This window comes from Dermacentor variabilis, chromosome 11, assembly GCF_050947875.1.
Source record: "Dermacentor variabilis isolate Ectoservices chromosome 11, ASM5094787v1, whole genome shotgun sequence".
In the NCBI taxonomy this organism is placed as follows: Eukaryota; Metazoa; Arthropoda; class Arachnida; order Ixodida; family Ixodidae; genus Dermacentor; species Dermacentor variabilis.
The window spans coordinates 78,240,256-78,384,434 of record NC_134578.1 but is presented as its reverse complement, the minus strand read 5'-3'; the positions used below and the strand labels follow the sequence as shown (position 1 = coordinate 78,384,434).

At 45.1% G+C, this 144,179-nt stretch overlaps 2 protein-coding genes and 1 long non-coding RNA gene across 3 annotated transcripts; 1 reads left to right on the top strand and 2 right to left on the bottom strand.

The window, feature by feature from the left end:
- Positions 1 to 59,418: 59,418 nt before the first annotated feature.
- On the top strand, positions 59,419 to 94,276 carry LOC142563346 (uncharacterized). Its single transcript, XM_075673907.1, has 7 exons — positions 59,419 to 59,591; positions 74,019 to 74,134; positions 74,786 to 74,812; positions 76,185 to 76,313; positions 79,953 to 80,171; positions 85,409 to 85,775; positions 92,865 to 94,276. Exons 1-7 carry the CDS (start codon positions 59,419 to 59,421, stop codon positions 93,259 to 93,261), a joined length of 1,428 nt encoding a protein of 475 aa, XP_075530022.1. The 3' UTR covers positions 93,262 to 94,276.
- An 8,709-nt stretch (positions 94,277 to 102,985) lies between these two features.
- Positions 102,986 to 122,206, bottom strand: LOC142563677 (uncharacterized). The gene is made up of 6 exons (XM_075674269.1): positions 121,880 to 122,206; positions 120,633 to 120,768; positions 109,641 to 109,835; positions 108,249 to 108,314; positions 105,164 to 105,612; positions 102,986 to 103,672 (listed from the first exon to the last, which is right to left on the bottom strand). The coding sequence occupies exons 2-6, from the start codon at positions 120,655 to 120,657 to the stop codon at positions 103,523 to 103,525; spliced, it is 885 nt and encodes a 294-aa protein (XP_075530384.1). The 5' UTR covers positions 120,658 to 120,768; positions 121,880 to 122,206; the 3' UTR covers positions 102,986 to 103,522.
- A 515-nt stretch (positions 122,207 to 122,721) lies between these two features.
- Positions 122,722 to 143,750, bottom strand: LOC142563675 (uncharacterized). The gene is made up of 4 exons (XR_012824376.1): positions 143,586 to 143,750; positions 141,259 to 141,285; positions 124,070 to 128,627; positions 122,722 to 123,026 (listed from the first exon to the last, which is right to left on the bottom strand). It is a non-coding gene; the product is annotated as an uncharacterized LOC142563675 (long non-coding RNA).
- Positions 143,751 to 144,179: the final 429 nt, after the last annotated feature.

The following is a 144,179-nucleotide window of genomic DNA, read 5'->3' as shown; positions in this document are numbered from 1 at the left end:
CCACGTGATTAATGACCTTTCTTCCGCTGCCCTGTTTCTGAGGTGACCAGCAGTAAGAGTCATTTCTAACTCCATATCAGAAGCCTCGCTGACATACTTGGCATACCACTTTTTGACAATCGAATAATGTCACCGACGCGCTCAACGCCATCATGGCTGTGGCAACACAGTTAATGTCACACATATTTTTTTCAAATACCTCGACACGCTCCCGAGGCATTGATACGCAGAAATACTCGTCCCCTGAATTTTAAACTGACGCTTCTAAACCTCGCGGAAAAGTTGCCTTTGCCGCTGTTGGATCATCTTTTAAGTTGTCAGGGCTCCTCAATCTACAAATGAGTATTTTGTTGTCATAGCGTTTGCTATAATGTCGACTGTGAAATACATAAAGAACAAAGGCTTAGCAGAGCTGTAATATATAGGCTTGCTAACTGTGGTAAAAACAGCCAAATCTTTGAAGCAGCACAAAACCCCTGCGCTTAATTAGCTGTACTCTGAGCTTCACGTGGCATATCTATCCCACCCCGACATAACATTAGGTTGGGTGCCTGGACATAGATGCACCGAAGACATTGAGCTCGCTGACCGTAATACATCCGTCCTCCCTGAAGTCGTGAGCAGCATCGTGGCAGTGCCAGTCTTCGATCAAAAAACCTTTCCTGCATATGAAGTTAAAAGAATAGTGGCAACAACAGTGGGACAACGATACGCAAAATAAATTACAGTTGCTAAAGTCCCGAATATGTAATTTGGTCAGGGGAGCAAGGCAAACAGATGTGGCACTCACCCGACTGAGAATAGGAGACACATTTGGGAAGCATTCTGATCTTCTCTCGGGTAATGAACCTCTCACCTGCAGCAGGCATAGGGAAATGCCCACTGTAGTACATGTTCTAATAGAATGTAAGCACTTAGAAACTCAGAGAAAGAAATATTCTTACCCAAATTTGCAAGTGTACTCGACTACATCCTGCGTTATTCCTTTGAACACAATTACTTGTTAAGACAAGCACACTGATGGAATTCCTCAGTAATATTCGCACATTGAAAATTAAATCTACACAGCTACTGAATATTGACAGGTTTGCAGCCCTCCCTTTTTCGTGGAAGGGTGGGATTGCTATCCGCTCATAATTGTCGCTGGTCTCACTGTCCCTGCTTCAGCAGATGTATGACTATTGTGGAGGCGAAGCGAGATATCCTCCAGCCATGCATAAATAGCCACCAATGCAGACGATCGCATGACCATTCAGAGGCACTGTTCTCGCCTTTTTTTTAATCTCCGAACACGGTTAATTCTTAACTATTTTACGTGTCAATGTGTACATGCCCATATTTCTGTGGCATAGATTTTAGACATTTTGCGGTAACTTTAGGCCCACTTACAGACATACGCTAAAGACACCATCTTACATAGCACCATCTCACATCAATAATAGCATTGTTCTGGCGCTCTTTCACCATAATTCGCCCTTGCACCAATAAACACCCCTCATCATCATCAGAAATTACTTACAATTATGTTTGCTTCCTTGAAGGCAATAAATCTGACTATGGGCGGAAATGCTACATGCGTCGCTCCGATACAAATGTGCCACAACTCATCCAAAGTTAAGCGGGTAAGTTTTCTGCACGATTACACTCTGGCCTGTACTTGATTCTCTGAGCGCCATTTGCTTGTTAATTACAGCCGCTTCTTTTATTTTCTTTGGAATGTAATGCGCAGTAATAGTGTATATTACCGTGATACGAGCACAACTTCTAATAACGCAAGCATACTTCTTGGAGTGCTACAATAAACTGAATATATATAAAGCACGCATACGTTTCTGCATACCTGACCAAACAAGAGGTATAACATGTCTGCTGTACTGACCATTTGCCGCCATGCGCATTCATCAAATTGGTGGTCGTTGGAGCAAAGAGCCATTTCGTGCATTTAGATGCCAAGCAAGAAAAGCGCTCAGGTAAACAAATGCATGTCAAGAGATTTATTTAGGAAAACTTATTTTTTTACCGAGGCGCTAAGCGGTACTTGAGGACAGTGTGGTAGCGCTCGAAGCACTCTCCAGGGTGGGGGCCCCGGTTTGCACCGCAGGTTTGTAAGGAGCTTTGTGTCGCTTTGGTCAAAAGTGATCTGATCCAAGGACGCTTGCTGACCATTTCAGGGAGAAATACGTTCATCCATGCCGCAAAAAAAAATTATGTTTTGATGCGCGCAACTCAGGTGGTATTTCATTCATAAAAGGCACACGCACGCTTCCCGCCACCAATCGCGCGAAAATTTCCACAAGCAGGGAGGAAGGAAAGAATGGGCTGCCCTCGTCCTGCGAACTCTACATTGACAAGGGCACTTGTCGAGAATGCTACCGAAAGATATCGCTGCCAAACCGTATAACTGGCGAATGCGAGCATGTCCGTGTGTCACGCGCTTTCTCACATCTGAACGTAACGGATACTTTCGCGTATCAGGAGCCACCCTGCAATGCGCGCAAAGCGCAAGTTACAGGATACAAACGCGCGGCCTTTGGATGCAGCGCTGCATACGGAATTTACAAGCATACACATGATCTCACACGACCGATTCAGCTATTGTATAAGTTAGTGGCGAAAGAGAGGTGTGATTTCTAACAACATGATACTATCAAACAAACGTCGTTTTCTTTTGGAATCGCAAGAGAATAATATTTCAGGAAGTCTAGCGATAAACATAACTGACGACTCAAGAAACGAATGCGTGTTCTTTATTTCATACATTCCCTCTTGCAGAAGCTTTACGTCGGCCTATGGATGATGGGAAGCAAGAGGTTGGAGGTAATGAACAGCTCACACGGAGGCTTCTCTCACTTCACTGTAATACCTATTAGACTGGATAATTGTAGTACACAAAGGGCAAGATGTGAATTTTATTTTCGCCTCAACTACTCACAAAGCAGTCTCAATGCTACGACCTTGCTAAAAGTGCCCAATTTGCTTAGAAAACGTCGCGTGACATACCGGAGATGTATGCCTTACCGCGGAATGCACCTTGACGACATATTTACCTTGTAGAACATTTAACACCATTCTTGGCAAGTTTCAGTTTGCAAGCATTCTGCCTTCATGCATAGTCATTCATCGGCGCAGTTTGTACTTCGAACGTTCGATGTATTGGATGTGCCGTTTCGTATCCAAGCAAACTGCATTAATTTGGGTGAACTTTAACGTAGCGAAATTCTATATTAGGTTACCCATAAAAAGGAATACAACAAAAACAAATTATTATCAAGGGAAATATTCCTGTCCAACACAAAAACTGGTTTCAATCGCCCAGCAGTGGCGCATGAATGACTTTGTCTTCATCTGCTTTTTCCAACGGCCAGATAGTGAGCACTGGCAAAATGCCGCGATAACTTCGCGATCACTGGCGGTTTACGAGTCCACGGGCAAGCGCTAACAATTCCCTTTACCAGCCGCCTACAATAACTATGCCGAAGTGGCTGAGGGCTGTGTAAATGTGGCTTCTCACTTTGAGGCGAAACATATCAGTCGATTTAAGGAAACCATATGGTTACGTGGTCATTTTATATATGTATCTCTTTTTTCCTGTCCTGAAGATAATCTTTCAGATTTATTTATGCCACTTTTCTTCCGTCCCTAGAGCAGAGAAGCAAGGAAAAAAAACAATTCCTGAAACCAACCTCTCTGACTTTCCTGTATTAAAATATAGCTCTTTACGAAGACAGCCTTCAAGTATATGGCCCCGTAAAGGTCTAACGTTGAAGTTGAGAATATTTTATGTGTGTTTAGCTTGTCGGTAAACGTCACACCCATTACGGGATATCCGGTTACAGATGAGGCGATGATAGAACCAATGCTCCTAGCACCGCGATGTGGAGTCTAGTTTAACCAGAGATGACACGAAGCTATTCATCCAATGACCTGTCGCATTCGACCTGACTGCTGGTGAAAAGGGGGGGTGGTAACCTAATACAGAACATGCTCTCCTGTAACGAGTACGCTCGTCAAACACAAAAGAACTTGAAAAATGTTTTACGCGAACAAAACGTCATAAGATGTCACTGCCAGCTTTAATACTATTGTAAACATCTCCGATAATTCCACATGCTCTATACCGTCAAAGTAATACCTTTGTGGACAACATGAACTCTAATTTACTTGAAAGCACGTTAATCAATATGCTAAGAACGCGTTAACGGTATGGTGCATGTGGCGACTACTTTCAACCCTAAAACAAAGCAATCAAGCCGGCACGCCATTTGCTTACCACCTAGCAAGGTGTTCTATGGCCGCGCTTTTCTTCAGGCATGAAAGCGCCAGAATCGTCGAACATTTTCAGGTATTTGGAAGACATCCCAAAATCCAACTCCTAATTCACGCTGCATCACTTTCGCTGGTTGATCTCCTTGTCGCTAACATGAACCGCTTCGAGACAAGCACATCAGTGGCGAACATAGAGCAGCCAACGCTGGCGTCAATTCCCTGCTACTTTTTAAGCAGCAGCGCACCAGGCTAAATGCGCGGTTCATTCGCACGAGGCACTTTCAAGGGCACTGCTATCACAGCGCTCAAAAGGCCATCTGACGTGCTTCAGTCATTCTTTTGCGTATCTCGCGAGCTTTATTTTAAACGCACAAAAAATTCTTGCGTAACAAGGAGAGATCTAGGAGCTGCTGGTTTAGATGTTTCCTCTAGAACGCTAAATTTCTCATTAAAGGGGCGGACAAACGATTTCGAAGGACCTAACTTTAACGGCGAAACGAAACTCTCACCCTCGACAGTGTTTACACCCGCAGCGGTTCCTTCCAAAAGCGCGTGAATGTTTCGTAAGCAGGAGGTTTCCACCTGACAACCCTCTAAAAGATGAATCCGTCCTCCCGCCACGCTGAGACGTGAGAGCGATGCCGATCGCCCGCCTCCCAAATTGCGAAAGCCGTCCATCGTTTTGCTTTCATTGGAGTGAGTGAAACTGCGATTAAACACCTATATTTTGACCTTTTTAACAACTGTTGAAAAAAGGAAAGCCTGTGCAATAAGTTTGCGCTGTTGTACAAACCTTCCTTATTTTTGTACTGCGCATTTCCTCAAGTGCGCCTACATCATGGCTGGCTCGGCTCTGGCGTCATTTTTCTGCCGAAAGACGGACCAAGTCAAGTCGTCGAAAACGAAACCGCGCATTTCAACATGACGGCTAGTTCGGGGCAGCGCCGAGTGGCACTGCGCACTATTTCATAGTGTACGTCCCGAAACATGTTGCTCCTATATCTAAGCGACTTGAAGTTAGGAATTCTAGCTCGCGTGCGAGAACAGAATTTGCACCACTACGACCACGCGCCTAACCACGATGTTTCTCGGAAGACGGCAGCGAAAGCGACGATTTTGATTTTCAAAGGCTCCCATCACCACAAGCCGGCCGGCTAGGAAACATCGACTGGTGAGTAATTATGAGTAGCATGCAAGCATAGCTCCGCAAAGAGGGCTGTGTGAACTTAGGGATGGTCTAATAATTGACACAGGTGCAGATGCAAGCGCTGTGGAGTCATGCCGACGGTCGAAGAGTGCGTCTGCTGCAAGAGAATAGCAGAAGTCCTCCCTGCCAAGCTCTGCGCTACATCGGAAGCTGACTGCGAGGCACTGTGTCTGAACACTGCAGTGCTCCTACTAGCATACGCAGATTCGAATGTCAACGAGAAGGATGTCGACATATTGTAGACGACCACATGTAAGCTTCATCGACTAAAATTGTGCGAAGAGCCCTCAACTCTCTTCGTGTTGCAGGTGGCGCAGGCATACAGCACACCGGTAGTTTACCAGGTGGACCTGGGGCTACCTAAGACAAGGCAACAAGCGTGTCCGGCCGTCCTTCGGAGTGCGGCATATACGCGAACAATTCCCGTCGGCAACGTACCCAGAGTTTCGACTTGCACCTCTGCTGTGACTAGCGTTACTGACGTCCGGGAGAAGAAAAAGAAAGGTTTGTCGTAAAGCCAGCATTTTATTATTACCTGCTACTTCGAAGTGAAACTTAATATATCAAAGTGTAGGATGACGGGTGTGCACAAGAGGTTTTGCAGCCCCCCTTTTTTGCCTTCAAAGCAACAGCGAAAGAAAAAACTATGAAAATGAAACACTTCAATAGCTTTTTATTTCCGAGGTAATGAGACTAACAATTTTGTATTGTAGCGTAGTACACTCAACTGACTAGAGATCCAGCAAAAATTCTATGTTAGCACAACTAGTAGCATCAAGTATGAAGCCTATTACAAAAAGAAACATAAAAAGGTTTTCAATAAGGTATCTTTACTTGATAACACTTTATCTGGAACAAGTTGAAAAATACATTAGGCATTTTTTGTAACTTATACGCAATTTTACTACACATACCAGTTCTGCCTCTTTAGCTGGGTTATGAACATTTTAAGTACTCATTTTTCTTGAAAATGTTTTCTGTATTAGGCGAGTACTAATTAGCAATAATTACCCTTCATAGATAGTCTCCTGACTAGGTTACACATTGAAATTGCAAAATCGTAGCACACCGGCTTCCAAGAAAATCTCAGCTAGCACGTATTCTTTTATTAGCATCACTTTGGCAATCTGTGCACAGACTGATAGTGAGTAAGTGGAGCCATTATCCTTCATCTTACAACTATCGCCTTTACAAGGATTGCATCTCTTAGTGCTCTAAGAGACGGAATCTGTAAGGCGGGCTGTAACTATTCTAAGAATGCCGAGATGTTTACTTTCTCCACTGCATCACTGACTTCCAGTCTGATGTCAAGACCACAGCCCTCTCTATTAGAGGATCTAGCAAGGACACAAGGAACAACTGCAGCGAATGGATGGGACGAATCTTCCGCCAACATAACTCTTTTCCTGGAGTTAGCGGTGCTGCTTGCGACAAAGGCCAAAACTGGACTGCGAACCAGAAGACAATTCGCTGATTTATGTTCTAAAGGTCATCTAAAAATTGTTATTCAAGTAAATTTTCTTTTAGGTGAAAAGCTATCTTTTAAGTTCGTCAGCCTATGTCACTGGTAGGTATGTGCTTCCGAACTGTCTTTACTACTAAACAAGTACATGTGGCAGCATACTTTTCTAGCACACGCATGTACTCTGACTCTTCGCCAAGCGAATGTGCGTTGTGTCGCTTAAAACATACATAATCTCCTTGTAAACAGTGTGCTTTCTTCAGTACACTGCATCTCAGTTTTCATGCTCAATAGCTGTCAGGTAGGCTAACAAAGCATCCATGGAAGTGTTTTACAGTGGCATTTAGTGAGTAACATAGCCTCTTTGTATTTTGCGGGGAAGTAAAAGAATAAGACAGGCTATCTTCCTCTGCTGTTCGGCACCAGAATGAAAACGGTGCATGACTGCGTCTACGGACACTCGCAGCAAATTGAGGGCTGCAAGCTGGAAATTTCTTGACATTTCTCTCCTCTGCCAAGGCTGGCGTGGAACGTCGATTATTAACGTTCTGACAGACCTCCCAATTTACTGATCTGTTTTACTTAGAATGGCTGAATCAGCAGCGTGCACAATATTAGCGCAAGATCACTTTTCGATCATCACATAACTATAACATAAAAGAACAATGCGAGGGGGATATTCTAAAGTAAGAATTTTATTTAAGGTAGTTTCACATTTGACTCTTTCCAAATTACCCGCAACCAACTTTTGCTTTATAGCGGAATATCAGAGCCTTTATGTAACGAAAAACTTATTTTCAAGAAAAACACTTAGGTGGAATCTTGTTCACGTAACTGTGAAATAACCCTATTATTTTTATGAGGATCCGCCATGCTCGCTTTTTCTGTGAGACGTTTGGTGTGGAATGTCCTTCCTGAATTATGGCAGCCCTTTTATCCTTGATAGCAGCTCAGTGATCGCAACGATTTCTTTCCAAAATGTTTCAATAAACAGGTTTCAACAAAACTCTCAAGTAAGCTGGCCGTGTATGTCGAACCAAGAAAACTTGCTGCTGCGCGAATTGCTTCATAATACTTAGGAAAAATGAAATGCGCAATGCAGAAAGGAACGAGAGATGAAGCGGCAAGGAGATTTGCGAAAACATTCTACTAATTTTATTTTCGTCTGATTCAACAATATAAGCATCAAATTGCACCTGCGAAATGAGGTAGCACGCTGTCGCAAAATAAGACAGAAGGAGCAAAGTAAAATGAGTCAGAAGTTTATGCTTGTCTGTTTCCCTTGATCTCAATTCCTTTTTTCTTTCATTGTGCATTTTATTCTTGCTAAGCATGTCGAACCAAAATACAGTACTTATGATGCGCTCATACTGTTCATACCTCTTGCATACAAGAAGATTGCAGAAAGAAAAATTGAATATTTGCTGTTGTCTTTTGCCTACAACCGTTCGTACACATTCGTTCTGGTTTTATTTTTTGTGCGTCCGCTTCACACATAACCAATATGTGAGTAGTTTGTTGCCCACCATAGTCTCGTACCACCAACATACCTCTATGCATTTTGCAATTGTGCAACAAGAGTTCAATAAACTTTTATGTTTTCATATTTTTGATGAGAGGCTGCTTGGGTCACCGATTTAGATTCTGACTTGTGTTAGGAGACCCTGCAGACCCTTTATTTTGGCCCTAACACAGTTACTGAGCAGACGTGGACTTTCATTTGATTCTCCCACTCGCCCTTTAAACAGATATTGCCACAGAACCAAAAAGCTGCAAGCTTACTGTCTGAAGTCTTAAGACTAGCAGTTGCCATTGCACTAAGTTTCAGCCGGAACAACCACTTTCCTCTTTACGGACAGCACAAAGCTTGCATATGTACATTATTGCCATAATTTTTTTCTCAAATAATCAGTGTATAAATACAATAACTCTTCAGCTTAATTCTGATCAATGAACGTCATTGGCTCACTGAGACTTGAAGGAGGCCTGGGTCAAGTTGCTGCTCACTATAGATAAATTGCACGGTTCATTTGTGAAGCACGTAAGAGATGTTGTTTAGTACTATAATCCGGCCATTTGTATTCTCAGTACACTTGAATGGCTAAAGAATGAATTCACTGTAATAGAGCCACTGAAATGTGCCCTATACTGGACTGAAGCGCAAAAGAATTTCACAAATGCCTTGCTTATATTCACATGGTATACAGATGGCAAGCTAGCAGCATGCAAAATATAGCCAAAAACACCCCGAGTTCTTAACATATTGTACGATGAGTTACTTATTCTTCCAGATGCTGAACCGAAGAGCGACGTTACCCTCGCCCATTTGCAACACTGAAATAGAGGTGGTTACGCATGGATGGAATCCACCCGTTCAGTGTTGTGCGACCAGTCCTTTTTGGAATGCCTTCAACTTTTTTATGCAGACCTGAAAACTCAGAGAAGTTCAAAAGACTGCATATTTTATCGTGTTGATATTTCCTTAAACATTCAGACCAGGTGGTCACGAATGTGTACGCTGCATATAGGAATACAGCAAAAAATTGTGTAGTTGCCGTTCTGCATAGGAAAATAGTGCAAGTAGTGCCAGCTATTACAAATTTATGCTATTGTTGTGCACAGTTTAAGAGCCTGCAGAAAGTCGACTTCAGAAAATAGAGTGCAATAAATGTTCGGCCAACTCAACTTTCACAACACGCCAGCTATTCATCTCATGCTTGAGGCCTGCCTTTTTTCCCTCATATGTTTTCGAATCTCGGGGGTGTCTGTCGGTGGACACAGATGAAACGTTCAGGTCTTTGGAGTGTAGTCCTCTAAGGCATTGACCGAAGTTCGCTTTCTTCATTTGCATGCTTGTTTTCTACTGTGGATTGTACAACAACCAAGTAAGGCAATAATGCTTCAGAAAAAAAATTAAACCAGGCTTTGGCGACCAGGCAAAAACACAACCCAAAGTCCAGCGAGGCTGTTTATTTCTAGCAGCAGCAACAAAGTTTCTGTTGCCTGTAATTAAATCACATATTTGAAACCTTGCCCGCAGGGTTGTTTTGCATGCCTTGTGCAAGAAGCTGAAAAAGAGCATTCATTCATATGACTTCTACATCTGAAACATTACACGCATACGACATTACACGCATACGACATCTGAAACATTACACGCTTTATAGCACAGGTTAAGGAATTTTTAAAAAAACACCGTAAATAATCAACATACATTGTACTAAGCAGTACATTAGTCATAGGGCTCGTAAACACGTAAAGAAGTACTCGTAAAGCTAGAGCCCTTGTACATACAGTTTATTGCAAAGGCAGTAACTAAGCCGTCAAGTTCAATTTTCGTGCCCCTATTACCCATTGCATTAGCCACAGTTTCTTTGAATCGAATCAAGGCGCCTGGCTCAGTCCATCGAGAAGACTGTACAAATCAACTCTATACCACTTATCTGGTGCGGAAAAACATGAAAAGTGAGCGTTCACTAATTGTTCGTAATGCTGTTATCACAGCCTTAAATGCGGAAATTTCGCCGCAGATTGCACACATTACGCACCTAAATTAAATAAAAATTAATTTATTTCTTATTGCTGACTCTTTTTGGCACATAGGTAAACGTGCTACAAACGGCATAGTGCCACTTCTGAGCAATCGTTGAATTTTTTTTTTTTACGAAAGCAGTACTTCAAGCACATGCACAGCACCTGGTATGCAAACTAGACATATGCATTGGTAGACATGCATAGACCTGCTGAAGCCATAAGCAGAGGACTTTTTTGAAGGCGTTGGCATAGACCTAAGGGCAAACAGCAGCCCAGGACGATTAGGTGAGGGAGCAGGACTGCACAGTGAGCAATTGATGAGCAGCGCCTTGCGTCGATCCTACACTGCGTATCTAAGGCGGAGGACCAACAATCGGTTATAAAAACGTACAAAAGAGTTTTGCACGGAATACAAAAGCTGACAAAGAAGGTGAAATAATTACAAAGTCATGAATATATACATGAATATGTTAGCCATAAGTTAAACATAACAAGGACAAATGCCACTGCAACTAGCGTTGCCCTCTTAGTTCTCTAAGATAGTACCCGAAATTTTAGCACAATCTACAATTTCTTTTCATGCGCAGACCAGGGTTTCTTGACAGATGCAGATGCTTTGTTTCGGCAGCTGGTACAGTGTAATTCAGAAAACTAAGGAGAATTACAGCCAAAGTAAAGGAAGGCAGTGTGCGTTAGAGCGCACGTAGAAGCTATGACATGCTCTGTTTACATAAGCCAACCCCATCACGAAGAAAACGTGTACCATCTCGTACATGCAGTCAAAGTGCCGCTGCTCCGCGCTGTTGTGCAAAATCTCGTAAAACACAGCGACAAACTTCATGCTGCCGGTAGCACAAGTGGCCCAATGGCAGTGTTAGATAATGCAATAAGATTTCACTAGTGGGTGGAAGTGCCGTAAAGAGGCAGCTTAATTATCACAAACTCTCACATCAGTGCCTTGTGCTACAGTTTGCAATTTAGTTTCTCAAGCGAGACTGCTATACTTCAGGCAGAATTAGATTTGGGGTTACCAGGAGAATTGCAGATGACAGGTATTAAGAGCAGATCACCAGCAGGTGAACTGCAGTACAACAAAAACAGAATTACACTAAAGCTGTTGGAAAAGATCCTACAGAAATTTTCGTAACAGACTGTTTTGGCTAGGAAAAGGGTTGTGGACCTGGAGCGCCAAATTTTATGTTCTGCACCCTGTGCTAAATGTAGTCACGCAAAAATCAATGAAGACTTTGGTAAACCAACACGAATGCGATTTGATTGGATTTGCGTTGGACAGAAACTCGAACATGTTTTGATGAATTACTTTAGGAGGACTTTTGAAAAGAATGAAATGGAGGAGTGGTCCACTATAAATTATGAAGCAGAAATTCAAGGACCTGAAGATAAGATAATGGAAAAATGAAAAATAAGCAATAGACAGGATGACCATGGATACAATGCCTCTAACTTACAGCTGTCACCTTCATTTTTATTTTGGTAAGCTACAAGACAAACATGCTTAGTGAATGTAATAAATACCAATCAAATGTTACCTGTTGAAGTGTACGGTGGAGCAGATCCAGATGAGTGTTGTGGGACATTTTTTTATACGTTGCTGTGGTCATCACGGTCCATCTAAAAGGTAATCAAGAGAACACTACGCTGGGCGTGTTTGTAATGAACACTTGAATCTATAGCACCAAAATACACGACGAAAAAGAAGACATGATAGACAAGCGCAGTACGACCAACACAGAATGTTTATTGAAAGTACACAAATAAAAATCGCAAAATGTACATTTCATAACAACTAAAATGACATCTGAAATTTCTAAACATTAGCGGCGAGGTAATATATTTCAAGCCTCTGCAACACGACAGATGGCCGCGCGACAGACAAGTCACCTTGCTCCAGAATATAGTAAGCCTTTGCTATCTCACGTGCCGCCCAATCCTTGTGTTGTTATTAGCTTGGTGTCGGAGAGATGAGGAGAACAGCTGTACTGTTTGCATTGGCAAGGAAAAATTTGATGCTGACTGGCTGTTTGCAAGGAAGCCTTATGTTCCCACTGCCAAACATTCACACATCATCCACCAATGCAAGGTAATCATCGACATACCTAAGCTAAACGTTCTTAATAAAACGCCTTTCAATGCAGCATAGTGCTCAAAGTCTACCTTACTCAAAAATATGTCACTAAGCAAAGGTGGAACTTCAGACCCTATAGACACTCCTGACTTTTGTGTGCAAACGCCATCTTCCCACGCACTAACAGCCTAGGTTAAATCTTCGACTTTTATTTATCTTTCACTGTTATTGCGTAGATAAGGTACTCACAAACACAAGTCAGAAGTGTGTGCAGGGACGGAAATTGCATTTGTGCTTAGTGACATATTTATTAATAGGGTAGAGCAAAAGCTCGATGATGCATTGAATGGCATTTTATTAAGAATGTTTACAGGACAGCTTCACCAGGCAGTTGGGTGGACTGCTGAGCTGGCTATGCTAAAGGTGTTTTGCTTTTTCTGAATGAAATTATCATTAGAACTCTCAAGCTGGAAGGCAATGAATTATTCGTAGGTAAGATAAAAGGAAACACTGCGCGCGTAGTCATCGTTCCTCAAGTGCAAAGCGTCTCCCACCGATTAATTAAAGAAGGTTAGTGCAATATAAGAGCTTTAGGATTTTCAGCTAAGGTTATAAGTTGGGACAGATATTTGCTGTTGTAGACAGCAGGGGCGAAAGTGCTGAGCAGGAGCAGCAGGGACGCAACATTAAGGACTGTGACAAATATGTATTGTGCAGTGAGGGTATTATGCCCTTCCGCTTTCTTAAAAATGATCTTTTGACAGTTCAGCGCTTGCTTTTGGCGCCTTCCTTTTCATATTTTGTTGTGTTATGATGTATTTTCAAGTAAGAGAGAATAAAATATTGTAAGACTGGCATTAGTGAATATGTAGGCTGCAGGCGATGCCTAGCACAAGTTGCCAAGCGGATGCGCAACTATGTTGGAACAATTTTATCTCATAATAACTCAACTTAGTAGCTCTGAATCATAAAGCGTACTTCAACAGGTGTCAACATCCCTCTCTGCACCAACATCAAGGAAGACACAGCTAGACTGCGACATGCTATCAAAGACCTGCAAAACAAAAATGTGGTATACGCACAACCACTGACCCACTGGCATGCAATGTTAAACGTTCCAAGCACATATTTAGCACCGTAGCATCCGCAGTGCGTACCTCACTGTAGACCCCAACTTCGCAGCTTAGGATGGATTGTACTGCCTCATCACTGCCATGAAGCTGCGGGGTTGCAACACACTCTGAAACGGGGGACCAGGGAAAACATAATTAATACGATGATAAATTCATGAAAGTCACAGCTAAAGTAAAAATATTCCAACCTTCCATGAACATTCCAAAGCATTCATGGCTTGCCTGAAAGCTCATGCATGGTACACGTAACAAAGAAAAGGAAAAAAAAGAGAGAAATGTGTTACACAACAAGCATTAATAACTTGAAATCAAGGCAACTCAATCATTTCAAATGCGCAGCTTAGAAGCTATTGGTGAAAGCCACTCGTGACGAACCGCACAGCATCGCGGCCACTCAGCCACTGCGGTGAGTTTTCTATACGGGTGTTACACGGCGCATTTTGGATCGCGATCGAGCCACATACGCATCGAATTGCTGGGTCGCGATTGGATCCTTTGCGAAAGCTACGGGTGGGAGCTAATCATGGCCGAGAATTTCGATCCAGATCGTGCTCGGTCGCGATGGAAAGTAACAGTGTCCCTCCGGTACGGATTGCGATTGAACCCAATCGGTAATGTACCTCGGTCGAGGTCGAATGCCGCTACACGGACACTAGCGATCCCGATTTTGCTCTATCCGGATCCAGTCGACCACGCATCTCGGTCGTAAGCGGTCGCCTGTATTGTCATGCTGCGTGAGCTCAACATAGTCCATCCGCATTGCTGTACCTGCGCCAAAGTTTCTTTATTGAATTGCTCCTGCTTGTGTGTGTATGTGCGCGAGCCCCTGCGCTTCTCTGTGCGTGCGTGCGTAGGCATGTTCATTTTGCTCCGTCTCGATCGGCATCCACGAAGATTTTCTTCGATAAAGCGAGCGCCAACCGCAAATGTTATCTGGTTAACTTCCCTGCCTGGCCTTTGCATTTATCTCTGTCTTTCTCTATTTGGGAGCAACCTACATGTCATTTGTTCTCTGCTCCAACGTTAATCAGAATAAGCAAATAGCGCTCCTGATCCTGAGGCAAATAATACAGAATGTCCTCGGGTTCTCTTACCGAAATAGAAGAACAAAACGTTCAAGCCGACCGTATTGGATCAGACCGCTTACATTATGCGTCTCATGTTTGTGTTCTGTGCAGAAATTTTGCTCCTACAGGCCGATCTTCTACCAATGGATGCTGGTGCGTAAGCTCCGCTTCATACCGCATTCATGCAACTTTTGTTTTTAATATGCGCCTGCTTTCTGTCAACGTCGGGAATAGTTTGTATGCAAGGACACCTGTCTACCGACGTCAAAAGAAAGAGTGAACTCAGTATTCGAAGTTGCATGTTCGCATTTCACCTCATGTATTCCTTAGCCACAACTAATTTTGGATGCACTTTAGAAACCACCAGCACTCGTTATGAGTAGTGTCGTTGTTTATTATAGCCTTATACTTATATGCCAGTGTGACTTGGTGATTTAGTTAGCATTGTGTAGGAACCAGTACCTCAAATAAAGAATGAATAGTGCTTCTACAATGCAAAATTAATGAAGACATGAATAATGGCACCCCAGGGTACACTTACTACAAAGGCGAAATATATGCTATAAAGTAAAGAGCATTTACGTGTAACCATTAAAGCGACTAATCTTACTCGTATACATCAGCCACTTTCCCGTCAGCATGACGGTCTCTGTTTAACCCAAAGGTAGTGTCTAAAAGAATGTGGACCTAGCCCCTTTCACTGGGATGTTCAGCGAAAACGCATCCTCTAAAAATTCTTCCATGCTGGTGCAGTCGAACGAGCGTCACACAGGCACCTCCACCACAGGAGCCCACGCCGCGCCTCGAACACCCGCGATGATCGATTACGCAAGTTGGCGCCACGAATATCAGAGGTCAACGCACGAAGTTCGCTGATGGGCCATTAGATGGCTCAGCGTGTTCTGAAGGAAGCGCCAGAAAGGCTGCAGCACATGCCTCCTGCATTACGCGCTTCGACTGTGACAGTAAGATATAGCGCAACATTGCTTCACTGTCAAATCCATTAACGTGTACATTCATGGTGAGCTGCATCCTACTGAAATTTTGCCGGCGTCATGCAATGTCAGTTACCAACCGCGTTAACTGTTTCAATAGATAAATGCAAACACAATTCAAGCTCGAAAGCTTGATATTAACTTTCGTTTTACTTCTTCACATGTTTAAAACACTAACGCTCTTGGTTAATATGACCAAACTGTTTGTTGTTTCAGAACTGTTGGATAAAACTGGTACCTCCGAAGGTTGACCAGCCCTACTTGATCAGAGGCTGATAGCCGGGGATGATTGCCAGCCGTTCTTTCTTCAAAGCGCCACCGGATACGACGATGCAAACAGGCGGGTTGCGAATATGTGTTTATTAAAATCATGCCTCCGGTAACGTTTGTCTCATTACCTTTACGCCCCAGGTAAGAAGGAAACCCCTGACACATATAATGGGCATATAGATGAGTTTCTTAGTGACGGTAGGAGTCAAACTGCAAATTGGCAGAATTTACTATCGTTTCTTTTTTTCTAATTCGTCTTTGGCCAGTTGCCTTCAGAACAAGTACTTCCGATTCCTTTATTAGCTGGCTCCTATGCTTACAAACTAATGTGGCGTACGAAGGCGCTTGCAAAAGCATAAAGATCACAACAAAAGTTTCTACCTAAATCAAGTTTAAAGCCAGTCTTTCTAAATAGATTTTCTTTAATTTTCTACAGCAGGGCAAAATGCAGAATTACCCGTTTTCCTAGGTTTTACAGAGTGACTTTGCTGAGAGAGCTATGGTTGAATTCATTATCACCAATGGCGATAATGAATTCCCCCAGTCATTTATTTTGTCTTTATTGATAGCCCGAAGTTGTCACGGGGTGTGCCACCTAATTAAGACACAATAAGTAGAAATGTTAAGCTTGTGAAAAGCGTCTCTGTGGCTGAAGCCGGAACTACACTGCACCTGATGCAGGACGGCCTTAACGGCGGTGAATGCTCCCCCACGTCACGCATGCCAATTACCTGAGCTGCTATCAGCGACATTGTCAGATCTCGCCGCATTGGAAAATTCGCCAATGGCGGTGTTTTGAGCAGATCATAAGCCCTAGAAACCCTGTGAGTAAATCGGAGCCGACAATAGAACGTAATGTGACAGTGTCAAGAAAAGCATCCATCGTCCAGCTCTCACAGAGACCAGCTGACTCCTTCAACGGCACCATGACGCTCAAAAATACATCGTCGCCACACGGTGGTCATCATGCCGCCGTCATCGCGCTGTCATTTTGTCATTGTCATTTTTTCAGTAAAGGCATCGCCGTGTCGTCATGCCATCGTTGACATGCCACTCTTGTCGTTCCATCGGCATAAGTGTTCCTTCGCTATTGTATAGTAATCATGCTGCCGTCATTCACTGGCCACTATGCCACCCTTGCCATGCCGTAATCTCAAAGCAGTCGCCATCATGCCCCCTTTGTCAGACAGTGGTCAAAACGCCGTCATGGCCATGCGGTAATCGTTACCCCCTTCTTCGTTATGCTGTCACCGTCACGCCATTGTCGTCATACAGGTTTTGTGATACGGTCGTCGTATAACCACTGTCATCGTACGTCGTCGTTATCCCATTGTGGTCATGCCGCTGTCGTTCCATCGTCTTCATTGCTACGTCGTCGTCATGTCTTCGCAGGGTTACATGCGGGAAAGTTCAACCCTCGCGTGCTCGGGTACGTGATGTCTCAAGACACCAAACGCCTGCTCATGCATACGCCCCTGCAGTGTGCTCTAGGAATTAGATGACCTGTCCTACACCCTATATGCATTCACTGTCAGCTACAACATAAACTACTTCCTCTCGCTCTCTTTTCAACACCGCCATCTGCTTATCTGTTAACTCAACGTATCTTCCCGTTCCTTGGCTTATCCTGCACCTCCTTGAGTATGATTTTTACGACCATTCGGTGCCGTTCGATTTCCCAACAGATGTACTCCTGCTAGAACAGTTCGATAAGGACCTTCTCGCGTCATTTGAAATTACACCGGTAGCGTGACATAATTAGTAGGGTATCTCACCCAAATGGGCTCCGAACCAATTTTATTTAGCAAATGTAATTCTCATCATGTGTTTTCCGCATGACTATTTCGGCACGCTGAGCGCCTACTTTTCATTGCTTCAAGATGGTGACTACCAATCGTACTTCAGTCTTTGGCTAACTGACGTAAATTACTTTAACATTCTGCTTAATAACTTTCAAACACTTGATCTTGGTTTTATGACAATTTTTCAGTGGCTATGACTACAGATCAGCCTAGCCGGCAGTGAGACTGCTGACACTCTTTAGCCTAAAGTGCTTCTGCTCACGCCACGGCTCACAGTAGCTAAAACAAGTCAACAAATAGGCTACTCTAAACGACGGGCTAAGGTTTATCGAGTTCTTCAGCTTATCAAGCTTGTGTGACTGCGTGACTTCACGAAAGTAAAGCCGCCTTCACATATGGCTTTCGCACGGGGTCGTGAAATACTCGGTATAGCTGTACAAACCAGGGTTTAATATTATAACTTTAGAATTAAAATTCTGTCGCGTCTAACATGACAGAAAGAACACTACGGCCCTTTTTCAAGAACATGCATACTGACGTTATCTAGCGAGTAATTCGAAGGAGATGAAGAAGAAGAACATAGTCCGTCTTGCTGCTCGGTGGTCTGACTTTCGCCCCACAGATTCCGTAAGTCAAATTTACGCGTCCGCTCATTATAAATAAACGCGACACGAACAGACGTTATCCCCATTTAAGTGCTGTTTACGAAGCGCAAAAATGAAGACTGTACTAACCAATTACATGATAGCTGTGGCACTAGCGGCAGAAGCGTCGGCCGCTGCTCGAGGTTCCAATGAGCGGAAAACTTATATACGCCTAATTTACGGAAATATAAGACTTCAGTGCCTCCCTTGAACTCGTCGGGGGGAGGGAGGGGCTCAAACGCAGCTTAGTCCTTTTGCTGATCATAGGATAGCAGGCTTGACTACAATTGATGTGGACGCCGTAGAATGGGCGAAAATGCAAAGGACGCTGCTAGCTGTCAACGCTAGATATCATAGTGAGGAACCACGTGCAATGAAAACTAATGTGACATCCTGTTTTCGCCGCACCTCCCATATACTGTCTCTGACATAACATAATTTATTCAACTCAACTGCCACACCAGTTGTGCCGGTCTTCTAGAAAGTAATAGCGGTGCCATTAACGTTGTCGACGAGCAAGTGACGCGCTGTTTCTTTTAGTTCCCGGTTTTCTACGTGGTCTCTTTGTGTGCACAAGCTGTCTGGTGCTCAGTATGTCATCTTCTTAAGGATGTAATTTGGTGTCTCTAAGAACAGAAGTGATCTGCAGCACAGATTTCCTCGTCATTCATCAGCTATGTATATATGAAGATATCTTAACGATGAGCCTAGATTAACTCTATATGCACGGCAACTATGACACCCAAGCCAACGAACGCGATGCGAAAATTTCAGCTAGCAAATTTGAAAAAAGAACGAGAGCGGACTTGCGCTACCCGGAAGGATCAGAACCCAGTTTCGTATGAAGTTATTTAGTTCTAATAGTCCTAATAACTTTAGTTGTGTATAATGGTATCACATACTTTAAAGCGTGGCCGCACAAGCCTGCTTCGTTTGAAACTACGTGCGCAATTTCGCACGCGAACGTAAATATTTACGCTATTGAGTGCTTGAATATGCAAGGTAATGCATTAGTAACTAACTCAGACACCTAAAATTTTGCGTACAGATAACCCATACCGTGCCCCTCAGTAAAGTTTCGTTCGTTCTCTGTCCTCGCTTCACCGCTGGAACTTGAAGTTTTTCGGACGATGATCGGCAGTTGTTGATCAAACGCAGGCAGGAAGCGATGAGATCAGATGTACAAGAAATATTTATAGGTATACTTTTCTATATACATGGCAGGTAAAACAAATACATTACAAACTTGAACAATTGAGAAACAAAGTCTCACCCTTCGACTGTCTCAATGACTGTTAAAGCCCAGGCTCGTTTAACGTACATAGTACGGCGGCTCACTGATCTATCAGCAATCCTGATTTCAGCCAAGTCTGAGGGACAGCATGTCGTCCCGATTTTTATAGCCCAATTACACAAAGAAAAAAAAAGGCGGTAGGGCCGTTGGCCCGTCCCACAGGTTCAGTTGCCAATCAGAGTCAACCGTTTGTTAAGCCACAACCCACAGGGATGGGCTTGCTCTTCAAAATAAACATATTGGAAAACAAAGCTCTTTTCCTTCTTCCCTAAAACTCCGATGCCCTCTCATTTCTTCGTAGTTAGTGACGGGCTCAGCAAAACACGCCAGGCCCGAACAAGTTATCGCTAGGCCGCCTCAAATCCCAAGGGCGTCTCTGGGCCGCAACTGTTTCGGAAGCAGGGGCATCGATACCATGTAGTGCGGCCGTCATCATCATCATCAGCCTAGTTACGCCCACTGCAGGGCAAAGGCCTCTCCCATATTTCTCCAACTACCCCGGTCATGTAATAATTGTGGTCATGTTGTCCCTGCAAACGTCTTAATTTCATCCGCCCACCTAACTTTCTGCCGCCCCCTGCTACGCTTCCCTTCCCTTGGAATCCAGTCCGTAACCCTTAATGACCATCGGTTATCTTCCCTCCTCATTACATGTCCTGCCCATGCCCATTTCTTTTTCTTGATTTCAACTAAGATGTCGTTTACCCGCGTTTGTTGCCTCACCCAATCTGCTCTTTTCTTATCCCTTAACGTTACACCCATCATTCTTCTTTCCATAGCTCGTTGCGTCGTCCTCAATTTCAGCAGAACCCTTTTCGTAAGCCTCCAGGTTTCTGCCCCATATGTGAGTACTGGTAACACACAGCTGTTATATACTTTCCTTTTGAGGGATAGTGGTAACCTGCTGTTCATGATTTGAGAATGCCTGCCAAACGCACTCCAGCCCATTCTTATTCTTCTGGTTATTTCAGTCTCATGATCCGGATCCGTGGTCACTACCTGCCCTAAGTAGATGTATTCCCTTACCACTTCCAGTGCTTCGCTACCTATCGTAAACTGCTGTTCTCTTCCGAGACTGTTAAACAATACTTTAGTTTTCTACAAATTAATTTTCAGACCCACCCTTCTGCTTTGCCTCTCCAGGTCAGTGAGCATGCATTGCAATTGGTCTCCTGAGTTACTAAGCAAGGCAATATCATCAGCGAATCGCAAGTTGCTAAGGTATTCTCCATCAACTTTTATCCCCAATTCTTCCCACTCCAGGCCTCTGAATACCTCCTGTAAACATGCTGTGAATAGCATTGGAGATATCGTATCTCCCTGTCTGACGCCTTTCTTTATAGGGATTTTGTTACTTTCTTTGTGGAGGACTACGGTGGCTGTGGAGCCGCTATAGATATCTTCCAGTATTTTTACATATGGCTCATCTACACCCTGATTCCGTAATGCCTCCATGACTGCTGAGGTTTCGACTGAATCAAACGCTTTCTCGTAATCAATGAAAGCTATATATAAGGGTTGGTTATATTCTGCACATTTCTCTATCACTTGATTGACAGTGTGAATATGGTGAATACAGTGCGGCCGTACTCAAAGTTTATCCGCGTGGGAGACTGATGGCCCTCCTTGTCCTTCAAACTTATTGTCTACAAGACAAAGTTCTCCGAGTGCGTGTTTCCAAGACGCCGTCGTCCGAATGCACTCTTTACGTGTGCCCCGCATTCCTACAGCGTGCACTGTAAGCTGGCCTTCGACACCACACAGGCAGTCGTACCCAACAAAAAGGCTGGCGATTGCGTTCCGGACGCGTAGAAGATTAGGTCCAGGCTCACTGCATGCGGCACGGGGTCAGAGTTGCTAAGCCCTTCTTAACCTCGGCGGCGCCTCCAATTAGTCAGGCACTCGGGGGCCAGACCCACAATACCTTGTACAGCGGTTCCTTTCAAGGCTGGTCTGTGTGGACTCGTGGGACCGTCGGCGGACTGCCAACACCGTGCGCACAATACCGACTTCCCGGAATCGGCACTCGCCTTCCTGGCGCCTGCCGCGACGCGTCACCCAACACCGCGCGGTCCGTGACCCCACATAACACAGAAATGGTTGCCCCGCTGACATGGGGGGGGGAAGTGCACCCCCTCTCTATACACACAGCACGTGGCCGATTCGTGACACTTAAGAACACGAACAATCAGAGCGACCTTACACCCTCCTTTTTCTCAAATACGAGGTACTCTTCTTATTTAATTTTTTTCTGCACTAGCTCGCGTGCGCCAGGAGGGCTCGCGTGCGCCACAACCATAGTTCAGGCAGCAGTATGGACGGCGACAATTCTGATAAGCAGGAGGAGGTCTGGAATCGACATCATAACGAGATGGAGTGGAAACGAATCGCGCCCAGGAAACCGACGAACAGCGCGCCGAACGACTGGCTAAACGCCGCAACATAGCTAGACAACCAGACTAACCTGGTCTTGCAATCAAGATTAAGCAAGGCTAACCATGATATCTCTTACCTTTCGCTACGTATATCCTAGCATAGCCGAGTTAAGCTACTGCCATTTTTTTTTTGTCATAGCGTTTTCCTCACGTTCGCTAAATTTGAAATCGCTCACTTCTGGCGTTATACATGGACAGCGGGGCTAAATATCGCACTGCTCATAAAGCACATCTGTGCCTATTTGAAGCAGTGGCATACGTCAATAATCTTAGAGGCGGTAATTTTGTCACACACATCAAACTTTGTCTACACATGCCTATATGGTTTCCAGTGTTTTAGCCCAACGGACATTTCATGTAGTGCAGAGTTCTCGCAAGTGACCCCAAAATATTGCATAGAAGGAGAGTATAACGCTTTGAAACACCCCATAAAAGAATGTTTTACAAAGGCGGTGTTTGATCCCCATGCACTAAATTTCGCAGACAGATTTGGCATATATTTTCGCCTGCGTGCGATAAGATTGATCTCGGGTGGTACTTTAGTTATGCCAGCGCAGCGAGCTCAGTCATAACTCAGACACAGTCATAACTCTCTGAAGCACTTACATACGTAATATGTTCAAAAAATCCATAATTATTGAGCACAAGTGAAACTTTGCCGATATATAACATCATTAGCGCGAGAAATGAACAGTCAGTCAGTCAAGAACTTCAGTGAGGTCCTGAGGAGTTTTAAGCCGTTAGAGATCCCATGCGGGGAGCTCCTCGGGCCGAAACCGTAGGCGACGCCCAAGTCGGGACGGGAACGTGATGACGCTCCGCCAGTTCTTGGGCCCTCTGGACGGCCTTGAGCTGGAGTTTGAGGTCCGGGCTTTTGAGGGCTTCTTCCCATTCGGACTCACTAGAGAGAGGGCCCTTTGGTAACGCGGTACATTGCCATAGCATGTGCGAGAGTGAGCAATAGAGTTCTTGGCAGTCTGGGCAATTTGCCGGGATGTCTGAGTTATAGTGACTCAGTAGGCCTCGTGAAGGATACGAGTCCGTTTGTAGCATTCGAAACGCGGCCGCGGTATCTTATTTAGTTCACTGAGGACACTGGAGAAAGCAACTACAGATCTCTTATGATCCATGAAAATAGGTGAAGAAAACAAGGCCTTGGTCAATTTTAAATATATGCCACGCTTCTAATTATGCCAGTACCGCGCAGCTATGGCAAAATAATACACTAAAATCCCAGTTTTCTTCACCGAATTTGAAGCTGGTGTCCCGCACAATTATTTTAGGGCTGTGATCAACATTGCGGATAATTGCAGTATGGCACACTGGAATGCTTGAGGAAATTTTTGTGATCTATAATTTCCATACCACAAGGAAGGATTTTTCGTTCGACAACTAACAGAGCATTTCAACTTAACGTAAACAACATGCCTTGCATAGTTCACAGAGTTGACAGCGGGAAAGGAACGGCACGACTCGTACGAAGAAGTAAATTAGCTTGAAGAGGAGCACTCAGTGACTATTTTGAAGGTACATAATTACCGTACACCAATTTAAGTTTTCCGTACACGTCACCCAAAATAATGGTCCTTGTTCCTTGAAGGCATCAATTTTTTTTCTGTTTTCGGTCCCCCGAGGGGAGCAGAGAAAGTTTCAAAGCGTTTCATATAATGGCTTTAAACCAGCCGACATAAAAGGTTTCGCCATCTTCATTTAGTCCCTAACTGCCACACACTTCAATCTTTGCACGCACGTTGTCCCACGTCTTCTCAAACTTTCCTCAAAACTCAAATTTTGTGAGGAATAATTTTTTTACAGTGAAGCTGTTAGCCTCTATTTGGTCGAGATGTTTTCGTGGGCTCGTGTTGTCCTCACTCAAAATCCTGCACCTGCAGTTGGCTACGTGTGGATTGACGCCAGTCGACGCAAGCCATTGACAGATGGGGGGGGGGGAATGGCTTTTCAAGGAGAAGTAGCCTATCATAGTGCCGTTGCGCCTGTGCTATGGGCCTGCATAAGAGGAGACATAAGAGGTCTGCCGAAGAGCAGCGTGAGCAAGAACGACGGCAGAAGAAAAAGAAACGGCAGTTCAACCAGCAGTGACCTCCAGCCACACTCGAGGAACTTCGTGCGCAAGGGGCCGAGCCTCTAACGCCAGCTGTGATGATGGTACTTGTCGAATGTCTGTTGCGCTCGTGTAAGGGCGGATTTTTTTTTCAGAAAATTGTGAAACAAGAATGTAACGTGAGTGAGCGCTACTAGTCGCATTAAAAGCTTGCTGCAATATTTCCTGAAAAAAGTGGCATTGCTCGGCGCTATTGGAGGATATATATACACCACTTGGTCATTTTTCTCAAACGCATTTTTAGATTAGTTTTCTTTAATATTTTTTACTGTCATACACTTTGCACGTTAGCTGGTACCTCACTATCTCTTCTCTGTCGTACTAAGATTGCAGTGTAAGGTTCTCTTGTCTGCACTGTTACTTCGAAGATTGAGATTGCATGCTCTGCACATTGGCAGTATGCATATATGCTAAATATGTACCGTGCATGTTAACGCAATGGCGTTAAGGCATCCATGGCACACAAAATCTGATGTCGGTGTCGGACGTCACTTGGCGAAAAATCATTCCACGCCACAATCACGCAAGCCCTGCGCGTGGCGTAGATGCGTAACTACACTTATTGGGATCCTCAAAGTAAAATACAGCAGAAAAATGGTAAAGTACGACCTCAACACCACCTACAGATATGAAATCGTAGGAGTTTAATTTGAATGTACGAGAAAACATAATTCTGTTAACCCGAAACTGAAACACAAACCCCTTTTCAGAGCGGCGCGGTCTCTTGGGTCAATTAAAACACCATCGCTCTCTGCTCCACGCATCCGCAAGAAAGCCGTGGTTGCCGGGAAGCGTGACAAACAGTCAGGGATCTTTGAAATCTGTCGCATTCCATCCTTAAATGCGAAGCTTAAGCGCCCTCCAAAATTTATATGTTTCAGGTAGAAAAAGTCTCAGAATTTACAGCATCATGGATCTGTGAACGACTCTATACCTTCGTGAGACAAGGAAGCAGACGAGGCCACACCCATTATTGTGTCCATAAAAAGGTGCCTGCATTTTGTATCCAGTATTCCAACCTTTAGCACCGCTCAATGTCCCTGAATACTTCTTGCAATATCGCCAAAGCTTTCGTTTTCTTGAACGTCTTTACCTTATTCTGTTTGAGCTGCATCATTACACATGATATAACGAAGTAAGAGAGCGAGTAAGAGAGGCGGACACACTCTGTCCTGTAGCTGCATAGTGTTACTAGCGTTGGTCCTGACATTCGTTGGGTCGTCTTCCTCCCGCTGTTTCTCCGTTGCTTAGCATTATGCAATGCGCAGCCGTTTCAAATAGCTCTTACAACAGTCAATACATTCAAGTCTGTTGCTTTTACGCGACTGAAGGACACCCTGCGCGGCCATCGGCGTTACACCTACTGCACTGCTAGTAAGAAAAAAATTGTAATGGTTTGCCAGTTGCTTTCTTTTTTCTTTTTATAAAGATATAGACAAGATAATAATTTGCGAATAGAAGTGGCCCAGCAATTTTATTACATAGCAATACATTGTTACCTTTAGTAAGCAGCAAATACACAATTAGGTACAACAGGATGAATCCGTCGAAGCACAAATGTTTAAATTTGCATTTGTTCCCATTGAAGTGATAGACAACTTGATCGAGTGCACGGCTACAGTGGTGATCACAGTGGCTGCTACTGAGCGGAACGGTGCAGCTTACTCTACACTTTTAACAATATCACAAAGTTACACATTTTCCTCTATGTTAATAACATCGTTAGGAAGTAGTACTTGACCCTTTGACAAAAAAGGAAGGGGCGAAGCCTCGACGCAACAAATCTGTGATACGGAGCGCAGACCTTTGCATGACGCTGTAAATAAACCTTCAGCAAATGGTCCGCTGCTTAGTAATGACACGAACCGTAAAACAAGTTTTAAAATTATTCAAAGACTGTACAGTAAGCGATCTCTCAATATTGTTTTCTTTCTTCGAGTTCTTTGCCGCGCTTCTTTGTCAGATCTAGACACCTGGACGTTTCTGAACAGCTGCTATATCACAATGTGGGCGCCGCCACCAGTAATGGACTGTAGTATTCGCTAAATAATGCTCTGCCGCACGATGCAACATACTCAGCCACCGGAAGGTGCAAGAGGAAATGAAACGCTGGCGTCACAGAAAAGCGAAATAGCAAAAAAAAATAATGATATTCTAAAGAACGCGTCAACATTCCATAAGCAAAATTTTGGCTACGGATGGAACGTTGTAGAGCGGTGTCTTTGTTGTGCTATACCGCGAATCAATTTCTAATTGTTTCAATATTATAAAAGATGGGAGACAATAAAGTCCCGCGTCGCCTTGCTGCCAAAAGGCGAGCTTTGCTGCCGAAAGAGACGCTCTTCTTCTTTTCATCGACAACAAATATATTGCACGTGACATAACGGGCGGAGCATTTTACTGTGCTGGGGCGTTATAACGTAAAGCTATTCCAAACTTTTCTATTCCAATTCTGCAATCGGCCCTCCACGATTGGTCAAAAACTTTTTTTGGACCATCACCACGTCGCCAGTCTGTCACTAGATGTCACGAAAACAGCGATAGCTCCCCATCTGATATGATGCTACACACTGATTATGCATGATTGGACCGAACAAAAGAAAAATAGCTATTTCTGATTCGACGCCTTTTCGCCATTAGGCCTCAGCTATTGGTCAAAAGGTTTAGGGCTGCACCCATTTTACGTACCTGTCATGCGACGTCACAAAACCGCCCAAAATCACCACGTCAAAGTGACGTGTACGCATCAAAGGTACAATAATATGCCGAAGAAAACTGAATTTTCTTCTGAATAGGCGCATGCTGCGCTGTTCCGAAAGCAAAAGGACATGGCTACCGCCGATCACTCAGGCATTAGCTACTCGCACCTGCCGGAGAGCACGGGTTTATTTGCGTACAATAAAGCTTTCTGCATGGCCATGTAACGTTTTCGAGCACTTTCGGCACGTTTGAGACCTCGCTCTGCCAACTCTTCTTTGCTGAGGATCCGTTTTAGCAGCATTCTTAACCTTCCGTTGCATGCCGCCGCGATTTTCTACTAGCCACCGCAAGCTAAATAAGGGAAAGCGGGCCAAACGCAGACGCCGGCAAAGCCCTCTTCATCCGGTTATTCATTTTCAGTGCACTGGCTCGGTGCCATCGAATCCCTCTCCACTTAAGCGTGCTCCTCGCCTCTTGTCAGCCAATCAGATAAGACAGGTTTTTATGTCAAGTATGCACCAACTCGCCCAGAAAGAAGCTTTAATGATGATATGACAGGCCGCTCAGCATAGGCGATGTTATTCATTTTTCAATTAAATAAAAGTGAACTCCTATAAATACAGAAAGCGTTTTATTGGTCTCTTCAGACAAGCCTGCGGATCACCGCCCTATGCTTGCGTCGGCGGTTACGCAAAGGTGACATCAGGAGATTGGAATAAAAACGTAGTATTGGAATAGTTTTACGTTAAAGGGCCCTTGGTTTGCCAACATGGCGGCTAGATGACATCAACGTATTATATGGACTGTCACGGTTAACCTTCACCAACGTTATCGAGGCACGGTCACAACGCTGCTGATGTCTGCGCCAGAACCGCGGCAAAACCTAGGAGACCACGGCACAAGACACCACCCGACACAGATTCTTACAGTGCTGGTTCTTACTATTGGTGGCAAGTATGACGTCATTGCAAGCCATCTTTAGGGCATTCTCATCATGCATTCTCCCATACTGGAGCTGAGAGACCGTGTCACGTTAACGTCACAAACGTGAACTCCTTATTTTCCTCTTTTAGTCCTTTCTTTTTTCATCCGTGTGGCTCTCCACTGGTAGTGTCGTTTGGGTGACGCAGTAGCAAGTGCGTCTTATGTGAAGGCGTTCTTGCATGTGATTTCTTTTCCCTGGCGGCAAGCAAGGCACCTACCAGTCCAATGGCCCAACGGGCGTTCGTTTGAAATTTCTGCTATTCTGGGTCCGCACGGTCGTTTGATACTCTGCAGACAAGCTCATCAGTGCACGATCTAGGCACTGCGCTTCTTTGTTCCCAATGCGTAGATCTGTCACTTGTGGGCAATGTACAGGCGTAATATACCCATACGTGAGAGGATCTGCTTTTCGTAATGTCATCCTCGCAGTTGTGACATTTTTTCCGACGAGGAGCCTCCGGCCTCATCATGGCCACGGTGGTGTGCACGTCACGGTCGGCGTCACCGCCTTCTGAGCCATCACGTGGTATGATTTCAACTGGTACCTTGCCACCAAGTGCACTGTCGCCAGCTGTGTCGTTACAAGCCGGAAACACTGCCGACAGCAGCTCCCGTGAGTGAATTTGGTTTATTGTATTTTTGTACCTCCGAGTCTATATGTTGAGGTACTCGTAGGCAAATGAGTTCTGCTACAATAAGCATGACCCATATACTTTTATGAAAGAGACTGCAGTAGCACAGAGCTAAGATAAATGTCTACATGGATTTCTCAGAACAGCTAGCCTAAACTTAGCATTCCAAGAAAGCCGGGGTTTTCATGGCGAAGTTTTGGGATCGCGATCCAGCACTGAGCAAGAAAGTTGTGCGGAAACCGGCCACATAAATGAGGTTTTTGAGAGTTATAAACTTCTAGCCCTCTGTGTATTAGCTACTTCAGTACTTTAAGAACTCTTACTAGCCATGCTAATTAGGTCGTTTCCCGGTTTGCCTTACTTCATTTGGTTTTTATTTTGTGCCTTCCATCAGCTACCAAAAATCGCATCGAGAGTCCAGGTAGGTGCGATCTTATGTGAAATCTGTCTGAAAAATGACTCTCGAGAAACTCACGTCCATAATAGGAGTGTATGTGACGATGAACGACTCCAAAAGGCGAGGTGCTTGTTGCACAATCGTCAATGCCTTTTTCGTGGCTAAGCTTTTACGGCGCGCACTTGGTGACTGCGTGCGGCAGTTAAAATACAGTGCAATACTAGGAGTACTACGCCAAGGTCTACTGCTAATATAGAGGTGGCCTTGAATGCTAATATAGAGTAATGGCCTTGAATGGCAACCTGCGCATGGATTTGTATATACATAGGTCCGAAGGCTACAAAGTACCCTCTTTATTGTTGCATAATCTTCTGGCTGCTAATTTACCATCGCGCACTTGTTGTAGCGGAAATATTCTTATTAAGCAATAATTTCTGACAACCCAATTTGTATTCTAAACATTAGGAACATAACAGCGTAAACATGTTGTGGGGCTGTCCGGTGATTGAAATATGGTGCCACGGGACTCACGAAACTATTTTTACGCTAGCACTATTACTTCGTACCAACGCGAGCCAATCCTCGAATGTTGAACGTACCATTAACAATGAGGGATTCTGGAGGTTCTGCTTAAAGCTATAATCCTTAATAGAATCCTTTAAAGCATCTGTTAAACAAAATGACATATAAAAAACGTAGTTACACCATATGCTAAGTTCGCTAACAATATCTAATGACATGACCGGCTTTATATGCAGCTTCCCGGCAATAAAATATTACGTGAATTTCGGCATTGTACTGGAGCCTTCATTTAGCAATCATATTTTTAATGATCTGTCACATTTGTTAGTAGCGTTCCACTGGTATTTCTTTCTAGTTCCACCATGAACTGTGAGATGATGAAAGTCATAAAATTACGTCTTGCGAAATTTCTTTTTGTGGCAATAATAAGCCAGGAAGCTGTTAGTGGCTATAAAGACAGTATTAAGATACTTAGCTAAGCATGTACCTAAATGCACTTAGGCCTAAATAGACTACTGGGCCTAAAAGAAAGGAACATATTTAACAGCAAGCCCCTGTAATTGGGCCACCTTGATTCTAAGAGGGGCGACAATCTACGTGAAATGTGTCATTCATTAATCTCGAAGGCCCCGTGAAAATTTATTTTCTCATCTAATAAACTTGTTCTTTCTTATGGTGCATTAGGTTTCCTAAACTGACTGTTCGCGTACTTAATTCATTTTTTAGGAGGAACATCTGCGGAATCGCATTCTCTCCTTTAAGGACAACTTCAAATAATCGCTGCGATCCTTCCCAATCCGAACAGTCTGATTCCGGGAGAATTCCGAGTACAAGTTAGCAGGTATCTAGTGCCAATCTAACAGCGAGCTGCTTGTCGGAAAAGTAAGAAAAAAAGAAGCATGGCGGTGCGATAGCGACGTGGACATAGAGAGAGGAAATCGTCCTCCATTATCGCGGATGGTGATTGTTGCCGCCATGACCGGAACGAAATTCCTCCTTCGCCGGCTCGGCTACGGGAAATAGTGGGGTCAAGAAATCGGAAACCTACCGGACTTCTCGGCTGCTCCGGCGGTGACACTGAGGGGGCCTCGCGGTGCCCTCATCTGGTGCCGGGCTATCAGAACGAACCACCAGAATGTAGCCGGAGTGTCCCTTTTCGACCAACCAAGCACTAACAGCCTTTCGTGAGCTCTTTATAATGCTCTAAAATCACCGCCCAAAGACTCCATAGTAAACAAAAAAGGTCGCGCAATCTTTTTTTTATCGTACGATTGTATGGTTTGGCTACACGGCCTATCCCTGCAGCATGTAAATTACTTCGCTTTTTCTGACGTGCAAATATGCTCGTTATAGAGAACAAGTTGGTGCTTCTAAAAAAAAGACTTCAAGTAGCTGATTTTGTTCAGCAGTTCACTGTAAGAGGACCCGGCGTTCTAACAAACTATATACCAGTAGTGAGCCGTGAAATACTAAAACCGCAGTTGAATTAGTATTGATGCCACTATACAGAAATGAAAGCATAAGCCGATATTAAAAAGAGATAAAATTGTTAAGATTGGCGCAAATAAGAAATAAATGAATATCAGGTCAATTTCGTAAAGAGCAAGGTTTTAAAAATTATTATTATATTAAAATAAATGACGTCATCTGCCTAGCCTCCCCGATCCCATATATACGCTTGCATTTTAATGTTGACAGTTTAGGCCCTGTTCTCACGTCATTTCAACATGCGGTTGTCCACCCAGTAGCGTAACTTGTTGAAACGAGAAAAGAAAGCATGATTTGACATTCTTGCATGACTGCTATATTTGATCGTTTGTTCCTCGATTATGCTTTCTTTCTGCATGCACATAAAATAGCAACGCTCGCCAACGCAACGGGTAAGTATTTGAGCACAGCGATATTGGAGACATTCCCCCACATATACGGTCACATTGTGAAGAGCAACTTGGAACAGGCGTTTGTATCAAGAAACTGGGCTGAAAAATAATTCCCGTCAATTACTAGCGCATCTGAACATAGGGGGCGGATACACTCACACTGCATGATTTTGCACATTTGCTTGCATTTCCCCACTGTTCTGCAACTTGTCCTTTAACTACTTATTTTGTGTTTCTGTTTCTTGCAGTGGATTTTTATATCTGATGTACCTGTCATAATTAAGCTCATCTAATCCTGTTCCGGTGGCGCTGTAGAGTTTACAGTATATACGTCCTTGCTCTTACATGAACAGTCTCCATTGACATACTTTCTAAGCGTACTTTATAAACTCCAGAACCTTAAATCGTTGAAGACTGTTCGAAACACTCCTTACGTAGCCTTCCCAATGTTGTTGCACCTTAAAGGAACATGCAATCTTTCCTACTCTGCCTTACCACTTTTGGTAAATCCACGAGATTCAAATGTTGCGAGATAAATAAAGGATGTCTTTACGCCAACCAACTTCAACGTACAAAAATATGCCTGTAGGCTGTCCCTGGGGAAAACTAAATATGCATCGCTGTCCCACTCCACGGTGAAACGCGATCCGCATTGCCTAATCCGGTTAATTCGCCAATAAGTGACGTTCATTAAGGATGCTAACAAGGCTTAAGAACTTTGGGAAACGTGCAAATTTATAAAGTAGCGCGTCAATGTGTTAAAATTTTCTATTCGGTTATTCTTTATTGACCATTCACGGCGTGTTTTCGCGACGATTTATATATAGATACAAGCACCATAAAAGCGAATAAAAAAATCTTCAGGACTGTCCGCTCACGGAAGGATTCGAGCATTCCGAAAATCGCAGTGTATGAACGATTTCAAGTTTTCTATGGTCCCACGGGTGATAAAGTAAACGGCAGCGATGCAGTCACACATGCCAGAGTCATATATTATCAGGCAGATAATCAATTGTGATTCCTGTCCAGACGCAGTGAGTAATCCAATCATGTGACTTAGATGTACCAAACAGATAGTATAAACCCGTATTTGTAGGGCCGGTGTGCGCGGTACACCATGGGAGCTTACTCTGGCCCACTGTAGCGTAATCGCTGTAATGACATGTCGCATGTCTTAGTGACGTCGACTTTGCAGTCTCATATTAGCACCTAGGCTTGCTGCGAGCCCAGTGATGCGTAATGTTCCTCGGCAGCGCTCACTGATTGTTGATGACGTCACTACAGCATATAAACATGAATGAATGAATTAATTAATAATCTGTACTGTTTAGTGGCGCAGGGGCCAGGTATGGTCAAAGAGCGCCGGACCAATATCGGTCATACCTTCTGAAAGCACCTATTCTACATGACATGAGGAAGCGCGATGCGTCACCTTGTAGCCAGTTGTTCATTTTATTGTCATTGGAATCATTTGCATTGTCACATATTGTCACATACCTGCCAAGGCTGCTTTCTCGCAACTTTTTGGAAAGTTTTGGCCACATATAGGAACTCTGTTCTTTCTTCCTTGCTAAATATATTTTTTTCGTTTTCTTTCCTTTGTTGTTCTTTACAGAACGGGACAGCGGAGACCTTAATGTCAGTCATGAATAGTCCTTTTCAGTGAAAAAAGAAAGAAAATATGCACGACAATTACGTCTACATGTCAGAAAATATAGCGTTGGGTGATAAACACGTTACACGAACTAGCGTGCTATTCCAGCCGCTTATTTGCGTCTTGTTCTGCAGTGTAAGGAAACTTAACCTCATCGGGAATAATATATGGGTTGAATACCAAAAAACAAATGTTAGGTGGCATAGAAGGTTCTTTTTTGTGTGTGTGTTTTTTATTTTTTATTTTGTGTTACTCCCGCACTGACCGCCTGACTGGCCCTTCTAATGCCACAAAAACATGCCGGCAAGGACTCCCCCTGAATGCTTCCTAACCTCTCGCATCCCCAACACGCTCCCATCTTTCTTAAAACTTTGTTTTTCTCTTTCTTTTTCTTTCTCTCTCCCCTTTTTTTCTGTCTTGGAACCGCCCTGGCTTCCCTCACCCCCCACCACTTTCCCTTTTTTTCTTTTTTCCTTTTTTTCTGCTTTCGTTTCTTTTCTTTTCTCCCCGCGTGCCCACTCTGACGCTCTTGTCCCCTCGTCTTGGGAACGAAGCTCACAGACGTCGGACGACAGCGCTTGTTTCCTCTGGTAGTCTCTCTCTTTAAAGCCAGCCGCCAACGACAACACCCGCACGTGGTGTCACTGCACTAACCCTTTAAAACTTACACGCCGAGCATGACGAGGCCGCCTTTGACGAAGATAGGTCCTCCTATCGAAACGTTGGCCAGCCTTTCTGAGGCACCTTATCCCTGTTTACAAACTTTATACCACAATATGGGTTGAATAATTACGCAATTTGGGAAAACGTGGTTTTACTGCTACAGTTATAAGCGAATGCATTTTCTGACGTCCTCATATTAGCAGCCACGGCTTTCTTTGAATCCTCAGGGCTCTTAAACTTAACTGCTATTTGAACCTGCACAGTGCAGCTAAATGCGAATTTGAAGTCTTGACCAACGTTATTTATTTTCACTGTGTTCCTTATAGTTTACAGAACGTACCTATTACTAATTCGATTCTTTCATGCTTTTGTGTTATTCACGCGGAGATACGGTCAGAATGAGTACGTGTCACTAAATACATTAACGGCAATTGAATCACGACTTTCTATTACAGGCGCCGACAGCACTGCCGATGCGGGTAAAGTTATTCTTAGTATTGTTCATGTATGTCTACTCGGGGCTACCATATAATATTCTCTGTGAGAGCGAGCTTTCATACGAAAAGTGAATCAGAAGTTTGCTTGTTCGGTTCACATCGGAAAACTACTTGAGAACATGAAACAAAAGAACACTGACACGTAGAAGGCTGGATGCATGCTATGAGCGCCCCCTTTGGCACGGGGCTGTGGGTTGCACCGCGAAGCTCTTGATATTATATTTCCTAATGTCCTACCTATGTCAAAAAATAAAAAAATATAGAAAAGGAAAAACCGCGAAGAATCCTCATCACCAAACTTTCCGAACCTCTATTGGGAACATTGTTTCTGTGTGTCTCATGTTTGCAGTTCGCCTACTTTTGTTCCAACAATCCTCCACTAACATCTTACTAATCTCTATTGTGGACATGTGTCTATTGGCTCGCTGATGTCAGCGCTACCTGAGGGCTAATCTTTAAAGGTGTTGCATGTTAAGCGCCTTGGGTTTAGCCGCGATTCGTCATTGTATTGACATTGACTGGCCATATTGAATAGCGTACATTCGGTAACGAATGCGGGAGTTTTGAGAACATCGAGAGTTATGTTACCACCACCTCGGTGGTAATAGATATGCACTATTAGAATATGTCTTATTTGTTACGCAGTGTAGACGACGAACACTGGGAACGCGGAAACATAAGGGAAACGGTGTTCATACATGCAGTTGTATTGTGAGAATCAGCATCCCCTTAAAACGCGGATGTATTAACGTTCTGGCTTCAGACGAGGCATAACGCCAGGTACATTTACAAAGCCCCGCAAAAAGTTATCTCTGCATGTGCGATAACACCTGCCTCTGCTGAGCTCTTGACGAACGTAATAGTTATCCGTATCTTTCTTTATATTTTTGTTTAATGTATTTTAATCTTTAACTGCATTGTGTTCTCTTTGTTCTCGCAAGAGGAGGAAAGAGCACGGTAAGAGACCCAAATTTATTGAACACATGTATATACTGTTTGGCGAAAAGGCTGAAGCACTTAAAAGGCAATAACATTATCACCCTTCTTTTGCCGCACTGCATTGTGCACGTTGTTGAAGCTCAGGTCAAACAGTATATTTTTTTATTATATTACGGGACTTTGTCGGAACAGTCAGTAAGTGCACAAATACACGGTTCGACACGGCGCGACGTCACGTAGACGCAATAACGATAGGCAGACGTAATGGGGACAGTTGGTGAAGTAAAGGGGAAGTAGAAAAATGCTCCATTTACCCTCAGAGGGTCCGACGTACAGGCAGCTAAATTGTTCTTGTCAGTTTTTTATCCTTAATTCTTTTGCGTTCATACAGTAGAAGTGTCAAAAAGAAGTAACAGGTGTGTACATACCTACTTAAGATCACACGTAGGCTACCGAAAATATTTTCTATGCGTAACATGTTTCACCCAGAGTCACGCCATCTCTGTCACAAGTTCTCAACTCCGCTATAAGCTAGAGGCACATTGCTCTGTAATCAATTTTTTTAGTTTTGCCTTACTCATAGCGTCACAATTAATAAAATACGTTCCATCACAGCTAAAATAAAAAGAAAGATTCCTTCGCTTTGCCTTCTAGTGTTTTTTGTGAGCACGGAAGCTTTGGATTACTTACTATTTGTCGAATACACATAGCTCCCCTAAACGGCAAAACGCATTAAGATTGACGTTTTATTGAGAATTGAGCGAAAATAATTTTGGAAGACGCACTTAGTTCCATGGATAGCTCTGATAAATGTGTGCAAACGAGTGAATGCTATAGTACAAAGTATTTCATGAGAGCATAATCTTAGGAGCCTCGTCATTTATTTTTTGTTCCTGCACTGTGCACAGACGGCGCGATACGGACCAGCTCATATTCCACGAAAGCCAAGGCGACGTTCTGTTTGCCTGCATTGTGCCCGTAATACTCGGCTTCCTCGGCTTAGCGCTCATCTTCGTCATCAGCCGTAAGTGCGAATTATAATTATTCTCACCGTACGGGAATTAGTACGTTTGTTCTTTCGCCACGTTAGGTAGTTTTTTTTTTCGCGTTCAAGGAGATGTTGGTTGGCCAATTATAGACGGTTCCGGGCTGCTGCTATCTCGCCACCACACTTCCAAAGCCTGCTTGCACGCCATGTCGCCAGTTCCCGGATAATGCTCACATTCACTTACACCCACCCGTACGCCCGCTTCGTGAATAGCTGACGGGCTGCCGCCCCCCCGCCCCCCCACCCCTTGCCACCCTATCCTCGGTTTATGCACAAGTCACGATTGAGCTGATCCTAAAGATCGCCTTGGCAGAAAACTGGAACCGAAGTAAGCAAACCGGCATAAGGTTTTTTTTTTTAGTATTCTCTGCTAGATATGCCTTAAGCTAGCCACCGAGAAAGCTAGTGGCTATGGCATTGAGCTGCTAAGCACGAGATGGCGTGTTCGAATTTCGGCCACTGACCACTCATCTCGACTGGGGCGAGAACGCTCGTTTACTTAGATTAAGCTACACGTTTAAAAAGAACCATGTGGTCAAATTTACTCCGGAGCAACCCACTACGGCGCGCCTCATACAGAGGTCGTGGTGTTGGCACGTAAAGCCCCGAAATTTATGAATATGGTTCAAATGACGTGAACATTTCCATCAAACGGAGAAAGTAATACAATGACAAGAGTTCAAAATTCCACATGCGCAGAAGAAATTGGCAAAAAAAAAAAAATGTTCCTAAGCCGTCCACAAAAATCAAATATTCATGCAAAAGTACAAATTGCGTCCCTCGTTGATAGGAAACATGACACTCGTGAATACGCACACGAGAGCCAAGAGAGCACGTTAACGAAATGAGTCAATAAAAACGAACGTGCGCAAATTTCAAAAAGAAAGTAACTTCCGGAAATGCAGCATCGTTAGCACAGTTACAATAAGGAGGTTTAAATATTTTTAGATAATCGTGGTGCTTCGAGAAACTGTACTAAGCCACGTGCTGCACTTCGATTCAGTATTTGTCAGAGCCACGTGCCCAAGATTTTATGTAGTAATATAGCTTACCTTTGTGACCGGAAATCAGCATAACAAGTATCAGTAATGAAGGCTGTGTGCTTGCACTTGCACTCCCTCCATATGTTAGATTTCTTTTAAGCTTCCGTAGTATATCGAATGATTTTCCTTACGAGAATTAGCAAATGACGATTCAAATATTGTTCGTTTACAGCAAGTAAACTTGCAGCTGCGACTTTAAATGTTGACTACCGAACTGCAGCCAAGCGTCAGCTCTTACAGTCGGTCGTGAGAAGCCCGCGAATGCACGCAAAATCGCCGCGCGACTGCCCGCTCGAGGCAGTTTGCCTACAGTCGCGGACTTCTTTCACGCTCAGAGAAGCACTTTTATGTAGCTCGTATTGAGCAACGTAAAGCTGTATCAGGAGTTTCTCATGCTGCCCTACAATTTTGTCAGTGACACTTTGCATCTAATTATAATATCTGAGAAGCTGAATAAATAATTAACATTAATTATGTAATTAGGCGGAATGCAATAAATTAATCAGTATCTCCAAGCGACGGCAAACAAGATTACCTTGTTTCTGTCCAGCTACGTGGCATCCGCGTATCTTTATATCTTTGTGCGTGATCGTTGGGACACACTGTGTGTTTTACTTCACCTAATGAATCGTTGCCATGCGCAGCAATTTGTCGCGTGGTAAACTGGAATAATAAATAAGAAGGGATTCTGAAGCCTTGATGTAGGATGCACCTGGGAAATTACGAAGAATTACTGATAATTTCAATCGCGCAGACTTTCTGTACCGCTAGAAATTGGGCGAAAAGTCATATTTGTCTATTTTGCATGAAGTGGATTTTTTTTTCAGTAACGACGTTTCAATCTTCCTTGATCGTGTTTTTTTACAGGTCTCGGAGGTAAAATTGAGGCAGCAGGTGAGCTCTGCAAGAACGGGAAATGGTGTGGGAAAAGTTAAATTGTCCATATCTAGTGTTTGTTGCGTCTCTGGTATCTCTGACAAAGCGCATTGCTCTAAGCCAGAGCTGTCGGAGGTCCGTACACCCATAGGTAGGAGCTGCGCCGAGTTGACTAGAAAGTATGCGTCTTGGCGTACTACCACAACGTCAGCTGTGGTCAAAAGCGTCTGAAGCACACACAGTCACGATTATTTTTATATCTTCTAGAAAATCAGACACCAGCAACCACCAGTGAGTGGAACGGGCCCTTACGGCCTCACATGGGCTGTTTACTAAATGTATGAAGAAATATTGATTCAATTTAAATATGTCGTTGTTTAAATAATCGATGAATTAATAATTATTGGTGCCCGCAAATCGCCTTTGACAGCCATTAGGGGCGACAGTTTCTAGCAAATAAAGGACATTTGGAGACCGAATAATAAATGCCGAACAGACACTTTTGAAAGAAGTCCCCAAGCCTATCGTCATGTTTTACGTGAACCCGCAACGGGTCATCGAACTAGACAAATTCTGCAAATGCACAGTTGTACTTTTATCAAATACAGCTATGGTTATAGACGAGTGTCATCCCATTATCTATAGCGCCACACCAAGTTGTTATTTATTTAATTTTCGCATGTGTTGTTCACAGTAATGTCCTAAAGGCAGGTGTTGGGCTGCTACGTACGAGGTCGCAGTATTGAATCACGGCCACGACGGCCGCATTTCGATGGGGGTGAAATGCGAAAACACCCACGTACTTAGATTTAGGTGCACTATAAAGAACCCCAGGTGGTCGACATTTCTGGAGTCCTCTACTACGGAGTGCCTCATAATCAAAAAGTGGTTTTGGCACGTAAAACCAAATACTTTATTTTTTTTCCTAAAGGCAGATTCAGATGACCGCGTTAGCTCGGATTGCTGTTGCTCTCTTGTGCAACACGCTTAAACAATTACCCTTCTATCAATCTTCCGCGAGTTTCTTCAAATTTCCAGAGCCTTGAAGCATAGCAAATAAACTGTGGATGATTTTTTACCACGGAAGGGTAGACGCTAGAAATTTCTTTTTTCACCTAAATCCTTCCAAGCTTCGTGCGAGAAACTGCTTTTATACTTTCCATGTTTAATAACTGTGAGCACAAAAATGCGTTGAAGATAACACGCTTTGCTAAACAATAAAAAGACGTCCAATGAAGCTGGTCCCAAACGATCGTCCGCTGTCAAACTGGATCCTAATTTTTTAATTAGGTGCAAAGCATCCTCTAGCTTTATCGATCGGGATACTATTTCGAGAATGTTTTCGGTTTTTGACCCTGCTATGAATGCAGCTGGTAAATATCTTCTCAACTGCACGCTTTATATAATACTGTCTGGTAATGCACCTTCTCTGTCATACAACTAAATCTAAAACGTGTTTGTCCCAAAAGTGTTAGTTACTCATATAGATGGTTAGGACTGGCGAATAACGTCAAAAAATAAGGAAATGTACCTTTTTAATTGATCAGATTCAATAACATTGAAGCGTTCTTCGACGAAGGAATGAAGCAGCGTTTACTGCGAAGCCATCATCTAAACATTCGCTAATAAAGCGAGCCTTCGACTTACATACTACGGGACTCTTTGATAACTGCTGCCCGAAGCAGGAACTCCATTAGCATACGCAAAAGTTCCGTGGAATTTGCTCTCATGAACATAAATTTATCGTGCACGTTGAGCCTATAAGATGGCAGCAGTGCCATTATTATGCAAAGAAGCAGCAGCCACAGGGCCGCGTTGCACACCGCACTGGGATAACTACAGTGCACACAGTTCAACCGCGTGCACAACCAGGGGCCCTCAACAAACACCTTCGGCATATCACAGTGCCCGACCAGAAGTTCCTGATATGCCGAATGCGCAGCAAGGATCTCTGGGAGGACGTGGTCTCTACCGCAGCCCAGTTCTGCACGCACCTAGTACTGACACTCTGGGGAGACGACTTCGACGAGCGCGGTGAGATTGACTGTACCACTTGAACAGCTCGTACTTGCTGCGGCCGCCTAATGTTCCCAATTTTTCTCGCAATGAATTCGAACAAAGATGGGATATTGTGTACAGAGTTGTACGATTGGCTAAGGTGAGATAATATTGAAACATCGATTGAATTCAATATTATAAAATATTGAATGGCCACTGCAGCATTGTCTTGAGATGGTAGTGACTTGATCATTATGAACGAATATACCAGAGAAGCATCTTTTTTTTTATTTTGAGCACTCTCTCAAAGCACTACACAAATAGCAATGACAGACACATAGTTTTGCAGTACGAAATCACTGCGTTGCAGCGAGCTATGCAAAAGCATTAGTCGACGCCGCTAACAAAACACCTGGGAGCCTGATCTAAGTATGCCAGCGCCGATTCTTCGATGGCTTCAAACGCAAAGTTAGCTCAAACCACCGAGACTGAAACATTCATGGCCACTCCATAGACCACCTTGTAAACAGGCTTGTTGACCACAATATATGCCGTTGCACAAGTGGAAGTTCAGGAGCCGGCACAGGTCTTCTGTGTGGAATGCTGTGGGGGAAGGAAATGCATGGTCGCTTTCGATTCTGCAGTATTGCGCAGCACGTTCGACTGGGACACAAGTGAACATCTTACCTGGAATGAGACCATTACGTTACCAGCATTGGTGGTTGGATCCTTTAACGTCTCGACAAAATGCTCTGAGTCCTTGTTAAACGTCCAAGTTCTTGTTACTGTAGTACGAAGCTCGTTGGGAAGGTATCCATACAGGTGCTGAAGCGGTGAACGCGTAATATGCGCGGTAGAACGCAGCGGTAACTGTGGCTTCTGCATTTTCGTCATATCCGACAGCGCGGAGGCAGAGTGGCTGTTGAAGAGCAGCATGTTCTTGCTGACAAGTAACAAAAGCGAAAACGCTTGTTGGCAATATCTGCAGCTCTTATTCTACCTTCCGGTAGGGGTGCTTGTTCGTTTTACCATACGTCACATACGTAGTAAATACTGTGATGCAACGCACATTGGTGAATTGGTCAATTTCAGTAAAACAGAGAATTACAACCATCACGACGCGAAAAAAGTTGAACATGGCATCGTATGCACTGGCTGAACAACACGAGAAGGCAGTCTCTATCATCAACTGGGGCTCAGCAGCTATGATCGCATAGGAAAAATCTCTATCCAAGCGCTTACTGCTTGAATCATTTCGCATCAAGACAACACCACATGCAATAAACAGCGCACGAGAAAACGTGCCGGACACCTACACACGCTTATTGCGCCAACTTCCCAGTATAAAAGCAACAATTGTACATCTTGGTTGTTATTGTAAGCACCAATCCAGTGGGAGGCCTCGACACGTGAACCTTTGCTCTTCTTCATTTTTCCTGATTTTGGCAAGTGTTTGTTTATCCTTGCTTCAATATGTTTCCTCCTAGGCCAGACGGTATTCTTTCGAGCACCCTAACCCGTGTACTCAAATCTGCAATTTTCTTAAGAGGGAAACTCCAGTTCGCTGTTTCAGTTTTAGCATACCTCGCTTCGTTCTCACGTCCTCGTTTAATTCGACAATGAATTCATCGAAGGTGCCCACACGGTGTTCTGTATCACTGCGTATACCGTCCCAAAATTTTCAAATTACAGAACTTTTGGCCTACTAGTTAAAGCAGTGAACTGATGAATTCAGGGCCAGTACCGAGAACATTACAGCATGCCCTACGAGAGTTGCAGTTGAGAGAAAGAGTCAATCAATTAAGGAGCAAAAAGAAAAGAAAGTAGATGCAAGACAGACTACAGAGTCGATTCATGTTTTTCGTACCATTTTCTTGCGCAGGATAGTTATTCAGTATAAAGTGCATCTAACTTGCTCAGCATAGGGTAATTCTGAAATTCGCAGCGTCTTACACGGCATCCTCTATGCGCCCATGTGTTATGGCATAATACGGCAGATGTCAATGTTGCAGCCAGCTTTCGCTGCAAAACGAAAGCTACAGTCCTCCTCTCTGCTCCTCTGGTACTTCTAGACCGAAGCCAGCAGGAATTTTTCAAACACGCGCTCAACCGTACGCGGCTCTACCTGACAGTGCAACCTGAGGAGTGTCCCAGAACGAGCCTCACCGACCTCTCGACCCGGTTCATGTCCCTCCATCTCGACGGATTCGAATTCTACATGAAGGGAAACGAGAGCGCCGACGACGTGAAGGCGTGCTTCAATCTCATTGACCGATTTGTTTCTTGGAAAGGTTAGCTGAACCGAGTTTTTAGACCCTAAAGCAGCGCGTTTTTTTTATTTTGGTAGGTGGCTCCTTGGCGTGTATTAGCTTTGCTTACCTGAACCTGTGCACAACGCTTTCAGACGCGGGTTCATTGAAGGAGGGCTCATTGAGGGTAGTAGTTTTTATTTTGCCAATTATACAAAGAATGATGTTGAGGTTGTGCAGGTCATCTAAATATCACTGCCTCCGGTAAATCACAAGCTCGAAGTCACCATAGATAGGGACACATATAAAAGTCCACAATAAGAGGGACTGAAAGCTCCCCATATTCGCGAGGATGTGACATGACTTTGAAGGTTTGTTCATTTCGCAACGTCGTCATGCCAAATCTGTGCTTATTTTCATTGTATCCCGTTTTTCTGTCTCAATGGGTGCATCTTTAATAAACAAACGGCATCAAAGCACAATCAAATTTGTGCGACAAAAAGAAAATGTATAGGAACGCAAAAAAGGATCCATAATGATCTGTCACTTAAAGCACAAAGGACCATTGGCTTATTGTCGTTCATTGCCGCAATCTAGTAATGGTTCACCGACAAGCCGAAAACTACTGCTTGATAAATTAAATTAGCGTCATTTTATTGTAATTCTGGCGCTATCTATATTATGTGCCTGAATGTACATTCTTCTGAATCATTCTATATTTTGCTACAGCTCTCAAAGTTGAGTGTGCCAGCGTGGGACCCTGTTCACAGGATACATTCACAGTACTAGCACGTGCTTTTTCAATGTATTCATAAGCTGATGCATGCGACATGCCAGTTGATACAACAGGCGGATCCTCCTCCTCTCTGATATTGCAGCCTCATGATAAGCGTTTGCCATTCGTACTGTGCTGATATATATGTTTAGTTTCGCAGTATGGTTGGCCTATCAATGTTCATCCTAGCGGCGGTTGCAAGTTGTGATCGTTACTTTTATCGCTCTAGTTTTGGTGGCATGCTTTCCAGCAGCACTTTTATTTCGCGCAGTACTGTCGCCATTGCTACTAGGCTGGCACACACTGCCATCATTACTAGTATTTTTTCTAGTCATGGCTAGTGCTGGCCTAGTGATACCAGAGCTGTGCTCCCTGCACACGCAGGCCCCAGCGCTGCCATCCTGCGTAGCGGCCCTTACGGGACTCTGGTCAAACCCAATGTGCTCGCCAACGTGTACCAACTGCATACCCCAGTCAACAACTCCGGCCAAATACCCGATGCCCTCTTTGTCAACAACTTTAACTATACAGATTCGAGCCAAGCAGCAATCCGCACAGTTCGCATAAATGAATTGCTTATCCGCGCGCAGAAGGAAAGGGCCACCAGCATCACCGAGGGAGCCCCCAACACCACAAACATCTGCTACAGCTTGAGCTTCATGGGAATGCGCATGGACACGCGGTGAGTATGTGAGCCAGAGAACGCTACTCCTTTACCGTCCTGTACCTTAGAATCTTTCGTAAAAGACCAGAAGCTTTATTATTAGTGCGACTAGCATCCTCAGTGTTCTTAAACGAAGTTTCTGGCGGCTGTGTCTTTGTCTTTATATCTAGCCATCTTTCTACCTATTTGTGCCTTGCCCCAACAACTTGGATCATGCGTGGCTGGTCAGTGGCCTATGGTGTAGCGCATCTGAGTAGAATAGTTTATCATATTGAACGGACTATTTGATTTTTTTTTATATTGCAACCCCACTGGTAGCAGATGCGTATGTTCTGAGATGTTCCGAACGTTATAGCATGAAAACTTCAACAATAAAGCAGTGCCAGTGAGTACACCTATGTTTTGGGTTTTCAAACTATACATTATTACATGAAACTCCTAAACCTGATATCGGCTCATAAATATTTTTAAACCTCACAGACCCTCAATGGAAAAGCGCTTGATTTTGATTCACTTCGTTAATTTTATTATACTCATGTATTTGTCCAGAGAAATGTGCCGCTTGGAAACGAAGGGTATAAAACCCATGAATAAGTTTACATGAGTACCAAAGTTCCTCGTGTATACTATTGATATTCCTAGGAATCTTCACGCACCTTCTGGGGGATAACAGTATATATATATATATATATATATATATATATATATATATATATATATATATATATATATATATATATACAGCTATCTATCTAGCTATTTATTTCCATTGGGAAACGCGTCGAGCAGCTAAACTGGGGGCACTCACGACCTGAGTTCAAAACCAACTGTCGCAGTAACCAGAGTAATTGTGAATGTGGCAATGGGTACGTATGCATCCCCCTTAAACGAACGTCCTTGATAGCAACTTCAGCAACTGGGTATGTGCCAGTAGGTGTGTCCAGTTATTCAGTGAACGTCTTCAACGTCAACTTCGGTTCTATAATGACGAGAATTCGGCGAGACCCGTCTCGCGATGACTGTCGATGGCGAAGCGCTTAGCACTGAATAAGTATGACGAAACAGCTTACTGCCACCGTTAAAGCGAGTTATGTGTGAGGTGTGTACTTTTCAACGGGGCGAAATGCGAAAACAACCGTGTACTGAGATTTAAATGCGCGTTAAAGAGCCCCAGGGGGTCAAAACTTCCAAAGTCTCCCACTGCGGCGTGCCTCACAATCATATCATGGTTTTGGCACCTAAAACCTCGTAATTTAATTTTAGTCTTAGGTGTGTCCTGCGCCAGGATTCGTCTTTCTCGCTTCTTTGTGGACTTGCTGCGCCAACTACTGGCGCCGCTGAGAAGTCCGCCCATGCCCTCCGAGTTGAGAAGCGGGCCACGCTGGTGCATGCGAAGTCCGCCCATGCCCTCCGAGTTGAGAAGCGGGGCACGCCGGTGCATGCGAATGCTGAGAATTCTCTCATCGCTTGTCGCACAATCAGTGGTTCACACTCAGTGAACCAAGTTGGCGGCAGTTACATTGAAGAGTGATATATATATATACAGTATTTAGGCGCAGATTGCTAAAGCGTTGGCGTGAAAGATGTTCATTTAAAAGCGGTGAATACCCAGTACTTTTTTGCGCAGCATGCTAAAGTTTTAGGTCGCTGTTACTTAAGGAACACGAGTGACGAGGTTTCCATTTGCACAGCTTTGAGTAAATTCATAGAATATTTTAGTGCGTTGGAATTCTTAGGGTACTTCACGCACTTTTTTGGGACTATCTATCTATCTATCTATCTATCTATCTATCTATCTATCTATCTATCTATCTATCTATCTATCTATCTATCTATCTATCTATCCATCCATCCAAGCATGTTTGCATCTGACTGTTTTCCAGCCTACTTAGGTCACTGCGTAGTCAATGGTCAAATGGGTAGCTCATCGGGCTCCTGAGCTCAGGTACCCGGGTTTGAAAGCAACCATCGGACTAACTTGGGTCACTGAGGCTATGGCAATGTGTACATAGGCCACGCCCTTCGACGAACCTATTTTTTAGCAGACATGAGTAACGGTAGACGCGGGACGGAGAAGAACCACTATTCGAAGAAACACTTTGACGCGGTCGTGGACTAGTGCGTATGTGCCACTCGGTCCACGCTAGCCTTCAATGAACCTGTTTGATACCAAATTGAATCCCTGGGTATGCGCTAGTAGGTGTGTGCCACACTTCAGCGAAGATCATTGACGCCAACTTGGTAACTAGATATGTGCGACTGGGATTGTGCCAGTCTATAATGACGAAAAATATGCCTTAAATTTCTCCCATGGTGAGCAGAATAAAACCCACATCACAAGGGTTCGTCAAGGACAGCAACCCAACACATTAGCAGCTGCGTCACAAATGTAATGAGTATGTGCCACTTTCAATGAACGCCTTTCAGGCCAACGCTTTAGTGAACGGCGCAGTGAATTCACTGGGTCTGTACTGCTGTTCAGTGAACTTCTTGCCAACTTGTAGTATGTGCCACTGAGTTTGCGGCAAGGGAGGGAGCAATTCTTAGCATTCGCAGGCAGCTGCGTGCCACTCTTCTAGTCTCGGAGGTCACGACTTGACCGGCAGTGCCGCTAGGTGGCGCAGTGTGTCCAGTAAGCGTGAGAGAGGGGCTCGGTTGCAGCATGAAGAATGTCTAAGGGTCAGCACCAAGCGACTCGCCATGCATTTTGGAGGCCACACGCACGCTTCGCGGCAGGGGCGCTAGATAGCCACGCGTACTCTTAGGGAAGCGCGAAAGAGGAGTCGCGCTGTAGGACACACCTCATAACTTTTCTACCGTTGAAATAGGTTGTGTCGCTATACTGATTTCATGCTAACGCAATATTTAGACAGTCATGTTGAAATGGGTTCTGTCACACTTTGTCACTGTAGGGTGGTACTTTTCAGTGGCACATAGCTAACTGCCCAAGTTGGTGTCAATGACATTCGTGGAAGAGCAGCACACGCCTGCGGATGCATACCCAGTGACCCATATTGGCATCAAAGAGGATCGTTAAATACCACGCAGACCTAGTGGCATGTACTCAGTGCTCCATGTCCGCATCAGACAGATTCATTGAAGAGCGTTAAATATGTACACATTGCCACTATAATCAAGGTTGGTACAACAGTTCGATTTAAACCCTGTGACTTCAGCGCAGCAGCTGGATGCGCTATCCACTTTATCATAGACTACCTAGTGAGCCAAGTAGGCGAGAGAACCCCTAGGGACATAACATACATTCATGTATGCATATACGTCCGCCAGATAGGGCACGAATTACTCTATGAATTAAGATGCATCGGAAGAGATCCTTTTAATTTCTCCGCTGGGTGGAATCGAACCTGCGCCGAGCGTGGATTTAATGGCAGCGCGGATAGACGGCACAGGATGGACAGAGGACAGCAGCGTGACGCGGTAGCAGTATAACGAGAGAGGAGCGCCACTGCATTTCGACCAGCCGATATCGCGATGGGCAATTTTGACCAGCCAAATGTGTCGTTAGAGAACATGCAGTGTTTGCTGTAGTTGGAAGAATCGAACCCTCTGCACACATATTCCTCAAAAACAGCAGCCGGGTGCTTCAGTAAGCTGCAGCAGAAATCCACTGGGCATGTGCAGCTTTTCGATGAACGTCGTTCCCACCAACGCCTTAACGAGTTGCGTCATGAATACACTGGATGTGTGCCGTTCTTCGATGACCTTGTCGCCCAACTTGAATCACTGAGCATCTGTCTGTAGGTTTGCAACCAGCGAGGGAACTTCCAGCGTTTGCATGCGACGGCGCGCCAAGCATCAAGGATGTCATGTGCGGCGTTTCCTGCAACGCCACCAGATGGTACAGCGTATCCAGAGAAGCGCGAGAGACGACTCCGGCTGCCGCATAATACGTTTCTCAGGGCATGAACCAGTGCGCCATGCATTTCGGAGGCCACGCACAGGCTTCGCGATGGCGGAACTGTACGACGCAGAGCGTTCATAGGCACATAGGACGCTGTGTTCATACATTCGCGGTTAAAGTTTATTTGCACCTGAAAAGTGTCTTTCGCTGTATTTTCTGACCTGCTGTAGTCGACATTCGCTCTTTCATCTTTCGCTATGCTCGTTCGCTCGGCTACGGTGAGAGACGCCAACGAGGGACGTCGACACTCAAATCAGGGACGGGCGCGTAAGAGCTGCGCTATAAGAAAGCCTGGCGCATGCAGCCAGCCAAAGCAGCCCTTCGAGATCACTTTATGTTAACTGGAGGGAGCCGTCGCTGGGACATAGATAGGAGACCACGTATTATTGTGAAAGTAATCCAACGATTGATAAAACACGACCGTAGGAACATCTGCTTTATCATAAAAATATTTTATTAAAGGTAGAGCCACACTTGTCTTCTTCGCACCAATGCCGGTGTATATTCGTTATTGCCCTCAGCTATCACTGATTCCAGCATGTTTCTTGAGCACGACTACATCCTGAATGCAGATAAGAATGTTGTGATGAAAAATTTCGGCACAGTTTTCTGCGTTCCTCCGTATGATTGGACAGCCAGGCTAATAAGCTTTCCGTTCCGCTAAAATAATGGGCACCATAAAAATTGGTTGCCAGTCCCTTTAATGAGATGTATACAAAAATTGCTAGAATGAACAGCATGTATAGTTTAGCTGATTAATTCAAGCAGGCTAAGTGACTATTTGTCACCACCCTGTTTAAAGAGATGCCGATAAGGCATCACTAGCATCCTCAACCCCCTAGAGAGGAGCAACGCTGCAGTACAAGAGTCATCCGTAAGGCGTTTCGCTGGTGGCAATACGTTGTACCGCTGTAGTGCTTCAATGCTAAGCGCACTACCGCCAGCTCTTGACATGAGCACTGTGAAACTTTTTCTGTCGACAAATATCCAAGATGCCCTTTGTACTTGGGTCATTTCTACATTGACATCTAACATTGTGCATCCGTACGTAACCACTCTGTGCAAATCGGCACCCCCCCCCCAGCTTGTGAAACCTGTAATACCACAAATACAAACACTATATGATTATACAGATGGGACCTGTGTGGCGAAGTCTCGTGAAACGAGACAGTGTCGCAAGTGACCGCTCTAAAATTTCAGGTTTGTCCGCACTTGTAAGAGGACACCATAACGTTTGCTGTCAAGGCAAAAAGTGAGACAAGGTCACTGTCGTTGATAGAGACAAGAAGAATCGTGGCCTTGGAGGCTTGAGGTTGGAGGATATGAGGGAAAAGTGACCGCTTCTGTCTGAGTATTGCCGTAAGTGATATCTAAACCCGTAAGCATGGTGGGACTACATCAGTCCGCGATGAAGAAGCCAATGGCGCGTCATGGCAATGCCACAGTAGTTTAGCTTTGGGTATGTATGGTTCTGAGGCACAGCGTCACGAGATTTTCTTCTTTAACGCAAGTGCGATCACCTATAACAGTGTTAGTCAGTCATCCATGCTTGAAAACACTGTTCTAATCTTACATACTGTTTTATTCGATATAAATACATTTTATGCACTAAGGCAAAATTTTCCATTTAGCAAGCTCCCAAGTAGCGGCACGACCACGAAGACCGCATGCGGCTTGTCTGCACTGACATGGTGCGAGCTCAATTCCGTCCGCTACCGGGTACGTTTTCAAGAATTTTTGGTCATGGAAGAACAGCACATACCCATTGGCACAGATCAGTGACCAATGGTGCCTTCAAAGAGGCTCATTGAAGAGTAACACACATCCAGTAGCAAATATCTAGTGACATGGGTGGGCGTGAAAGGCGTTGGAAATTTGGCAGGTACCCGGTGACTGAAGTTGTCGTATAAGAGGTGCATTGAAGAGCAGCACGTACCCAGTGGCACGTACCCAGTGATCCAAGTTGGCGTCAAAGAAGTTAGTCGAAGAGTGGTACGTATCCAGTTGCACGTGCTCACTGACCATAGCTGGGTGGAAGGAGGTTCATGCCGGAGCGGCGAAAACCTATCAACCCACGTTCGTGTGAAACAGGCTTCTCAAAGCATGGTACTTACCCAGTGTCCCATACACCGCGACAAATGCTAGCCAGACCGTTGGTTTCAAACCCTGCGCTGTCACCACAATAGCTTGATGCTCCACCTACTTGACGACAGGAGGAGTAACCAAAGTAGGCGGGAAAGCTGTTAGAAACAAAGATAACTAGACAGACCTCGCAAAGTGCGTAAACTGTCTTGAGAATGCTAATCGCATTAAATGTTCTAGGCTTCAACTGTGCCTGGCTGCCAAATATCGCCTCAGTTTTTCGGCTATAAAGCACCCTTCATGTCCAGTTGTAATAAAGACTGCTCTGCTTGCTAAGAAACCCATACTTATGGCAGCTGTGCCATAAGTATGGGTTCCTTAGCATTCCTTAGAACATTCTGAATACCGTATATCTGACTAACCAGCGTACTGCTGCGTTTGACTCCAGCTTCAAACCAGTGCTTGGCATCCGCAACAGCTGCTCGCACACACGTGTTGCGATCGCAGGCTGCGCTGCATTGTCTCGCGTTGCGGTTGTGGCCGCAAGAAAGATACGGGTACCAAATTACATGTGCATCAGCTCTTCAATGCTAATCGCATTAACAGCGATAAACAAACCGCAAGGATGGGTTTTGCCTCAATTTCGTTTGGTTGCGCCATTACATGCTTTGAAACAATTGCACTGCTTGCGCCACTGACCAATGCAGGATGGTGGTGAAGTACTCTACGGTGTGCGAAACGGTTCAGTGCTGCCTGGTCGACAAGTCGCACCAGCGCAACGACCGCAGTCGCTCGCTAGTCGCCACGGTGATTAACCCGTCCCGATACAACGTGTCGTACGACGACGCCGACACGCTGGCCGAAAAGGTCAACGCGGTCGCCTCGCTGACGCGAGGCGCCCTCTGCATCGCTGCCGAAGACGTGCAGGCGGACGACTTCAGCGGAAAGTGCAGCGGCCACAAGGCGCCCCTTCTCACCAGGGTGGCAGAACTGGCTCGTTCGCATAATGGCGCCTTCGTGACCGCTACGAGCGGGAGCGGCGGCAAGACCATCGTCGCAGATTCAGCGGACGTCGTTCCGCTGTCGAAACCGGAATTCCCTATCAACATTTTCCTTTAAGATGTCGCCAGCTGTTTGGTTTTGACCAACGCGACACATTTTTGTGAAACTGCACTGTTTTGTCCTTTTTTTTTATCTGTAGACTTGGTGGCAGTTTGGCACGCGTACTGCCAGCAAGAAGTGAATCGCCAACAGCGCAGCGCGTTCCCAGAAGTTTAACTGGAGGCGCAGGCCACGCCACCAGTCGGTCGGCCTAGTCGTTACCAGAAGCAGGCGCGCACACATGGTTTGGCCGCAGGGCGTCAGCACGCTCACCCTACTCTGATAGTTCTTCTGTTTTCTTTTACTATTGCTACTAGCAGTGTTGCGCTACTTCATCCACTTTTCGGGGTCCGCCACCCGCAGACTTCGTGGTGGCACCACTGAATGACCCAGTGTGGGAAGAGGGAAGCGAGCGAGAGCAGCCAACGCCTCCTACGTAGCTATCCAGGAAGCGTTGCAGCAGCCCGGTTGCAGACAAACCTGATACATGACGCGTCTCTATTGTGGCAATACGGTATGTCGCTAATCTGCTTCATTACTAATTACAATAATGACAACATTCCTCGTGAGATGGGTTCTGCCGCGCATTTCACCTTTTTTTTATTTGAAACAGAAAAACGAAAATCAAACAATACGTAAGCAAAACTATAACTTTGCGCGAAATGTAGTGCAAAGCGGGTGATGCAAGGTGACAGCAGACTTGAAGACGTGGCAGGCAAAGCAGCGTGTCTTCTTCCATCTTTACAGGGTCACGCCTTCGTGTTCGGTAGCCTTGTGTGTCGTTTAGCGCTTCGCCTCACGTAAAGCGACACGAACTAGCTCATCAGTCTGGCAAACATTGCATAGCTATCGCAGTAGTGTGAGTATCCTGGAATCTTGCGGCCAACGTGTTTATGGATATGAGTCTCTGGGGCTGACTGGCCGACGGCGCGCAGTTTTATGCGGTTATCCATTGTGCACGTTTTCTGCTTTTATCATTTAATCTTTTCGCATTTCATATATACCGGGCAAAGTTTTTACGGAGTCGGGGTGCCGAGCAATCTTTGACGTCAGTTCAGTTTTAGCCTGCAGCCATAGATACAGTACGCTACGTTGGTCGCATGCAGTATAAATTGAAATTCTGAGTGCACAGGCTCAAGCAATATGCTGCTATTCCTCATTTCCTAAGCCCACGACCCTGCCTATATTTGCTGCACTCTTTGTTTGTTGTTGTGGTCCCTACCCTATGAACTCATCATGCCTATTAGTATCTAGGTGTTTTTCATAATCCACATAGTTGACTCGACTGTCTGAATGAGTGTCACGTAAATGGCAAAAGGGATAAAAGCTTGACCAGTAGTGATAAAGCATCATGGTCCAAGCGTGTCTCTTCAAACGTCGGCATTAGCAATAATTTTTTTGCATTGGCAAGTACTTAGATTTATTGTGCTCATACCCAACATGCCTTTTAATAAGGCTTTGCGGGGAGCCGGAAATCTTATGCACTTCCAACCGCGCATACGTCAAGTGATTTAAAAAATTAAATTATGGGGTTTAACGTGCCAAAACGATTTTCTGATTATGAGGCTCGCCCTAGTGGAGGACTACGGAAATTTCGACCATCTGGTGATCTTTAACGTGCACCTAAGTCTAAGTACACTGATGTTTTCGCATTTCGCCCCCATCGAAATGCGGCCGCCATGGCCGGGATTCGATCCCCCGACCTCGTGCTCAGCAGCCCAACACCGTGGCCACTGAGCAACCACGGCGGGTACGTCAAGTGATCAGATGTGAACTCGGAAAAATGGAAATAAAATGCAATGTCAAAATAGTGCCTGAGACACCTAATCTCCTTGTCAGTAAGACCGGTCGAAGGGGCTCTGATGCCTAAATGAGCTTTACACTTTACGGTAAAAGCTTCAAAACTCTCACGTGCTGTTGGTCTCTGTGCCAAAATGTTGTATCAACTCTGCACCCATCGCATAAATGAGGTCACGGTCGGCATGTTATAGACTTAGAACGCAAACTGTATGAAGACAGTTTATACAGGCAAAGTAGTACTTAAATATATCAATGCCGAATGCTAGTTTATTTCTACACAAAGAAATAAACACACTGCGACACCACACTGCTAGTGCTAAGGAAATGACGATATAGAAAGTCGCACTACAAAACACCAGTTATGCTACCCTCTGAAGAAAGTGAGGTTCAAAGTGCTTTCGGGGAAATGTAAGAATGTTTCAATTGTTTTTCTTCGGTATATTTTTTGTATAGGGGAGGATAAACTGTAAACTTTGCACAGTTTACAGATGAGTACAGAGGACTGGCTCTGTCACCTGTGAGTGACGCTACCAAACAGCAGCAGCTATTAAAATAATGGTTCGTGCGCGCGACTTCAGATGGCGGCACAAGTACTCTTCTCTGCACAAATTGTCGTTATTCATGCAGAGCTACGGTGCAGGTGACAGCTGCCTAATAAACCTGGGAATTTATCAGCAAGTTACTTTTTTTATTTGATAAATATTGGTGAAACTTCGGATACCTAGAAGTGTTTTAGGTACGGGGATCTGTAGTCGACGCACAGCCCAGCACATCGCATCTATAATCGCGTACGCGATAATGCATATTTCAAGTGCAGTGAAATAAAGAGCTCATAAGTGATTTATAGCTTGCCTAAAAAGCTTGCTTAAATACTAATGGTAATTATAACGTGAAGATATATAGATATCTTCATCCAAAGAAATACCCAAGTGTAGTTTTGAGCAATGGGGAATGGAACTGATAAATACTGTGGATATGCTAGCGAAGGCTAGCATGCTGACAATTAATATTTTCACCATTTTTAGCTGGATGCAGCTGCTTAAATTGTTTACAAAAGTTATATTTTCTAATTTAGTCAGTGTAAGGAACATCGCTATTCACATACATTTCACGAAGTTTTATGTATTTTCTTCGGAAGAAAAACAAAATATCAATTTGAGGCAGTTGAAGATCAGCGTAACCACGGCAAAATGATTTAAGTAAGCAAGCTCGCGCATATGGGGAACTGTTATCACAAGTAAATTCGCTCTAAAATATATGCATGTAAAAAGAACACGCTGTGTTCTAATGCATTCGGGTTAGTTTTGGAAGACGTACCTTGGTGTTAGTTATGATTAAAATTTTACAGACTATCAAAAAATCGCATGAAAAGACATTGTGCGTGCTTTTCCTACTATTAGTGATCTTATTGTATGTCATTGCTTGAAATCTTCAAGCCAACCCTTTCAGCCGTAGCAACTAGATAACGGAATTGATCGGCAGATACAGCGGTTGAATATATAGAGAAAAGTTTAGCTCGGGGCCAACACAATACCATTGCGGCTAGCATATTTCGGAAACTTCATCCTCTTCGCGGAATGCTTGCCTGTTGCTCTGCATATTTGTTTTTCTGTATCTAACCTTCTCGACGCCAATTTGGCGCACTGGGTAGTTTATTGCCGAATGGTTAAAGCATCGGGGTGCTGTGCTGTGAAATATTGCCGTGGTTGAACGCGGTTAAACGAAGTTTGCCAAGCGAGATCACAGTTTTGCTTGCTTCGGCAGAGGACACTGACGCTGCTCGGCGCCCTCAGCAACTTCCGCATCTACAATTGCACCACGAGACAACACACAGACGCGACTCAGCGCGGCAGCAGCAGCGAGCGAACTGACCTTCATGCTGCGAGTCACTTCAACGCGAACTAAGCGTCGAAAGCACAGCGCATTTACGAAGCTACCAGCGCTCAGCGCACATTATCCACATCGCAGATCGCTTTCAAGATAGAGGCGCCCACGCGGCATACGCAGCAACCTCGGGTGGCGGCAGGCTAAGTCCCAGTTTGAGCTTGGCTGAGCTCGAAGGTCAGCTTTACGGAACCAAGCGTTTTCTGTGTTTGTACCAGGACTAGTAGAGCCATTGCTCTAAAATGCGGGTTTGCATCCAAACGCCGAAAAATACTGAGTCATTGGTTATGTGAAACTGGGTATGTGCCGCTTTTGAATTGTGCTCTGCGACGCCAACGGGGGACAAGCGCCGCGCACCGACTTCAGGGCGCCACTGGACGGCAACCATGTCCTGGAAGAAACGCGAGTGAGGAGGCCGGCTGCAGCTTAAAGGCCATAAACATGACCCGTTTTGGTGGTGGCAAGACGGGGTGTCGCTTTATTGCTTCAGTGCCAATAGTACTGCCGTCGGCAATCACCCTGGTAATGTTTCTGCCCGTTGAAAATTTATTAGAGAAAGCTTTAGCCTTTGGGCCAGCACAATATATATTTTTACAGCAACCGAAGAGACGGTGTCCATGTGGCTGTGCTCTTTATTATATTCTAGTTTACCGAAATGCTTCCAGCACGTGCGACCGCACGATTTGAAATTGGCCTAAATGAAAGAAGACAAAGAAGAAGATCGCCCATCGCGCTACTCGCCACGGTTTCTTGCTCCTCAACACTAGGTGAGTAAAATGACGTGCATATGCATTTTTAAATGCGTTAGCATTTCTATGCCTACCCAACGACGAAACCAGTCCCTCAGTCTCCTTCGCAAGACGATGGCTTTCAAGATAGGGCCCGCAGCAGCGAGAGAATTGACCTTCGTGCTACCGCTCGCTTCGACGCGAACTAAGCGGCGAGAACAGAACCCACACGAAGTTATCAGCACTCGGGGCACCGTGTCCCCATCGCAGATCGATTTCACGATAGGGACCGTGCGTGTGGCTTCAACGCAAACTAAGCGGCGATAACACAGGCCCGCGCCGCCGCGCCAGAAGCAGCCGCTGACTGAGAGCGGTCGATCACGGTTGATGATGATTCCACGCGAATCGATAGGGCGCTAAACAGCGGCAACGGCTTACAATAATCGGAAAGTTATCGACCCACCTGGCGCCGCCACCAGCAGCATAATGACGTCATCGGTTCACCTTGCGCCGCCGTCCGCAGCAGTTCGTGTCGCCGCAGCGCTGCCATTCAACATTGATAATGACAGCGTTGCTTCGTGGAGATGAGCAAGTGGCACATAGCCTACGCATACCTAGACAACAGCCGATGAGTTTCTGCGCGAATATGCATTTTTTATCTAAGCGCTTTTCACGTTTTCGAAAGCGACGTTGAAAACTACTTTTACTCCGAACTCCATAATGACATAGGGGCGTGGAGCTGAGCTCATCCTGACAGTTTCTTGACCCTCTTCACTACAAGCGTGTGCACAAAGCAAATTCTCCAGCATGCATAGTTAGGTTGGCTACAGCGTTCTCGGAGTCATGTCAAGTTATACTATTGAATTTTCGATTGCCTTAATGCTGGCAAAGGCACCAGTGCACATGTGCGTTTTTTTTTCATGTGTAAGCCCGGTACGCATGATTGATTAGTAAAACGAACGGCGCAAATCACTCTCTCCTACAGTAACAAAAAAAAATTCGGCAGAGACACTTAAGACTGCTTACGTATGGGAATTCGAAAGCATTGTACCGTTTGTAGACCTCCGAACATCGCGAATACGCTCACTTTATACACTCATGACGTAACGCTACCTCCTCCTCATTCGCTGCGCCGTGCCGTGCCCAATGACGCACGCACTTGGCCCCACCTTTAGCCAACCAGACGGCTTCGCGGTGACGTGTGCACAGACGCTCGCACTAGGCACACTTTTAGCCAGCGAGAACCGTGGAACCACCGGGCCGTCGGGGAAGCGTGCTCATCTCGTACCCCGGAGGCCCGGGTTTTATTCCCACCAAGAACGAAATTTTACGAAATTTTCTTTTCAAAGGGATTAATCTATTTTGTTTACAGGAACCTCCCTATGGAATTTGACCTCAAACCGATTATTTTTGTCGTGTTCTTGGTGTTTTTGCCGTCGGCTTTTTTTTTTTGTACCTTCTTTACGGTCACGCAAACTACGGCGGATTTTCGCGTAATGGGGTATATAATGCTTTCGCATGAAAAAAATATCCGTGCTTCGTAGAAGCATTAACGTATAGTGTACAAATATGGTGGACGGACAAAGGAACCTGGCAAATCAGGTCAGGACACGCATTCACAAAAAGCTCTAACGCCAGAATTGTTCGTACGTGAACATTTCAGCCAATCCTGATGCTGGACATATCGTGAACGAAAAAGATTCACGAACGAGAAGCTTTCAAGGAATGCGGGTGGCTCATATTACACACGAGCTTAAGGCGATGGAGGAAAGTTGAGCAAATGATTTCACGAGCAGAGGCGATACACTAAAATAATAGCAGTACCGCCAACGTAACAGAAACGTAATCGAGAACACGCATGATTGAGAGAGCTAAGTAAGCTGAGGTAATATACACAAGAAAGATCTTACGCTAGATGCGTTCATACGAACAAATTTAAGCCAATCGTGAGGCTGGAGATGTTATTAGCTTACGCTAATAGCATGTCCCTGGCTAGTAACATGGCTAATAAGAAGTGATTCTTTTTCCGATTGCGATGATTACTTACGTGTAACAAGAAAATCTTTCAGAATATGGATGCAGGACGGAGTGGACTCACGCAAGAAAGCAGCGAAGTGTGATATCTGTCAGATGACTTCTGCTTGTGAGCGCAAATACGCTTATGCTTAGTGTGATCATAACGCGTAAACACAAGTTACCTGTAGAAAACTTACAAGAGGAACAACGTACTTTTTTTAACGGGGCTAATAAATCGTCGAAAATTACAACCCTCAACTTTGATTCGCGCCTTGACGGATTATGTACGATGTAATTTTTCTATAATAAAACTAACTGCTTATTAATAGGTTCAGTACAAATCATTTCGTTCTTCCACCGTCATCGCAGATGCGCGCTCAGGCGTCCCTTAACTCTTTCCCTACCATGGAGACAATAGGTGCTTTTGTAGATACGCCAGATTTTTTTTTTTAAGGAACTACTGCAGTCAGTTATTTTATGTAATGCATAAACAAAAACCAGGATGAATGCACTTTTCACGCATTAATATTTTATTAACGAGGTTTATATCGTCAGTATCAATTGCCAGTATCAAGATTGTGGGATAGAAGTGAGCAAAGTTTCGTAAGGACACGCTTTCATCTACTAAGAAATAAATGCAACAAAAATTACGAGATATACAAAATGTATTGTTGTCTAATAGGCACTATCACCGAGAAAATCTAAATCTGAACAGGTAATATGAACGTTCAACAGGTATTCCACAACAAAAATTTAAGTTCAAGCACTACAGTTTGCCATGACAGGCTGCGGCCGCCGATGTTCTGGCCCAGCTTGCTGGTTGGCTTGTTCCGTGCTGGCTTTTGAGAGTCAAGTCCGACGAAAAGGCAGCACCTTCAGACTCGCTGCTGCTCGATCCATCGATAAAATCAGCCACAGACGCAGCGGAATTGCGAGATTTGCGATCTCTCGAAGCGCGCGTGCTGCTCCCGGAGGCGACTATTTTCGCTTTCTACTTTAACGATCGCAAAACACCGGAGGGCGTTCAAAAATTAATGCCTGGTGAGAATAAAACGAGCCGCTTAGAAAACATTAGTGTAGTTCTCCTCCTTCACGCCCTGTGACGCAGAGTGCACGCGAGGAAGTTCTCGAAAGTCGCGTTTCAAACCATCGATAGCGGGTGGACATTCTTCTGCTTTGACGAATGTCAAAACTTCGGAGCGCGTTCAAAAATCACCACCTGGGTGAAAAAGCGAACTGCTTAGAAAACGAAAGAATACTTCTCTTTCATGTCCGATAGAGCAGTGTGTCCTGAGCGGCGCGGAAAATCTCGAAACTGGTGTTTTTGACCATCGTTAGCAGGCTAACGATGCCCAATGGGCGCGGTACGAAAATAGTTGAATAAACTATTTCTTACCTTTTTAAGTAGCGTTATTGAAATGACAGCACGCTCTGTCCCTATTTACCTACTCCGAAGAAAAACATGTCAGGCCTGTGGCTTTAACTAACATCATTAGATGTCGCCTATTGCAGATTTTGTTCTAATTTATTTCTTTTGCTTTATTTATTTCAGCCTAAGAAGGGGAGGGGCATGAAGGCAGTATATTATACCAGGGCTACGACAGGGAAGCACATAATTTAATAAAGGGAGTGCCAATGGCAGAAAAGAAGTAGGTTAAGGATGTACAAACACCATATGGTTATTGTGGAAATATAGAAGCAAGGAAAAGTGAAACTATTAAAATACGATAATGTGGATTACAAAGTCGTAAGACCATGTAACATTCACTTCAATGTCGAGAAAGAGGCGAAGGCTGGAGGATTTATTGACATATTCCACGGCACTCCATGCTGGCGACGACCTGCTCAGAGATAACGCGACTTTCTTGTTTTTCGTGATGATGGTAAACATTAATACCTTCTTGTGCTTAGAAGCACAAAAATACGTGGCATTTTATCATACTTCTATTTCCAGACTTTAGATAACCCCTTATTATTACGTGTATTCTAGCGCATGCTGCAGCGTTCTTCGTGTGCTGAAGCTGATGTTGCTTGCAACTTTCCTCGCATGCTTCTGAAAAGGCGTGCTTTCCCCAGTATTTCGGCAGAGGAGTTGACACAGTCACCGTCAGCCAATGGCAACTGTGGCTCCGACGTCACGTTCAGCGCTAGGGGCAGCGACGCCAGTGTCGCAAGGAGGGATGTCGCCGATTGCTCAGACCACTCTGGAAGGCGGTACGGGTAAGTAAATATGATGCTGCGTTTTGTGCTGATTTAGCGTGTACAATTATTTGAGTTTCTAAATTTGCTGAGGTTTACGCTTGCGTGAAAAGTCCTACAGCGTACTGTCCACCAATACAGAAGGGGATCGACACTTAATCTGTCATATGAAAGTTATTGTTGCCTATGCAGAGGGCTCTTAATCTGTGCCATTTCGTACGGAGTTCCCATGTTCGAAAAAACAGCTTAAGGAACTAGTTTTACTTTAGCGCAGGGACAAATAAAATTGCAGGTTCCAGCCACAAATGTAATGGCCTTTCCATATTGTCGCAACATGTACATCACCAATTCAGAGAGGAGCCCAAAGGTTCATTGCCTTCTAGAGACAAGCAGTGCTTTTAATACAATGATATAAAGGCGCCTACAAAGTTGCAATAAACCAAAACCGAATTTTCACAAGTGGAACGTCAGAAAATCCGAAATGACGGTTTTGTTTGATCACATAAACAAATAGCGAATGGACATAATGGCTACTCTAGGAACACAATAAGCCTGGAAGGTACATTTCAGCATACATAAGTAACAGACCAGTAACATTTTAGTACGTTTTACACGAGCAATTACGTATTAATATTTCAATTTATTGTTCTTAAATTCAAAATATAATAACGGGCTCGAGAATCATGAAAACGTATCTTTTTACTCCAGTTAGTCTATACAACAAACATATCGAAGGTCATAAACACCGAGCTTTTACATTTTTCTAAGCGCTACGGGGACGGACGTAAACAGAAGTTGCTCTGAAATTGATAACACTAGCCCGCAGGTAACACTCGCCCGCAAGTCTAAAAACGTTAGTGCTTAAACTTTGCATCCTCTATGCTGCTTGTGACTGAAATGATCTTCGTGCGCTCATCACAGCGGCAACTCATTCCCGTTACTTCTAATAAGTTCTTACTACTCATTTATCATCAACTAATTACTATCTTCAAACGCTGCTGGCCTGCCTGTCCCTTCACGTATGTCCCCGGCTTAGCTTCTCAGGTTTAATAGATAAAGAAATTGATCGGCCTTTAAATGTAGGAGTTTGACGAACTTTTGCATGGCCTTTTGATTTAAGACATGTCTTCTTTGGTTAGGCAACGCACAAACTAAAGTACTTCATGAGGCCGACCGGTTTCTCTCAGCATTGGCTGTTTTCCACAGCGGACCATATTTGTCACTTGAGCGTCGCCGGTGGTTTTTATGGCCGTGTTGCATGTGGTGGCCCCTGTGTATTTTCACTATATACTGCCTTAATACCGCCATTTTTCTTAATATCAAGGCAATCAACTCGAAGTGGTGCAGTCGAGGGACAAACGCAGCCTCCGTACATAACCGCTGGTCATCCGACCAGGAAATCGCCCGTAAAGCCTTCTGACAGGCATTTCTGACAGACTATGCGGTGACAATAAACTTGAGTAGGGTTTCCGCATTCAGTTATTAATTGCAAGATACGATATCAAATTCCAAAAACAAGAGTGCCGATTTCGAACGATGCCTTTACCCGCACACCCCGTCACCTACAAAGCGTGGTGCAAAATCAGTGGAAAAAAACACCTTGACAAAATCGCGCATTTAAATACGGAAATTGTCCTGAAGTTTTCATTTTTAATGACCTTCTGGCCATTCGACGAAATTGTGCCGCTAATTATCGAAAATCACTGACATGTAACGTTCGAGAGCGCTTTGTAGCGTAGTTGTGCAAACTCGGGTAAAAAAAATAAGGCTCATGTGGACACACCACTCGTACAGCCAATCGAGCAAAACACATTGGTTTCAGATTTATTTATGATCAACATTTTGGAACACTAAACAGGCATAATTATGGCCAACAATTGGTCAAGTTTTGCTTACTTCCTTTCTTCAAAGAAATCCTCAAAGTGGTCGCGACAACGTGCGATACATCTTTATGCTATTCTGATTTGTTCTTGTTTTCTTTTTGTTTGTTTTTCTTTTTACTTTTCAATGTCCGTTCCTGAAAACATTTGAAATTATTTGCGTATTTTTAAAAAAGTGGCTGGTCAGTTATGCTTCCTTTTTTTTTGGGGGGGGGGGGGAGGGGGACACGACATTATGATCTGCGTATGTGCAACTATATTTTGCTATAGATGCAGGTATTCTTTTTTTCTTGCAATCTGTGCTCTCTAGACAAGCGTGTTGTCGTCCTAATGTCCTTACCCTTCAAAGAAAACTTTCAATTGCAAGTACCGCCATGTCATGTCTTTTCTTGTGCCTTAGCCTGTATCCTAACAATTCGCGCTCTGAATTTAGCATTTTGATTAACATGTATCTGCGTTGATGATGCGCTCTGTAGGAACTTTGTTCTAGAACCGAATGCATTTCTACTCAATACAAGATCTCGAGCTAAAATTCGCTACGGGGTCCTCGCAGCCTCCACCCCAAGGTTTAAAAGAGAAAAATTACTGCTGAGGTAAATCACACAAAGAATTGCTACACATTATGTCACGCAAGAGAAGTGACTACTTTCATTATGAGCTGCTGTGCTCTCGTTCGCTGCACTGTCGGTCAAAACGTTTTGCTGGGATAGCTGGTGCATGGACATGATGGAAGGTAGCCCGAGAATTGAGGCCCGCCAGTGATTTTTTTCTTGAGGAGTACATTGAACTACAGGCGCGAGGAACATCTCGAAACCACTCCTCAAATGCTAATTTAATCTGGGGAATCATTTCACATCATCATCTTCATCAGTTTGGGACTAGTAGGCACACTAATGATGCCGTTTGTCATATGTACAAATAAATATTGTAACTTGATCTTTAAGTGTGCGAGCCCTCGGTTCTGGTGATGGGTAATTGTGTCACTGCAACTACTGTGCATTTGTCGAGCGCACAGTGCTCGTCCTGCGTTAGCCGAATTGGCTTGTAGTATCTTGAAATATGTAAATGCGTAGAAAGCTCCAACTGTTACTGCATCAATGAGGAATATTAACATTATTATTAACCTATTAATTTATCAACAACAGCAAATATCTTTGGAGAGAAAAGTTCGAAATAATTTTCTTGAAGCCTCGCCTTTTAATCCTCTCTTTTTTTTTCCTCCCTTTCGAAGAGCCCGTCCCCACTCCAGGCAATTACAAAGCCCTTTGTTCCTTAGTACATCACCCATCTGTGTATTTAGCAGTCTTCCTACTATGCAGCTGGCCCAAACATTTCTCTCAAATATACACGTTGTACGGTGTTTACTTTTGATGTCAGAATAAAGACCGCGCCGCCGTGAACAGCAAATTTTATTTGCGCCATTTGAAAAGCCGCTCAAGCTCTCAATTGTTTATATTGCTCACACGAGGAGGCAACCCTCCTAGAAGAGACAAGAAATGCAACACAGGCCTCCACCTCGCTTTTAAAGACGTGAACATTGATAAAATCACTTTCTGAGTATTTCCCGGTCATTTTACAAAAGCGAAATTCATTGACGCAGAAATATACCATTTATGCAGCATAAACCTATAAGGGTTCTCATATACATTAGGACAGGACTTAAATGTCTGTATGGGTGTATGATGCTTCGATATTTCTCCTGCAGACGCTGATGGCGCAGAAAGCATGAACCTAATGACTTATTGTAATTTTCTACTAGAAAGAACTTAGGGTACGATGGGCACTTACTATGTAGACAGCTCGTTTATATCACAGTTCATAGCACCTGCATTTTTTGCTGTCCTGTTTGTTTGTTTCGTTGTTCGTTTGTGTGTGTGTGTTTGTTTGTTTGTCTGTTTGTTTTTTGTCCTAAGGGTCGTAGTCAGGGTCCTTCCTGGCAGCAGCCAGTGTTAGTAGTAACCTTTATTTCTTAAAGGTCATTGTCCAACTTCTGGTGCTTGTGTGAATAACTAAATGCGAGAGGAGAGTCTAGATCCTCAGAACATTCTTACCCGCCGAATAAAAAAAATGAATTGGCTACAAGCGCAAGGAGCTCTTGGTTCTATTGGATTGAGGAAATAGAGCTTGTTTTAGCTCTACGAAAAATTTCACTGATCAATTCGTCGTTATCAGCGACGATTAGTACACGACTCGGTCTTCTCTTTCATACAAAAGGGAAGAATAAGTGTCTGCTAGGACAAAAGGTTTTATGCATTTCAACATCATATATTGTGGAAGCCCCACAATATTGTGGATGCGTATTCGCCTTAATAATTTACATTTGAATATTGTTACCGAAGAGAAATAATGTCCTAGTTGATTAAAAGCTGATGTGATAAGAAATAACTTGAAAGGCAACCACGAAATTATCGCAACGCATCAAAGTATTGATATCGCTGCAAAATAATAGGTAAATGAATTGCCAAAAGCTCCCGTTGTAGCGAGAGTAAAAACAAGATTTACGAGATGTAGATACGAGTGTTAAATGACAACTGAACCATGAGGATTTCTTGTTCGCCCATCTCATTGAGCTTCTTCTTTTGGCAAACATGGATTTCCGTGTGCAGAAGGCCTTATAGACGAAAAATCGGCTGCGTTCAGCGTGGCGACGCGTAAGTATATAATTGATTTACACGTTCTGCTTGGAATATACTGGGTCATGAATTACGAATATGCCAAAACCTGTTCTCTTCTGCGTAAAATTACTTCCCGGAACGGTGGTACAGACGTTGGGGTCTGATGGCACCTACAAAGACTTCCAGATCTGGAAGTGTTTGCAGGTGCCATCATATCCCAACGTCTGTAGAATCATTTCGAGGAAGCAATTTTACGCAGAAGAGAACAGGTTTGGGCATATCGGTAATTTGTCCTTATACAGACGACACAGCGAAGTACGAACAAAGGACAGGCCGATACAGGACAAGCGCTGATTTTCCACTAAGGTTTTAGTGCGGATCCTGAGCATATATTAGATATATGTATATATATGCAGGATGCGCAGTACTTTAGTTGATAGTCAGCGCTTGCCCAGTGTCGACTTTTCCTTTGTGTGTACTGCGCAATGTATTCTGTATAGAAAACTTACGCACGCATTTTAAATGCTAAACTGATTTGTAGTATTAGTCTCGCACAGGCTTGTTTCCTTGCTAGGACTCTTTTTTAACGTTGTTGAAATTGTACATGTCATAGGGCATGGTGTACATACTTTCATAAAGAGTACGTGTGCTTTTCTTTCTTATTCACAGCAGAGCTCGTTAAGGCGCAAACTATTCCCTATCTTGCTTGCGTTGTAGTGCGTTTTTCTCGCTTAGAGCGCGCCTTATTTTTGTGGGGTTTTGGGGAAATTGTGTTCAAGCCAGCTATTTGAACGGTACCTTTGATGTAATAAATATCTTTTAATATGACGCGATTTACAGAAGCCTATGACATGCCGGAAACCGGTAAGTTTGGGGTCATCTATTTTTCCCGTTTGCATAAATGGCACCTGATGTAGATTCACTCATTCTAGCAAAATGCGTATAGAAAGTAAATTAGGCAAGTTAGGGTGACAGAAAAGAACGAAGATAAATTAGTGCTAACTGACCATGTTACGGGAAAACAGATGTTTCTGTGTCCACATCCACTCCATGATTACACGAGATGTAGTCGGCTCCGAAAGTGTAGAAGCTTTCACGCTTGACTTCCTCGGTAACCCTAATTATTTGTTCATATCATTGTTCAGCAGACGAACGTTTGTTGAATTGTCGACATCAGACAACTGAACTATGATGGAGCGAGCATTAAATGTTGTGCTATATTGGGCATCTTGTGGAGAAGAAGTATACAAACCTAAATCGAGGCTGAATGACGTGCTACAAGAAAGTATCCGTGGTCCGTACTGAGGAGAAAACGCAACAAATATTTAAATCAATGATCTGCAGAAGTGGTACTGAGACTAAAATCCCAGAATATGATCGAGTTGCCTAATTTGGTGGTGAGTGTTCTCTGATGAACATATGCGCGCTCGTAATTGGCATGCGGCTAACATGGAGTATAATAATGAGTGGTCTTTTGCTGCGCCAGTAGCGTTGGAAACGACTGACCAGAAGAGACAGCTCCACCGAAACGAAAACTTCCGCTTTAATGGCCGCCGCAGTACCATTGTATTCGTCAAGTAAAATTTCAAATTGAGAAGCAGCAGCGAGCCAATTGACTTTCGTGCTGCCTCTCGCTTCCGCGTGGATACTAAGCAGCGAGAACACAGCGCACACGAAGCTATCAGTACTCGGCGAACTCTGTTCCCATCGCAGATCGCTTTCAAGATAGGGCCCGTGCATACATTGGGCCCCAAACGCTCTCGGGACGTTTGTTGCGCTGTGTCTTGCTAGATTACCGAGCATTCATAGTTTTAAAGCACACCACACAACAATTATATATGCGCACATGCATGACCACTGTGAAATAATGGCATTATAACATAATTTTTTTGAGAAAGTTATCAAATTTCAAAGTCACATAGTCGTAAGAAGCCACAAGGACAATGTTTAGGCAAATCCACGTACTACCATATTGATAGCGAAGTACGAGTATTACGATTTACTGCAGGAGTACTCTCAGGCATGAATATTTCCGTCACGTCACGCTAATCGTAGTCATTAAAAAAGTTAATTGATTGCGAATATTGACCTCTTATGTATGTAATGCGTTAGTATTTGAAAATAACGCAAGCATTTGTTACAAGTAAAGACAGTGGGCATCTTTCTACTTGAGGGCCTTGCAATGCCAGAAAGAAAATTAATTAACAGCCGTAATTCAGAGCAGCACGTCCAGCTTCCGGTGCCGTCATAATACGCCTCATAGAATATTAACTGTTTTCCAGTGCTCTACATATGAATCTTGCTTAGCATGTCATGTTGGATGCCACGTCTTCAACTTCATAATCAGAGCCATGTATATGAGTTTGGTCGTCATCACGCATAATATTGAAAACTTGCATCTACATGTGGAGATACCATGATTATGATTTTGATATGGTGATACCGGCTGGCGCTATGTGAAAAGGTGGTAAGGTTGAAATAAAAAAATCCAGAAGCCGCATACATATTGATGCAGCCCGTACGTCACTTAGACATTCTGCGTCCACGAATAAGCCCCACGATTATGGATATTACAGCCTTAACTCTCATTTGCATGGGCGTATCATCACTGCGAAGCATTAAAGCTAAAGTAAAAAATCGGTAGTGTCTTCCTGTACGCAAATAACCACCACCAACCACTTTTGGGTCTACTGCAGGACTGAGTGTGGTGCCTTTGATCTCCAATGAGCCCTCACCCAGCTGTCATTATTTTTACTCCTATCGTGCTCTAGCTGACTTCGTCACATGGCTTCGAGCTTCCTCATTTCATGACACCACGAACCTAATTCACTGGCGTCCTCGATTGTACCTTCTTCCGCTTAACACTCATTCTGTAACTCTAAAATATCACCTATTATCTGCCCTACACATTTATTGGTCTTCGTAACGTCATTACATCCTATGAGTGAAAACTAAAACACAGGCTACTCTCTTTGCTGTCTATTCTACAGTGCTGTCGTCTTGTTCCTTAACGTTACGCCTATTTTTGAACCACTAAAGGGTTGTTCGAGCGGATGAAAATTCTATAGTCCTTTTAAAACACAGTGTCTTTCTTAACGAGTTTCGTCCACATTTCTGCGTCATGTATGTGCGTTTCTAGCTTCTTTCAGCAGCGGAACCCGCACATATTCCGTACTGTAAAAAATATGCACCGACCTCGCAGGTAGTGCAGTCTAAACAGTTTCCATGGGCATGTGCAGTCTGACAACGTGAACTAATTATAAAAGCACTGCAGCATACATATCTCGTCCGTTCTCGTGGTTATGTGCAGTCCAAAAAATGTGGGCCGATACTGGAGGTCAACAGCCTAAACAATGAGGGATGACTTCGAAGATTCTGCAACAAAACCATTAAGGCAGTGCGTCCCTGTTTTTGACACACCTCACAAGACTGGTGACCCGATAGAGTGCCGTGCGCAATGACTCTATGCCATAATCAACCCCAATTCGCCAGGATGATTGATCGACATCGACTAGAGGCTGAACAGCCTTCCAACTTTCTTTATTTCATCGATGGTTGCGCGGCTGCTAGCTTCATCTCAGGCTTTTTGTTAACCTCCCAAATTTTGGCGCCATATGCTACCACTGGTGCAATGCAATGATTGTAGACTTTTCTTATCAAAAATAGTGGTAAGCTCGCGTTCAAAGAAAATTTCTATAAAGATATCGACATATGAAGAGTCCAGTTTCCCGACTCAGTATCATGACATGTACCATCACTTCTTGAATTAGGATGGAGCTTTAACGAAAAATTCAGACATCCTAGGCGACTGCACGCCATGAAAATTCAGCCATGTAGCCGCCGATCGTAAAAAAAGCGTTTCGCGATTTCTTGAACATCAAACCTCCTCTAGAAGTGTTAGTACATGACACAGGTGAAGGTTTGTTGCAGCGCAGGACCGGCAACCCCATGAAATAGTTTGTTTTCGTGCCGCAAACCTTTATCGGCTGAACGAAAAAGGTGCAATATTTTATGATAAGAACTGATACGTTCAGTGATTAGTGTTTTTTCGTATTACCCAATGGAGTTTTTCAATAAAAATTAGTCGTTCTTGTCACTGAAAGCTGGGGTGCAAGCATGAACTAGAGAAAAATGTAAAGGCCAACGCAAACGGCGTTTATGTTGTTCTTGTCATTCTGCCCATGTGTGCACGCCTGTCTTCAGTGAAGTTATTCTTGCCTGCCTAGTTGTGAACTTTCAGTCAGACGAAGCTTCTTTCGTCTATTGCAGATATTCTCTTATGTATACTTATCTAAAATTTTGCACTGTAGATATTTAAAAGCAATCTACTTGAAGTGAAATGTGCAGCACTATTTCCATGCGAGCCACTTGCTATTTCGCAGTATTTTCGGTCTGCCTCTATGTAGTGTTTGCACGTGCCCTCTGCATGTTCAAATGCTGATATCCCTCTCAGCTGTAGGTGGCGCTAGAGTAGCCATAATAAATGTATTAAGAATGCAAATCCCGTAACCAAATGACAAAAAAAACACGTTCCGACTGCTCAGAATAAACCTCACGCCCAAGAGTGCTCCTAACTGGCCGGATATGCTCGGGAAGTCTGCGGGCGCAGTTTGCTTCTACGGTAAACGATATCTTAAGGCGCAAGTTACGGGTAGCACGTCTAATAACAAACTAGGCACGGAGTAAGGTGCATGTAGCAGCAATTTCCTTATCACATGAAACAGCTGGCATTCACCAAATAAACCCAATTTAGGCCACGCAAAGAGCGTAGTTTCAAACAGTGTCCAAGCGTGCAAACTTCAACGTTTAACGTACGAGTGGATGTGTCACGATATGATAGAAAAGCGGATGTTGAAGTAGCAAAACTCGAAGAAGGGGGAAAACGCCGCTACTATCATCCGCCGGAAGTGACGCATTATTCAGAACTTTTTCCCATGTCCTCCGAGGTTACACTCCGTCCGCGGCACGCTGAACAATCTGGGGTGACGTCATGGGACATCTGTCAAATTGCCTTAACCTCAGGCGCCCGCATCGAAAGTCTAGGCACTATTTAGAGGCCGCAAATAAGAAAAAAATTAGGCAATTACGAACCCTTAAGCTTTGACAAAACTGCTTCACTAGTATTTATCGGTCATTTATTACCGGTTTAGCCGAATTAAATTTTCTCGCATAATCGCCGACTTTCTCGCTTTCTGCATCGCGACGCAGTATCTGTTCGTGCGACGCAAACGTGTAATACGAAGTGTGCGCAGACTAGTTTGTTCTCATTTTTCCTGTTGATAAGTTCACTAATACACTAACCGTGTTTATATCGCTTGGTTTCCAAAACAGATGACAGACCCCGGTAAGTGATCGCGTTTGTTTCTATCTTCGCATCGAATAATTGCTTGAGCTAAATCTTAAAAAATGGCGCGAGGTTGTTTAATCCTTACTGACTGGGGACACCGCTTCTGTGTTGAGGTATATTTAAAATAAAAGATAATACAATGAAAAGCAAAGTGCGACTACGAAATCTTCAATAGGCAGTTTCAGAGACATGATTTTGTCTTATTCACTAGAAAGCGAACGCAAGGTGATTCTGTGAACATGAACTTTTCGACCTGAATATATCGAGAGCTGATAGACAATTAACATGAATGGCGATACTAGCAACTTGTTCGCTATTTTAACGTTCAAGTAGTGTGGCATGCCTTACAAAGTTATGGGACTTTAAGTCAAGTGCATATATATCATGTTTTTTAAGTCATAAATTAAATTTTTCTCCAGTTTTAGGATGCATAAGTTTACGCTGTACTTTAACAACGTACTTCTAAGTAACTTGAAAGCGAAAAAGTGTTTATGAATCACCGACTATCTTGTTCGTTAGTCCGCATTTCTTTTATGTTAGCTATTGTATCTCGATGTGTCCGGTTATTATTGCCTTTCTTTTTATTATGCCTCAGACTTCTCTTGCGAAGTGCTGCGTTTGTTAGTTTTATTTTTCTTCCTTTTGCGTTAAGCACTCTTCAAAGTTGTTCGCTCCAACTTTGTTTCTAACGCGTGTCATGCAATACTTCAACGATGGAGGAGACTACGAGGTCTGCAGCCAAACATACGTAGAAAAGGCGCCTGATATAAACATAGCCAAACATCAAAAATAACATTGATGTGACAATCCATGTAGCCTGGGACGACACCATACTTTTTACCAGTTCATGAAAGAAGTCGCTCATTAGCGTCTCTGTCTTTGGGCCAGGCTCGTTTATGCGAGAAGTCAGCGCCAGCTTCACATCACATTAATCTAGGAGCGTGCATCTGTAGTGGCGTCATTTAAAAGCGAGTGGGTTTCTTTGGTTCTTTTTTCGCGCTGCGTGGTCACTGGTCGGTCGACGGACTCAGAAAGAAAAATGTTCCTTTGTAATGGACCAAATAAATTTTTCTCTCTCTCTTTCCTTTGTACGCACTCGCTCTTTCTCTCTTTTTCGCTCTTCCTATTGAACTCTCTCTCGATTACATTATCGCATTCTCTGTCTCGCTCTCGTTTCTTCTTTCATTTTTGGCTCTGCTCGCTTACACTGACAATCATCGTTGATGATTACTGCAAAATTTCGTATTAACTTGAACAGTTTCTTCGCAGCCAAAATAACTACGCAAATAATGACGTCGCGCAAACAATTACCCGCATCTTGTGCTTCCGAAAAACGCTACAAAGCTTCTCAAATCCAGTTGCTTTCTATTAAAAATGTTTTAAAAGTACTGGATTGCGGTATATCTGCCACTATTATTTTAAGAAATTCCGATGGTTCGGCCATCTCCACCATGAGCATCTGCCACCACTAGTGCGGCGCTCCTCCAGATCGCTGTTGGCAACTAGCCACGGATTTAGTCCTAAGTTGTGGCTACGGTGGCTTGTGCGTGTATGGCATACCCACGCCGAAATGCCTACGATCTAGCAACTGTCCGCGGTGAGGCGCCTCATTTCCGGCTGTTTGTTTTAGTAGCTAGAGCAGAGACAATCTTCAGCGATTGTTTCGGATCCTCAGCATACATACACGCAAACAGCGTAAGAGACACGGGTACCTGCGTTGAAACAAATATTTCTGACATTATTGCGTCACGTGACCTGACCCCCACATCTCGAGAAGCGGTGCTCTGCATGCGATCTCGCCTTCAAGATCCACTATACGCAAGCTCCATAGAGAAACAGGAGTCACTCCATTTCGTATAGCAAAGTCGGTAACACTGGGGTCAAGAGGTTTTAGTGAAGCGGATATATATATATATATATATATATATATATATATATATATATATATATATATAGACAGGGGTGGCACGCTGTCCTTTTCACTGTAACTGCACAGGCGTTTCCTTGGGCATTCTGGTCACCCTATCAATATCAGACCAACTAGCTCAATAGTCTCAACCCCATGCTTAATACAGACGCAGGGATAATAACCCAATGGCAGGGGACACAATGACGACACGTAGAATGTGTCCACTTTCAATGGACAAATTACGTATTCTTACAACAGCCCATGCTCGTAATGTTCGTCGTCATACGCAAGGGAGCAAAAAAAAAGAAGATATGTTATGAAGGAGAAATAAACACAGGTCATGCTGACGAGAACATGATCCGTAAATTAACATGTAAGCTGCCAACACAAGCAGCTAATAAAAAATTTCGGGCCGAACCATTGATGTGGTGGCGGATTAGTCAGCGAAGCTGTCGATCGCGTATCGAGCAACTATGGTCACACTCCCCGCCCAGAAACATTCTCGTGAACTTGTAATTTACCCCGGAGAAACTCGAAGGAGGTGGCAACTCACGTTCTGGCACTTGGACGCCGTCTCGAACGATCCAGCTCGATGCCTACGAGCAGCCTCCGGTGCATGGTCTGGATCGTTAGCTTGCGCTCGACGCCGACGATTAGGCTCTCGCATCTGCTGTCGCTGACATTCTTCGGAGGCGAAGTCACTGGCCGCGTTATGCGCTTTCGCACGGGCACGTCGTTGTCATCAGTTATAATCGCATCTATGCTGTCGACGCCTCTCCTCGTCCTCAGCTTGTTCTTCGGTCGCGCGCACGTTGCCTGGTCTTCCTACTTTTCCTATTCTTGTCGGAGTTGCAACTGTTGCAATTGTCTGCCTCTGCAATGCAGAATCCGGTAGCAACGGCGGCTAGCGAGGGTACACTCCCCCACTGCGCAGGTGCGGTGCCCGGTGAAATCACGTGTCCCCCTTTTTTTTTTCTTCTGCGCTGTACTGTCGTTCGTTATCTTTCGTTCACTTTATGGGTGTTAGGCACGCCAGGTAACATATTTATCTGATATTTATCAGACACCACATATTGGGCACGGCGCTGATTCATTGTTTTGTGAATACCACAGATCAGCAGACTTCGAGTTACGTAATAGCATGAATAACCGACACTCCGCGCCAACCACGGCGTAGGAGACAACCGTTAAGAAATTTACAGTTTGCAGGCTGCAGCCTGCTGTGAATGTCCGCGGACCTCCTCAAGCACCGTTTTGGTTGTGGTGCGAAGCAGCAGACAAGAATTGATTGTGTGATTAGTCTATGTCAGCGTAGGACAGAATGATGTTAGCCACTGTCTGCCACTACAAGGAAGCTCGCACTTATTCCGTCTTCGCTTACCTGACCGCCGTGATCCTCCATAATTATAACTGGTGAACTGCCGAACATGCACCGCTTACGATGTGCGTATGTTTATGTCAGGTGACACAGCACGCGTTCGCTGGACCAATAGCCACAGCTCACATGCGTGCCAGAAAAATGCCCCACAGCACATGCATGTTGGGCAGAAAACACAGTTCGGCAGAGTCTGCGGTGAGATTGGTTGTGGGCTTCACTTTGTTTTTCTCGCCTCGAACGAAATTTTGTCAAATTAACATTTATAGATCCCAAGCTGAAAGGTTACTGCGTATAATATGCCATCTTACGTATTTCATTTTTTTTTCATTTGGGGGGGCCTTTATGCGTAATTTAGGTCTGAACAACGCCAGAAAGTGACTTTTTGGCAACTTCGGAAGTAAATTTCTGGAAACGTACTTGACATCATAGTCGAAAATTATTTTAGCAGAAACTACAGTAATGGTTAAAATAGTAGATACATTAACGATTATTATGCAAAATAGTTCTAAAACGCATTTTTTGTACCTTTCTTACTGAGACCTTTAAGCACGGTAAATTCGTAAATGTATTCACCTAAGAACCACGCCAGTAGAACATACCAAAATAGAATTTGTCATTGCGACTAGTTTCACACCTGATTTAAAAACATTTACTTCCAAGCAACTTTTGCTTCTTCGCGAACCATTCAATGAGTGCAATCGCCACCAAACATTCTTTTTCCGGGGAAAATACTTCGGCGAAACCTTTTTCACACGCAATCTAAAATTAGCCCAATTTATTGCAAGAGAATATGCGATGGCCACTTTTGAGGTCTGGGACGTTTAGCGTGAAATGACCCGCACTTAAAGAATGCAAACTTTCTCTACTTTCACTCCAGATTGCGTCACCGTTTAAATCACCACATAGCCTTCCAGATAAAAAAATTCGAGCAGTTTGATCACCTTAATTACGAGCCCGAGAGTACATCTGAAAAAAAAGCGATAACATGTTTTGGGATTAAACATTAGCCGGTGTTATAAATATTCTTTGTATTTAGTAATCTCCTTGCTCAACTATCCAAAAACGTAAAGGTCGCTCCAGCTTATCGAGAACGTTCCAATAGAATATGCGTTCGATTTCCTGTGCCTAAATCAAAAGTTTTGCCACTAAGCGTAGCGCATATGACAGATTGCGAATTGTAGCGTGAAGCACTTCCTATACAATGTACGCAGACTTTAGCGACAAAATGGTGTGCGTAAGAGTTCGCAAGTGTAAACGAAATCACAAGTATAGTGGTGGCTGAGATATAGTCTGCGCATTTTTTATTCTGTCCTGTACAGACGCCGCGAACAAGGACAGCTTGACTTCCGCGGAAGCGGAAGCTACGTCTTGTTCACCTGCATCGTACCCGTAATTCTGGGCTTCCTCGGCTTAGCGCTGATCTTCGTCGTCAGCCGTAAGTGACAAAGGATACAAGCACTGACCCCTCTTATTTTAACTTCGTAGACAGCGCAAGGCGTTTGCACGCGATTGTGTGTATCAACATGAGCGTTCGGTTGTTTTAAAGATAAACAGCCGCCAACTTACATTTTTTTTAGAAAAGAACGTTGTTGCAGCTCCTGCACTGAACTTTGGAATTTGTGCGGTATACTCTTTTCGCATCGACAAGTGCAGGCGAGCTAATAGGTAAGATGCGTGCTTTTTCAGCGTGAACCTTTCCAACCATCAAACGCAATACGTCTAGCGACTAAATTTTCACTGTTGTTGGTTTCAGCTAGAGCACACGAAACTGGTTTTCGCCTAATGTAGTTATGTAGTGCCCTGGCTACGAAACACACCCTGGCTACATTCTTTACATGACACTAGATCGCGGACCCTACCCACTCACTAGACTCAGAACAAATGCTCATAGCTGAACGAGTGTTCATCATGAGGCAGATTACTCTTGCTGTCATTGAATCCACGAGACATTCTGAACGCAGAATAATTAACGTGTGATTATTTTATTAGATAATATAAATAAGCACGCGTTCAGTAGAGCTGAGAACACATTTCTCCTGTGATTTGAATTGGATTAAACCCTAAACTTTCTCCTAACTTTCTTCAGGTCTCGGAGGTGAACCGGTAGCAACAGGTGAGTAATGTGCTTCAATGTGCTAGAAATTTCAACCAACTGCACAAAGTAAACTTGTGGACCTTGTGGACACTTTTGGAAGGAAACTTCAAAAACAAAGAAACAGAACTGCATCAGCCGATTTGTGAGTTGCTGAGGTATTCGCTCCCAAAAGATTCAGTATCCACGAGGTAAGCGTTTTAAAAAAAGAAATGTTTGCGCAAGGCATATTTACTAGCATTGCTTGAAAACACCGGCTAGTAGGCTGATCGAATAACCACGCTTGACATAACACTTAACAAACGAAATGCATTGTATTACATGGTATCGAAAAAGTTTGGCCATGTTGTAGAAGTCCTAGTGCATTCCTTCATTACCAGCATGCGATCGCCGTGGCAAATGCCTCCATTAGGGCTGCATAATGTATGCTGTTCTTGGACAATTTTTAATAAAGTTTTCGGCAATCCTTTTTTCACGGTTACGATAAAAAAAACGTAGCTCAATTGTACAAACTGAGACATCAGTTCAGATATTGCATATATAAATATATCATGTCTATCTGTCAGTCAATATGTACTGAACAAATAGCCAAAGATACAAAATCATAGATTAAACTGCTGCACTGTGCACAAAAAGAATTTTTGATAGGTTAGTATTTCAGGAACTCAACATATATCGATGTTTCGTTAGAAAAACCATTCAGTCAATAGGAACTCAATAATATTTCAACCATATTTGGAAGGCAATTTCGCAGGGAGCGGAATTGAACCCGCGAGCACGTACAGTATATAAGAACGCTATTGTCCCTCATACACTACCGTAGGTTCCAATACGCGTAACGGCAGTTCATCGAACACGACTAACCTAATTAAAGTCAGCCGTAGAAGCTGTTGTAAGTAACGTGAGCTGACTATGTGGCAGTGGACCAAGTCACGAATAAATGTCGCGGTGTCTCTCAATCAGACTTTCACCCTGGAACCCTGGGTAGCCCTTGTAATACAGTTCGACAGCATTGATGACGCTGCTTTGAAATTTCAGTTTGGCACCAGTAGTATTCACGAAAGGTACTAAAGCGCCTCTCTTCCGGAATGTTTCAATAAAACTGAACATGTGTGCACTTTCAGACATGGCGCGAAACCTAATATAGTATGAAACCCAGTTCCAAAGCTTTGAGTTCAGAGGCGGTACTGAACAGAAACAGACGGCTAAAGTTTGCCTACTGATGCGCGGCACATGTGGAAATGTTAGCGCACATTGAACGACAAAGACATGATTTCTGTTTTGCCACACATACGCGACGAAGTGCGAGAGCTTTCTCCGAGGCTATAATCGCACATTTATGTACCTTGAAGTTCGAGCTCGGTCTCAAGGCGCACATTGTCGCATGTCCCAGCCCCCGCGCGGTCGTTCCTCATCTGCCGCATGCGAAGCAAGGACCTGTGGAGCGACGTGGTGCAACCCGCCACCGACTTTTGCTCGCATCTCATCTTGACACCCTGGGGTACCGACGTCAAGGAGCGAAGTGAGATGGCTCGAACGTGTGGCCTTGTGTGTTTTGCTTCTCTTTGTTCACGCTTGCCGCCACCACACTTCATTGCCAACTTCTGCGCACCCTCGACAGAAACGCAATTCCTCTTGGGCTCCCTAACGCAGGAACCTGATTTCAAAAAAGGTTCGACAAGCTGGTTAAGAAAAATGAAGCAGTAGAAATTATTTCAAGGCATATATGCGCATACTTGCACCGCGCAGAAACAAGCACAAGAATTGTAGTCAGGTGGAACGCTTCTAGGCGAGAAGGCAATTGGTACTGCGCAAAATACGTAGAAAACGGCGGGAAGCGAAAGATGACAGTGTGTAATGTCTCTCTTCCCGCCCTACTTCATGGATTTTTCGCGTTACGTTACTCGCTCAGAACAAATTAGGCCATAACAGACAGCGTATTTGGTGCGTAACTTTTAATGACGTCAAATAATCTTATGTTCGCTCAGAATATTCTTAGCCTTAGTAGTACCAATACTCCTGCATGGTTTCGAACCTTTCTTCTCACCGCCATTGTGGATTATCACTGAAGTAACAACCTCAGTGTGTCACTTAAACGAACCAAACTGAGGTCCATATCAAACTAACTTCGTTATAATTTTGGAGACTTTATTCACTCATATCTGCAAGTTGTTTGCGTCAAAATTATGCCGGAATCCGGACGGTGTGCAAGTAACGCCGCCACACTCGTACTGTTATCGCTACTGCTGCCGTGCTCTTCATATGGGTCACATATAGGAAATGACAATAAAGCCACGAGTCACTTGAGTTACAATTAACCAATATTTTATTCTTTTATTGACAATGGGGTAGATCAAACAAGCACTTAATTGTGGTCGATTACTCGCATTTTACTGATGCGTTGGCCGTAAACCGTGTAGGACGCAAGCATTACTAAAATTAAATTATGCGGTTTTACGTGCCGAAACCAGGACCTGATTATGAGGCGTGCCTTAGTGGGGGGACTCCGGAAATTTGGACGACATGCCGTTAGCATGCACCTAAAACAGGGGTGTTTTCGCATTTCGGCCCCATCGAAATGCGGCCGCCGTGGCCGAGATCGCATCCCGCGACCTCGTTGCTTAGCAGCGCAACATGATAAGCATTACTGTCGGCGTTTATAGGTACTCGAAATCAAGGCAGCATTGCTTCACTGTCAGCAAATTTGCACTTACGATCCCACTTCATGGATCGCGAACTCCAGCGGCTCGACTGTGGCCTATCGTGCGGCATTACAGCGCACCCTGCATTTACATGGACGCAGGAACTGTCCCGGATGTGAATCTAATTTTCGTGCATACGTGCGCTCATTCAAATTACGAACTGGCATTTCTGCTCTGGTAAACTTGAAAGAAAGTGTGCCGCTATTATTTCGATTGCTATTGTACTTCGCGGTATACGCAACGTGCCCAAATATCGAACCATAATTCGTTCCACGAGCAAAAACACAAATTTACAACAGGCCCTCACGGCACAGCCTTAGCTGACGCGGTGTTGAAGAAAATGAAGGGACATCACATAACCTATATACGTATACATACACGTATACGGATAACCTATGATACGTCATCCGCAACCAGCTTCATTTTAACTCACTGTACTGCGCCTAGGCGAAAACCGGCAAATCGCGTCAGATTTATGAACGTCAATCAAAACGCCACACGGGCTGCACGTTGTGTGTATATCACGGTGTGTTCTATCTTGTGAACGCTGGACCCTGTTATTATGGGTACTCTCATGGACTGTGCTTCAACACTAGCTGTAGATTGCTAAACACATTGCTAGACAGACAGCGGCCACCTCGCTTCCAGTTTTCTTTCCGAAGAAGCTGGCTAAAAACAGCGAGAGATTTGCCAAGACAGCACCGAAGTCGAAAACTGCGCAGCCAACTTCGCTGTCCAAACAAGCAAGGCTCAGCGCAACGTTTCCAAGCTCGATGGCAAGACCGCCGGCGGACAAGAAAACACTGTCACGTTTTCGCACGCGCTAAATGTGCCGTTATACACTGTATGCTTTCCTGGGTTTGCACACGCCAGAGTATTTCAATGTAACAAGAAATTGGGTTTTTATTGGCTTTTTTTTTTTTTGATGCGGTGTGGCGTGAATTCATTGAAACGTCTAAGAAACGTGTTCCGTTACTTGGGCTTGAGGTTACTTTCTGAGCAGTCAAATTACGTATCCTCCAATACTCACCGAACACGGAACATACCCATAGGATTCAACAGCGCTGCAATGAAGTTCTGTGCTTATGCAGTGGTCATGCCACGAGGCTGCACATGTGCATATTCTTGGCCATGACGTCATCCGAGTATCCGCGCGCCTTTTGCTAGTTCTCACATTATAGCCTAAAAGCTTGGCGGAAAACGTGTCGCTCGAATCTCTGCGATGAGCGGCATCGGCGTCACTGTATATGGGCATGTGTTTTACGCGAGCTTTAGCGTTATGTAAGTTACATCACGCGCACATTATGGAATGGAGTTTTGTTCGCTTCGTGCTGGAAAACTTAACTTATCTATCCAATACATAAATACCAATTTTGGAACGAATATTTTTGCAGCAAAACTTGTCTTGTGCGACGCTGCTCGTCTGGTAGATCGCCGACCATGGAATATATCGTGATTCGATGGAACGCTTGGTAAATTAAAGACGCACATAAGCTTTGAAATGCAGTGAAAACGCCTAGCACATTTAGTGAAATGACACTGTTAGCAAGAATAATGCATTCCTTCCCCAAATTACGAGCGAAAATATGACATGAATCAAGCTCAATTACAGCATGGGCAAATTCATATTTATGCCGGTAACAATGCACGTGCGTATTGCAAGCATGCCAGAATAGAAAGCGTGCGCATGTTGATGAATCCGCGAGTGAAATATGACAGATGCTTTCAACTCAATTGAAATACAATACATAAATAAATACCATACCACGCATAAACTGTTTTATACAGAGCAAGCAACGATAACAAGGCTAAACAGACTTACCTGACTGCTGGCATTCGCGAACAAATAATAAAGCGTCACATAATAAAGAAAAGAAGTAGGTATAAATAGTATATTCGGACTTTAGAACGAAACGTTTTCTTTTTCACCCTGTACCGTCTATACTTAACAATAATCCTGATGCTTTGATATCCATCAATATGACGTAAATATTGTTGAACCTCATTATCATCAAACAGGAGAAGGGACACGTTTCTGCCACCTGCAGCCGTAGCGCAGAGTTCGCGCTCGCGAGCAATAGATGGTGGGTTGTCATGTACTGGAAGCACAAATCGGCACAAATGATGCGTCATTTGACGCAACCTAGCGTTGGCGAGTTGGGATACATAAATTAGTCATTCCTATCAAGGCGTCGCAGACTAAACGGCACAGCGAAATGCATGGAGCAAGAGTTCGGACTAAACCACATGCCAGGTTTCCACAACGTTGCCTACTAAATGTAAAACAGAGTATAGTGACGTGTGCGAAAAAAAAAGACACTTCCAGATGCGCACTCATAGCGCGCAAAAGCAAAACTTCACCGAACCGCTGGGCGTCTCTGACGCCAATGAAATCCATGCGCTCCGGCGCTAGATTGATCCTGCTATAAGCTAACGCGTACTTAAAATCACATTTGCAGAGAGAAGCCAACGTGAATTCTTCAAAGCGGCTGGGAAACGGTCTCGCCTTTATTTGACCATTGAAAGCGACGACTGCCCGAATAAGACGGTGGCTGATCTTCACGCCCAGATGAAGAATCTCAGGCTGGCCGGCTTCGAATTCTACATGAAGGGAAACGAGACGGCCCTCAGCGTAAAGGAGTGCTTTGACCTCATCGACCAACTCGTTGCCGCGAAAGGTGAGTTGCCCAGCGTTTGGATGCTGAAAGGAGACGTACAGTTCGCGCGGCAGATACGTACCTTGGCTAAAGCCTGTAAAGCTGCGGCGGAATTCTTTCACAGCACAATTGGAACACTCTATCAATTGACAAAAAAATCCTTGCCAAGAAAGAGAAGAAGAAAAAAACCTAACGTGGCAGCTTAGCTTCCATGGCGTTGCGTTGTTAAGCACCAGCTCGCGAGCGCGAACCCCTGCCGTGGTAGTTGCATTCCGACCGGATCTAAATGTGGAAACACTTCTGTCCTTAGATGTTTCTTGTGCGCGCTACATCACCCCGTGTGATGTTATTATAGAATGCCCCAATAGGGCGATGCTCATAGTCATGTCGTGCCTTTCGGGATGCAAAACACACATTCATTTTCAATTATTGAAAAAATAAAGAAGGGCAGGGCCCTTAGGTACCCCTACGGGGACAAATTCGAAAAGCGTTGGGACGTCTTCACGATGAGGACTAGTTTAATGAAACTCAATGGTAATGTTTTCACGTTGCCTGGTATAATTTCTAGCATTACGTGCCTCGGTCTCCTTTGCGCACTTGCGTGGATGCCCGAAGGAGCCGGACGCAGCAACTGAGCGAGAAGTCGAAGTCGAAGGTTCGTTCATCGGAGCGCGTGACAGGGCTCCCCGAAATCAACGCAACCCGCCATGGTTGCTCAGTGGCTGTGGTGCTGGGCTGCTGAGCACGAGGTAGCGGTATCGAATCCCGTCCACGGTGGCTGCATTTCGATGGGGGCGAAATGCGAAAACACCCGTGTACTTAGATTTAGGTACACGTTAAAGAACCCCCAGGTGGTCGAAATTTCCGGAGTCCTCCACAACGGCGTGCCTCATAATCAGAAAGTGGTTTTGGCACGTAAAAGCCCATAATTCAAGAATTTAATAAATCAACGCACCGACTGGGGGCGCCGCGACGCGTGGCGTCAAATGTAGACCAGCCACCGGCGGAGCCTGTCTTTGTGACCATGTGACTTTTTGAACCATCCTTCCGAAGGATCGTCCATCGGAGCGCACTACTGAACTCACCGAAATCACCGCACCAACCGGCAGTGGGACAATGCCGTCAGCGCCTTCGTAGAGGGAGGGGCAGTGCAGGAATGCTGGCATGTTGAGCGGCATCCATGGAGGAGGGAAAGCGTAGAGAGGCCCCGCCTAGCGCGCATCAGTTGAAGCGAGTGCGGAGGACGTCACGTAGTGGTTTTTCCCGAAGGAGCACTGGCACTGACTGTTCTGGCAAACAGCAACACTGCCATACCAACCACACTCCTGAAGCTCTTGCTGCTGCTCTAAGCCTCTAAAAATTTCGGCCCGTGTTTTTTCACGCACCACATTCTGTACGCGCGACAAGCTTACTTTGGAAGGCGGTGTTTAAGCTTGAAAGTTGTGCTTGGGGTCTATGAGTGTGAGCGTCAGCCAGCAAAAGAGACACTCAAGTAATCACGGCGCGAGTCTTCGTCGTGTTCTTCAACGTGCCACGGAGAAGCACAGGCGCACGTCTGCTTCACTAAAACTATTACTGAAGCTCCCTAAGCTTTGTTCTGACGCGCGTCGGGAGCACACACTTCCGGCGGCCTGTAGCAATGCGAGTTCAAACTTAGGGAAAAGCTCTTCCGCCGAGCTGACTGGAGGCGCAAAGGGAGACGGCACACCAACGTGGCTGCACTTCCGGCTTTAAGAACGTGACGTAAGGGCCTCTACTATTTTGTTACTTTCATCAATGGCGGTATTGGAACCAGCTGTGGAAGAAGACGACGATGAGAGCAGGAGCAGTGGCACGAGCGAGCCTCTGACCACGTGACTTTGTGTACCATCTCCGGCCAGGCCGCCGTGTTTTCCGCTTCATGAACCATATAATGCTTTTGCATTATTAAAGAAAGACATCACACAATGTTGGCAGGCTTCCTGACAGCTCGACGGCGCCGGGTTTCAGAGAAGAATGCTGTCACGGCATAGTTAAGGGCGCTGGCAGGCAGGCTGGTAAGCCAACAACGAACTTCAAAGATGAAAGCTATTCGTAGCGCGAACTTGTGTCCAGGGCTCTTGCGGACCGATACTGCAGTGCAGCTTCTAGACTATACCGTACTCAAGACACAAATAAGGTTTCCTCTCATTTTTTTACCTGAAATCTGAGCGGCTCGCTTCTGGCCTGCGCGTTAGGACCACACGCTGGTACTCCTCTAACAAGCTATTCCGCCAGGATGACACCCTGGCTAACGTTTAGCCGGTGCACGTTTTAGCTTTTGCGGTATACCATTTTATACCTCGGGTGTTTTATACCCCGCGGTACGCCACGCGAGCTTGATCTTCGAAGGCTGACTTTTCGTAAATATATTAGAACGGCCGGGCCAGGTATATTGTTCTCAATTTCTAATGATGAGGAACACGTTAGTACTAGGTCTCTGTGTTGAGTAACCTAAGTACTCATATTGGTTTTCAAGGCGAAAGCATTAGATCTCTATGTTTCAAGGTCGCGTTGTGAGGTAGAGAAAAGCGGAGCGCGACGTGAAAGCAGCGCCGGAGGATGGTTCTGAGAAAGGGCGACAGAGGAGGAGGGAAATCTCAGCGGTGGCGCCCTTAGGACGTTCTAGAAACGGCGGCAGCATACTCGCAGCGGGCTCCCGCGCCTTGCGTACGTCACCGCAGGGCTCGAAGCTTCATTCCACATCGCTATGGGTGACGACGCACTAGGCCCCAGTCGCGGGCGGGAAACACCGGGAAAGTACACCAATGCGGAAGATGCTAGAACAGCTCGAAATTCCACGTACTCGTCGTAACCACCGTCGGGAGGAAGCGGCTATGGGTGAAGTTCATCTGCAGGTCAGCAGAAAGTTCAACAGAAAGTTCAACAGCCTATCAACAGAAGGTCTAACCAGGCTTTCGCCTTCACATTCTTAGAAAGTTCTAAGCACCCCGGCATTTTTCTTTTAATTAGGCAACTTAGGCTCAGATTGCGAGTGCGTATTATGGCGTTGTGAGAGGCGCTTTGCGAATAATCTTGGCGCAATAGGGGGCACGATTTAGTTGGCCTAAGTGCTTGTGAAATTTGTCGATATGAGAACGAACTCTGCCATAACTGTATCCTAGAGAGTATTGAATGCCATTTTGCAATAGGATAGGCGGCTGATGCCAAAGCTGAGATATTTGTGCTGGTGTGCAGGCTTTTTGCGAAAATTTCCCGACAAGTGGCCGCTTCACAGCACTACACATACAAAGACAAATATTTCTGTAAACATTCACCCTGTCTTCACTGACAATAAACTCCAATTTCATCACTGACCATTCAAGAAATGAACACAACTTTTGGAAATATCAATAGTGAATTTCATCGATGGGTGGAGAGCGTTGAAATTATCCGATAGCAATTAATATAGGCTGCGTTCGTCACGACTCCACACGACACGTAAATTATAAAGAACCTATCGGTTTTTGTAGAGTTAGGACACGTCATTCATGAAATGAAGTTTCGAGACAATGGAGCTTCAAGAGCGTTTCAAAATTCAGATCTATTCTTGTGCCCACTGCAGTGTCAGAGACCCGAAGAAAAGCCTTCCGATTCAATTCAAGATGTACAAGAGTGAGAAGTACAAGTATCTGTGCAAGTGCGAGTAAAAGTACAATTGAGTACAAGAGCCAGAAGTACTAATAGAGTTTCGCTACCTACAGTTGGAGAGGGATTGCATTCGTCGTGTACCTTCGCTCTTATTGGAACAATGTGAGGAATCTACACCATGACAAATCACTACACTAACTCTAAGCTTGACTTGAGAAATGGAGTCTCACTCTTGAAACTCTCGGCAAAACAAATTTTAAGTTTCAGATTTTAACAACACTTTATGGTAGGACTATTGTTTCTAAATAAAAAATTGGCCAACTGACCTTTTATCTTTATTTTGGTTAACATGTACATACATACATACATACATACATACATACATACATACATACATATATATATATATATGTATATATATATATATATATATATATATATATATATATATATATATATATATATATATATATATATATATATATATATATATATAGACAGAGAGAGAGACAGAGAGAGAGACAGAAGAAACGGCAAAGAAAAATCCTGTAAATATGTCTTCACAAACGTTTTGGCGTCATAAACGTTACTTGAGGCGCATAGCTAAAAATTTCTATCTTTTTATTCTAAATTATATTACGTTGAGTCCACATTCGTGACGACATTGAATCACGTTATATACGCAAACTATGAAACATGCCATATGTCACAACGAAAACAGTTCCACTGGAAACCGCTGACACCACAATTTTAAGTGTTATCTTACGACAACGCTTCCACTGCAAGTACCTCTTGAAATAACGGCACCATTGATCTTCTACCTTCACACACATACAAATACGCTCTAAAGCAAATGCATGCATATATATATATATATATATATATATATATATATATATATATATATATATATATATATATATATATATATATATATATATATATATATATATTTGATATATAGAAAAAACCGAGATAAGGACATCATTAGCAGGATCAGCTAGCAACAACAGCTCGTGCTCTAGTCTCAGGCGTGGGTGACAAACGATGGTAGTACGTATATATATATATATATATATATAGATATATATATATATATATATATATATATATATATATATATATATATATATATATATATATATATATACGTACTACCATCGTTATATATATATATATATATATACGTTATATATATATATACGTTATATATATATATATATATATATATACGTACTACCATCGTTTGTCACCCACGCCTGAGACTAGAGCACGAGCTGTTGTTGCTAGCTGATCCTGCTAATGATGTCCTTATCTCGGTTTTTTTTTAGCGCCAGATGCTTATGAAATCAGAATTATAATTGGTTAGGTGATGGATAGCGGTGCGAATAACTCGTAGAACTTTCTAGAAACAGAGCGAGCTGCTCCCACAGAAAGAAGCATCTCAAGGCTTCCGCCGGCTTCGCTGCAAGTCCTTTACCTTGCTGCGACTGTGTCCGACTCTAAAGACGTCCCACACGCGTTACTACGTTTGGTGGAGGCGCGTTTTGTGTGTATGTGCGTGTGTTTAAATATGTGCGCCCTGAGTCAGCATTCAATTCTTCATCGCGCTCTGAAAATCTTGCTCTGCATACCGCTTGACCAACCAGAAAGTAAGCTGTCGCGCCTCACTTCACTTCGCTGGCTGCCTGCAGGCTCCGAGTCGGCGATCCTGCGTAGCGGTCCTTACCGGACGCTGGTAAAGCCTAACGTGCTGGCCAACGTGTACCAGACGCACCCACCCACAGATGGCTCCGGCAACATACCCGACTCCATCTTTTTGAACAACTTCAACTACACGAACATCAAACAGCCGACAGCGGACCCGAATCAGCCGGGAACGAAGCCGGACCTGAACATTGTGAACATTCTGACCCTTGCGAAGAACGACAGGGCCACGAACGTCGCCGCTGGAGGTCGTAAAATCACCAACATCTGCTATGCCCTAAGCCTGATGGGAATACGGGTCGACACGCAGTGAGCATGTCACGTTTTTCTTTCTTTTTTTTTCTATTGCGATGAGTTTATGAAGTTGGCAGGTAACCATGAGACCTAATAGCATGAAAGAGGCTGGTTAGTATGTCACAACAAGAAAATGCGCTCGTTAAAGGGACTCTGACGTATACATTTAAGGTTATCTAAACAATACCACGCGCTTCTCAATGCATAGAAGTATGAGATTTAGCGTGTAATAATTGACGTTGGAAGACACATATAAGTTAATTTCATGCTGGGGTTGGTTTAGAAATGCCGGACTCTGCATCATCCACGTCATCGCCGCGTCATGTGATGTCACGAGGTTCCTGGCGTCGTTTAGCAAAGACATGGAGTAAACTGTATCCTTAATTGTCATAGAAAATATGGAGGGCGCTTAAGCTACGCCTTTAAAAGTGGAAAGCGATATTATTCAAAGACCCCCAACTGTTTTTCATGCTTCCCGGCAACTGCAGCTTATGTGACCGTAACGTTTACCAAGAAACGCTGGCGGCGAACGCTACGCACGAACGCAAGCCTTCTGGTAGAAACGCGACCTCTTCCATGGGTCGATCTCCTGTTGCTGCTTCGCACTTTTATTAATTCAGTCTGCGAAGAGCTAACATAAGAGATATGGGCTATCGGTGGGTTTTGTTTTTCGTTACATTTGTTTGTGGGCCGCCGTTCTCAAAATTCCGAGGGATAACTTTGTAAACAATGAAAGTCAAGTCATGAGCAATTTTGGTGGTAGAAGAATGGTTGGGTACGCGTGGTTTGGAATTTGGTTCGAAATTTCTCTTGCCGAAGCGACGTCCGACGCTAGACGGACGACGCCAACGTCGGCTTTTCTGCTACACTGGGTCTTTAACGCTATCGCATCAATAAGGCCGGATAGGATGTCACTCCTCATTAAAAAATTCCCCGACGATTAAGATACTTCATGACGCAAAATTTGAGCGCAGCTCTTTACAGCGTTTCATGGGCGAGGAGGAACGTAGCCTCGAACAAGCGCGCCACGCCTCTATCCTCCTCGCACTGTTATGTCCGTATTGCGTTTTTACAATCCGCCTCTTTCATTTTCTTGTGCTGCCCTCTCCCGCACGCCACTGAAAACGTTTTGGAAGGGCCCCGGGGCTCTCGCCGGTTGATTTGTGCGCCTGCGCCCACGTTGAGTGCGCGTCAGTTGTGCGTTTCGTGGAACGCGAATCATTATTAATGGCTTCTTCGGAACAGCATGTCGTTCCTGAAGCCATGTAGCGCTCAATGACTGCTTGGTGAGCAGGCCTGAGTGCGCTGTTCTGCAAACAGCGCGGTCGATAAATGCAGGCTGAGTTCCGTTTGGCGGCACGGCTGCCTTGGAATTCGTCACTGATTTCTGCACTTGGACATCACTTTTGGTATTCTTCTTACACATTATTTAGACGTATCGCATTTTCAAGAAGTCTTCGAGCGCAGCCTTCTGCGTCGGATTACATCGACATCTACAGCCACAGGTCGTTGTCATCGTCAAATATCATGGAAAAGGTCCATCGCTGATATGAAATAGTGTCAGAATGTAGCAAAACATGCATATCTGCGCATATGTGCCATGTTGTTACACCCTGAGACGAGTCAATATGAGCGGCCGAACAACTTAACCAACGGCAACTGTGATCCATATATATATATATATATATATATATATATATATATATATATATATATATATATATATATATATTACGGGCTGTTAACTCATTCTCGCTTTGCTTTAACTCCATCATACTTACAGTTTTAGCGTGGCATAGAGCATTATTAGAGAAAAATGTGCTCGCATAAGTGCTTATTTGTGGGCCATGTTGTTCTCTCACGAAAAGGCGCGTATGCCATCGTTCTCACGGCGTTGGTATAAATGAGCGAGGCGGTTGTTTATGCTGCTGTATACCGAATACACTGTCTCATGTTTGCCGCTTGACGCAGAGGCAAACAGTGCATCTCTGAAATTGAGAAATGTGTCTGCAAAGCAACACGCACAGGCCCACCCAGATAAGTAGCGAATGCGACCGACAGCCTACAGGTACGGTGACGTACAGACGTTGGCACAGCGCTGTGTCGCTGCTTACCGCTTATTGTGTACGCGCCGTGCAAGATGAAGTGTAGATGGTTTCCAATCGCTAAGGCTGCGATTGAACTATAAGAGCAGTTTCGTTCGACCTAACTGCTTACATTTGAGTTCAGGTCCGCCGGTAGCGAGTGCACGAACTCGACGGCACCAGGTTAACCTTCGCTGAACAGGATCGACATTGGCTCAAATTTCGTGGGCACGATTTGAGAGGGTTAAAGCTAGTGATCAACTTGGTAGGCGTGTACGACTCATTTTGAGCACGACTAATTATATATACAAGCGAAGACGCTGTCGCTATTGTGTTGTCGGTTCGACGGCCGATCACACGGGGTTCGGTCGAACGATGGTTGGCGCGCTGATTTTGCGCTGAATTCGATATAAAAGCCTGCCGCAGTACAACTCGCGCTCGTCAGTTGCGTCGTTGTCGACCTCGTATGATAAAAAGGTTTCAGTGACGCACAATAGTCGCTCAGTCATTGGAGTGAGCGTCTTGTCGGTCTCGTGTCGACCCAGTGTTGCCGCGCCCTACGAGTACGTGCAGTCAGGAACGCGCTGCCACCCCCAGCAAGTGAGGACCGACACTGCAAAAAGACGTCAGCAACGGGATGTACCTGAGTGTCGCCCAAGTGTAACGCACGGGTTTTTCATTAAATTAGCAAGCCATTCATGAAAGGCGGCCAGTACCAGGCTCACAGTGCAGTCCGGACAACTCGGACGATGCCCTGGCCGCTTTCTCTTTTAAAGTGGAGTTGCGGTCTTACGCTGCGCATATTTTCGGCACCGCACCGATGTCGAGCTACCAGAAGAGTTTCAATGCGGTACACGAGACGAATGCTTGCAGCACCGCGCGTCCGAGCGTTTCTTTTTTTTTTCGGGGGACTTCCCGGCGCGCGGCCACGCGCGCGACCCTTCCAAAACGTTTCGCGACTAATCCGCTAGGGCAAGGCGCATGCGCCGTCGCACCATGAAAGAGGCGGATTGCTAGTAGGTACAGCGGGGCGTGGCGCTTTTGACGGCGCTCGGCGTTTCTGCGCAGGCGCAAGTAAGAGCGGGCGCGAGAGAGAAAATCTGGGGCCATTTGCTCCTTGAATATATGACTCAGCCTAGGCACTACGTAGGAGGTTTCTTAGAGCGCGTTGTATTCGTTTGTCCCCTAGACATGCCGCCATTGCGGAGTGCGGTCGAGTTGATTTATACGCTCCGCCGCTGGCTGCCCGCGTGGTGAGGCAGAAAGCGCGGCGCCGCTTGGTGATCGCTGTGTCTGACGGGACAATGTTCTGACTGGTGTTGTATAAGTCGTGGGTCGCTTTTGGCGTCGCGACGATAGATCGGATTTTTTACAAGCACTGCTCCAGGAGGGCACATGTAACCGGCAAACGGAGGCATCAGGAGAGCGCCTGAGGCTATATTAAAGCAGGCGGCGCAGGGCCTCCGGGGCACCCAAGCGGTAGCGGAGGAATCAAAGCTGGAAGCAGGGCGGCCCGTGGGTTGGGGCCGCAGAGGCCGAAGCCTGCCAGGGGGTGTTCGCCTAAAAAATTTGCGATCCGCGATAGCTGATAGCCGATCTTATACTCACCTGGCACGCGCAGGCCTCTGCGAGCCCCAACCCACGGACCAGTCCGGCTTCTAGCTTTGATGTCGCCATTGCCGCTTTGGTGTCCTGGCGGCGCCGCCAATAATGCGAAATAATGATACGTTTTCATTAGTAAAACGTCATCGAATAAATATAATTGCGTCGAGCTGCCAACTTGCGATGCTGAGTTCCGCACTAGCGCACCCCGCGACTTCTGCCGGCACGCCTAGGGACAAGCGCATACAACGCGCGCCAAGAAACTCCTCCGTAGTACCTAGGTAGAGTCGTATTTTCAAGGAGCAAAACTCCTCACATTTCCTCTCTCCCACCGGCTCTTACTTGCGCATGCGCGCAAACGTCCGTCGTCTCCACAAGTGCCACGCCCCGCTGTATCTACTAGAAATTGGAAATACGCGTCCAGATTCCGTTTTCTGCCAGCGACAGCTTGGAAAGGTAGCGGTTTACCCGTGGATTAGTGCGAGCCTAACGTGTTCTGCCTGGGATTTCTACGATGTCAGATGACCCAAGCTCGACGGGCTACCGCTCTGCTCTGTTCGGCCGCAAAGGCAACTTTAGGAAGGAATCGTGAAGTTCATCTTGAGTCACAGCGACTTCGTGGACACCGCTGTGATAGCAAAGAAACGTTCGCTTTGTATTGCCAACATAAACATAAAAGACTTGATGCCGTCGCGTGTATGTTCGGTAGCTTTTGTTCACAGTGAGCATTCGGTGGCGAACGCGGAACTGGGCACCCATGATCAAACTGGGATGTGAAAGAAAGGTGCGCATTCGAGTCGGTCAACTATTGCGAATGGATGAAGCTAACTATTTCATCGTGCACATATATTAAACTTGTTCTGTCCAAACGTGTTCTAAGATTATCGTGCTTGGCAACCAACATTCTGGCGAAAGTAGACCGAGGAAGTATCATTAAAACAGTAGTGCCGACTAAGAAATGAAGGTGTGTTCTTTTCCGTTCTGTAACCAAAGCTATGCCTACCGTGTGCCGGGCGGCCCTAGTTCAGATGCGTTCTCCCGTGCTTCCGAATCTTGCCGGAAAGCTGTCGACGCCGCTCATCGCGCGCTATGTTACTGCAGAAAATAAAGTTGGTGCTGCAAAGAGTAGTGCGTTTTCCAACTCTCTCGAGTACGCGAGGCGCCCTTGCAAGTACAAGCACCACTCGAGACCTAAGAGTGCGCATAATCTTTCAACGCGTCGCGTGCGTCTGGTTTATCGTGGCGTATTCGCAGCCTCTATCATCAGCTCATTTTTTCCATGTTAACTGCCCTTTCCGTGGAGTTATTTTACAGTTCGTTTTATATTGTAAAGCTTGATGCCCGGGTGCCAGATAAACAATGTTTGGAAAATCGTACAGAGAAAATTTTAGGACTACGGAAGCTAGCAATACGTGCTTCCGCGGAGCTTCGCAGTTACATGGTTTGGAATGTATGCTGGTGCGGCACACCGCATGACACACGGAGATACCTCGGACTGTTGTCGCCTGAGTGATACCTTATTAGTGTTCAAGGCTAGACATGCAATAATAACACGTTACATGTATACGTTGCGTATCGACAATGTCCAGACTTGACTCGCCTCCTATTTCGATCGTGGGGAGCGCCAGGGGCGCTTCTAGGCCCGTCGCCGTTAAATATTGAGGCTATATCGAACCTAAAAGCTTAGTGACGACACGCTAAGAAGTTTTCTAATCCAAACAACTTATTACCAACTCTCGGGAAAGCGCAAAAACTTGTCACTCGTCGTCAACAGCACGTTCGCCGTGTACCCTCCAGCGGAATCCCACAAACCAGCATGGCGCCGAACAATAGACGGCACTGCGATCGCAAAATGGCGGCACCCTCAATAAGCCGGTCTATACGTGTTTTCATTTCGCGATATATTGACTGGCGCGGACAATCTGCCTCGTGCGGCACGTCACAAACCGAGCGAAGTCGGGCGCGATGGCCCCACTAATCGGGATATTGAGAAAGGCATCGCGTGGGTGACGCGTGGGTGCGATTCACAGCAGCCGCCGCAGACAGAGTTCCCCTCATGCATTGCTTTGTTTCCATGTATGGTATCGGTGGTGTCATCGGTGAATAGACGCGTGCTACTCTCGCGCTTTCTCTTATCCGTCGTCCGCGCCGAGCCAGTCTTGCGCGGCACTGTGCTTTTCTTCTGACGCTTTTCGCCCTACCCTCCTCCTCCGCTTTTCTCCTCATGGTTTCGCAGCATAGTTCTCCTCCTGTTCCGTCTGCCCTCTGTTCGCAATCGCCGTCTTTCATTCCCCGCTATGCTCCGCGTTCGCTCTAGATCTGTCGCTGTTCTCGTTCACTCGGTTAAGCCGAGAAACGTGGACGCTCACCACATGACCAGGCGCCTGAGAGATGCGCTCGCAAACAAGCTGAGCCCGGTGATGCACGTATCGTCTTGATGACCTTTCATGTTAGCGGAGCAGTTGTGGCGTGCCGCTGCTGAGCTCGAGGGTTCAATCCGGGCCCGGGCGCCCCCATTCATTGGGCCGAAATGCATAAACGTTCGTGTAGTTAGCTGCATGAAAAAGGATCACAGATGGTTAAACGTAACCTGGAGGTCTGCGCTATTGCGTGCCTTATACTGAAGTAGTGGTGTTGGCTCATGAAACCATATAATTATTTTTTTCTTCTGCGTGCACTCCCGTGCGGTAGCGCCAGTGGGCGCCGGAAAACGAGTGGCGCCGGAAAACGATGAAAACGAGTGATTAATCATGAGCCCATGACGCACTAAAACTATCGGTGTTTAAACAGAAACTATATGCTCTCAAAAACAAGTAATGTACTAATTTGTTTCGAGTCCTCCCAGGCTTAACAGCACTTTGTGTAGGGTTTAGATGTTCCGGATCTTCATATCGAGCGAAAAATTGACAAGTCAACTAGGTCACGGCGGTACTCTCTTAAATGCTGTGCGCGGGTGCGCTATTTTTTCACCACGTCAAGGTAATGACAATTTTATTGTCGTACCAGGTGTCTAACAGCGGAATGTCTACGCAAATTAAAAGTAATTTGAAACTGTGAAACGCTACAAAACATGGAGGCCAAGATTAGCCCTCATCAGTGATTTGATGCGAGCCGCCGACCATTTTAGCTCGGTTTGCATCTTGCGAAGCACACCTTTCACATACCTACTCTAAAATGCCTTGTAGCGCACATTTGCGCGTCTGTATGTCGGTTTCAAGAGCGCACAATTCCCCGGGAGGAATGCCGCTGCAAATCTGAAGCACCTACTGGTGCATTTCTTCACGTATCGGCAGCTGCAGGTACAGCGAGACGGTCTCTATATAGGTTGTTCTCTTTATAGAGACCCTCTGAAATCAGGGTAACCTCGAGCTACCTGTATTAGACACATTCCAACTCATCTTGCTGGGAACGGGCGCAGGGTGGTGCTGAGATATTCGGACATATGCGAGACGGTCCAGTGCTGCGCCACGGTGAAGCCGCCGCAGCGCAACGACGACAGCCGCTCCAGGATCGTGAGCGTGAGCGTGATGAAGGGCACCCGGTACCTGGTCTCGTACGACGACCCCGGCACCCTGGAGGAAAAGGCGAACATGATCGACATACTGACGGGCGACGCGCTCTGCATCGCCGCCGACGACGCGGACGCGGACGACTTCCGCGGCAAGTGCGGCGAAAAGGCGGCGCTCGAGAAGGCGCCGCTCCTCAACAAAATGGCCGAACTGGCGCGTTCGAGAAACACCGCCCTCTTCTCCGCTGCCGCGGGGAGGCGAAAAGGCGACGCCGTCAATTCGCCGAGCGCCCACGCCTCTTTCTAGGCGTCGACTGCGGTTGAGCGCTGCTCGTTCTTACGTGGGGCACATCGTCGCCAAAACGTCCGGCGCAATCTTTGTTTTGCTTTATTACGTGACAGACTCTCGGATTCAAAGGCAGTCAAATCGCGACTTTAAATAGGGCGGCATTTAATGCATTCCGTCGAAACCTGACTGTCTGGATTTATGCTGCTTTCGCAGTAATTGCTTGAATATTGTGCTATCACGAAATTATTACAGCACCTGAGTACTTTTGGGTTTGGCCTTGTTTATTTATGTGCCACAAGATTTACATGCACATTCTGCAGTCTTCATAGAAAATTGTTATAGGAAACACATGCTGAACTGTAACGCACTGGGAACTGAAAGCGTTTACCCGCCATTCACTCGTACGTTGACATGCTTTCTACGTTAACGTTGTTTCCTTAAGTGAGAATCCTCCACTGATGCCAGTAAACGTAGAGTTGTAAACTGGTCATCGTGGTCTCGTGTTGGAAGGCACATTGGCTCCTGCTTCAGGCATCTGAGCCGCAGAAGTGTGGCATACTTCAGGATGATATAAGCCCACATCCATAAGTGTTCCGTATAGTTTGGTAATGAGAAAACTTATAATTGCCTTTATAACTGTGATTGCATTCCAATGTAAAAGCCACATATGCAGGTTGCTTTGCAAAGATGATTGCGTAGAATGCAGGGTATTTGGAAAAATGATTTATTTCACATTGCAGTGAGAACTCTTCGTCTGCATGGGCTGATAATTTGTGGTATTGGGGTACCTTTAGCCATTATTGGGGACCTTATTAAAGCCTCCGCTTAGAGCAAAGTCCGGGAACATCAGGAACGTAGATGTGCTGTCGCAATCAAATCAAATTACGATAAAGCAAGGATGAAAAGCACGTAACTACCAAACTATGATTCTTGGCCCCATGGGCCCAGCAGCCGAGTCCTACTGATGTATATCCATTAAACCGGCCTGTATAATTAATCGCTTATACCATTGGACAAACTTCCGAAATAAAAAAGAAACGATCTAAAAATGATTTCCTTTGTGGCTGCCTCCAAGCTGCTTTATATGGGAAACGCCAACGTCTCCTGATAGCAATATGTCTGTACAGTTGGAACCTTCACGTCTTGCTACCAGGTCCGATCCGACTGCCGTAGAATGTAGTGGGGATTCTCCCTAGTAAACCAAAGTGGTTTCAACGTCCCCGCTGGTCACCAATTTCTGGCCAATTAGCATGACGTCATAAAGCAAGGTACGTAGGCTTTGTGCTTCCTAGGAGGTATTTCGAACGTCTAGTGACAAAAATGTTGCTTGTATGATTTCGCTGCGCAGAATTTGCGAGTACAGCATAAGTACAACGTAAAACACAAACGCCAAGCCAATATACACACGCACAAGTTTGTACATGTTGCACTGGAGCATTGCAATACGCCATGGCGCCATCTGATGGTCATGCGATAGTCGGCTAATAAGTCGAGTCTCAGCGCGTGTTCTACGGTGTCGCTCAGAAGTACAAACCCTCTGGTTTGCTTTGTTTGTCAGTTAAAGCTTCATTCTCAGTTTCTAGGCGCTTAAGAATGGGAAAAAGTGTACGCACTGTCTGAGAGTTACCTGCCTAACTGCTCGTCACAAAGTCACTACTTCCTGGGGAAATAAGAATACGGAAAATGAGACAAATCACTCCATTGGTTCCACGAATTGTAGTCAAAGATGGTTTCAATTCGAAACTGGCATACACTGAAACTAAAGTTCACTTTTTCAACGCTGGTTGAGCGCCCATAACATATGCAATTGAGCAACAAGCTCATCCAACACACACTGCCTTAGAAGCAAGTGGCCGAAATTCTAACGTGAGCAAAATCGGTTCAAAACGTACGAACACACATTTACACCAAGCAAGTTGTGCCTACAGGTAAAAGGTTCAGGTAACATTGCCGCTGAATAAGTTGCTGCAAGCTGATAAATTGCAAACTGACAGAACAATGAGGACACCGCGTTCTTCTTTTGAGCAATATTTTTGTAGGAAACGCACAAGATGTCCAGAGTCACTTGTGTGATTTCAATGGGGATTTCGATTGCACGTGTTGAGAATGTTGTATTAGCCCCGAAAACGGGTCTGTGACTATTCGCTTAACAGCAGCTGGCGCCAACACATACCAGAGCCGGTGAAATGTTGACTCATAAGATGTTGGTTTCGCCCGGAAGGCGAAGCATCGATTGCCATAGCAAATTAGTAGACAGCTGTACGAAGTGACCATATAGTATTGTCGGCCGTATAACCTTGTAAACATTCGCTTACTAACTAAATTAACAAGCATGATGTCACGGGTGCAGAAGCAAGCATAAATGCATCTCGCTCGATGACCGCGCACACGCGCTGTCAAAACGCTGGAACGAGGAAGCGCGGCAGCAGAGGCAAACTAATGAACTTTCGTACTGCATCTGGTCACTGCTACCAAAGCGCTTCAACACTAGCTGCAACGTTAACTAAGTGGCAACAACACAGCGCCCACGAAGCTATTAGCACTCGGCACTAATACTTCCATGCACAAAAGTATCATATTGACGTGGCACAGCTCATACGTGGAAATGCGTCTCGGCTTTGTAGGTTTATGGATACAAGGCCCGGCAATGCGCTACCTCATAGCAATGAAAGTTGTAAGGAGCCCGCTTTTGACCGGTATTTTCATACGCCTTATTAGACAGTGCAGCATCAATGTCATTTCTCTCCTTCCCAGTTACAAATATATTGACTATGCATAACTTTTCTTTGCGACGAATGTGAAAAAAAAGTATAGAGTTATGAAGGTACTCACTTATTTGTTAAGCAGGACAACGTCAGTATTCTTGCCCATAGCACCGCTATCTTTTGCTAAACTACATAGATCACCCCAAGCTTTCGCGCCAAGTATTTACCAACGGATCACATATATTAAACACGAATTACACCCAGAAAGTATGAACATAAGAAACTAGGTAACTTGGAAATGTTCAGAAATTAAGGTTCCTGGCACGCCATTCACCTGACGATTTCTTTTTTAACGGTACACAGTAGTTTTTGCTACTGTGCTAAGACACTGCTTACACCATTTATTGGCCTCCCGACATCGGGGCGAGGCAAAGCATGGCCGGACCGAACGTTCGGTAAACGGAGACGCCATGGGATCCAAAGCCAATGGCATCGCGGTCGCACAAATGAATCGCGGCGTTCACAATGAACAAGGTGAATGCCTTTCGAATGCTCAATTTCACCCAGCCGAATTTAAACTTCCCCGTGAGATCACGGCAGTGCCCTCGAAAGTGCCACAATTTTCGCACCTCTTCCATTTTTCACTAGAAATTGCAGTTTTGGTCTTAAAAGGGTTATATACCCAACAGGTAGTTTATTCTTTTCTTTCCTGCCACGAGAACGAGGGATATTGAATTAACTCTGCTTTTGACAGTAAACAATATTTCTGTGTACATGACAGTAGTATCTGGTAGCTTGAAACAGCTATAACAAATTTCGTTGACCAGATGAGTCTCCTTTTTCACGTCCGGAACTGCGTTGGACTGGCGCGTTTTGAACTGGTCAGTCAATCAACCAATAAAGTTAGTAACAACAATGCATTCACGATACATAGACCGAAGACGATACGTTTTCAGGAAGTGACCTGAAAATAAACTGTGGCAGGGCTTCAACTCAGTTTTGAATGAAGCAAACTTTCAGTGACAAGTAAAATGAAATAAGGTTAGCAAAATATTATGCGTGGTTAAAAAATACATTGGCAAGAAGTTCAACTATACCAGATTTTTAAAAATAAAGCTGATAATGATGCCTAGTAAACTGATAAAGCAAGTATTCAAATACGATCTAAATTTCTTAACGGTGACATTTGAAAAAACGACTCCATACTCTTCCAGATATACATGGCTCTAATAAAAAGTTAGTTTGGCGCAAGTTTCAGTGCCTTTTGCCAGGAGCAAGTTGTTTGATAAAGCAAACGTTGTATTTTTATTATTGAACCGGTCAGATAAAAAAGCATCAATTGAAATTTTAAAGTAGGTGACTTTAAAAGGTCGAACAATCAAACTAAATTTCTATATGCAAACAATAACTCGTACATCCATAGGAGGAATGGAGGCTTAGATGGCGGAGGATGTTGCGTAAAAATTAAAAATTCTTACGGCCCGTTTTTGAACACTCACTCAGCCCGACATATGGGTATAACAAAAATTTTTCCAAGCAGTAGTACAATAAGTAATGTGTGTGAATGTGCGCGTCACAAAGTGAGAGAAGTGTAGCAGTGCTTAAAACATAACAATACTTACGGTTTTTAGGCAAAAACTACTTTTTCGTTTAGCGGAATCAATGTAAGCGTCAAAATTTAGGATGAATCTACAACTGCTTCTAAGAACTCCGCAAGATATACTGGAACAACTTCGAGATACCTAATCAATTATTGTAAATTAGATGTCACAGATCTTTTCAAGAGAATGGAAAATTGCTAATCGACACTTACCTGTGTTTATGCTTCCAGAATTTCATAAATTCTCCGGAACCATTCTTTCAACAGGCGTCCGATGTAGATTACATTGCCTGAAAGTCGTGCAGTGTTCTTAGGCGATGCTGCATTAGTCGCATCGTTTGAGTCAAGAAAATAATTTGTATTATATAAGGAACTCAGAAAGTCATTAGGAAAAATCAAAAGGCAGAGCGAACCAGTAATGGATCCCTGTGATACAACACTGTGCTAATGTTCATTCAACGAGAAAAAGACATCACTGCAAATGGTTTGCTGCCTACCTGAAGGGTAAATCTTATATTACAAAAGCGATCCAGCAAGAACATAACTTTCCTACTTAAAAACTGATTTGATGATTAAGTTTAATTAATGCTTCTGTAAATAAATGACAACTGATCCTGCTAATAATTATTTGTCAACCTGTGTCATCATATGGGCTGCCAAACTTCCACTTCACAGATGTACGGCTGTTTTCGTCTGCACGCTAAAAAGAAACAAAATTGCGAAAAAGCAGACAGAACTCAGAATAGCAACGGCGTTGCAACGCTTACTGTATCTGCAGAAATATAAGGCGAGTTGTTTGTTCAAAATATCTAGCCCCCGAACGTGGGTCACATTATGGGCCCTATGACGTTAACTATTCCAATCTGTTTTTATTCCAATTTCCTGACGTCAAATTAACGTAACCACCGACTCGTGCATGGGTGGTAACCCGCAGCGTTGATTGAAAGGCACAATCAAACGCACGTTTATATGATGTCATTTTCTTTTGATTTCAAAGCGAATAACACTGCCTACATTGAGCAGTTTTTCTTATCCAATTGGCTCAGAAAAGGCGAGGAGCATGCTCAAGTGGAGAGAGTTTCGATGGGGCCGAGCCAGCACCGTGAAATTAGATAACCGGATGGAGGAGGGTGGTGCCGGCGACTGCGATTGGTGCGCTTCCCCTTAGCTTGCGGTGGCTGGTCGAAAGTTGCTGCTCAGAGCATCACAAGGATAAAAATGCCACTAGAACCTCAGCAAAGGAGAGGTGGGAGAGCAGTGTCGTATACGTGCCGAAACGTCTCGATAACTTATACTGCTACGCAATTTTTTTTCTAATAGACATATAAATCTTCGCGCACCGACAAATTCGCGTAGCCAGTGCCACAGCGGTCGGTGGGCAGCCATCTATTCCTTTCGGAACGGACCAGTCTTCAGCTATTCAGAAAAAAAAATCTGTTTTGTTCGGCATATTACTGAGTCTTTAACGCGTGTACGTCACTTTGACGCGGTGAGTTCTCCCGGTTTTGTGACGTCGCGTGAAAGGCAAGCAAATTGGCGCAGCCTGAAAAACTTCGACCAATAGCTACTGATCAAACGATGCCTTTTCGGCCACGGCGAACGAGGCGTCGACTATGAAATTATTTTTATTTCGTTCGGTCTAATCATGCATAATCGGCGTGCACATATCAGATAGGGCGTTTTCGCCGTTATTTCGACGTCGCGTAACAGACAGGCGCAGTGGGTCGTGGCTCGATTTTTTTTTTTTACCAATCGTGAAGGGCTGATTGCAGAATTCAAAAAGTGTGGAATAGCTTTACGTTGCAGCGCCCTTTATTTGGGTTCGTTACATGAATATGAAGTATCTCTCTTCTCATTTATTGCGGTAGCAATTTATGGTCACTCCCGGCGAACTTCAGACGTTGCCGGCGCCATCGCCGTGAGGGTACGTGTAAATTCCAAGTGCGATAAGATGGCGGCCGCGTTCCGTCTGCTGTAGGCGCGAGGGTGAGCACGGGATGGTCTCTTGGTGCGTCGACGTCTTCTCGCTCATGCAAGAGAAGGCGGGCGAGGGTGAGCACGGGTGGTGTCTTGGTGCGTCGACGTCTTCTCGCTCATGCAAGAGAAGGCGGGCGAGGGTGAGCACGGGTGGTGTCTTGGTGCGTCGACGTCTTCTCGCTCATGCAAGAGAAGGCGGGAGGGTGCGAGCAAGGGAGGAGGTCCGTGAGATGTGCGCACGGGGAAAGGTAGCGTACTTTCCGCTTGTATTCCGGCGCGGCTGCTCGCCTGAGCGCAGCTCCGCGCTTCTTTGAGGTAATGTTCGATGGGTTCGAAGGCTAGCCTACCTATAGAAAAGCCGATGGCTTCGTGTGCGATGTGTCCTCGCGCGCATAGTTCGCGTTTAAGCGAGAGGCGGCACGAAGTGGAATGCAGTCGCTGCTGCCTCCGCTCTTCATCGCGCCAGCCTTCCGACAGCACGAGTCCGCGACAATAGAGCGAGACGTGTTCATGCCTGCTTGTGCGCGCTTGACACCATGCTCGTTAAGTTAGCAAGCGAATGTTTACAGCACTTTCTACAGCTTATAGAACTACCAACTTTACCACGCATATCGGTCTAACAATTTGCTATCGCTTTCAATGCTTTGCGTTTTCAGCCGAAGCTGCGACTTTTTGTTTCCTTGGGCGCTTCAAACTGCAGCGAGTTGACCACAAGACACCATCGCAATCGCGGCCAACCGGGAGTGCCCACTGCGCATTTCGCAGTCTTTCTCCGTATTCAAAACGCTGTGAACCTTGGCAACGTGGTTACGGCGTATTGTTCGCTGCGTAGAGCAAGATGACCCGTACCGTTGTACAGGTGCGTCAAGCGAGTGGTCTTCGAAGTTCCTCGGAGGATCAAGGCACACTCGCTGTAATCTTTAGCCATATTGGATTGGGTCGCGAACACTCCTGAAGCGCTGCCTACCCAATAATCTTGGTAGGTGTCACGAATGGCGACGCCGTTCTCCTCGACAGTCGCAAGTGCATCCAGCCCTCGACCTTCTACTTTATTTCGCAACGGTAGTTCACAGTAAACGATCAATAAATCCAGGCGAATTCGCTTTTATGCATAATTTCCTGTCTTCTTATGCAATAATTTCATATTATTTGAATTTATACATCTTTTTCTAAGAGACCAAAAGTTCGCCCTCGTATTTGTGGCCGCATTATTTACGTACAAATGCACTATGTTCTATATCATTAATTTTACAGTTAAAGGACCTTTCGCTTAACACTTAGCCAAAGGCTCAAAATAGTTTCATCATATTACGCCACGTTTTCCGAATAAAAGAAATTCAGCTTTCCCTCGCCTAGAAGGTGACTCATTCCTAAATCTCTCTTCCGGAGCGGCTACAGAGCGCCAGTGTTGCGTTGACTCAGCAGTCGAGAAGGTTACTGTTCACGCCGTATTTCCACTGTGCCGTGCTTCTCACCTTTAAAACATGGTAGCGGGAACATCCAGAGGTGCAGTACATGGTGCTGAAATGCGACGACTTTAATCTCACCGACGCTCGGAATCGCGCCACGACGTTTGCTAACTGGCGAATGATTCCTGGCCGTCTCCTCATAGACAAAACAGCAACTGCGATGACGCCAAAGCGTCCATTGGCAAGTCGACGTCGTCGTAACCTAAGCTGAAGACTCGTTGCGCAGGCAAGACCTCTCGATATCCCAGGTAAGCGTGCTCTGAGGTAGAATTCGAAGGTGCCGTCTCAACAGACCATGATGGCTGACGAGAGGTTATTGCATGAGACGTCTGACACTCGCTCGAGAGCGAGGCGTCAGATACAAACCGACAACGTCATTACCACGACAATGATGCTAAGCTTCGAACTTAAGAACACCCATGCATCCTAAGCTCCCCCAGGAAACGCACTGTTGTTCCACCTATTCACCAAACACTCGTTTATGCATCGAATCACAAAAGTAACTGGAACGCCTGACCCGTATGTTGGGAAATATTTCGAAACCGGTGTCACTCTAGCGATTAACTTGAAGTGGATACGTCTTGCTAACTCTCCAGCTCTAATTCATAAACAGCAATAATTGTCATAAAAATAACTCTGTTCATTCAAGGTTCTGTTAATTAGTTGAATATGTGTATCGATTCCTCGTGGTAGTAATATTCGCCTCTGAATAATCCAGCTCAAGCACAAGCATTATGCTTTTTGCGACAGGCGACTTTAAAAATTCTAGGACAGCTTCAACATGATCACTCCGTATAGGCAGCCGTGTATACTAAGGGATATTGCTCTGCGATAAGCTGCGGTGATATTCTGCAGTGGCGGTCGCAAGCCCGGTAAAAAAAAATGTCATTTTTCGTAGCTGCTATGTTAGCATGTCATCAGAAAATGGGATACTGCAGCAGCCCGTATCGTATTGGCGAAACACTAGTGGCACGGGTACCAGGTTAAATGAACGCAAGGTCTGAAGAAAGGTTTCTACAGAGCAGTCTATGCTTGGGGCAGAAAAGGTATGTGGAAGAAATAACAGACGGACAAAAAGAGGGTCGTTCCTGTATTCTGTCACGTCTTCTGTTGCTCTCTCAGGTTCTTCCTATTCATCTATTCCTTTTTTCCACCTGCTTTTTGAGCCATAAACGCCGACAGCTACGCAGTAGCTAGCCCAACGTCGCGCTTCGTTTTCTATGGGGTGTTTAATGCGATTCCAGAAAACAAAAGAATTCGTTCTTACTCAAATAATCTCGCAGCTTATCAGCAATTGCCGTAACTAGTATTAGTCCTGTTTGTACTGTTTATCACACTGCTTCTTGAATACTGCGAATATAAAAAAATAAATCTTATACAAGGCGATTATATTGATAATAAACGTTACTGTACCTTCTTAATTTGATTTCTGCAGATTTCCGCTTTATATCAAGGTCATGATTCTGAACCACATATTACAGTTTGACGAAAACGAGCCGTAGCCAGTGCTTTCTGAGATAGCTGTCCTCAAGATAGAAGATAGCGCAAAGCAGCGCAGTATCATTAATTAGAAGCTAGACTGCGAAACTGACGATCTTTTTTTGTGTGTGATGGCCAAAATATGAATAAGGTAGATTGCAGTGCGCAATGACGTTCATGTCAAAATTATAATCGATCTTTACAAAATTGCCTCTACGCACATCATAGCATGTTAAATTTTTCTGGCCGATACTAATCGAAACGGCCGCCAGGTACTCCATGTCGGTCCCTGCGTGGGAGACGCCCACTGCCCGCATACGTGCGTCCTGCAGGACCTCTATTAAAGTTTGTCCAATTTAATCTAATACTATACGAAAGTACAATTGATTGCCCTCGCATGAGATGTTAGATTTTTTTTAACATGGTGTATGTTTCGTCTAGTTGGGTAAGCAATACTCCACAATAAGGTTTGGAACACAACTCGATACGAACAAAAAAACTGTACACCCAAATCGCCGATTTTCAATCATTCTTATTTACATATCTTGAAGCACATCAATACTACATGCCACACACAAACAAAAGCAACAAAAACGAAAACAATACGCAAGAAAGCACTTCGAAAGCGAAGAATAACACCATGTCCAAGCCGGTATGACTCAACCGTAGCCCAGCGCCATGCGCCGTTCCCTGATGTGGATAATATTGCGTCAGCAATTACTTGATCGTTTTTTAGAATATGCACAACGTCTGCCATAAACTTTCGATTTCAATCACAAGGGTGAGGACAGAAATTAGAATTCCAACGGTATTTGGCCTCCAGCAATTTGGAATTATTTCCAAAAGCCTTATTCCCACCTCTTATGACCGATTGACTACTGCGCCAACTTTCACCCCAATTTAGTCCTGCTCTTCAGTATTGAAATGGGGATATAGGTAACCGGTGTGTCACTGAAGGAACTTTCAATGAAATGCGGGGCGCTATGATAACGTACGTTCGAATTGTTACGCCGCCAAATGTAAGAACGAGGTCATGTTTAGCAAGGCTGTCATTTAGGAGTGTCTGTTAACGAAAGGGTTGGTATGCCAAGTATTGATCCAGTCGTTAAGTCAAGAGCAGCTGCTTGTCGTGGGGCAGGCGGCAGCTGGACTTCATCCATGAAGGCAGTGTGGTCTTCGTGGTCCTGCACGTGGTTCACCTGAGAAAATACAACGAAGACGGAAGCCACAGGCTGCTCCAACACAGCTTTCGAAAGTGTGGTGACGTAACTTTAATTATCCACACGTCTATCAGAATAACACAAGGAGCACAAAAGGGGTGAAATTCTACTCGAGAGGCACAGGGTTGGGAGGAATGATGACATCAAGAAATTGATAATCACAGCACAAAATTGGCTGTAGTACAACAGGCCTAATCGGAGATCGAATGAAGGGGCCTTCATCCCTAGCTGACTTAAACTGGTGCTGTTTATTGTATTGCTATCATTGGTCATTACATTTTTGAATCGCTATCAGAAAGCGTCTCACCTTTAGAAAAATACAGCCTTTATATGGGCAGCTAATATTTTCAAAGCATTGAGAGTATTCAGCGGTTGGAACATGCCATATAAGTAAAATATGTAATTAGAAATACTGGAGTTTTATAATCTTAAGGAAATATGCACGCGAAACAGCGACTAGTAATAAGATACGCGCGAATAGCACTCCGTCCTCCCCTCTGTCTGCCTTTATTTCCAGCTTCGCTTTCCCTGAGCGAAAAACGAGAACGTCTGCACTGTCATTACGAATATCAGAAATACTTAGGACACAGCTTGTTCAGCATTCGCAACGACAGTTATTGTTGACAAATGTTCCGGTATAGCCGGTCGTTTTCCCGGGTGTGCTCGCTAGAGCCCCTGGTGGGTGCGTATTCATATGAACCGCTCCATCTTGTAAATTCACCGTGTGAATTCCGACCCAGTATCGTATTTGTGGGAAAAAATGCTCGTATCCATTTAACTCCAAGGATAACTCGACAAGAACACGTGTCATGAACTGTTTCCATTGCAATTTTACCAGAAAGAAGTACCGAAGAGGGTTTGGAGCTAAGTCATAACAGAAGCCACAATTGTACATATATTTTTTAGCCACCATTGACCCCGCCACTGACAAACACACACTCCGCGTTCAACACTGCGAAAAGAGAGTATCGCAGCAGAACTTAGACTCTCAAAACTTTTGTTCGCGATTGTGTATGAAATGTTCATAGATACGTAGTTTAAAAAGCTGCGCTGTAGTATACATCTCCCTCTTTACCTGAAACGTACGAACAAAGCAAATGAGTTGTAAAGCTCACGCAGCAGACTCGCTTAGAATCCTCTTGTAAATTCAGGCAAAGGAAGAACAGTTTCAATAACTACCAGTGTAGCTGGATATTAATTTATGGCCCACCAACGCCTCCATCAGTGAACGGCAACGTATAGGACAGCTGGACCTCCATCAAGCAAGGGAAGCTGCATCGCCGTCGCTCTAAAAACGCACAAACGCTTCATTCCATGTGTACGATCGTGCTTCTGCGTTTGTGTCCTTTTAGAGCTTCGCAGCGCGATTTCGCATCCACGCCTCCGTCAGAAGGAAGGAGTGCGGTCAGAGTACCCTGCCGCTCAATCGAACATAGGTCACTGCAGCGTACCAGCTGCGTTTCGCATTACCTCGTCGGAGAGGGTACGCAGAAGCTCTTGCAGCGCACCCGGAGAGGATCTGAGCTGCTCTAGGTGCCTCTGCAGCGTCCGTTCCGTGGGCAGGGGGGCGACGATTTCCTTCACAACGCTGTAGCCGCGCGATCCGCACGCCAGTCGCACTTTCAGCGCCTTTCGTATAGTGCCGTCCGTCCACTTGGTCCCCCTCATGCTCGCCTTTCCCATGCCGTCCAGCTGATCGGGCGCCAGAAAGTGACCGACTTGTTTCTTGAGCCTCTCGTACTTTTGCGTCACTTGGTTCTTGCCGCGCTGTGCGAGCGATAACCTTCGCCGTGCGCTTTCCAGTCGATCTTCGAGTTCGCTTATGCGCTTCCAAAGAGCAGCGATGGCTTCCGAAGAACTAGCTTGGCCCTCTTGCGAGGCGTCCAGAACCAAAACGCCATTCCTCATTGATGAGTAAGCTGCACGAAAAAAAAAGTGCATCCTTAAATTAGGTACGACGTCTATCAGGGGAAGCAAGGACACGCATTTTGCGTCTGCATAAGGCATCTCCCAAACAGGTGCGAGATGCGCTTGCATAGTGCTACGTGCAGAAGGACCATACTATCTGCTCGTGCTGGAAATCGTCGAACTTCATTACAGTGCCGAGTTAAGTGGCCACGTGATCACCTTGCAATGGGTGCCTACCATTGTGGTGTTTTTGGTAATGAACTCGCTGACAGTGAGGCAAGATCGGCCTCCTCTTCCTCTTATGAAGTACGGATTGCCTACTCGCGACGTGACACCAACTCCATGATCAAGGCACTCATGCAGGACCTTACAAAGGCTTACAGAGCCCTCTCTGATAACATTCACAGACGTCTACATATGATTGACCCAGACGGTAAATTCTGTTTGCCCCCGAAGCTTACACGGAGCAAAACATCACTGCTACACAGGATTCGGCTCGGCGTTGCTTTCACCCGTCGCTACGCACACCTCATCGACCAATCTAACAGCCCTGATTGTGTACACTGCCAGATGCCCGAAACACTGGAACACGTACTGTGCGACTGCCCAGCATATATGCTGGAGCGAAGGACGTTAGACAGTTTCCTAGCCAGCGTTGGCAGACAACTACTGTCGGAGGAAGCTATCCTCGGCCCATGGCCTGACACTGCAATTTCAATGCGTGCAACAAAAATATTGTTGAAGTTCCTGCAGGACACCAAGCTCGACGAGCGGCTCTAGCGAGGCAACTGCTGTCTCGTGTACATAAGCACTCACCACTTCTCTTATCATCATCATCGATACCAATACTATCACTCCCCTTCGCTCTTCCCCAGTGCAGAGTAGCAGACTAGAGCGCACTAGCTCAGGTCGACCTCTCTGTCTTTCCTATCAATAAATTCTATTCATTCAATTCATACTTATATTTCACTGTGACTGTCTGTCACCGCCTAACAAACGTTAAAGGTTCTCATCCCCCGCAAAACGAACCTTTCTGTAGTGGAAGTTTTTCGAATGTTATCCCTGGTTTTATCTGTTGCCTTTGCTGTCGCAGAGCCTTGTGTAATCAAGCTGCGTCCACGGCGAGGCTAGTGGTGTACATTCTAGAACACACACATGCACCAGCGCTTACTCTGGGAGGTTCCATGAGTTGTGTATAAATAGTGGACGCGTCTCAGCCGCGCTTCGACGTTTTCGCCGATCAACGAGAGTGGTCGCCGCTATAATAGTGCTATGTGTTGCTTGCTTTTCCTGGGCACAGGGATCGCTCAGTAAACAGTTAGTTTCGTGACTTGCGTTGTGCCACTGTGGTTTGTTCACCGTTAATAAATAAATTAACTTGAACTTGAATACGAGACAAATGAAGCAAGGGGCTGCCTCTTTCGCGAAGCCCCGAGAAGCGAACCATCATGACATTCGGGCAAACTGCCCGCATGTGGGCGGTTACGCATGTATTAATCGTGACCGTAAAATGTAAACGCATAGATATAGATAGGTGGGGGAAGGGCTGAGAGGTCAGCCGGAATAGAAACTAGACGCACCCTAGCGCGATACGAGTGATCCGTTTCTGTGGGGTGCAGTGAACTGCACATGATGTATTCAGTAGTGTTCTTGCGACCGCACTCGTCACATGAGGCCTTGTCGGCCCGTGTGATGCGAAAAGTGCAATGCTTAATAGAAGGCATTTCCAGGTACAGCCGATAAAGCAGGGTGGTCCCTCATGTTGACAGAAAAAAAAACGCATAGAATGCAACCGTTGCTAGGTAGGACGCATGCAAAAATGTTGCTTGTATTTTATTCTTCGAGGTGGACCATTCTTGAAGTGTTCCTGAAATTACAGTGCAAGCAAGACTGCTTTCAGCTGAGAAGTTATCACATTATTTCATTTCTGTCACGCTTTCTTAATCGCAACTAACTATTCCCCACGTTTGGTAAAACAAACAGCAACATGGCTGAAAGGTTTTATTGCACCTGTGATCACCTTCATTCACACAACAATTTAACCTTGTGGAGAAGCCAGCGACATATTCTGTGCTGCCGCATGCATTTTTTGTGCTGTTGTCGCTGCTTACAAGTTGATCGAGTGTGCGCGTGGGGTTCATGCAGGTCGCGTTAGTTTATTTGTGCCTGATAAAACTCCCAGCCTTGTTTTATTTATTTTTGTATAGAAATTATATGGCCACTCCACGCGCATTTCTGCCGTCGGCGTCGCTGTGAGGTTCCGTATAAGGGCCAAGTGTGATAAAATCGTCACCGCCCGCCGTATGCTATATGCGCGAGTGAAAGCGCGAGTGTGAGCCGATGATCACAGCTCACACTTACTTTTCTTTTCTTGCATGCATAGTTCCGTTCGTACAGTAAATCCCCAATTGATAGTACGCGTTCGGGTTGTGTTTTGTCAGAGTCCCCGTTTCTCACGCTGTTTCGAGTGCAAGCTATTTTACGAATTCGCAACATTTATAGTCCGTAATAAACAAAAAATCACTCAAATCCGCGTAGATTCTGCGACACAATTGAGTGCGCACTGCTGTCTGATGCCACAAGACGAAAACCATTGCGTCTTACGTTTGTGCTGACGAAAAGGGCACGTGCAGCATCGACGACTTACGTTCTGTATGGCCTTCGTTTGCTTGCAGAGTGGCTGCAGATGTGGTCACCGGGGACAGCTGAATGCCTGCATGCGGCAGAGCGAAATTTTACAAGCAGACCTGCCGAACAGCACGGCTGCCATTGGAACCGTGTCCTCTTAGCACCTTGTGTAGAACAAAAACAGAGTAACTGGCATCACAATAGGGAGCGGCGGCTAAAAGCAAAATAAAAATTAAATGATGAGACATAAGGGGGTATTCGTGAGCGCGGATGGATGACAGTAAGCTTTGACAACCTTTACGTAGGCAAAATTTTTCTATGAAAAACTAAAGAAAACAATGAAGGAGCCTGCCGTGGTCCCTTTCCGGGCTATTTATGTATGCAGTTGCCTGCTAGCAGAAGTGTTCTTACTATTCGTGTTGGGTGTTTAAGCAAATGGGTCCAGATCATGCGGGCGAGGCTATATTGTGAATGGCAGCCTGGTGAAGGTTCACCTAAATCTGGTGCCACTTGTGCACTGCACTAAGAACAAAAACCGCACAAGAAACGGGACACGTAAGCGTGGTAAACACAACGCACACCTCCAATCGAGGTTTATTTTGAGTTTCCTGATCGTTCGTCTGAGGGGGGGGGGGGGGTGCTTAAATAGTGGCGCTATCACGCGGTTGTTTTTGTATATCGCGGGCTTTCTTTAAGGGCACGTGCAAGAAACTCAATCAATGGTACTTGGCTTCAAACACTGCAGCCGGCTATATTTAAACGTGATCTACAACTTTCATATTGGCAGCTTCTTGCTGGAGCCAATATTTAAGAAGTTGGTCAATTAGTTCATACTAGTTGACTTTTCAAAACGAAAAAAACAATATATTGCAGAATAGGCCGCGGGATTCTCAACACCACCGAGTTGGTTTTAGTCCCTAGGACACTCCACGGTTTTTAAAAGATTAATTGGTTACCTTTAGCCGGGACATCCTGCATATATATTTTGTACGCCTAAAAATTCAGGTGATAAGTGCTATGAACTAACAGCGTATAGGTCCCAACTGTTGATTTACTGATGTCCTATGTACATCTACAATGCGTTATCTCGTTGTCTAAATCATTTAGATAGTAAGACCTACACACAGCAACATTTTTTTTACATAAAAAGAGCACATACGCGATACGTAACATGTACGTCGCCTCAAGACGTAGATCTTGGCTTACAGATCTTGAAGAGGCGTTCATAGTTTACATTGCCCTTACGTGTATATATTTTGGGTCACTCCAACACAACATTCAGTTGAAAGTCAGCGTTGCATTTAGCTATCTTTCTTGTCCCGTATCTTGAGCTGTTCTTGTTACTAGCCTCATGTGCCAACTGTCCCGACAGCAAACTCTCCTGGGGTGCAATAAAGCCGCAGAAACTTACATTCAACCCCAGCCGGCGCAGTCACAAGGACCCCCACACCTACATCTTCGGTAGAACACTGTGAACCTACAGAGATCATGGTACATAAGCATGGCACGCAAGCAATGCAGAGCAAATAATTTTGGTGGACTGAACGCCCACTGTTCTTACCGTTCCAGTAGCTGCCAGGCAGGTCATCATGAGTATAACTGGTGGCTATAGTATAAAAAAGACGAATGAAGATTAGCTGCCGATCTGGTTCAAAAATAAAAATAGGCGACCCATAAGCGCCGACTACTGGGGGAGGGGGGGAATCCCGGGGCACTAAGCCATCTCCGGACTTTTCCGGAGGATACAGAGCTCCCATACCCCATCCCCACTGGTGATGGCAAAGCCTAACCTCGCACACCCCCCCCCCCCCTTAAGTGTCATTACCAGAATTTTGTCACCCCCACCATTTAATGTTTCTTTTGACTTGCCTCAACCTTTTTACTTAAAATTGATTGCCGCCAATAGCTTACTACATCCCAGGCGGCACGTCAGCTCGGGCCAATATTGGATACGTATTGGCAGTTCCTGGCCCAGTGATGGCCTAAGGCTAACAGCGTGGTTCCAATCTTGGCTATGCCATTCTGATCGCTTGGCCAATGATGGCCTAAGATAAACAGCGTGAATCGAATATTGGCTGTACCACTGTGATAGAGATACAAGACTGGCCCTGTTTGCACATGCAACAAATAATATTAGCATTGCCATTCAAAAAGGCGGCAAATATTGGACCGACATTCGTGTAGATTTGCCAACATGGGTTACTAAGCTGGCTTTCTTGGAACAATACAGGGCTTGAAGTAAGCAAATGTGTTAAGCTTAAGTGACGTTTAAAAATGTCAATACAAACTTAAAATATGGAGTTTTGCGCGTCCAAACCACAATGTGATTATGAGGCGCGTCGTAGGGAGGTGGTGGGGGATCTGTACTAAGCACCTGTGATTCTTCCATGTCAACTGCATGTATGGTACACGACCGTTTTTCCACATCGCCTTCACCGAAATGCGCCCCCTAAAGAGAAACGCCAATGCACAACGTAGCAAGCAGGGCAAGTCGCATAACGGGCAAACTAGCCGCTGTTTATTGACCCTGCATGGGAACATGAGTTTGGCATAAGAAACAACGGTATTGCGCATTTGCCTGCGCATTGTATATTTCGCATGTGCGCTCCGCGGCTTTGAAGGATCAGGATTTTGAGGAGAATCGAGAATTACAGTGCCTCAGAGCTGATGGAATCGTTTTATATTGCATCGAGATGGAATGCATATGTATTAGAAAACTTTTGTTTGTTTGTTTGTTTGTTTGGCATGCATGGCATGTTGCGGTGACATAATCATCATGCTCCTATTCGAAAAAATTTGTTCGTGCAAACGTAGTAAGCTCCTTGTAGGCATGGCCCTGACAAAAAGAAAAATTAGTTGGAAAGTTTGTGCTTGTCCGTGTCGATACGTTCTCGTCTTTGCCTGTCTTTCGCATGGCGCACTCCCGATTTTTTTTTTAGACCTAACCTTCCGTCCTTCAGGCCCCACTTGCCTTCTCCTCCACGTACGCACGTGAGCCTGGTCCATGCTATCAATCAAGCGCTCAGGCAGCTACAAGCTGCTGTGTCGAATTGGCTGCTCTCGCAGGCAGGGGAGAACGCGACGGGGTCACTATTGTCCTTGTCTCCCTCCTTAGCTGACGCTCAAAGAACGCGGTCGGGCTAGGTCCAGCGGGGGAATGTGTGGCGTTTACGCCGTTTTCTTCGTTCACTCCTTCCTTTTACTCTTTTCTTCTACGCATAGCTAGCACACCAACTGTGTGCAACACCACCTGAGAGCTTGCAGTCTTGTCCGTTCTTGTCAGCGCACTCATATCGTGAAAAATGCTCGCTTGCGGTCGTCATTCCTACTGAGAAGCCTACATATTGAAATACGCAGCAAAGTGGCCACGAATTTTTGTGAGTGTTAGAATTAATATTTAGAACGACAGAAAGCTGAGCTACTTGGTAAGGATTCATTATGCAAAAAATAGGACAGGACACAAGAGTAGAAAAGTGGACAACACGAACGCCGTTCGTGTTGTCCACTTCTCTACTCTTGTGTCCTGTTTGCACGCGTACCTCTTTTTTTGCAGAATTAATATGGGCGAAACAACAAGTAGAAAAAAATCGGTGCTGGTGGCCACCGTCTTTGATGTGGGATGAACTCAAATACACAGAAGTGTGGATCTTACAATGGCAAGTGCATTTGTTTTGGGCGTTATAAGTTTTATAAGGAGCCAGACGGAGTGTATTAGGAAACGAGGCATTAAGTTCCGTGCTTTACAAGCAAGGTTGTTTCAAAGGGCTAAATTTCAGGATACTCTTGCCTTTAAAATTATGTCCAGCTGCTCAAAGCTTTTTCTTTTCACTTTTTATTTCCACGATTTGCGTGTATACTACCGTTGAAAGTCTAACATTTCTCATGGTTTCGCTTCGTCCTTAACATTGAATTTTTTTTTCCATTCATGCTCAGCACTGCATCAATTTTGGACGGCCTAAAGAACAATGCGTGGTGGCGACTGCAATGTTATACAGGGCTGGATCGTTTTCGAGGTCCCTGTAGTGACGGAACGCAATTATTCAATTATTGCAGGAATAAGCAAGCCATATAAAATGAAATGGTGATCTTCACAGCTGAAAAGTGCTGCTATCGCAGTACGTTAGCGCACAGCCGAAAGGATCACTAAAGTATGCTTTCTTATTTTATTCATTTCTCGCCTGCGGAAATTTAGGTGCTGATAAATTGCTCGTGTAGACCCATCAACTTTTACTGAGCAGAAACGCTGCGAGCCGAATCGACAAATCTTTTGCGATGTTTTAGGATGAGTGTTATAAACTGCAGCCAACCCAAGCAGTATCACGCGGTGTATATATTACTGAAACAGCCCTGGCTAATGTACAGTGCCTGTAATTACATAGCTATTCTTATTCGCGGCCGTTCAATAGTGTCCAGAGTAGAACACGTGTAAATCTCTGTTTATGAATTTCACCCAAATTCCAGCACTTCGATTTTATCAAGCCATGCGCGCTGCCTGATCCTGCTTGTCATACCGAGGAACCGCGCTTCTCACTGTACTAGGTAAAGCATAATTTCTAGCCGGCAGTATTTCTTTCTTTTCATACAATAAATGCCTATTTTGCTAGTGTTTCCTGACCTAAGCTCTCGTACTTTGCACGAAAAATTTCGCACGAAGGCCGCATTGTGTCTACACTATCTGAAACTATGCTTTTTGTGCTGTAGCAGGTTTTGCTGCAATTCTTTAATTATAAAGTGCTACGCTGACTAGGTGCGGGGTGTAAACAAGGCAGACGGATCCTGCGCATTTTATGTTTGTGTTCTAAATATTCACTGTTACACCCTTTACAAAATTGGGCCATGCTTGGACCACTGCTGGTGTGCTGCCTGGTATCATTCTTGGCGCGGACGATCACGCCTTCTGATTCACGATTTCCCTTTCTTTCTTGAAATCCTGACAATAATGACAAGCGCATTAGAAGCCTTTGCGGCGGCCGCCGCATCCGTATTTTCTCACTTCAACATTATATTTATTTCCGCTGTAAACACCATGCACATGCACAACATATTCAAATTTATACACAAATCAAACTTTAATACGTTTTTGAAAGAAGAGGTAGCCGATTAACGCTTTATTTTAAAGGTATGGACAGCCTATGCCTAGAGAATGAATATGTTGATGTATGATCAATTCACTTCAAATTACCTTGCATGCTTCTTTGACCATGAAAAATGCCCGCAGGCATCAGTGACCCCTACAGCAAAGCCTTATGAAATTCACGTGAATGATATGTGTTTCAGCATTGCTTCTCTTTCCAGTAAGTAATGACAACGACTCACGAAATACAAAAGAGAAACTCTTCCAATAAGTTAGATTTATTAGGGATGGAAACATCGTCACTTGCATGTAGAATTCATAAATATGTACAGTGTGTCCCGGTTAGCCATGGTTCAAGATTTATAAAAAAAATGCAATTGCATCACTCGAAGAAAACCTAGTGCATATTGTTTCCAGTAAAGTGTAGTATCCGCAAGTATTTTTTCGTTACTGAAATTTATTTATGTAATTGTACATAATTATGTAACTCGAGAGGTACCGTCTTAACTACAGAACTGTCAATGAGGCATTTGTAAGCACAGCCGAGGGATATCTAAGTGCGGCATACTAAGCGACGTACTATTCGCGCACTAATTTTTTTCCGACACACAAATAAACCCCGCAAAACATTAAAAAAAATGCCAAGTGACTGCGCTCCCACCCGCATCTGGAGCAGCGCCCTCGAACAAGCTCCCTCCGAGTTAGCTAGAACGAAATAAAGAAAAACATCGTGAACGAGCTAATGCCTTATCTGCCGCACGCCGGGGGAAGGAACATGCAGCGTTTGGTGTTAGTTGGAAACAACCTGTGATAGCTGCTGTCTTAGCGTAGATAAGTGCACGGATGTTTTTTTTTTTTTTGCCACAAAACCTATCACCACAAAAGCGAATTGACAACGCAAGTGTTAAGGATTAAAGGTGCGTGTTGTTTCTTCCCATTCGCCATGTCTTTCTCTAACGAGCAGAAAGAAAACACGATCCTTGCGTTGGGAGCTGCAAATGGCATAAGAGGCTGGCCGCATACATACATACATACAATATATATATATATATATATATATATATATATATATATATATATATATATATATATATATATATATATATATATGTATATATATATATATATTAGTCATGGCAATGTGGCCGTAGCCTGAACGCATCAACTATCAGAAATTGTGAAAACCTAAGACAATGATGATGTGTGGCGTTTTATGGCGCAAGGGCCAGTTATGGCCAAAGAGCGCCATGGCAAATGTAATGTTTACAGTGCATTGTGAATGGCGCAGACAATGAATTCCTCATGATATATCTGAGATGGCTGTAAAGAGGCCTAAAATCTGTTGCTGTGGATGGCGTAAAATGTATTGTTGCTAAAATAATGACATGTAGTAGTGCTGTGGGCTATGGCAATGATTAAAGGCATGATGCGATAAAAATAACGTTGACACTTTAGCTTCAAGAATTTCTTTGAGTACAGGGGCTGTTATAGTGCGCTAAAAATTCCCTGGCCAAATTATTTCGAGAGTGTCTGTTTCAGCTAAAAACTCTAAAACTAGTTTCGGATTAAAAAGTGGTTCATTGCTGAGAAAAAATTTCGGGTGAAGAGGAATATTTTCGCGATATGCGGAAATGAAATACTTTTTCCTCTGTGCTTCTATTGCAGGGCATTGAATAAGAACGTGCAGGACTGTGAGATTTTGGCCGCAAGTGGGAGGATACCCCCCAATCAAGAGGTAAGAGTGAGTGCCGTAAGTGTGTCCTATTCTTAATCGGCAAAGGAGCACTTCGTTATATCGTGATGTTCTCTCCGATACCCAATATTCTAATTTGGGTTTTATCAAGTGCAGTTTATTTGATATCTGAGCATTCCACTGTTGCTGCCAATGGATTTTGAGCTTGTGACGCAGGTATGCTTTAAGATCTGTGGCTGGGATGGGTATGTTTATATCCGTGTCACTAAAAGCTACTGAAGTAGCTTTCTCGTCAGCAGCTTCGTTGCCCTTTATGCCACAATGGCCAGGTACCCAGCATAGGATGATCGTTTGCTTAGCACTATAAGCTGAGCATAGCAATGTATACAGTTCATTAAAGACAGTGTTTTTATGTTTACGTATATTTATAAGGGCTCGCACTACACTCAATGAGTCTGTGAATACTATAGCCCTAGTAAGATTCGTTTGCCTGATGTGCTTCGCTGCAGAGAGTATTGCATATGCTTCCGCTGTAAAGATACATGTATGTGGGTTCAATGTGCCGGATATTAAGAATGCTGGTCCTAGTGCTGCGTAAGCAACACCAGAAGTAGACTTAGAGGCATCTGTGTAGAATTCAGCACAAGAATATTTCTCCTGAAGCTCAAGAAAATGTGACCGTATGTGTGCCTCAGGTGCTCGTTTTGATATTTCTGCAAACGAGACGTCACATTTGATAGACTGCCAATACCACGGCGGTGGAAGCCGCGTAGTTGTCATTATGACATTCTCTAAAATCGGCGCACCTGTTTCTTCGGACAATGCTTCCAACCGAAGGGACAGAGGGGGTCTAGTGCCTGGGCGGTTACGGAAAAGCCTAGCCGTAGACAGGTCGTAAATAACTGAATGGCATGGATGACAGAAATCTGATTTCACTTTGAGGGCGTATGAGAGACTTAAATATGTTCTTTGAAGATGTAGGGACCATTCGTTAGATTCAGCGTACAGGCTTTCTACGGGGCTAGTCCTGAACGCACCAGCAGCAAGACGGATACCCAAGTGGTGGACGGAATCGAGCATCTTCAAAGCACTAGGCGTCGCAGAGTTATACACAATGGCGCCGTAGTCAAGGCGTGACCGTATAAGGCTTTTGTACAAGCTCAAGAGGCATCTTCTGTCACTTCCCCAAGATGTGCGGGACAAGAGCTTCAGTAGATTCATTGTCCTCAAGCATTTCATTTTTAAATATTTTTAGTGTGGGATAAAAGTTAATTTGGAGTCTAAAATGAGGCCTAGAAATTTATGTTCATGACTAACAGATAGCCGTTCTCTATTAAGATCAATAACGGGCTCCGGTATTACCCCTCTCTTATTGGAGAAAAGAATGCATGTACTTCTTTCAGGGTTTAGTTTAAACCCATTCTCGTCTGCCCACTTAGACAATTTATTCAGGCCAAGCTGCACTTGTCGCTCGCAGATACTAAGATTACATGACTTGTAACCTATTTGGATATCATCCACGTATACGGAATAAAACATTGTACGAGGTATGATAGTATGGAGCGAATTCATTTTTACAAGGAATAAAGTACAGCTCAGCACTCCAACTTGTGGCACACCTGTTTCCTGAGTAAATAGACGAGATAAGACATTACCAACACGAACATGAAATGTGCGGTTGCACAGATAACTTTGAATCACCTTTAGCAAGTTGCCTCGGATGCCCATTCCAGCTAGATCACGAAGAATTCCGAAACGCCAAGTAGTATCGTATGCTTTCTCCATGTCTAAAAATACTGATAAGAAAAACTGTTTGTGCACAAAGGCATCCCGGATATTTGTCTCGATACGGACAAGTTGATCTGTTGTGGATCTATGTTCCCTGAAGCCACACTGCAAGGGATCTAGTATCTTGTTACTTTCAAGAAAATGCACCAAGCGACGGTTAGTAATTTTCTCAAAAAACTTACATAGGCAGCTTGTTAGGGCTATAGGCCTATAGCTGCTGGCCAAAGACGGGTCCTTGCCCTCTTTCAGAATAGGGATTATGACTGCTTGCTTCCAGGCTGACGGGATGTAGCTGGCAGAGAATATGGCGTTAAAAAGGGAGAGGAGTGTTTTGTGTGCTTCGGGATGCAGGTGCTGAATAATCTCGTAAATTATTCGATCGCTTCCAGGAGCTGATTTATTACAACTATGTAGTGCAGCCTGAAATTCAGCCATATTGAAAGGACGGTTGTAGGATTCATTGCTCTTTCCTTTTAGGTCCAGAGGCAGTCTCTCAGCTTGTTTCTGGTATCTAAGGAATGCATCGGAGTAATGCAATGGGCTAGAAATGTTTTCAAAATGTGCCCCTAGAGAGTCAGCTTGGTCCTGAAGAGTGTTTCCTTGTGTGTTTACTAATGGTAGAGGATGAGTTTGCCGACCTTTGATTTTATTCACTCTGTTCCAGGCTTTTCGTTCGTCAGTATAGGAGTTAATGCTGGAAATATATTTCTGCCAGCTTTCCCTTTGGGCACAGCGCCGCGTTCTTCTACCCTCAGACTTTATTTTCTTGAAAATAATCAAATTCTCCGTAGTTGGAGAGTCTCGAAGGTTGTTCCAAGCTTTATTTTGATTTCTACGCGCTTTCTTGCAGTCATCGTTCCACCATGGAACACGTCGCTTACCGTATGATCGATTTGTTACGGGGATACATACTGACGCCGCATCAAGTATGAACGCCGTGAAATATGCCACTGCATCTTCGATAGAAAGATTGCTGATATCATTCCAAGTCAAACGTGTCATCTCCCTGTATCGTGTCCAGTCGGCACAATCGACTTTCCACCGGGGGACATGTGGAGAGCACTCATCACCTTTTGTTAGTTTTATGACAATGGGGAAATGATCGCTCCCGTAGGGATTCTTAATTACGTTCCACTCCAGATGCGGCAAGAGTAAACTCGATGCGATGCTTAAATCGATAGATGAGAATATTATGTTTGCGGCACTGTAAAATGTAGGTTCTTTCCCATTAAGCAAGCAAGCATCTGTAGTGAGGAGGAAGTGAAAAACCTAAGACAAACCAGCAGCTTCCAGAAACAGCGGCGGAGGGTTCCATCTTTGAGTCCTAGCCTACGCCGGATGTTCTAGCATTTACGTCCTCAAACCGCCATACTAGCGTACCTGACGTGGCCGGCCAGGTACTAATGTCCAAGTCATCCGTGTGGGTGATTCTAGATCAATCAGCCTTTTGCTCGTACCACTTTAACCATCACCAATGCTTGGAAGATGTGTATATATATATATATATATATATATATATATATATATATATATATATATATATATATATATATATATATATATATATAGGGACCTGCAGAATCGTCTGGATTTCTTGAACTGGGTCCTCAAAAAGCCGATGAGTCACTGGACTTTTTGAGCACCATCATGCGCACACATGAGGTCAATCTTTGCAGAAACGCCCAGGTAAATTTCCATAATGCACACTATTGGAGTGATTCCAATGGACAGTGGGTAAAGCGCACAGGGCCACAGTACCAATGGTCGCTCAATGTGTGGTGCGGAATTCACGCCGGTGCTATAATCGATCCAATCCTCGATCACAAACTGAGTGGACAGCGTTACGCGGACGAAATCCTTGAAGGAGTGGTCGATGAGTTTCTCAGCGAAGTCCCGCTGTTACGTCTTCCGCCTCTGTGGTATCAGCAGGATGAGGCGCCAGCACACAGGAGCAGTCGAGCACGCAACTGGCTGGATGCGACTTTTCATGCGCAATGAATTGGAAGACGCGGGCCTGTAAATTGACCGGGTAGGTCACCTGACCTCTCTCCACTCGATTTCTTTCTTTGTGGTTATGTGAGAGATCGCTTTTACATGATCGAGACAACGAGGACCGATGAGCTCAAGGCAAGGACAACGGATGTCTGCCGTAGAATTCTAGCGTCCGTCATCGAGAAAGCCACAGAAGATGCGATAATGTGGACTTAGTACTGCGTAGCTGCAGAAGGACACCTATCGGAACGCATCCTCTAGGCAACAGCTGGTGTTAAACGGCGCTTACGAATTCACAGATAGTAAGGGCCACTGAAATCCGATGTTTTTTTTTCTATTTTTTGTACATGCGTCCCGATTCGGCTCATTTAGAAGTGTGCGTGCGTGACAACTTTAGTCAATATCCTGCAAATGGCCGGGCAACTTCCCGGGCATGCTGGATGGCCCAAAGGCGGTCCTGGCGATCTGAGCTAGTCAGTGTGGTACATGTACTTTTCTTGAACGAATCGGTTTTGCCTTTCTTCTACATGTGGGTCGCTTCCCTGTCTGCTTATTTCGCTTTTATATTTTGCAACGAGCTTGAATCTGCAGCAGCTATACAGTTTCATCAAATATAAAACCGTCACTTTAGTTTGGCTTTGGTCCGAAGCAAGTTTCTGGCGCGAAATATAGCTGCGCACGCACTTTTTCGATGCGGTGCGAGCAAAGCCGGGATTCTGAAAAATTCTAGGCCTCTTCCATTGCTTTTCGCATTTCGTGCTTCATCAGAGCGGCGCTTCGGCCGCGTTATCAAAGGCCCCTTGTTATCAATGTGATCAGTCGGCCTTGAGAGACTGTTGGTGCTCCTTCCGTATCATCATCTAGGTGGGGCGCTGTCTCTTTCCTCTGGTTTGAGACAGGCAAAGCAGTTGCTTTCAATCATCTCATTTGAGGGCGCTGCTTCATGATTAGGGTGGGAGCGCAGTCACGTGGTATTTTTCGTATTTCGAGGGGTTTCTTTACTAGTCGGAAAAATTTAGTGCGCAATTAGTAGGTCGCTGAAAATACCGCAGTGAAATGTCCCTTGGCTGTGCCTGCAAATGGCTCACTGACACTTTGATAATTAGGACAGTGCTTCTCGAGTTTATAGTACATACATGTACATATATTGGTTTCGGAAGGCTGTTCGTGCCTCAGCTCTCCCCCCGGAAAAATGGAAACTTTCCGCCTATGAGACGAGCGGATCTTTACCCAATGCAAAGGTCTCCTCGCACCCTGGTTCCACAGCCCATCCCCCCCCCCATTTTTCGGCAAGACACGTGAGATCGTTTGCACTACCTCAAGGCGACTGACTTCAGCGCCCGGTTGCCTTGTCTAGTGTAGGTGTGGTTGATCTGAACTGGGCAGACATTGTGTTTTACACTGTGTTTAGCCAATAGGCATTCGACAACTCTGGGTGCTAACAAACGTGCATAATTTGAGTCGGGGTTCTCGTTGCTGCAAGTCCTGTCATCAACTATTTAAAGCTTAAGGCTGCACTCTTTCGACCAATTCCCAGAAGATCAAATGGCAGACAGTGCATTGCCCTGCGTAACAGAAAGCAGAAGCAACCAACAGAAGTGCCCACCAGAGATGGAAATAGTGGCTGCACACTCGAATGACACCCCGTGCACCTAAGCAAGCCAAATAGGTGTTATGGCCTGCATCCCCCCTCTTATGCCTATAGGGCAGTGGGTGTGTATTACATAAAAAACAATGCTGCAAGTAAAACTAATAAGTTTGCATAAGCGTGCACTCATTCATACCGTAATTGGTTTTTAAGGGACACGCAATTGGAACACGTTTGTAATACTCAAGCTGCAATGTCATTTACTCACGAGAAGCAGGAGCCTCTGTGGGCATTGCCAGTTTTCCGTGAATGACAATGCTGGGTACAGCGTCTGGCTTCAGCTTGTCTTTTTCCCCGAACTTGCTCAGAATCAAAGGCTCGAATGGGTCCTTCGAGAAATGATCCTAAACGTGAAATGAGATAGATTGAAGGCACAATTTTTGTGGCAAAGCTTTAGAAAAGCAGTTCACTGAATTCTACACAAATAAATGCGAAGCGTACAGTTGTGTTTATATTCTTACTATGGAACATGTAAGCCATTCTAATGTTTGGACGCATGCACCACTCAGGTCACAGGTTTAATCTCATGCAGCGTGTCTGCATGAGATTAAACCTGTGACCAAGTTTAACAGGTCACAGATTGCGCAAGCTATGACGAAATGCACACAACAAATCAGGTGAATGTCACTGTCAGGCGAAACGCAGCGACGTAACGGGGACAAAAGTGATGTGGAATTCCCATTCGGTGCTTTTCGGTAAAGAATAAAAAACAATAATTAAATGCGATTTTCTTTAGTTTACTCTGGTATATGACTCTGACCTGACATTACATGTAGTACGTGTGTTTTATTGTTTAACTGCGTTGAACAGAGGTGGGCCCACGGACAAAATTTCGCGGGTCCATTCTGCGTTATATAACCCGGTTTGCCTTTTCCCTATAATGCGATATAACGCCCGAATGACGTTAAAACGTTGTGGGCTAGGCAATTAAGCCTTGTCGCTGAAACATTCTACATACATTTCATTCCAGAAGCCTCATGCACGACTCTTCTCCAATAAGCATTACTCAAAAGGACCGACTAACGAGATAGCTCTAAATAACTGGTTTAATGTGCATCGTCTCATGATAAAATTTTCACAGCTAAAGGACCTAGGTTGGGGAAGGGCCTCGTTGCATGTTAGACTTGTTTGCTTTTCCAGTATACAAACAGTATAACAGACAATACATTATACATGCCCCTAATTGGCAGAAGCTTAAAAAACGCGTGTCTTAACGAATTTCAGTATATATGATTCTAACAGTGCGGTTAGCATATTATTTGTCTCTACACAAGCTAACCACTGCGGTTAGCTTCATTTAAGGCCGACATTGCTCGCTTGTCATAGAGGTAGGAGCAGTGTGTCAACACGGTACACAGATAAAACAGCAAACGACGCCCGTGGTAACACCCTGGGAGCATAAACCTCTCGAACAAGCATGCCGGATACGGCGCGATTTGAAAATATCCAACTTACCTCACAAAGACGCGCCGACGATATACCGTCGAAGTTTGCGCGGCCGATTCGATGCAGCCAAACGTTTCTTCGCTCCACATCACGCTTGCCCGACGGCAAGGAAGAAAGCTTCTTTTCCTCAGTGAAGCGATTACGACAAGCGTCAGTACAGCAACTCACGAAAAACGCTATAAACAGGCGGGCACGCTGTCTTGAGCGACGCGCTCTCGACGGCTGCTGCCGGCGCTGAATATTGCGACGCCTGCACGGACGCGCACACACGTAGTTGCAGCGAAATGGCGCCGGAAAGCCGTCTGGAGCCTCGCGCTTTTCCTGGGTTGAAAAAAAAAAAAAAAGAAACATTCTAAAGAAACGCGCCATCACGTGACGACAGTCGACCAATCAGAAGGGGGAGACGTGCTCCGAACGGTGCCGCGTAGAGAGAAAAGTGGAGAGCCGGCGCAAGGTTGAGAGGGGGTCGGACAGGGGAAGGAGAGAGGATAGGGGACCGGCGAGCTTCAAACGATGGCGCTACTTCTGTTCCTTGAGGCGCTTTCGTTTGATCTAAAGCCCTTAAACAAATCAAAACAACGATATCGTTTGAAGTTTGCCGCCCCGCACCCCCCCCCCCCATTAAGGGCCACTCCACGAATGAAAGAAGCACCATGCTTTGAAGTTCGCCGCCCCCCTCAACGGCTCTACGCTAGGTTCCCTCTTCCCCGCCATCTTTTGAAGTTTGCCGTTGCTGCCACAGCTCTCTCGCCCCCTTTCCTTCTCTTCGCGCAGTCACGTCGCAGCACCCTCATGTCGTCTCGTCTTTTTTTTTTTTTTTTTTTTTTTGTCTTGGTAAGCGTCCGCTTTTTCCTTCTGTTGCAGTTGCAGGAGTACGCGCCGACTACGGTGCATGCGGTGCCTCAGTCGTGAACGTGCTGCCCGAAACGGCGCGCTGCCAGGTGGCCTCCTAGTGACCGTGACGAGTTGTAGAGCGTTCGGTGTCGTAAAATGCGTTACTGAAAGAAGGCACACATGTTTATCACTCCGGGCAAGCAGACGCGTGTGAATTATAATTTCGGGTATCGGAGTCGCTAGAAGAACTATAACGGACCGCCGTATAGTTGCGTCCTTGCAATGCACATAGATAGCTGCTAACTCTCGGTGCATGCTGGAGCTTTTAAGCTGGAAACGCATGGCGCGTTTTTCGCGAGCGAGAAACGCGACGGGCGGCAAACGCCCGCGTTGCCGCCGACGCGCGAGCACCCGTACGAAAAAAAGGAGCGGCGCTTTCGCGCCGCGTTTTCTGGGTTGCCAGACAACATAACTCTCAACGACATGTATTGTCTCTGTTACAGCATATATAATATGCCCTTAAACTTACAGAACACTGCAATAAAAATAATCTGAGTGTAATTAGACAACGACATTTCTTTTCGAAGTGTATTTATCAAGCTTAATTTCAAGCAGCAATATTGTGTGCGAAAGTGCGACTATGTACCTTCCGCATGCTGAGAAGCCGCTGCTTGTTTACAACTTCACATATAAAAAGGAGGGTCGGCCGCTTACTACCGAGCAGAAGAGGCGACTGCTGCTATTAAGGGGGATGCTGATACTGAAGCAAGAAAAAATGCGGGTCAGGAGGTACATGTGGATGCGGCCTGCCTGGTTGAGAAGAGAGCGAGCACCATACACTGGTAATATTATTAGCAAATTGTCTTGCCAGTATTAGCGATGAGACGCGACGCTTCTCCACTTTAGTTATTAGGGCCTCGTTGAAGGTTGCTTTGTTCATTTTAGGTGAACACGATGCGCGAACCAACACGATGCGCCAACGAAATCACGGTAGCCCACGTTTTCCTTGACGCGCGCGCCAGTTCTGCCGAGCAAAAAAAAAACAATTCCGCCAAGGAGGTTCCGTCGAGATGCGCAGAGAGCAGGGCCATCTGGTGGCAAAAAAATGAACCCAAATGCCACGTGACCAAATGCCACGTGACTTACCTGAACTCTGATTGGTGGACGCGCCGCGCGACGCGTTTTTTTCTACTCCGAGCAGCAGCATGCGGCGGCGCGATTTCATGACGGATCATGCTGGGCACGCGTCAAAATGACGCGCGCGTCCCACCATCCATAGAGTTTCCTACAAAATTATTTTTGTAGGAAACTCTATGTCACCATCCGCGCGTCAATCGCGCCTGAAATCGCGCCATGCGGTTCCGCCTTACAGCGCATGCTCTTACCGTCAATGTCATGCCCATCCTGTATTTATTTGTTCGCTGGCAAATCAGAAGCACAATTGACAAAGCTTTTCGTTCGATCACTTGGCACAAGCAATTTGCATTTCTTCGTTTACTTGACCCGCAAACCGAAAAACAAAAACAAAACGGGTGCGTTCTACAACTTCAAGTCAAGTTGTATGATTTGGTTTAAGAATAACCGTTACTTAACAGCTTTCTGAATACACGGGGATGGAGAAATCAATTGAGCAAGTTTTTGCGATAACAACATTATATACATAAAATTACTTGAAGTCACAAATAGGCTTGGCTCGTGTGTTGTTTTCTCGGCGCCAGGCAAGTTGGCTGGACTGTGCCCACGCATAAGCCGCGTGGACAAAAAGTCAGTATGCCAGAAAAACCGCACCATACCGTACGCGAAATGTGCGACGAGCGTTATATACGAGATACCACTGAGATGTGGCAAGACCTACGTGGTCCACCCGCCGTGGTTTCTCAGTGGCTATGGTATTGGGCTGCTGAGCACGAGGTCGCGGGATCGAATCGCGGCCACAGCGGCCGCATTTCGATGTGGGTGAAATGCGAAAACACCAGTTTAGGTGCACGTTGAAAACCCCAGGTGGTAGAAATTCCCGCAGTCCTCCACTAAGGCGTGCCTCATAACCAGAAAGTGGTTTTGGCGCGTAAAACCGCATAATTTAATTAACCTATACGTGGGTCAAACGGGGAGATCTGTCAATGACCAGGCACGGAAGCGTGAGTTGTCCTTAGTGAAGAAAGATAATGCGCACTTACCTGCGCACTCCATGGTTTGCTTGGCCGGCAGATATGAGCCACTGCTGAGTGAGATTAAGATAATTGGCAAGAGTGGTGTGACACGCTAGCAAGACAACTTTTGGAGGCAAATCTCATAAAAGAGAGAGGCACGGGTTGCATTAGTGATACGCCTGTCTTTCTGCTTGACAACGAGGCGCAGCTGCTAAAAACGTCACTGTAATCGCTCCAGACGACACCGATGTACGCATGCGCATTTGTTGATTCTCCCTGTTCTGCTTTAAGTATGAAACAGTTGAAGTTCAGCGTTCGACCTATTGTTTCTTACTTTTCTTTCCTAAGTGTTTATTTCCTGTTACCGCATCAATCTATATATTAGATCTCAGCCAACTCGCTCAGCAACAAGTTCTACTCAAATTTTATTTTGCTCCTCTACTGTATAAATGTAAATAGTTCTTTACGTAGCGTATTTGCTCTTTTTCATCATGTTCCTAAAGTTTTACGCTTATATAACACTTGTGCGCTCCTTGACGCGCGAGCGCTTCTCTCGTCTGATTGTACATCAGCCCATGCCACCAAGCCTCATGGCAACGTTACAGTGTATGCCTGTGTTCTTGGATGGTTCTGTTTACGCTCACCTCGTAATGTGCAGACTCGTCCACATTTAGGGCGAAACGCGTTTGTGTACCGTACATGGCCGATGGATTCACCGCCGTCAGCCTTATGAATTGCATCGGCGCAGGCAAGCACTTACGTCTAGTAAAAACAGTTTTGCCCCACTCACTATGAAGAGCAGGTAACGGTTGAAGCCTGATCATTCTTGGCTCTGAAAGGAGAACAGTTTTATGCTGTTCATGCCGCTCATTTGGCTGAGGGTGATGAATCCGTCGGCTTCACAAGCTAAGCCTTGGTTAACATGCAAGACGGCGGCTTCGTGCCAGCAATCTTCGCTTCACCAGAGCGCGCTGCATTAGTGCGGCCGAACATTGGACGGCACGAAGCCACGCCTCCAGGCGTCACTGGACCTGCGCAGCTTGGCTTTTGATGCACCGCCGCGCTGGCTGCACTGGTGCTCCATGCACAATAGACACGCACTCTCGTTTTCACGTCATATGACGGTGGTATAAGTACTGGTGGATGAAGTGGCGACAAATGTGTTGCTTGAAGTTAGGGCTCGTGTCTTGTCTCATGTGATTTTGATGAGAAAGCATCAAATGTTCCGTTGAACGTAAAAGCCGGCGTCTGTAGCTGCGAAACGGCACCTAAATTCTCATTGGCTGCGGCGTCACGTCACGTGCGCGTCTCGACGGAGCAGGGCGGTCGAAATGCTTCACCTGCAGCCGCGCCAAGTGTTGCATGAGGAGAGAAGGCGTTGCCGCTACCACACTTCCCTCTCGCTCTCGGCAGCCTGTGTTATCCGCTCGTTCCTTGCCCGCGCAAGCACGCGCAGGCGTTCTAACTTCACCTCTGTAATCACCGTAAAGAAATAAATGCACAGAGAAACACAAGAAATTAAAGAAAAATTACGTTGGCGATCTTCGAACCTGTACGACCCCACGCTCAGAAGCCGAAGGTCTTAGCCACTGAGCGGAACCAGCGCCTCCTAGATAGGAGACCTGTACGCTATGCTTTATTGGATCATGCTACTTGGACCGATTGCCCAGTCAGGTGTGACGAAATCGGAGGCGTCAAAGTCACAGCGGCTTACTCGGGAGCGTCCCCATTAGATTCTATGGCAGTCGGGCAAGGTATATATAGCATGACGTCACGGATTAAAACGCACCGGTCTTGTGCTACCTAGGAGGCGCTGGACAAGCGTCTCAACGCGCTCGCTTGCCAATGAGGAGCTCATAACTCGAAGGACCACTCAACGGCGTTCAACTGGACATTAATGCTTTCGCATTCACAACTCATAATAAGTGCTTAGAACCCGCCGCGGTGGCTTAGTGGCTGTGGTGTTGGGCTACAAAGCATGAGGTCGCGGGATCAAATCCCGGCCACGGCGGCCATATTTCAATGGGGGCGAAGAGCGAAAACACCCGCGTACTTAGATTTACGTGCGCGTTAAAGAACCCCAGGTGGTCCAAATTGCCGGAGTCCCCCACTGCGGCGTGCCTCGTAATCAGGAAATGGTTTTGGCACGTAAAACCGCATAATTCAACAAGTGCTGAGGTGTCCTCGGAGTTTCTTCTTTCTCTCTAACCTGCGCGTCGTAGTTCCTGCGTAACAGCAAGCGAAACGTTCAATTGCTGCGGTACTGCTAAGATATTAGCTTTTTGTCCTTGTTGATCACTTCACTAAGAAAGGATGGCTATTCCAAAAGAGTATCTAAACAAAGGAAGGAACGCTTCTTAATTACGCAATCCATCGCAATCCACAGTGAATCGTACGGTGTCCATCCTTACTTTCTTATACCTTCGCTATTCCGCAAACTGTCAGCACCTTTTGGAACTCCACGCAGTTAACTTTCGCAAAACAATACATTTTTACATTGGCATTCATGTTTCTAGCAGAGCGAAACACAACTGACCACCAGACAAAGAATAATGCACAAGTGCTACTACAAAGTGAACTTTACTTCAAATTTACTATTGTGCTCAGTATTAGCTACAACGTGCGAGCGCGTGGCAAAGCGAACTCTCAGGTAGGATAGTGACTCTGCCGCACCCGCGACCATCGGCGCTACCATTTGGACGCAGAGGAAAAAAAAGATGAGCTGTTCCCGTAACGCGCAACCCCTACTTATGTCTGCCCTCGTCGATTCTCCGACACCTGTCCAGAATATCTTGGCCTCACAAAAATGGTAACCGATGATAGCCGCCTCCCGTACGCGTTATGCGACACTCATGCATGCTTCTGAAAAGCAAAACTGCACTCGCCTCTGAAGTTTACGTGGGACTTATTTAAAAAAAATTACTACTTAAAGATAAAGACACTTTATACTACGTGCACGACAGGAGTGTGAGGATGATCGATGGTTGTTAGAAGCTCACTGTTCCCATTCACCTGTTAACAGTGATGCCGGTATACATATGGCGGAATAACCGTTCGGTCATTGCGAATGCAACGCACCCGCACGTTGACCTTTACCTAAGTACCGGCGCTAAAAAAAAAAAAAAACTGCGGCCAGTTAGTTCTTCGTCCACTTCCATGTCCATGTATTTATCATTTATTTAATTCAATTAGGAACTTCAAATAGTGGTCCCTATTCTGTCCTAAGGTCATCGTTTGTTGCCTGCTTATGATATGACATATATATGCCACTTTCACTATAATTTGGTGTAGAGACCGAATGAAAGTGTATTCTAGCTCACACAGACAGTCACTTTCAACATGGGGCAGGGGAAACGCGAAGTAGTTTCCGCACAGTTTTTCGCTACCACTATAGAAAACGGTAACCATAATGCGAACCGAATAATACACAAACACCTCTTGTAATGACGCTGCAAGAACAACAGACTTCAAGCTACAAGAACGTACAGGACCAGAGTATAGAAAAAATTGACAAAATCGTTGAAGTCGACCACGTATTCAAATTCCACAGCACACTCAACGGCCGTTATCTCCCCAAGGCCACCATTTGATGTTCCGCTTTGGTGGCGAACACATCCATTGGCATTCCCTGTAGCTCTTAAAGAGGTTGCAAGTTTCACAGCCGCTTGCCCACCAAAACTTCTGGCACTTCCTTGTTTTGACGTCAAAAACGTATCTTTCTGCACATCCGCGACACCATTTCTCTTGTACAGGTGGAGGCGCGTTCTTGCAATCTGCATGAATGCATTTCAGAAAAAATTTGAAACTGAAGGATATTAGAGGGGGGCATTGTGTTTTCTAGTTAACAGATGGACGGGTCCAAGGCCACAGTAGCAAAACACAGCCACAGAAATATGAAAGATTTGCACAATTAACACTATTGTATTTGCACCTTTATAAGATGTCTTTCAATCTTTGTTAACTGCACAAGTGTGTCCGCAGTAGTATTAACCGTATGTTGCGGTGGCACTGCTGCACCGACGGCGAAAAAGACATTTGCTTGCGCTGCTAGCAATACAACTTTTCTTACCTACTGGGTCATTCAGACAGCGTCGCATTCTTCGCATTGATGAACGGCTCACCACGATTTTCCCCAGGCAAATTCCTGTCCTTAATCTACCCTATGACCACTTGTCCATGTTTACACTGTGCACCTGCCTTTTTTTATACGTGATAAATATTGGCCTGTGGTTCCCGTACGTCATAAACACTTTCGATGAAGGACGTATTACGTCGCGCGAATCCCTTTTCAGCCATCTCCAGTCATCGTGACGTCACGAGATTGCAGCACAAAGTCGAGACATTGTTGCCAAACCCGCTTTCTACCAACGAGTACAACGTATTCAAAAGTGCTATTCTGTGGTGTACCACGCCATCTGAGCACCAATGACTCAAGCAGCTTCCTCGTCGCGCACAAGTTTCCCGACCGTCGCCCAACATAGCTGCTTCGTGAGATGCAGGCACTGACTGGCGATCAAGCAGCCAGCTTCCATGATCACTTCTCGAAGGAAATGTCCCTGCCACGACTTCCAGTACGGGTGCAGGTGCTGCTTGCCAGCAGCTCTATGCCACGATCATCGGCTTTTGAGGAGAAAGCCGATATCATCATCATATATATATATATATATATATATATATATATATATATATATATATATATATATATATATCCGGACATATGGATGTCCGGAGTATACGGCTGGCGGCTCCTACGCGTCCCCCACCCTGTCACTTGCTTCCACTTCCTCTGAATTGACCAGTGCTTTATTCCCTACGTCAATGCGTCCAGATTCTCGGTGACGTTGATAGCCTTCACGACTTTGTCGCCGCCGCCTTGCCTACCAGCCGGCAACGGAGTGTGTGCAGTTGACAACGCAACTTCTGGCGTTAGTTTTTACCATGATAAAACGCCTGCCGCTTTCTTTCATCATGAGCTTTCCATCAACCTTGCCGTGGAGCAGTCTGCTGTGTAGTCCTGGTACCATCGTCACTACTAGTACCATCACATTCGAGGACAACGAAGATCGCTACATCAGACCCTGCGGCTGGTTGGTGAACGAGGAAAGGATCGCTAGTGGCGAAGAGCTGTTCCGGGGGTAGCGACATTCGCCCTTTCTACATCACTGACCCTATGGGCGGCCTCCAATTCTTCCTCAGCACATCAACTGAGATCAAAGATCTGTCTGCCCATTCTGTTTACAGCTCCCGCATGTCCGAGCGCCACGCGCAGCTTCTTTTAGCGACTCGAATATTCTAGTCTACAGGAAGAAGCCACTGTTAGTCAACCTGTGACTTCGGCACTCGTTTTGCTACATCAAAGTCCACGATCCCACCACAGGCGCTTGCGTCACCGGCAATCTCTCCGCCAAGCTTCTATTCGCCTTCATGCTGTCTCGAGCCTTGCGTTCAGCTTACGCAAAAGTAATCACGTAGTTTCCGTCCAACATGACATCGTCCATCACCCAACGGACACAAACGCCATGTTATATGTTTTTTTTACATATTTATTTACATGTACCTCACAGGACTTCGAGAAGGCATTGTGTAAGGGGGGAAATAAGGTAATATTAGTATGGAATAGGGAAAAAAGAAACATCAGTATAAGGAAAGGAATATTCAGGCAACATGGAAAATTATTACGATATTGGCAAATACAATATGTAGAACAATAAAAATAAACGGTAAACACAATAACATAACAGCATAATAACTTTATAAACGTTGTTTTATGTATACAGTAGGAAAAGCAAAACATTTGGATCACTGAAATTCTTTTATTAACATGTAGAAAAACGCAGGAAAGAAATTAAAAGAAGGCAAGACGTGTTAGACGGTTGAAACGGCATATTGATCGATTAGAAGGTTGCGAAATTCTCTGTGTTTAGATTGGCAAGTGATGTTATCTGGTAGAACGTTCCATAAATGGACCTCATGGGGCAATGCTGTAAAATTAAAAGCGTGTGTGTTGCCATCAATACGGGTGTAGCTGAACTGATTGTTCAGTCTTTGTGACGTCGAAGATGTTTTTTAAGGTTTGGTAATGTTAGGCCAACTGTGTGAATTAATCTATGAAATAATAATAGAAGGTCAATATCACGGCGAGTAGGTAGTGGTTGCAACGAAATATCTACTTTTATTTCGGTTACACTTGACTGGTTACTATATACATATATTTTTTTTTAAAGAAACGGCTCGCTCTATTCTGGATGCGCTCCAGGAGTTCGATGAGGAGACCATATACATTAGGCTACAATAGTTATGTAAGCTAGTTTTCTTAGTGGTGAAGGCGCAGTTCTTAGTTGCGGCGCAGAAATCCTAATGATCTGGATGCGTTAGCTGAAATGGAGGTGATGTAATTAGTCTATGAAAGGTCGGACGCAAAGAGCACTCTTTAATACTTATATTCTGTGGTGTGGTCAACTATGTTAGAATCCAAATGACAAGAAAAGTGAGAGTTAACCGTTTTTCGAGATGGGGAAACTACTTCGCACTTCGACACGTTTAGGAACATGATCCGTGTAGTACACCAATCACTGATATGTGCAAGATCATTTTGGAGTGCCGCCTCGACAGCGGAACAGTTAATCGAACGGTATACAATGCATTCGTCAGGAAATATTCGTACCGGAGAGGATATATTGTGCGGTAAGTCGTTAATGTAAATTAAAAAGAGAAGAGGTCTGAGTACACTGCCTTGAGGTACACCGGAGGTGACGTCACACAGGGCAGAGGAAAAGTCAGCAACAACAGTGAACTGTTCGCGAGCAAAAGGAAAATTACGAATCCATGTTAGGGTTAGTGAGTCAAGTTTAATCGCCGAGAGCTTTGATATCAGGCGATTATGGGCTACATGATCGAATTCTTTCGGGAAGTCGCAAAAGATGCAGTCAATTTGTTTATTACTGTTCATATCAAAGTGCAAGTCTGACGTGAATTGTAGCTGGGCTTCGCAAGAAAATCCTTTTCGGAAACCATGCTGTTTCGGGTAAAAAAAGTTATTATAGTCAGTATGAGCACATATATATGGGATGCGATAATGTGTTCCAACATTTTGCAGCAAATGCACGTTAGTGATATGGGACGGTAATTTTCACAAAAACTCTTGTTACCTTTCTTAAAGGCAAGCACTACTTTTGCTATCTTCCAGTCTGTAGCAAGCGTACCAGTTGTAAGGAATTGGTTAAATAGGTGTAGCAGAATATTGTTTGATACTAGTATTGTGTTTTTAGTATTTTAGAATTTATACCATCTATGCCAGAGGATGAAGACATTTTAAGGTTATCTATAAGATCGACTACGCCTTTTAAAGTGATAGTGATGGAAGCCATGTACTGGAAATCAAAATCGGGGACAAAAGGTGTGTTAGAACTATCTTCTCTTGTAAAGACGGACGTCAAAACTGAGTTGAATGCTTTCCGACATTGACTGTCAGGAATAGGTGGGTTGTTTTTATCCTACAATCAAATATTAGTGCACTTATTACTAGGGTTAACTATGTTCCAGAATTTTCTTGTCTTGCTTGTAAGAATTCCTGGTAGGCCTTTTGATAAGTATTTATCCTTGGCGATCAATAAAGCTTTGCAGTGCTCTTTTAGATAGCTTTTGTATTTATTCCCAGCCGTTGTTTGTACGCGCTTCGCGTTTTCATATAGACGTTTTTTTTGTTTCTCATTCTGTGAAGAGGTTTAGTAAACCATGGGTTGGAATTACCGTTAGCTATATTAACAAGAGGAATGTGCTTTTCAATTAATGAAGACAACTTATCTCTGTATCGAACCCAATTTTCGTGGACAGATCTGCTGTAAAAGGATGGCTCCAATACATCAATAAAAAAGCTGCCTAGTTCTAAACGTAATAGCCAGCAAGTTCTACATAAACGAGCACATAGTGGTTATTGGTATCGCCAGGCCGTCCTTGAGACATCTGGCCGTCCCATCCGCAGATCATACACAAGAAAACTGGTGAGTATAGCTATGTGGAGACTGCCGAGTGCTAAATCTGGCGAAATAATCCTTATAGTTATCCGCTCCCCCGCATACAAGACGTCACGATTAACTATGGTAATTCCCCATATTTTCCGAAACTCAGTCTGCAAATAGTCTACGATCAGTTTGCCGTCCTTCCGAGTCATTCCAGAAATCCGATAAAGCCATGCCCTACGAAATATTTTACTTCGCACGTATGCCACATGGCCTTTTTCATGCAGCACGAAGAGAGAGAGAGAGAGAGAAACGTTTATTAAACGAAACAGTGTCCCGAGCGACGCCGGGTATCACCCTAAGGTTGGAGGGCTCCTTAGTCCAGGAACCCTCTGGCTTCGGCTGCCCTCTTGGCCCTGGCAACGAGTTGTCGTTGGTCTTCCAGGTCCCCGCGGGTTAGCTTGGCCTCCCACGTTTCGAATAGGTCGTTTGCTTCTATTGCTCGTTTTGCATGCGTTTCTGGTTGCATTTCGCTGCCTTCCTGCCACGGGCATTGCAGGAGCAAGTGTGCCAGAGTGTCGGGTACGTTGCAAAGTGGGCAGAGGTAGCCGTGGAGCGTCGGGTAGAGGCGATGCATTATCGTACCGTGCGTGTATGTATTACTTTGCAGGCGTCTAAGGATTAGGCTTTCTTCTCTGTCGAGTTTTGGGTGCGGTGGAGGGTACACTCGACACTCGAGCCAGCACGAAGCTCCCAGATTTATTAATATGACCCTTCGCAGGCCGCCTTTTGTTTTTGCTTATGAAGGGGACGTCCCCTTCACTACCTCTTCTCAAAGCTAGCTGTAACAACAAGTATTCAGAAATACATTTTAAAACGAAGTTCACGCTTGACTTCATAAAAATGACGTCTGGCGTGAACGTGTCCAAGACGCTGCTTGAGTTCTCTTTAGCGCGTTCCCGACAGGCGTCATTTAGACCAAGCCGAAGCATGGACTTGAAGTTAAGATGTATTACTAAATACGGGGAACAGTTTCTTCGTGGGTTTCACGTCAACGCTGAGAAGTGCAAAATTAGCGTTGTTTCTGCGGAGTTCTCGAGCCACCTTCCGGACAGCAGTGTCATCTGCCCTCTTCCCCCGCCCCCTTAAGAAAAAGAAAAAGCAATCGCGGGCTTTCTTTGCCGAGAATCGTTACGCCAGCTGATCCTTTTTTGTCAATTTGATTAACTATTACTGCACGTTCCTGCGAGGCAGTACCGTTGCCATGCAGCCTTCGAAAGGCGTCTTCCACACTCTGAAATGCACCTTTTTTTGCCTGAACTGAGGAAGGCGATGCGGCCTTCATGGCTATTAAGAAAAGGCTGTGTGCTCTACCCACCTGGTTCATCCGAAGCATGCTGCTGTCGGATTATCATGGTTGATGTAACCCGTTCTGCAGTTGGTGGCGTACTACGGCAGATATACGGAGGTAAATAGAAACCCCTGTAAATTCAAAAAGCACACAACGCCTACAGAGCGTATATGCAGTGCCTTTGGCCAAGAGGTTCTTGCGGCGTACCTCACGGTCAAGTACTGCATTAGCACGAATAAAAAACGTACTTTTTTTTCGAAATATTTGGCCTCACATTGCACCTCTCGTTCTATTTGGGTTCATGACATGAATGTAACGCGTATTATTTTCTCTTCGCTAGCTCGCCATGCTCTGTTACTGTTACGTTCGACCGGCGGTGGCTGGCGATCTTCGGGGAAGCGACCGTCGAAAAGGCACCGGCATGTCATAGGCAGCGACTCGCTTTGTAAGGAGGACAATGCACCGCATCCCCAACGGAATGACGCCGAGGTGTCTAGACGCAGTCGGCGGACCAAGTATTGTTAGCGGATTCGCCGTCCCCGTCACGGTTTGTTTGAAGCGGGGGAACTCCGGGAAGAAAAAGTTTTGCGGCGCCGTCTCACGGGCCTTGGAAGTCGTAAGCCAATGGACAGATGCGGCGGCCACTGACTGCAGGGTCAACACTGGGATCAAGAGGCGCCTGCTCAGGACAAGACCCGTGTCTGCGAAAACCTTCTCACCTTGGTGTGGTCAGTGCAACCTGTGCGGAAGTGAGTGCGTAAACCCTCCCTACAAAGGCGGTTCGGCTACCATCATGACTTTGGGCGCTCCGAATTGGTCGAAGGTCGAACGGCCGTTTTCCGTCACCTATAGGATCTGCAGAGGACAGAAGGTTCATAAGCAGTTGTTGCGCGGCTGCTTAGGGTGCATTCCTCGTTCAGTCATGCTAGACTGAGTGACTGTAACATTCTCATGTAGATACTGTGAATAAATCCCAGATTCCTCGTTGTCGATGAGAACAAGTCTCTCGCTTCAACGACCTCAGCGTCGATAAGCTGGACGACGACATGGGCCAGCTACCATCTATTTCATGCCCGACCCCAACCATTACACTAGCCATTGCCACTTCGCCTCGCCCAAGAGCGGCAAGAGGGGAGTCTTCATTGCGCTTTTTGCGCCAGCTATACTCTGTGGATTTATAGCGCTATTAGCGCCGCATTAATGTGTTATCGCTACCTTGAGCAATATGATAGACACTGTTGTGCAGACGCATACAATGAACGGTCTTCGAAGTCACGCGGTACATCACCACGCAATCTGTTAAAAGCTTTAGCGTGTTTGATTGGCTTGCGGGAATTTCTAAACTGCTGTTTGTCCAATAGCCTTGCGGCATGTCAGAGAACTACACCATTCTCGGCAACAGTGAGAAATATGTCAGCACTTGTGTTTTCGCATTATTTTGCAATGACATCGCGCCGTAACGATACGTAAAGCCATGCGCGGATCCGCTTTTATGCGTTATTTCGTTTTCTTGTTTTCGTATCACGTCACGTTACAATCGTTATTTTTTTTTTCATTTATTTCAATATTGCTGGCAGTCTTCATAGCAGGTCTTAGGCAGGAATGGGACGTACATAGTAGAAGGGCAACAATGCATAGCAGAGAAAAAGAACCAGCTTAACAAGACTTGAACCATGCAAATAAGCAAATTTAAAGATCAGATCGCTTTGGGAGCGGGCCTGCGGCCAAATATTGTGTATATATATATATATATTAGACACCAACAGTCCTCTCGCTCGTTATATTCGTTCTGAGGTTCGTTAGGAGCACATGCGGTGTTTACATTTAGGAAAGAGGTCCATTCGTAACTATCACAGGCCACAAGCCTATCCCCTTACTTCACGTAGCAGGACTGCGCCATTTCTTGTGGTTATCGCAATGTCCCGATAGTGGTAATGACGCGGTGGCAACAAAATGGCGGCGGCGGGTGCTTTCTTTTTCTCATAAAACGCGTCCTTGTAAAAAACCGCTTTAACTAAAGGTATTAGGCGCCTTCGAAGCCTTTACCGAAATGTCCTCATAACTATCCAATCAACGCACTGGGGCCCACAGGTATTCATTCCAACTACAGCGATCACTGCAGCTAAAGCGACTTGATATTTAGGTCTGCGGTATATACGCGGAACAACAATAGCATTGCGCGACATTTTGTACTACCAAGACATTGCACAACGTATGATTTTTTTTTCAAAATATAGAGTGCAGGGAAAACGGCAACTAATGCGGAACTCCAGCCTGCAAGGAGGCATGTCGCAGAGCTCGGTGTTGGCTGCGCGTGGTGCAGTTTCGGAACACGGACGAAATGACGACGCTTCCCTCAACTTCTGCAGAAAAGGCAGGCAATTTGAACAGACCAATTAGCTTATGTTCTGTTGTGTGTTCTCGGTCATACCGGCGTTATGTATAAGAGTGCAGAATTTTCGTCGGCATTTCAAAACGAAAGAAAGGAGCACGAGGCACGTTTTAAAGGGTTGCCCTGTACTCACAAATTTCTTCGAAGTGTGCTCGGCGAAGTCCCGTGTTCGTTCACACTACAAGACACATTGTTGCACATGCATCCACACAAGGCTCAAATCAATGAGACAAATGTGCCCGCGCTTCTATGAAATGACCGCAAGCTGCTGCACAGCAATTTCCATTTCAATATAAGCAATGCGAAATGCACGCTTTTTCCAAGGCAAACAGATTGAAATGTTTCATTTTGTGGCACCTATTCCATAGTCGCATTCGACGCGTCGTTACTGAACCTCTGTCTGCTACAAAATCCACTAACCATAGCGTAAGAACAGTATTACGAGCATAGAAATGTATGTTAGCGATTTTATAGCTTGACTATTGCCGTTTATCCACGCCTACGCTCGCAGAGGATCTTCCCAGCTTTCTGACACAACCTTTGTTGTGCACCTGGAGCAATCAAGTGATAAGTTCAGTTTGCCATTGTATTTGTGCTGTCTCTGTCCTTAGGTTTCATTCTCTCTAACGACATTATACGTGCGCTTCAGACGCATTTCAGCCATCGCCGTCGCCGTGAAGTTCCGCATGGAGTCCCAGGGCGATAGTATCGTCGCCACGCACCGTATGCTGTGCTTACGTGCGAAGGTGGACGGGCTATCGCGGCTCACTGTAGCGCACGCCAAGTAGGAAAGCGCGGAGGAAGAGCGCCGTCTTCCATCGCGCGTACGGCACTGCGGGGAGGGTAGGGAGGGGGCGCGTTCTGGCTCCGCGCGGACCGGGCGGGCGCGCGCGCCCGCCCGGGCATCTGTATCGGGAAGGCCACCTGCGCCGGAGACTGAGTTCGCGTTGATCCTAGAAGCAGCACGAAGGTGAATTCGCTTGCTGCTGCTGCCGCGCTTCCTCGCCCCAGAGTTTTGATAGCTAGTTTCTGCAGTGATCGAGTGAGATGTGTTCATGTTTGATTGTGCGCGCGTGACACCATGCTTGTTAATTTAGTTAGTATGGCTACGTTTACAAGTTTATACGGCCGATAAAACTACTGCGCTTACTTCGTATAACTGTGCATTAATTTGCTATCGCAATCGATGTTTTGCCTTTTTGGCGACACTGCGATATTTTTTTTTTGCGCTCTCGCAGGGCAGTTGAAATCGCGTTAGACACCAAATGTTATAAATGGTGGCCATATTGCACACTGTGTGACGGCTCCCTCGGAGTAACGGAAGCCGATATCATAAGCCACGCTCCTGTGTGCTGCTAGCGGCTGATGCAATTCCAGGAGCCGGCAACACGTCTTGGTCGTCATGCATTGGACACCACCTATTACGAGAATAAACAACTCTAACAGAAAAAATTCAGTTCCATTTCGCTTTGTGAAGATGGATAAGCAGCGGATACGTATATAACTACAAATAAAATAAAATAAAACAACAAAACAATACAACAGAAATGTGCACGTTGGCATGTTTACTTGTCTTTACATTTATGTCGTGAACACTGTAATTATGGCATTATGGTCGGTATGATAGACGACCATGATCTATGTGACGACACTGCAGAAGTTCATAGCGAATGTTGGGTATATGCGCGACCAATGGCATTTTGTGGAGGCATTGGTCTTCGTGTAACATTGAAGGCCGAACCTTTCCAATAGAAACGACAAGAACCACTTTCCGTCGGCGCGAGGCACATCGACGCTAAAGTCGTCCACAATGACGATGAAAGCGGGACCCACCGGTAGGATCCACCCCAAGGTGTCGATCATAAATCTTCAAGATCCCTCGTTGACGTTGCAGGATGAATGTGTACGGTGGCGACGATTCCCTCTCCAGTCTGTGCGGCACAAGCGTCGGCACATTCCACGGCAAGGGTCTCGCACGTCGTCCGTAAGGCATATAGGGCGTTACGGTCATGCTGTCGTTGTTAGCCTGGATGGCAACGCGTCAAACCATCGCCGGTGTTTGGCACATCTGGCCTGAAACGCAGCTGGTACACGCACGCTGATACGATTTCGCCTATGCTTAAGCTATTTTAGCTCTATAGATGCCGCCACCATTTTTGCCTGCGCACATTACGAAACGCTGGAAACTAGCCTAAGACAGCTTCACCCGCCGTGGTTGCTCAGTGGCTATGGTGTTGGGCTGCTGAGCACGAGGACGCGGGATCGAATCCCGGCCACGGCGGCCGCATTTCGATGGGGGCGAAATGCGAAAACACCCGTGTGCTTAGATTTAGGTGCACGGTAAAGAACCCCAGGTGGTCGAAATTTCCGGAGTCCTCCACTACGGCGTGCCTCATAATCAGAAAGTGGTTTTGGCACGTAAAACCCCAAATATTATATTATTATTATTATTAAGACAGCTTCGCTCTAAACAACTAGCTTCGTTATTGCGACTGAAGCTTTCTGTAAGTTACACTAAAGCTAATTTGCCTCCTTGTAGGATTTTAGGTGTGCGACGGCCGTGTTAAGGCACTTGTAGAATGTGCCATAATGTAAACGGCCGTTGGGCTTCGCAGAAATGACTCAGTTTGACAGACATATGGCCTGTATTTACATAAGGTAATTCCCTGTCTTTGCTTCTCGTTTTCCTCCTTACACCGTCCTGATGTAACCCTCATCTCTGCATCACGTCAGGGTTCTGGTGAGAGAGAGAGACAGACAGATAGGCAAAGAGCTTTATTGAGGTCCTGAGAAGCGCCGCCCTTAGAGCAGAGACGAAGATTTAATATAAAGGGGAGGAAGTTAACCAGGGCTGAGCCCAGTTGGCTACCCTGTGCGGGGGAATGGAGAAAGAGGGAAATATTAGGCGAATAAGGTAAAGTGCACCCTGGCTATCACCGACGTACTAACAGTTCACTGCTATGTATAACACACGGTCACTCAGTCCGGATCACACGCGGCCAATCAGTCCGGTAGCCTCCAGAAATCGCAGCAGCGCTTATTGTCGTCTTTTGTAGCTGTCATATACGAGGCCATGGTCTTACGATCTTGTTGAATGTGAATGGTTTTCTGTCCAACTGGTTTAGAGCTGTGCAGAGGTCATGACTTTCAATTTTAAAGAATGCGTAGTGCAGGAAGTGTTCTATAACCTCCTCGACACCGCAGACATTGCACTCGGCGTTATCGGTCATTCCAATCAAGAATGAATATGCATCGATGAATGCAAATCCCACGCGTAAGCGGCACAGCTTTGTTTCCTCGCTTCACGGAAGCCCAGGTGACAGCCGCAGTTATAAAGAACGGTCGAAAGAATGCAACGCTTGGAGAGTGAACTAAGGTCTGTATCATTTTTCACACAGTGCGGTGGCTTGCTCAAGGCTGCGACAGCCCTTGATAAAGGCACAGAAACGACGTTTGTGCGTTCGTATGCTTTCCTAAAGCTTCGTCGGCGAGGTCATTGCCGGAGATACTGTAACGGCCTGGCAGCCACTGAAACATGACGTCCTGTCCTTTCGGGAGTACATGATGGCGCGTTTCTCGAACAACACGAGTTGTTCACAAGACCTGCCATGAAGAGCTGACAAAAGGCATTGTAGGGCCGCATTTGAGTTGCCAAATAGTTGCCCACCGATTAGCCGGTTGCCGGTATTAAATACACGGCGCCTCGAAGGGCAGAACAGCTCCGAACCGGTCGATGTTGTGACGTCAGAAAACTTGGATCTTATGCTTATCGAGTGCGATTACCCTGCAGCAGCGGCACAGTACCGTGTTGCGGGAAGTTTGGTTCCACGTACACGCAGGTGGCACTGGAAGCGGTGCCACCCAAGTTACCAGGAGTGAGCTTCTGGAGGTGCTCACGACGTGGACTTCCTGGTTCGTACCACCCATCAACTACCGGACCACGCGAAGGTGATGCAGCACATTAAGCAAGAGGTCTGTCGACGCTTACGCTCGACTGTGCTCGCTTCATGTGTTCCCCACTTTGAATGGAGATCCTTGTAGAGTTGAAGCGAGCTCTTGCGGCATACATGGTGAACGTAACGCGGTGGTGAAAAGCGCCGGTCATTCGAGAGACTCTGCCGAAATTATTGCCAGGGATAGCGCTAGTGTTTGCACCATGTGCGAACACTGCTCCCCTGGCCGCCGCCTGGATTTTGGAACACTTGCTCTAAGAGTGTTCAGGCTTCGCTAAATTTCGGGAGCAGTATTTCTCCAGACAAGTACAAGGATCGGTGCAAGTCAAGCATCCACAAGTTACCCATGATTGCACACTTAATTCGGGCACCATCCAATGTGAAAATGAGCAGTGCGCATGGCTATGCAAATGTCTATAAGCCTTGAAGCATTTTTGGAAGACATATTGGTAGTCATGCAATCTTTAGGGCGACAACGAAAGTCAAATATCTTCTGACCATTCCATACACTGCAATTCTTATCTTAGTACTACATTGTATATCTGAAGTGTGCAGACATATTCAGTTCGGTCTTTTCAAGAACATCATTGTCAGACAATCGGTATATTACTACAACGCCGTTTGCGACCATCTATTAGTCAATCGCAAAAAAAGAAAGAAATATAGAATGATATAGAGTACTGACGACAATGATGTTAGGGAATGAAGAAGCAACAAAAATTGCATAAAAATACTCATAGATCGCCTTACCTCTTCCATAGGCACACATCAGAGGTTCTGTAAGATATAGAAACGGAAAGAAAATATACACGGATATTTCTTTACAGACTTCTTTGACGTCGCAATGAAAGAAAGCCTCAGCACACACATAGTGAACACTAAGAAACAGTCATTTAGCAATGTTCGCAAACTGTCCATTAGGTAGATCGAAACAAAATTCCGGCTTGTCCCATATGATGTGAATCACGAAAATCTCTAGCATAGTAGTGATCGGAAGCGTCCTATTATGAATGCTCTTCATATAGAGCGAATATATAGAGGTATGATTTGGAAACATAACATGCAGAAAGAACTTTAAAAACATAGGCAATACATTCCCTACCATGCAATAATCAGGTTATTGAGACAATTAACGAAAAGCCTGTAATATTTTGTGTGCGCGAATAAAAATAAGGTCGATATAAAAAAAAGCCGTTGCTACGTTCTGTCGGTGTAACAAAAGGGCGTATTGGTACTTTAGGTAAATTGTTCTTTGCACACTTTCTTTTGTTGCCATATGTAGAGTAACCACGAGGAAGCCTTGTGGTTGTGGTTTGCTTCAAAAAAACAATTGCACATATTTCTTTCAAAACGACTTGGCGTGATGCGATAGCTATAGTAGAAATACCTTCTTAATATTATTTCGCTGAGGAAGGTTTTCTTTTTATTGCAAACGTACTTAAATTACGATTTAATAACTTAGCGCCTTTAGAGTTATAGTACTACCTTTTCCGGTAGCGAAATGTGGAAGAGCATGCAATATATAAGTGCTTTAACTGTTCGAATGGACGGCAGAATTTTAAACGCGTAATGTGCCATGTTCTAAGCGAAAGTCCTACATGGTCTGCTAATTTGCAAGAGTAGGTTTCTTTCCATAGCCTATGGTAGGTTCATGGGCTAACATACGCGCGCGCACGCATATATATATATATATATATATATATATATATATATATATATATATATATATATATATATATATATATATATATATATATATCATGACGGTGAAGAATCAGATCATGGCAGACCTGTGGGTAGCGAAACTACCTCTACTGGGCGAACTTGTGGCCGCAAAAGCAACTTTCACTCGGCCAGCACAATAGTTACGAGCCCATGCATCGATAATAAAATCTGTGGAGGGGGGTGGGGATATTCTGTAGCGTTGGCCTAGCACACTGTCTGTTTCGGCCATCGCCGATTGGCTGGCGCAATGCGAATGAGATGGAGGCAGGAAAGAGGCGTTTGCCGACGCCTCCTAGACAGCAGGTCTGTGCATTATGTTTTATGACGCCAAGCTACTTGGACCGAAATTTCCAGTGCCAAGCCCACCGTGACAAAAGCGGTGACGTCAAAATCACTCGCGCCGTACTCGGGAGCATCCACGTTAGTTTCTATGGCAGTCGGGCAAGCTGACATTCCGCGATAGATCGAAGTGAACAGGCCTTGTGTTATGAGGGAAGCGTTGGCCTGCCTCGTTCTGCTGAAGCACTGCCAATCGGCACTCCAGCCCAGCAGCCGAAATCGACCGCTCACGACGTGCACAATTATGAACCCCCCTCTCAATTGAATTGAGGGCAGAGCGCGTCCGTAATTTATACATGACCCGTACTGGTCAGAGGTTCCAGCGTACTTGCTGCACGCGTGGTTCTCTCGTGCCTTCCAGAAAGAGCAATATTTGCTTTGCGCGTGCAGCGCACATGCGCAAGGCTCGGCACCAGCATGTGAAGAAACTTTTTATTGTAGGTCCGGCGAGGACGCGAACTCGTGCGCACCCGGCTAGTCCCACGTCGGGACCGGCCCGGTCGCGGGCACGCCGGACAGCCAGGATTTGCTTTTCTAGAGCGGGGCTAAACAGAAGCGAGTCCCACTCCTCCTTCATGAACTTGGGGTGTGTCGACCCACACTCCCACAGCATGTGCGCTAGAGTGGAGGTCTGCCCGCAGGAGGGGCAGGCGTCGTCGCCATACACGTCCGGGTAAGCCTCGTGGAGAACGGACAGACACGGATACGTACTAGAACGTTCTGGTAGATGAAATCGGCCTTGCGCCGAGTGCCAAATCAACAATTAACAAGTCAAAGAGAGCTCACCGGATAAAGGAACAATGTACAAGCGCGACCACTGCTAGCGGCAACACTGCACCCTATGGCAGAGCTCTGCGAAGCGCTATTGTTGGCGCCTATATATATATATATATATATATAGGCGCCAACAACAGCGCTTTGTCGTGCACTTTTATCACTATAAGCGACCTTCTGACTAAACAACCATTTAGCTCCTATTCATTTTGAAATATACACAAAAAGAGTGAGCTTACTGCATTGTTGTTTGCAGGGCACTTGTAAAAGCAAAGCCCAGATAATCGCAGCCAGAAACGTAACTTGCATGACGAGCGATGTGCAAACGTCGCCCAACTGCGCTGTAACGAGCAATTTACTTCGCCACGCGGAGAGAGGACGCTACCGCCCAGTACAGCTGTGGACGAGCGCTTGCGTTTGAGCCCACTCGCATGTACATTGTTCCATGCCTTCCCATTGTTATGCACCTTTCTATACCATCGCATAGAGTCACTGGTCTCACACAGTTGAAATAAGCACTGTTACCGAATACATGCTATATGACTACCTACCGCAACTTTTCAAGCACTGTTACCGCTATACATGCTATGTGAATACGTACCGCAACTTTTCCAGCACTGTTACCGCAATACATGCTATACGACTACCTACCGCAACTTTTCATTGTGTGCCTTTGAGGTAACATTTTCGGGGCCACCGGTATTAATGGATCACCTTGGTCATCGTGCAGTTGTGCTATTTTTTTTTCATTTTTTAACGTCGCTTCAGAAACAGATGATCGAACATCAAGGGACGTAATCTAGGATGATCACTTCGTTAATACTATCGTCTCG

What these genes read in the sequence shown, in the direction of transcription:
- LOC142563346 (XM_075673907.1), top strand. Translation starts at nt 59,419, where the DNA reads ATGCTTCTGAAAAGGCGTGCTTTCCCCAGTATTTCGGCAGAGGAGTTG. An exon ending in TACCGACGTCAAGGAGCGAA is followed by an intron (nt 76,314 to 79,952) that starts GTGAGATGGCTC and finishes TCACATTTGCAG; the next exon opens with AGAGAAGCCAACGTGAATTC. An exon ending in CCAACTCGTTGCCGCGAAAG is followed by an intron (nt 80,172 to 85,408) that starts GTGAGTTGCCCA and finishes TTGACCAACCAG; the next exon opens with AAAGTAAGCTGTCGCGCCTC.
- LOC142563677 (XM_075674269.1), bottom strand. Translation starts at nt 120,657, where the DNA reads ATGCCCACAGAGGCTCCTGCTTCTC. An exon ending in CACAGAGGCTCCTGCTTCTC is followed by an intron (nt 109,836 to 120,632) that starts GTGAGTAAATGA and finishes TTTATACTATAG; the next exon opens with CCACCAGTTATACTCATGAT. An exon ending in TGCGCCGGCTGGGGTTGAAT is followed by an intron (nt 108,315 to 109,640) that starts GTAAGTTTCTGC and finishes TGCCGCATGCAG; the next exon opens with GCATTCAGCTGTCCCCGGTG.